Source organism: Mercenaria mercenaria, chromosome 5, assembly GCF_021730395.1.
Source record: "Mercenaria mercenaria strain notata chromosome 5, MADL_Memer_1, whole genome shotgun sequence".
Taxonomy (NCBI): domain Eukaryota; kingdom Metazoa; phylum Mollusca; class Bivalvia; order Venerida; family Veneridae; genus Mercenaria; species Mercenaria mercenaria.
Window position 1 is genome coordinate 56,396,386 of NC_069365.1, and position 144,179 is coordinate 56,540,564.

General features: G+C 34.9%; 4 protein-coding genes across 6 annotated transcripts in view; 1 reads left to right on the top strand and 3 right to left on the bottom strand.

The window, feature by feature from the left end:
• Nucleotides 1-3,076: 3,076 nt before the first annotated feature.
• Nucleotides 3,077-21,847, bottom strand: LOC123557301 (sulfate transporter-like). The gene is made up of 20 exons (XM_045348713.2): nt 21,474-21,847; nt 19,817-19,954; nt 18,833-19,074; nt 18,065-18,175; nt 17,592-17,812; nt 16,707-16,871; nt 15,850-16,005; nt 14,295-14,377; nt 13,715-13,862; nt 13,249-13,362; nt 12,782-12,859; nt 10,778-10,873; nt 10,203-10,309; nt 9,929-9,998; nt 9,439-9,612; nt 8,542-8,724; nt 7,397-7,451; nt 6,324-6,448; nt 5,652-5,728; nt 3,077-4,921 (listed from the first exon to the last, which is right to left on the bottom strand). Exons 1-20 carry the CDS (start codon nt 21,506-21,508, stop codon nt 4,918-4,920), a joined length of 2,382 nt encoding a protein of 793 aa, XP_045204648.2. The 5' UTR covers nt 21,509-21,847; the 3' UTR covers nt 3,077-4,917.
• Nucleotides 21,848-28,414: 6,567 nt separating this feature from the next.
• LOC123557300 (solute carrier family 26 member 6-like) lies at nt 28,415-60,062 on the bottom strand. The gene is made up of 20 exons (XM_053544616.1): nt 59,905-60,062; nt 51,765-51,902; nt 51,191-51,432; nt 49,837-49,947; nt 48,369-48,589; nt 45,684-45,848; nt 43,777-43,932; nt 42,716-42,798; nt 42,087-42,234; nt 41,382-41,495; nt 40,386-40,463; nt 39,787-39,904; nt 36,718-36,764; nt 35,797-35,934; nt 34,737-34,910; nt 33,976-34,194; nt 33,155-33,209; nt 32,612-32,742; nt 31,471-31,553; nt 28,415-28,680 (listed from the first exon to the last, which is right to left on the bottom strand). Exons 1-20 carry the CDS (start codon nt 59,955-59,957, stop codon nt 28,677-28,679), a joined length of 2,478 nt encoding a protein of 825 aa, XP_053400591.1. The 5' UTR covers nt 59,958-60,062; the 3' UTR covers nt 28,415-28,676.
• Nucleotides 60,063-76,223: 16,161 nt separating this feature from the next.
• LOC123559046 (uncharacterized) lies at nt 76,224-106,422 on the bottom strand. Of its 2 annotated transcripts, none has more exons than XM_053543664.1 (6): nt 106,282-106,422; nt 91,455-91,544; nt 84,645-84,699; nt 83,728-83,838; nt 80,798-80,827; nt 76,224-76,921 (listed from the first exon to the last, which is right to left on the bottom strand). In XM_053543664.1, exons 1-6 carry the CDS (start codon nt 106,309-106,311, stop codon nt 76,659-76,661), a joined length of 579 nt encoding a protein of 192 aa, XP_053399639.1. In that variant the 5' UTR covers nt 106,312-106,422; the 3' UTR covers nt 76,224-76,658. The 2 variants fall into 2 exon arrangements, with proteins under 2 accessions (XP_053399639.1, XP_053399640.1); XM_053543665.1 differs by lacking the exon at nt 106,282-106,422 and adding an exon at nt 94,307-94,431.
• A 24,066-nt stretch (nt 106,423-130,488) lies between these two features.
• LOC123557302 (stabilin-2-like) overlaps nt 130,489-144,179 on the top strand; it is a 23,676-nt gene continuing 9,985 nt past the window's right edge. For both annotated transcript variants that reach the window (XM_045348714.2, XM_045348715.2), the window contains exons 1-4: nt 130,489-130,645; nt 134,560-134,664; nt 135,552-135,612; nt 136,660-136,773. In XM_045348714.2, coding sequence (XP_045204649.2) covers nt 130,619-130,645; nt 134,560-134,664; nt 135,552-135,612; nt 136,660-136,773 — 307 coding nt within the window. In that variant the 5' untranslated portion in view covers nt 130,489-130,618. The remainder of the gene's footprint in view (nt 130,646-134,559; nt 134,665-135,551; nt 135,613-136,659; nt 136,774-144,179) is intronic.

Here is a 144,179-nt window from a genome sequence, read left to right on the forward strand (position 1 = left end):
TTGCAAGCCTTACGTTTATTTGCAGATAAACTGGCTATTATGTACAGTAGTTAGCTTACACAAATACTGCAAAAATCATTCTGTTTTCATTGTTCAAAGACAAGTACTGTTGTGATTAAACTTGTCAAAAAATGTCACACCCCTAAAAACTAAAATTGATCTAAATAAAAAACGTGCGCCCCATCAACAGTCAAATCACAGTTCTCCTGTAGTCCCTCAGTATAATATATTTTTGCTTCATAACGATATATTTGATTTCGTTTTCAGCATTTTATTTCATTGTTTCGTTATTGTTTCGTTGTACTTTCTTTTGTCGGTTTTTTTTCTAGTTTTCATAACGTTCGTTTAATAAATGAAACGAAAAAGAAGAACTTTTCGTTGTCATTGTCGTTCGTTTTATTTCCAATCAACAAACGTAACAGTGCAGATGAAATTTTTACAACAGCAGCTAAGTTTTGCGTATTAGACCTGTTGTTCTTGGAATATAACCTACACTCCTTGTAAACGTCAGCTTCCTATCATTGTTTTGTTCAATGTTCGAGTTGAAGAGGGTAACCCTTCGAAGCAGCATGTTATTTTAAAGGCACTGACCTCCAGCTTTGGCTAAAAATCATCTTTCTTTGAAATTGAAGTTTGGTCATCTTACGAACATTAGAATATGAGTTTCAGTTTCCAAAATATTTTTAAAAAAACAAAATCAGGAATCGAACCCAGGACCACTGCGGCAATGAAAACATTTGCCGTCGTCGTAACCAATGGCGCTACAGCGGAATTAAGTCAAATTATCTAGACAGTTTACCTGGGGTAAAGCGTTACACACGCTTTCCGATTTTCATCGTAAAATGTAGCAAAACAGCAAATTCTCATGTGTTTCCGTAACATATAGTTTGTCAGTACTTAAGTTTAAAAGCCTTCTCAAGAAATATAGCATTTACTTCAAGATATCTAAAAAGAAATATATATATTCTTTTTGTTTTTGAATTATCTGGAGGCCAGTCCATTTAAAACGATGTATAAAATACTAGAGCTCGTTCCGTAAGAAAATTTCCTTCATGTTCGACAGTGAAACGTCTGAAAATATCATTTTTATTAAATAGTTGTATTTTGTTAAATTATGCTATTGCCTGTTGCCAGAATGCACGGTAATGGAAACTAACGTGTAACGGAAACTGCACGTCAACGGAAATTGAACGTCCACGGAAACTGCACGTACACGGAAATTGCACGTCCACGGAAACTGCACGTCCACGAAACTGTTCGTTAAAGGAAAGTGCAATGCAAATCAGAAGTCATTTCGTTAGTGCCTAAAATGTGCGTTCAATATTTATTTTTTCTCTATTTTGGTAGTACATTTTTCACGTTTATTACAGGCCTTCTAAAGATTAGTCCTTAAACGGCATTTTCATAAAAATCGGCGGTAAAGTTGGTTCAATCTGGTCAAAAAAAAAAAAACAAGAAAAAAAACATTCATTAATATAATTTAGGATTTAGATATTTGCACAATACTATCCATTCTTGTTATATTTGTTTGTGTAATCTTGTCTGCCGTGGTTTATTTATTACATTGTGGTTATACGGATCACAGTAAAGATTTAGGATGTGGTTTTTATATTCTGTTCGCTAGTAGCATATCGGAAATTAGTCATTTCTACCCGGGGTTAAATACATGAATCATTCTGCGGTTTAGATAACTTTAAGGTGAAAAGAGCAGTAATTCGGCCGAAACTATGCTTCCGTGGTGTAGTCATAATAGGTCCCTTTTTTCAATTTTTATGCGATTGTATATAACAAGGGGGCTTTAATCGCTAAAATATATTTTGAATGAAGTAATTTAAAACGGTTCTCATGTAACAAGTCCAACGACGGCAAGTTTTGCAGATTGAAACCGAAAGTAGGGTTTAATGTGGACAAGAGCAAATATGACGGTTTTTTAGGGTTAGCAGATCACTTCTGGCTGAATATTCAATCCCCTATTTTTTCTATATTTTAGTCAGTTTATAATAGAGCTTTCTTGAAAAATAGATGTAGGAAAAGGTGTTTCTGTAAAGATACGCAAAAACATATTTGAGCCGCGCCATGAGAAAACCAACATAGTGGGTTTTCGACCAGCATGGATCCAGACCATCCTGCGCATCCGCGCAGTCTTGTCAGGATACATGCTGTTCGCTTCCAAAGCCTAATGCAATAAGAGAAACCATTAGCGAACAGCATGGATCCTGACCAGACTGCGCAGACTGGTCTGGATCCATGCTGGTCGCAAACCCATTATGCTGGTTTTCTCATGGCGCGATTCATTTAAATTGATTGTTTATGAGTATTTGAATTAGTGTTCTTTTATTTAAATTTTGACTTTATTTTTCGCCGGAAACTTACCAATTCCCCGGGGTGTAAGATGGATTTTTCCAGCACCGGTAAAGATACCGGAAATCCCCGTCTGGTATGCAAGAATGAATCTTGTGACATGTATTGATGTCGACAAAACAACACAATAAAATCATCAATTTCTTATTCAAACATGTTTGTGCCATTTTCCAAATATTTATTGTGCGTTTTAATCGACCTGGCAGGGCGGGGTTTCGCGACGGTCCACTGCATTATTGTGCAGGATATGTAGACTCTAGTATATTCGGCAACCTAATTTCTTATTCAGTGGCCATCTGCATGTACCTTACATTGTAACCAATGTAGCGTTGAATTTAGTAGTTGGTTACCGAAAGATTACGGAATTAAACAATTATGTTGCTCTACCTATTTTGCTCTTTTTTTTTAGATTTCCATTATTTGCATAGGTCAGAGATTAACTCCGCCCCGCCAGGTCGAATAAAACGAACAATAGAAAATTTTAATGCACACAATAAACTGAGAAAAATTTAAAATGGATCGTGAAAGATAACAAAACCTTTAATTTTCTCTGATCTTTACAGGGCTCATGACCAAATTTAAATTTTCCATGCGTATTTCACTAATGGGTTCAAATAATTGGGTTCAAATATTTTTTATCTGCAGTTGATATTAACTTTACCTAAATTTGTGTGGCCTCGATATTTTTAATGTATAACAATAAAACATAAATCAATTAACCGTGTAAAATTAAATTACATCAGTCAATATTAAGGTATGATTGATTCAGAAGTAATATTAATTGTGTTGTAGGGGTGGGTGGTGTCGCAACACACTTCGTTTTGAGAAACGGCATAACTCCAACATATCCTGATGGTACAAGTTAAATAATAATACATGTATAACAAATATTGACCAGATAATACAATAATAATAATGCGATACAAACCTAAAACAAATCATAAATAGTGAAAAGAACAGGGCATGAATGCATTAAAATATATAGCCGAAAGGTTGGTGATAAATAAAAGTGACTTGTAATATTTTGTGATTTGGACTACTTTTAATACATATATATTTAATTATGTATCTAATACAAGAATAAAATGTATTTGATATCACAGACTTTAAAATTTTCATTTTAATTTGCATATATTTATCTAGTATAACAATATATAGATGCATGTTTGACCATGATGATTTTAAAACGGGTCTCCTGTTCAAACCTTTCTACGGGAGAACATTCATACTATAAACATGTTATTTATTAACTCGAAATTTAGAGATACGAAATCCAAAATGTTGACTCAATAACTGACTTGGTAGTTCGAATTTTCGAGTAACGTATTTCAAAATTTCGAGTTGGCCTCTCGAGTTTTCGATTATTCCGAGTCAAGTTAATAAATAACATGCATCTGGCACTTATGCTCTTCGATCCGTACATTACTCGCGCTGTAGTACTGTAATTAAAACTGGTAGGATTCCGTCTGTTGTTGATACATGTAGAGAACATCTGTACTCAATATGGTACAGTAGAAGTAACAAGAACAAGAATACGCTTTTTATATTCTATATAATGTTTCCGGTCGTTTAAAGGCATGAGCACACTAATATAAAATTGAGAAACTGCCAATGGCTGCAGCAAACACCAATACCCATTTTAAATGTCTATATCTTACATTTTTTTGAAGAAAAAAATTGTGGGGTCATGTTTGATGCAAGAAAAAAATTGTTTCAGTCAAAAAAAGATACCGTAAAATCAGCTAAAAATGAGACCCCAGATTATAGTGGTGGTATATGACCTAAGTTTCCATGAAAAAAAATCAGTAATACTTTTATTTCATTATGAAAAAGCTACCTAAATGTGAAGAAAATGCAAAGAAATTATGAAAAATAGCTCTACAGAGCAAGTAAACGGAGAACAACGTGAATCCGCCATTTATGTGATTACCATTTTTTCGCGTCAGTTTATCTATTTGGTGTTTGTGTACCTTAAAGACCTGCTCCAATCTTACCTTTTAACCTTAAACTGTCACTGAAAAAGCATGAAAATCCTGACTATGACGCCTGTCAAAATAGAGTCTATTTTATATAAAATTCTGTATAAAATACCTGTGGTTTTGCATGCTAAAGTGTGGCGCGTGGCCGTTAACTGTTGCCTATTGTAATCATGGGTTGCATACACACATCAAAATTTGAATAGCCGCGGACCAGGGCTTTAAAACAGGATGTTTTGACATGAACCGTTTTCGCCGATTTGGATGAATAGACTGATTAACGATTCCGAGTAAGGAATAGTATTAATTCATACACAATTAACGCAAATTATCCGCAGGAAATAGCTGGAATACATAGTCAATGATTCTTGCACGTGCGAGTAACTGTCTGTAGATGAATTCTCTCCACTTCCAACCATTTTTCAAATGATTTTCTCGAGTTCGACGGTCGATGATTGTTTTGCAGTTAATCGACTGATAGTTGCTTTTGATTTATTAAACTGCTACTACTGTTGCTTCTCACACAAAATCAAAAATGTTCCATTTTCCGATTTAGTATAACCCAGGGTCTATATTCTTTTCATCTGCAAAGACAAGAAAACATTCTAAAAAAATAGTCAAGTGTATTTTCGGTATATGGAAGCTTTGCATGTAGGGTACGTTCACAGATATCTAAACAGACACATCTGAATTGTTTCAAATCATATTGGTACTTATTACTTCAGCCTGGCACAATAAGTAAGACATATTTCATACAGGTATTTCTGAAAATATTTTCTTACTAACATAAAGATACACGGTTTACCTTCATAGCAGTAATACTGAAAACTAATGTAACAAACACTATCTACATAAGAGCCACTTAGGTAACTTACGTAACAGATACACGAGTTACCTATATTACAATCGTACTAGTAACTTCCATGATAGACTAGCTCCTAGACTATGATATATCTTTTTACATTTTTATGATTGAATGTAGTGAACTGAGCCAGTCTATATCCTATGTCCAATAATTTCAACATCAGTCCTGAGTGAAAATCTCTAAAATAGACTGGCTTTTGTCTCTATGAAATTGAATTTGTCAAAAAAGGGAAAAATATAGAAATATAGTTATTATCAGTCTAGTGGCTAGTCTACTTCCATGACAGTCACTCTGTTACTTACTTTATTATCACTCTAACAATTGAATAACAGACACAGAGGTTGCTTACATAGCAGTCATGGTTGTAAGTTACATAACAGTCATGGTAGTTACTAACTTACTTAACAGTCATGGTAGTAACTTACATAACAATCATGGTAGTAACTTACATAACAGATACTCTGGTCGTCAGTAATTCGTCATCTTCCTCCGCCATTTGGTTACTACTTCCCCTGTTCAATATTAGCTGAAACAATGATCAAAAATTAAAGAACTATTTTTGCTTTGTAACGGCATTTGTATCTGATATTAGTATAATGTATCATTGTATGTTACGAGTCTTTAACATCCAAAGAGAATACATTTTGCATTGGATACATGGATCAACTCTAACTTGGAAGGAACAGTTATGTACATATCTAAAAGTAGTTGTCATTTTGTTTCCATTTATAATAAGTTTTACATACACGACGAATGTAATGTTCAGTTTCAGTCTGTTTAAGAACTGTAGCAACATGTGTTTAGCATAATTTTTGTACTTTTATAATATTACCCAGATACATGTTCTTTTCTTTCTAAAATATGCAATTAACATTTTTAGAGCGACATTACAAGAATTAAGTAGTCTAACCACAATTACACAATGTGACGTTGTCTATTGTTTGCCTCATTTGCCCTGGTACTATGAAAAAATCGTCCGTTTTTATCTTGTAATTGAAATATCGATATGTGTTTATTACGGTGTCCCGTTAGGGTCATCGTGTTATCGCTGTCGCCTCAAGCATGCGCGATGCCACGACAGCGATAACAGGATGGCCCTAACGGGACACCGTAGTTTATACCCCAAGTTCGTTCGCTTGTTTCATCTTTGTATTGATGGCGTCAACTGCATCATCAGTTGTCAGATACATTCGTTCCTCATAGGACTTGAGAAATTCTGTAGCCTCCATTACTCTCCATACCTCATCTATAATACCACAGAATCAGGTCCATTACATTGTACTGCAGCCACATTACTGTGAAATCATTGATATTCGTGGGGAACCATTTTTCGTGGTTTTCGCTGTTGCGTAAATTCACGAAATTAAATCTCAACGAACAAATGAAATTGCCACTCATTTTATCTTCAAAAGCTGAATGCTATGAGAAAAAAATCTGGAAAAATATCATTTGGAATCACAGAACGCAACCAAGTAATGTAATAGCAGACTCGGTTTTAATGAGTCTGTTCATGACAGGTAATGAAATGTGCAATACCCCTAACGCCCCCTAGCACCGGCTTAAGCGGAATTCTATCATAGTAAAAAACGAGTATACCCTATGATCCCAAAAGAACCAGAAAATACAACAACACTGATTCCCGCAAGATTACCGTTTGTGCCCGAGAAATGAAACCCCGTGCCAACAGTAGATGTCAGAATGATAAAATAATCCAGTTAAAGTTTTAGCGATATCGGCACCTTAGTGCAAAAAGTGAATAAGTCATTCTTTAATTCAATGGAGTTATCCACTTTTTGCACTGAGATGACGATATATTGTTCTGTAAAGGAACTGTTTAAATGTGTTTAATACAGAATCTAGGAAACAATATAACAATGAGAATAAATCTAAAAAAAGGGGTAGGTTACAAAAACAATTTGTGCTGGAAAAAATGTTACTTTAAGAATATTTTATTGCAAATGTTACACAAGATACATTCATACACATACAGACAGACATAACAACACAAGCAATAGGATATTGACGGACGTATTGAAATACTTATCGAGTCAACATCCGGAAAGATAATATTTACAATACTATGGATGACTGTTATACTAATGTATAAAAATGTTACAAAAGTGAATGGTTATATCACCATTATAAGCAATATTTAAAGGATGAAGGTGTGGTTCATTGTCCATCAAATACTGACCGTTAATATTGCTAAACAAAACTTCAACATCCACAGACTGGTAGTCTTCCACGAGCTGAAAGGAAGTACAGTTAAAAAGTCAAATCTCCGGTTATTACCGACAATAAGTTTCGGTCATGGCCGAAGGATGCCGAAGGATTCCGAAGACGCATACGGAGGCTACGTAATCGCACGAGACCCATCACGTTAATGTTATATTTTTGTTTTATATAACGACTAAAATGTGGTTTTTGTTGCTGTTTGTTTTGTTTTGCTTGGTTGAAACAACATTCTAGTTTACATTTTACAGCTTTTTATTTTTGCCCCGCGTTATGACATAGGTCATGTTGCGGTTTGATTTGTTTTCACGCAGGCATTTATTATGTTGATATGTGAATAAGCAGGCCTTGACCTTGGTCGCTTAAGTTTGCTTGTTTTCACATGTTTATCAATGTTAGTTGAATAATATGCATCAGCTGAGCATTACAAATTTCTTGAATCCTTAGAGCATAAAGTTCTCGGCCATTTACTTTTGCGATATCAGTACACGAACATTATCTTAATCCTTACCCTTCTAAATTTCTATAATGGACTTGTCCGTCTTTAAATTTGGATAGTACCATTAACTGTTAAAAGGGGTGCTTACAAAAAAGATACAGACTGAATGGCGAACAGTGCAGATCATGATCAGACTGCACGGATGTGCAGACTGATCATGATCTACACTGGTCGCAAAGGCAGAATCACTCGTGTCCAGCATGATAAGGGTTAAGACGCATTGCTTTGTGATGGAGAAGGTTTACCTTGTCCTGTTAAAAAACTGAATCACGCTTTAGGAGACATGTGACTATTATTTCAAGTCATTGTGTACCTGTGCGAGAATGCAGTGAACATGTGAAAACTACGCTGTCAGTATCATTTAATCAATGACTTTGTATTTATTGATAAATTAATATATTGTAAGAGACATTAATACTGAAATATTTTTATTGTAGTCATTAAACAAGGTTACTTATTGTATGTGCATAATACATGTAAAAAGACGACTTATATAAAGAGATTACATTACCACAATGACGCCGACTGACAGACCGAACTAATCTGCGTCTTCAAAAGTCCTAAATATCACGTAAATACAACAAAGGTTTAGCTTATGTTACTGTTACCTGTTTCAGAACTTTAGCACCAACAGAATCAATGAAAGAAACACCGGAAAGGTCAAGGACAATGTGGTGTAATAAGTTATCTTCCATCAGAGAGGCGCAAGCAATTGTCTGTCGGATAAGGTCGCTGCGGTCCATGCTACTGTCGTCTGTAGACATCATGTTCGGGAGTAGTGCAGCCGTACTCTTGAAATTAATATAAACTTTATAATTATGTGGCATTATATTGTGTATAATACAGATACAGAGATTAAGGGAAACATTAAACTTTTGAAGATTTGTGAAAATGCTCGATATCTTGTAATGGAAAAAAGTTTAGAAATTTGATTCAACGGTTAAAACAATTTTGACTAGTCCGTCTCTCTTTGATAATATGGGATAATAAATACAGCTGGTATTATTTACAGTCTTTCATTCACATACTTTCATAAAACAGGACACACATGTTTGGTTTTTTTTTACATTTTAAGTACGTCTGGGACAATGTAATGAAAATATGGAAAGACAACTTTTACAGTAACTGTTATAGAAATCATTAAGATCTAGATTTGTTCCTAACATAAAAAAAGATCACACAGACTGACAGGCGAGACATTCTCTCTGGCTAAATAGTGAGGTCATAATTGAAATACAATCAGAAAAGTTGTAAATGTATCATTATTTAAAACTAATTGTGAGCCCCAGAAGTGCTTTTTTATATCAAACCTTGACATTTGCACCAGGATATACAGTTTGAAAACACCTGTAGACATAATAAGAGGCTGTGTAATTACCAAAGAAGAACTTCAATAGACCTGTACTTATGCCTTCAAATTAACAGGAACGTACAGTAAATGTCGAAATTAGGCAACTTTTAATCTTGGAAATGGATATACAAATCTAAAGGTTATTGCCTCTTACATTTTTCTGACTCATTCTGATTCGTTCAGCCTTCAGCTGTCTCTTGGCCTGCCTCTTCTTTTTCTCAGGGATCACACCGGTCAATGTATACACTTGCTTCACAAACAACGAGCCGTTGGCGTAGTACAGAGGTGAGTTATACCCAATTATTCTTACCCCCGACACTGAGCCTGTCTAAAAGACGAACATACCTTGACGGGTTTATAGAAGTAATACAAACTATTTTTTAATGCTATTTAGATGGCTTAGCGGGTCAATCTGTGGTAGACAGGAAATTGACTTAAATGCAACCTCAAGAATTATGTGTTTTCAATAACAATTTAAAGATGTCCAAATGTAAGTCCCTCAAAGTGAGTATGCTATCTTTTATAATCAATAGCTATATTTAGACTTCACGAACGTATGTATCTGAAAAAAATGAAACTATTCTTAACTGCTTTATTTATTAAGATTACATGTACTTATTTTCTTATGTGGCGCTTTTGCATACCTGTATAAATTTCGAACTGTCTTGGTAAAGTTGCACTGCCTCAAGTTTTTCTAGGTTGTCTGCCTTTGTTCTGAAATATCAAGAGAGTTATTTCTTTATTAATAAATTCTTTGCCAATGGTTAATCGTTTAAAAATGAAAATATGATAAAAACTCAATCATTTTGGTTCACAAGATTTAGTATTAGAAAGTAACAAATAAATGCGGAACTCAGTACCATAAGACATTTACTCTCGTAAAAAAGTGTTTTCTATGTACAAAGTCTGACGATGTACCTCTGAGAGCGAATGACAACAGTGAAGAATGAAAACAACATGCCCAGTAAAATACCATAGTCAACATGGAGCACAACAACAGCGAGAAATGTTACAATCCATATCAACTGAAAAATGTATAATCTATAAAATAATATACTTTTACAAACATTATTATAAATAAACGTCTTTATGTTCGTGCATTTAAATCTTAAAAGAAAGTGTTTCAAGTAATTGTCTGCTATATTGCACTCTCATCTGTTGGAAGTTCGTCATAATCCCGAACCAGGGAGCCATAGTAGGCATCTGACGTGTCTGAACGGCTATACCACAACGGACCCAGAAAAGTACGCACTTTTTAATATGTAATAGCACCGAAACAACTTCGTCGTTTTACACTGACAGATCGTTCATGGACAAAACAAATCACATCCGAATCCTAGTGCCTATAAGCCGGTTAATTACAATGACATATGATTTTAATTCAAAAGGGGACTGCATATGTATATTTTTAACTTAAAACATACTTTTTTATGTAATTTTAAGAATTTGTTAAATACTCAAACTTGTCCAGATTACATTAAAATATGACATACAAAATCATAAACAGAAGTTCTGTAAATCCTCGGAAGATCTAGAAATTGTAGAAATAAACTTCGCAAAGCCACAGTGATTATAGACGCTAGTACACACTGAAAATATAACAAATAAGATGAAGAGAAGAAGGATATTTCTTTAAAAACGATCAAGTGCAATTTCGAATGATTTCTGTTTAAGGTAGTTCTGCACGTTAGGATCAAAACTTTTCTACAATCATGGTGAATTTGATTAAACCCTGATTTTTCAAAAACTCAGAATATACTAACAAAATTCCGCAAATAAAAAAGTAAAGTTGTTGTATTAGTAAATTTACCCGCGGATTTCCATTAAATCACAAAATGATTTTCGTTTCCGTATGCCGTGTCCAGGCTTTATTCTACGTTTCCCGGATAAATGACGTTACGACATTACTTCCGGTTTATCAAACGTGCATTAAAAGCAAACAAAATTAGAAAAACCTTGTCCCAACCACAAGGACATGGTAAAACAACAATTTTTAGATGTGGTTATTTGACAATTTATGAAAAGCAGCGTAATAATGAAAGTGTAAAAAGATAGATTTGTGTGAAAAAGTTGTTTGACTTTAACATGGTACTGTTAAAAGTGTATTCTATAGTTTAAACAATTCGATATTGTTATAAAACTAACATTGACTACTGTGAGAATTATTATCCAAATATTGCATAATGAATTGTTAGGTTTTATTTGAAATATTGTGTATTTGTGTTTTTCAGTTAAATAACGAAAGAAAACAAGATCGACTATACCAGGAGGAAGATTTAACTAACACTACGTAATGTTTGATGACTGGAAGAACAGTGATTACATTAGACAATGGTTGGAACAAAAGTAAACAGTTTTATACTTATTTGATTAGAACATTAGTAAACAAGTCTTTACTTACATTTTTTTTGTACATTCGGCCATGTTTGGAACAAGCTAAACAGTTTAATACTCAAAAAATGATCAGTTTTCTACTTACTGGAACAACAGGAACAGTACTATACTTACATTAGATAAAATGTGGAACAAAGAGGACAGTTTTCTACTTATTGGAACAATATAGTGAACATATTTATACTTATATTAGGTAATGCTAGTATCTATAATGAACAGTTTTATACCCACATTATGTAATGTTTTGAACAATAATGAACAGGTTTATATTTATATAAAGTCATGTTTGGATCTCATACTTACACAAGGTAACGTTAAGAACAATAATGAATAGTTTTATACTTACATTAGGTAATGTTTGGAACAATAATGAACAGTTTCATACTTACATTAGATATTGTCCCACAGTTTTATACTTACATTAGGTAATGTTTGGAACAATAATGAACAGTTTCATACTTACATTAATTTAGATATTGTCCCACAGTTTTATACTTACATTAGGTAATGTTTGGAACAATAATGAACAGTTTTATACTTACATTAGATATTGTCCCACAGTTTTATACTTACATTAGATAATGTTTGGAACAATAATGAACATTTTTATACTTACATTAGATATTGTCCCACAGTTTTATACTTACATTAGGTAATGTTTGGAACAATAATGAACAGTTTCATACTTACATTAGATATTGTCCCACAGTTTTATACTAACATTAGGTAATGTTTGGAACAATAATGAACAGTTTTATACTTACATTAGGTAATGTTTGGAACAATAATGAACAGTTTTATACTTACATTAGGTAATGTTTGGAACAATAATGAACAGTTTCATACTTACATTAGATATTGTCCCACAGTTTTATACTTACATTAGGTAATGTTTGGAACAATAATGAACAGTTTCATACTTACATTAGATATTGTCCCACAGTTTTATAATTACATTAGGTAATGTTTGGAACAATAATGAACAGTTTCATACTTACATTAGATATTGATCACAAGTTTTATACCTCCATTAGGTTATGTTTTGAACAATAATGAACAGTTTTATACTTACATTAGATATTGTCCCACAAGTTTATACTTACATTAGGTAATGTCTGGAACAATGGTCCAATGGAGACAATCACAATCAGCACTAATGTTGCTGAAAACACACTGGCAAGCTGGAAATACACAGTAAACTTATAAACAAATATTTGTGTTTGCAGTTTTGCAAATCTGAAAAGGTGTGCGACTTTATCAAAGTATTGTGCAAAGTGTCTTCTTTTATTCATACAATTATTACTTAAAATGATTTCTTTAGTTGATCTGTTTAAAGTTCTTACTTCGGAGCTTTAACATTTCAACAGCAATTTGAATTTCATCGGGTTATTGCACGGGCTTATTTATGATGGATTGACAACCAAATGCAACAGTACCATTTAACAAATATGCTGAAGCGGCAATATATTATCCTACTAAATGGGCTCACCTACGGGTATTCTCAGACACGTATTTGATATACAATCATGTACTTTAAAAAAAAAACCTTGAGATTATTTTATACACTTACTTGTGTTTTACCGCCAGCTGATTCTTGCACGGAACTTCTTGAAACAGAGGCAGCGTACGGATAGCACGAGAAAAACGATCCAAATATGTTGCCAGCTCCGTAAGCAATCAGTTCCTGTTTGAATTATATGAAAATGGTTAACATAAGAAACCAAAGCAGAGGTCTCATCAATTATTGAGGTAAAAAGTGGAAGTTGCAAAGTGTATGAGGGTTTGGTCCGGATGTCCTCCAGTTTAGAACTATTTGCTATAGGAAAAATAGCGGGGGTTTAGACAATTGCAGCAGGGGGGAATCCGCAGCCCATACCGCCAAGTTGAATTCGTGAGAGATTCAGTAGCAATATGACATCTTTATATACTATCTGGTAAAGAACTGAATGCACATTCGTATTGCTATTTTCTTTTAAGATACTAGTATGAGTCTTAATTCAATTGACAAAATACGTGTTAAAATGTTTATATAATACCTGATTTGCATCGTAACTGTAACCATGTTTTTTCGCCATCAGTGCGGCAAGTCCCACACATTGAGAAAAAGCGACTATTGCTATAATGAACACATCTGCTGTGTAGACACTTGTTGAAGGTAGGCTGGGTATCGAAGGCTTTGGCAGACTGTAATATACACATGACCAAGCATTGATAAGTAAGTAAAAATTAGTCCCGCTTTATTTTTGGCAAATGCATTAAGAAGATTAAATTTCAACACTAAACTAAAATTTAGATTAAAGCAAAGAAATTAAAGCTATATAATTATGGTTTTCTTTTTTATACAGAGCTCGGACTACCCGCTTTGACCAAAAAAAAAAATCGTAAATAACTCATGGCTTAGACAGCTGAATAAAATACAAACCATTGCGTCTGAAGCAAGCATAATGTAAAAATCTTAGAAAACATTAGCTTGAAAATTGAAGTATTACTTAAAATTTAATTGTTCAAATTGCTTCAGATTTAAACGATAAAAAATCCAACGATGTTTCTTCTCTCCTATTAATAATTTGACCATTTTTCTTAAGTAGAAGAAAATCAAAATTGTGAATACTTAACCCTCTAGGTATTTCACCGACAATTTTCATCCCATAGTTTTCGGAGAAATTTAAGAAATATGACGTCATCGTTCCAGCCACAACCTGTAACATCATTATATTGTTATAGTCTAATTATGTATAATCCGGGTTAATGTCTTACAATAAAGGTGTTTTGCTGAACACATAATTATGTTTATATGAAATTATGAATTATTCTTGGTAAAGCTCTGTCCAAGATAAATCTGAGTGTCAGAGTTAAATAGCATATCTTAAACACAGGCCTGTGTCCAGGATATTTTTGCTGGGGGGGCCCAACCTGGGGTGGGTTTGGGAGGGGTATCCCCTCCTGATGTTGAAATTTTTTTAATATGGTACATGAAAAGATGCATTTTCCTGCTACCTGAAACACCTTTAAGGATGCATGAATGTATTATATAATTAAGGAAAAGTCTATTTTTTAATCATTTCATCAAGCCTTTTCGCTGTATGTATGATTGTACAGTCACAGTGTATGGACTTCATTTTTCTGTATGATACCCAGGTCTCAGTGTATTGGCTCTGATTATAGTGATATATACCAATCCAATGTATAACCAGCTACCAGTAATAAAGAAGCTAGTGGTTTCAAAATCAACTTTATTTATCATTATAAAACAAACTATATGATTGTCAGCAATAATTATACTACATTCTAATCAAATGAATAAAATTTCATTCATTCTACCCTTTTCTTTCAATCATAATATAAAAAACTGTTTTCTAATTAAATTAAAAAAACAAATAATATGTGTAATTTCACTAAAAAGAAAGTTATCAAAAACTGCTCAAAACTGATATACAAAATGACATGATTTGTAGAAAAATGATTTACTAAGTTCACAAATAGGTATTAATAATAAAATAAATAAAAACACAAAAATATTTTTTTGAACTTTTTCTGCATTTCTTGTGTTCTAAGCAAATATAATGAAAAACTACCCACTACCCAATCAAGTACCATGTTTAAAAAGCAAGCGATCAATGACGCATGTAGCGTTAGAATTTGTCAGACTGGATTCCCAGGCTATGAAGCATGTACAGATAAATTTTTACCTGTAACATGCCTGGGGCTAATTTCCACTACCGGACACGGTTTTATGACTCTTTAGCCTGTGTATTGCTGTTTAACACTTGTCATAATCAATTTACATTGATTCTTAAATCAGCTTGGTAGATTCCTCAGGGCCGGGATTTTGGTTTAGTGCGGGTGCGGAATTTCTAGCCGGGTCCGGGGACATGTTCCCTCGGCAAAATTGATACACAATGTATTTTGACAAAATATTAGGCTTAAATAATTTAACTTTGCAAATTACAAAAGAATTCGACTGTCGTCCTGGTCCTCCTCTCCAGCATTGATACCATGTTTTGCGAAAGAAGTGAGCCGAAAATTTCATTTGTTGAATGAATGAATGACGTCTCAACTTGAAGCTATAAAAATTTTCCCCGGCAGATTTTAGAAGGGGCATGTACAGGGTGTGCCCCTCCTCTGAGTCCGCTCTCGGATTATAGCATAATGTCTTAATATAAATACTTACTACAATAAGTTCAACAGGAACTGGGAACTTTAACTTGGCTTTAAATCTCTGGTTTATCTGCACTTTTATGATGTATATAATCACCATGCAAACCAGGGACATTATCAATGTGGGGACGTTCGTCTCTGCTATATGGTGGAATATCAGGACATACGTCTGAAACAGGAAAGGATATTTGTGTTTGCTTTCGTAGCTGTTATGTAAGCTGATAAACTGTGCCACTAAATGAAGTCTTGTCACGCAGGCAATAACATTACGAAGTGAAAAGAACAACTTATGAATACTTCATTTTTTTTTTAATTGATTCAGACCATCGACCCGCATCGTAGCATACATCTTTAGGCTGTAGGTACATGTAGTGTATTGTTTTGTTGTTTTTATGAAGTCGCCACTCATAACCCATAATAGCAGCTCCTCCAGTAGAAAATTGTTAATTCAAAATGAAGTATATTGCAAGATACATAAATGCATACATTTCAGACGCTTTCCTGGTTCTTTAACGTTACCAACCCATGCATTTAGAGGACTCTTAATCGAATGTGAGGTATTTCAGTTACGGAAGCTATGGCTCGATCTCACGACCCCTTGACTCGTAGTCCGGCGTCTTGCCACTGGACTACTACCTTTCTCTGAAGAGTTCTAGATTTATCCTTGAGTCAAATAATACATTAACAAGTACAAGTACTTCTGTGTATTAGTGCTTGTATGTTACAATAAGAATGTGCACTTGAGATGTCAAAAAATATTGATTTTCTTATGGGAGTTATTTTCTCCTTTAGTCCTGTTCTTAAATATCAGACTATTTGCTAAGTCTTCTAAGAAGGCTAAACTTTAAAACAAATTTGACTTCAAATAACCTTTATGATCTGGAAGACCCCGTCTGAACGAGGAATGTGAAGTCCAAATACATATTTCACTTGACTTGTCCCAACATGCACCGCGGCACCGGTCGTAAATCCACCAATCATCGGGTCGGACATGTAAGTGGTGATAAAACCCATACGAAATATACCCATAAAAAGCTGAAAATATAGCATCATATATATATATATAGTAAAATTTGGTATATTCAATTTTAAAAGTTGTAAAACGATGTAATAGAAATTCTACCTAAAATACAAAAAATAGGCATTTATTGAGAACTCTTGCAACACATTAAACAATCAAATAATTGCAAGGATAGAGCTGTAAGATACTTCATTCTACCAGTAGTCAACTTTTCATTGCAATCAATACAAACAATGTAAGGAACTCTGATGTTAAATTTAACATAAAATAAAATAATTTTTATTATATACCTATATAAATTCTGTAAAAAAATAGGCTTGTACTTCACAATTAAATATGAACAGACAGAAAATAATCCGTATTGTATCTTTTAAATTCCGTATTGTAGCTTCCGTATGCTGCCGGACAACTTTCATTAATATGCATGACCTGACACAGTTCTAAAAAGAGCGCACATGAAAACTTCACTTAGTTCCATTTTAATATCGTTAAACATTGAAGATTTCGTTCAATAACAAAACAACAAACAAAAAGGTAGAGGTATATAATAAAAAAGGTCATTAAAACAGTAGCCAGGTCTGGGACTTTGTATTCGGCTCTCGTGGATTTTGCAAAGTCGGATCACACTCGGCGCTTGCGTGCCTCATGAGATCCGATCTGGCAAAAATCCATTCGAGTCGAATACATCATCCCAGATCGAGCTACTGTTATAATAACCCTATTATATTTGGTACCTGCACAAAACCAACTAGAAGACAGACAGATGCCGCTATATCAAATTTCACATGATTTGGTAATTCTACTTCTATTGGATCACTGGGGTCTGTACTTATGTTCCTTTCTGCATCTGACAAGGAATTCGTGAGATTGGTACCTAGGACGGTGGACGCAAAGGTTGGGTTGTAGAACCGTGATATTACAGAGCCAGTGAGAAGGCTACATAATGCTACGGTGCCTGAAATTGCAAGGAAACTTGTTGAATTAAGTTTACTGATTGATTCTGATCCTTCTAGATTTTCACAGTTTAATTCATTTTATGTTAATCCAGAAATCTTGGTCCTGTACAGAAGTCAATCAGCATTGAATCTGTTATCACAATTATGTATCTAAAAAAGTCAGAATTGCTTTTTCACCATGGCTAAAATGCATTTTCAACCTTTGATGGTCAATGAGCTATAGATAGCGGAAAATACAAATGCAGACATACCCATAGAAATGTGTTTGGATGTACCAAAGATGAAATAGATGAGTACAGGGAAGAACGCCATGTAGAGACCAACCACAGGTGGAAGTTCTGCCAGTAGTGCATACGCCATTCCTACAATGCAATTTCTGTTGATATCGATTATGATCCAAATATAGATGTACGGCCGAAAATTTATATCAGGGAAGCGGCGATTTATTGATAGATTTTTGGCGGTTTTATCTTAGGGAGATTTGGATTCGATCATCAATATTACTAGTAATATGTTCAAATCTTCATAAAGATATGTATTGACCATTATTTCAATTTCTTTCACACAAAAATCTACCATTCTGTTTACGATCTGGTGACAGAAAATCGATTTATCAGGAGGCTATTCCGACGCCCCAGAATAAGAAGGGTGTAAGTGTTAGTTACGCCCTTTTATGAATTATACATATTTAAAACTACATACCAAGGGGCATAATCCTATTTTTAAAAAACAGTTTGTTACTAACTGCTGTGTTGACCAAATTCAATAAAAGGACATAAGTAAAATGTTTTTCAGAATCATAGTAATAGAAGGGCGTTTCTGCACTTAAAGGTTGTATCAGAAGGGCCAACTTACGCCTTATAGAACTAGAAGAGCGTATCTGCCATAGACAGTTTTTTCGTTTTGCCAGAAACTGATTTTCCACTTACGCCCTTCTAATTCTGAGGCGTCGATATTTTGTCAGTAACATGAACCCATGTCTAAACGATGGACATTAGTCAAACGTTAAAACATCTAACCTTGCGGAAGCTGCATTATCCCGACAGTTAGCCCCGAGACTATATCGCTCGGCAAATCTGTACGCCATTTGTATTTCCTCATTATTCTCCAGACAGGAAACCGTTTAGTTAAACATTTCTTCTGGGAGCGTTTGTCACATGGGCATAAATTTTGCACCTGTTCCTTAATAGCTTCGGGTACACTTGGAGATGGTTCTTCTGGTCGCCTGTAAAAGCTCCTAAAGTCTGCTGTTTTCTTGACGCTGCAACAATTTAATGACCTTTCATGTTCATGTTTAATGCTATACTAGCCAAATGTTTAATCCATGTGGTTTACTCGTTGAAGAACACGGCCCTGTAAAGTATCATTCAGTTAACGAGAATGTTTATATACATATCAAGTCCAAATGCTTTCCTAAACATATTTTCCGAAATCTGTATTTGTTGGGTTTAACGTCACCGATGGAATTATAGGTCATATCGCGACTTTCCAGTTTTGATGGTGGAGGAAGACCCCAGGTGCCCCATTCGTGCATTGTTTTATCACGGGCAGTTACCCGGTAGAACTATCGACCTTCCGTAAGTCAGCTGGATGGATTCCTCACAAGGAGAATCCAACGCCCCGAGTGAGGCTCCAACCCACATCAGTGCGGGACAAGTGATTCAAAGTGAACTTAACCATTAGACCACGGAGCCCCCCTCCCTCTCCCCCACTCCCGCAACCCCGAAATCAGTAGGATGGGTAGAGCAAGAGTCGCTTACTTGCAAAAATTCAGTTTTTATCCGATTGAAATTTTAGAACTGTTATGTTGGTAGGCATTGTTTTACACTCTGTTAATGCTACACCCACAAGTTACAGTCAATCCTGACCGCTTCTTGGATACCCAGCTTGCCAGTGGTTTTAATTGACGTGTTGGATTCGGAACTGCAATAGGTGATCTTAATGGTCTCTGTTAGCAAGTGGTATTGATTGTAATCATATAAATGATTAATGTGACATCATACCTGTTTTTGATGACATCTTCACATTCACGTTCGGTTCCGGTAATCACAGTAACAGGGGGCGTAGTACAGTCATGGTCCAGAACCAAGGTGTACTTTGGATCATGGGTTGTGCCCAGACGTAACTCATTCTTTGCTCGCCTGCATTAGAATAATAATTATGGATGAGGGTGACAATATTTTTTCATCTATATATGAGAACGTACTTTTTTCAACTTATAAACGGAAAAAATATGATAATATTGTTGTGTATACACTACGGTCTATGAGTTGACAACTCGAAACAGGCTACCAAAAGATTCATATTCAATTATATATAGCATTAGAGGTAGATTTTGGTTGAATGGCTTATTCCCTTAAGTCAGCTTTGAATACACTGACGGCAACAATCGAAAAAGTCCGCAATGTTATGTCGTTTGGTTGACAGAATATAAGATCTAAACATGGTCGTAATGAACGTCTTTCATAACATATTTTTGTTGTTATTTTAGGAATATTCAAAAACAGTTCAAAAGGAAACTGAAATCCATGTTTAGGAGTGTTCCTTTACTGGCATTATTTCTTGACGTTTACAGAAAATGTTATATCTTTATTTTTGTAGCACTTAGACTGTTTTTCATTTTCATATGTTCATGTTTCGGGTTTACACTGTATTTGCAAAGCGCGAAGTGACATCTTTGTTACTTTCATTTTAACAGTGTTCTGTTTACCTCTTAATCTGTAATCAAATACACAGTAAGGTGAATATTGGGTTAATGTATACATAACTCGTCCTCATTTTCATACTTCATTGAGAACTATCAGTTTAACCATTATAATATATATACATATGTATCTGCTGCCATTTCGTTTTGAGACTCATATAAAGGTAGAACTTCCGGCAGCAAATAAAGTATGTTGTCGGTTTTACATACGGTTGTATAATTTATTCTTTATTTCTTGTTTGCAAATATCTTTTCCTCACAATGCAGCAGAAATAAGATTATGTTGTCTTAATATGTAAATTTCAAAAAGCGTTTATTGTCTTTATCATTATAACTATTGTTGTTGTTATTGGTATTTATCTTGTGCAAAGATTGATATCCTTACGTTTAGTTTACAGCACAGTTATGTTTGTGAACATATGGTTCACAATAAAGGGTAAAAATACATGATAGGTAAGAAACTTATATTCGTAATATCAAAGATTCTTTGCTTCATTAAACTGAAAAAGTAGTTACACGGAAAACCCGTGCATGTTCAAAATATTTGAAATGCTTTTCACAAATATGTTCATTATCATCTCCCGCTTTTTATGAAATGCACCGTAAGTAACGCGCTGACATTACTTTGAGGGCAGTGCCCGTTCTTCCCAGTAAAAAAGGCTTCGTATGTGTCGATGCTCTACATAGGAAATCTGGAAAGAATGAAGTGTGTTTATAATGACAATTTTATCATATATATCCGCCTTTTTTGTTTTCCTTTCAGCCAAATATACCTTAAAAACCCAGTTCTCAAAGAGAGGAGAACCAAGCTACGGAGTTGGATTACCACGTTGTATAATACGGATTTTTATTAACGCCACGAACAATTCGTGCAATGTCCTTTGAACAATTTTACATTTAAAGCTCCGTTCTCTTCCAGTTTTACATCATTCAACAGACTAATAAAAAAGACTTACCGCTGGTTTAGCGCATCTTTCAAAGGATTCGACATCCTTCTTGTCCAGAAGTTAGGTAATCCTCCACCATATAGTTACCCGATATAAATAATTATAAAATTATGAATGGAACTGTTGCAAGAGTTTTATTATATATATTTGACCTACTTCAATAAGGTCAAATGTTTTATGTTTCCTGACCCCGATGAAGCTCTCAGACGTTGGTTACTTTCTGCTAAGATCCATTTGATAATTCGTCGTACTTAAAAAAGCATACAATATATCTTTATAAAAACAAAGGATTTATTTGGGAAAAAAATAATCAAAAGTAAAATGTAAGTTATATTTATATTCCAACGGACGAAAATCTAAACGTTATTTAAGCCTGACATACTTTAAGGACAAATCAACATTCTTTCAGTATACCGTACTCAAACAGAGTCTGTAGTACAACTTAAACGTTCTTGTATAGCGACTTTGTAATGCTACAACAAGGGTTGTCCGAGGGATGGCAAATCATACCATTGTATGTCACATTATAATTGATAAAGAAATTTTATAAATCTTCGGAAGCATAGAATGCAGTCAAGCAAAATAATAGCAAAACTAGGTTTTATTCAGTCTGTTCATGAGAGGTAATGGCATGTTTAGCATTCCTTAAATCCTTAAAACGTCATTACCAGCACTTCTCATGCCCCTAACACGTCATTTCTAGCACTTCTTATGCCCCTATCTCGCCCTTACCAATACTCCTCATGCCTCCAACACGCCATTACCAGCACTCCTCATGCCGCTAACACGTAACTACTAGCACTCCCAATGTCCCTAACACGTCATTACTAGCACTCCTCATGCCCCTATCTCGCCCTTACCAATACTCCTCATGCCTCCAAGACGCCATTACCAGCATTCCTCATGCCGCTAACACGTAATTACTAGCACTCCCAATGTCCCTAACACGTCATTACCAGCACTTCTCATGCACACTAACACGTCATTACAAGGCACTTCTCATGCCTCTAAACATGTCATTACCAGTACTTCTCATGAGCCTAACACGTCATTACCAGCACTTCTCATGAGCCTAACACGTCATTACCAGCACTTCTCATGCCTCTTACACGTCATAACCATTATTCCTCATGCACCCTAACACGTCATTACAAGGCACTTCTCATGCCTCTAACACGTCATTACAAGGCACTTCTCATGCCTCTAACACGTCATTACCAGCACTTCTCATGAGCCTAACACGTCCTTACCAGCACTTCTCATGAGCCTAACACGTCATTACCAGCACTTTTCATGCCTCCAACACGTCATTACCAGCACTTCTCGTGCCCCTAACACGTCATTACCAGCACTCCTCATGCCCCTAATACGTCATTACCAGCACTCCCCATGCCTCTCACACGTCATTACCAGCACTTCGCATGAGCCTAACACGTCATTACCAGCATTTCTCATGCCTCTAACACGTCATTATCAGCACTTCTCGTACCCCTAACACGTCATTACCAGCACTCCTCATGCCCCTAATACGTCATTACCAGCACTCCTCGTGCCTCTAACACGTCATTACCATCTTGCATTATGCCCCCTTACACGTCATTACCAGAACTACTCATGCATCTAACACGTCATTACCAGCACTCCTCATGCCCCTAACACGTCATTACAAGGCACTCCTCGTGCCTCTAACACGTCATTAACAGCGCTCCTCATGCCCTGTAACACGTCATTACCAGCACTACTCATGCATCTAACACGTCATTACCAGCACCTCTCGTGCCCATAACAAGTCATTACAAGGCACTCCTCGTGCCTCTAACACGTCATTACCAGCACTCCTTATACTCCTAACACGTCATTACCAGCACTCCTCATGCATCTAACACGTCATTACCAGCACCTCTCATGCCCATAACACGCCATGACAAGGCACTCCTCGTGCCTCTAACACGTCATTACCAGCACTCCTCATGCCTCTTATACGTCATTACCAGCACTCCTCATGCCTCTAACACGTCATTTCTAGCACTCTATTGTCTCACTACTTATAATTAAAATATCAGCATTTTAATGAATTGCTTTAGTTATTTGTTTTAGTTATTTAAAGGCGGCAGTTACCTTACCAGTGTTCCTGGATAATTATTCTCCACAAGGAGCTGACAACTTTTCCACATGAATTAGAGGTAAAAGTCGAAATGACTTCAATGTTTTTTATCAAATCATCACGGAGAAGATACATATTGCACGGGGATCGAACATACGATCATACTAATCGTACCTGGTGACGATTATTCAAATAATACAGTTGAATGAGCACTTTCGCCAGTATTATTTTGCATCGTTTCGTTTAATCACCTTAATAGTATACCCCTTTGATTGATAACCAATCCTGAAAACACACCATGCAAAACTAGAATGATAAATATCTTAGTATCCAGTGTCTCTTGGTGATAAAACAATATTCAAGTGCATTTCTACGTGGCTAAGGTCTTCTCCTAGAGAGTATCTAAAAGAGGTTTATCACATATTAAACACCGTTATCTCGTTATGATTTTGACAGGTTGCACATGTCTGTAATGTGCAATGAATAACAAGAAAACCGGTGAGTGAATATCTCAACATATCGTGAAGTCGTGAGTACAATGAATCCTTTTCCCCAAATGTTTTATATGAAATAGACAATGCTCAGACTACCTGTCACACCTAGCTAGGCCCATATTTACCTCATTCTGAAGAATTAACTCCTGACATAAAATCATAATGACATAAATGACATGTAACAAGATCCCGCTGAAGAATTTATCACGACAAAGCAAACTATTAAGAAATAATGTGTAGAAAAAACGTGTTTTAACTTTATTAATACAGGAACAGAGGTTATACGTCCGCGGAATAATTTCCCGAGGGCACAGCCCTAGTGAATTATTCTACCGACGTATAACCGATTTTGAGTGTATTAATCTAAGTAAAACACGATTTTTCAGAAAAATACATTATTTCAATTCTAATATGCACTTTACCTATAACAGTAGGAAAACTAAAGTAGCGCTCTTTCTTGGTCGCAACAAAACAATGACGTCATCGCACGTTAACGTGACGTCATTTAAGCGTAAGCGTGTTACATCAGAAACAAGCATATAAGAATGAAAACGTCAACACCCTTATACCCAATAATAATGGCATTTGCGGATTTTTTACTTAAGGTTAAAATACACTAAATACAGTATCATTCCGTTTAAATATTTCATACAAAATATAGATCAACCGCCCTGTGAAAATTTAGTGTTTCGTAACCTGTCCTACTATCCGTCATGCGTGATTGCATATACAATGTATTTGGTATTATATCACGTCATTTATTGTATCAAAATAGAAACAAACATCTTAGCTGTCAAATAGATTTATTCGATACAGTGGAATACCCTTTCGTCATCATAATACGTTTAACAATGATTAAAGCAACAACTTAATGTACACATAACATATATATTCGATCTGATAATTATATGTAATGAGCAAAGGCAGTATGTATATACAAAAAGGCATCTGTATAACAGATTTAACATAATTGTAATAAAATTAAATACATAACAATGCAATAAACGTGTTTTCTATGCATCTATAAAACATATACTGTGGCCTGAAAGTTTCCTTAACCAAGTCAACATAGGTATGTATACAGTATATGAATAATACTAATGTGAGTGTTTAAACCTCTAAGCCCAAAAACAACGCAGTGTTCTCATTACCCTTTAGCATGCTGGCGGCAGGTGATTCTGCCTTTGCGAACACTGCAGAACAAGATCAGCCTGCACATCCCTGAAAGGCTGACCATGGTCTGCACTGTTTGCTATTCAGTCAGTAAATTTTCAGAGAACACCCCTTCGAATCATAAATGGTATTGCCCAAACTGAATGATGGACCAGTCCATTTTAGAAATTTAGCAGGCTTAAGGTTAAAGTTTGTAATCAAATTAAGTAGTAAAGAGTCAACTGACATAACAAACATACTATCTACATAAAGTTTTCATTATATATTTAAAACAATTCCGCGTCAATATGGTTATTTAACAATATACGATTGTCCTGACCAAAACTAGAATAAGAAGCAACATAATATTATATACATTCACGTTTAAACGTTTTAAATACGGTCCATCTGCCTACCATTAACATGATAACATGATAAGTCACAATACGGAAGACAAACTTATGTTAAAACAAATGGAAACTGTTCCCAAAAACATCTGGCTGGACTGGTAGAAAAAGTAATGAATATTCTGCATTAGTTTTAAATCAAATAATCACCGCCAAATGCTATCAGGAATCTCAAAATAATTCCACACTTGTCAATTCGTAATAACGTAATTACTGTATATAAATTAACAGGCCGCTTTTTTTTTTCAGCAAGGTCATTTTACATTGCAGTTTAAAGGTGTCAATCACATTAAGCAAAATTAGTGACATTTTTCTACTTTTTGTATATTCTGTTAGAGATTTATTTAAGAAACAAAATACCCATTACTTAAGAGCTAGATCCCGTTAGAAATGTATACTTTATTGATTTTCATAAAAATTTGATATTATCTCCCCTTTATATGAAAATATTTAAAATGCTTGGATTTCTTGTATTTCTTATCCGAGTTTTACATTGCATAGATAGATATACAATATTTAACATCTGAATCAAAAGGGGGTTTTAAAATGCATGTAGCTTCTGAATTCATTCTTTCCATTCATCTGGTTGCGCAACCAAATAGCAAAGGGAGGAATAAAATTTTTAACTTGCATTTCTAATGAATTCAATCTGTATATGTAATTGTTAATGCAATTATTTTACGAATATAATGCATATATCGGTTATTTATACTTTTCTTAGGTAAAGTATGTTTTCACATTTATACTTATGATAAAGTAACTGATCTTGGTTGGCAACTGCATAGGAAACAAACATTAAAATATCTCAGTGAAAACCTACTTGTATTAAGCGCTAACTGAACATAAATGAGGGTAAATGATCAGATGTTAAAGTTTAAAACAAATCCGTTACTTAGCCAAAATCTGATTATCCACCTTTAAGCGAATCGTTTACTCATTTCAGGCGAAATATTTTTTTCTCTCAAGAGTCCACAAAATGTGGGACCAGTGGTACAAACATACTGACGTAATAATTTGGCAAAATTTCCCAAAAACCAAACATACTGTGCAGAATGGAGTAAACCGTTGCAACGCTTTTGAAATAATAGAGAAAATCAACATTATCCTTTCATTTTTACTAATATTATACAACAACCTTGGTGGAAACCAGCGTTTCCTTTTTCCCTGAAGGGAGCAAAACTCACTATAATTACTGTTAGTGGAAATATAATCAATGAAACGGGGTTTAAACAAGAGCACCGCCTTGCGGGTGCTGACGCTCATCTGATTTTTTTTGTGTAAGAAATATTGTCCTACCCATGATTTCTAAGTCTAAAAAGGGCATCATTCTGCAAAAAGCAGGATAGATTATGTTCTTGATGTACAGTTCACTTATGATGGTGAAAAACTGTTGCAAGTTTTAAAGCATAGCTTTAATAGTTATGAGAAAAGTTGACTTAAATAATACTCAACAAGAAATGATTTCTAAGGCCAAAGGGCAATAATTATTGTAAAGCAGGATGAGTTTATGTTGCTTGCTGTACAGGGTCAGCTTTGATGGTGAAAAGTGTTGCAAGTTTCAAAGCAATAGCTTTGATAGTTTAAGAAAAAGTTGACCTAACATAACTTAACCAGAATCTGATATTTCTAAGTCAAAAAGGGCATAAATCTGCAAACAGCAGACGGATTATGTTTCTTGCTATACAGGTCAACTATGATGGTAAACAAGTTGTTCAAGTTTTAAAGCAATAGCTTTGATATTTAGGATAAAGCTGACCTAAACATAAAACTTAACCAGAAACATGATTTCTAAGTCCAAAAGGGCATAAATTTTGCAAAAGCAAGATGGAGTTATGATCTTGACGTACAGGGTCTGCTTATGATGTGAACAAGTATTCCAAGTTTCAAAGCAAAGGCTTTGAAGTTTAGGAGAAAAGTTGCCTAAACATAACTTAACCAAGAAATCTGATATTTCTAAGTACAAAGGGGCCATAAATCTTGCAAAAGCAAGATGGAGTTATGTTCTTGCATACAGGTCAGCTTATGATGGTGAACAAGATTCCAAGTTTCAAAGCAATGCTTTGATAGTTATAGAAAGTTGACTTTATAACATAATACTCACCAAGAAAATGTTTTCTAAGTCCAAGGGGCAATAATTATTGCAAAAGCAGATGGTTATGTTGCTTGCTGTACAGGTCAGCTTATGATGGGAACAAGTGTTGCAAGTTTCAAAGCAATAGCTTTGATAGTTTAGAGAAAAAGTTGACCTAAACATAAAACTAACCAAGAAATCTGAATTTTCTAGTCAAAAAGGGCCATAAAACTCTTCAAAAGCAGGACGGAGTTATGTTTCTGCTATAAGGTCAACTTTATGTAAACAAGTGTTGCAAGTTTTAAAGCAATAGCTTTGATAGTTTAGGATAAAAGCTGACCTAAACATAAAACTTAACCAAAACTGATTTTCTAAGTCCAAAAGGCAATAAATCTTGCAAAAGCAAGATGGAGTTATGATTCTTGACGTACAGGGTCTGCTTTATGGTGGTGAACAAGTATTCCAAGTTTCAAAGCAATAGCTTTGATAGTTTAGGAGAAAGTTGACCTAAACATAAACTTTAACCAAGAAATCTGATATTTTCCAAGTACAAAAGGGGCCATAAATCTGCAAAAGCAAGATGGAGTTATGTTTCTTGCTATACAAGGTCACTTATGATGTGAACAAGTATTCCAATTCAAAGCAATAGCTTTGATAGTTTAGGAAAAAGCTGACCTAACAAAACTTAACCAGGCAACGCCGACGCCGACGCCGACGCCGACAACCGCTCAAGTGATGACAATAACTCATCATTTTTTTTCAAAAAATCAGATGAGCTAAAAAATGTAATTTTTTTTCTTAACCCTTTTTAACAGGAAGCAGATAACAAATAAATAACAAGTTAACGAACTTAACCAAACAAAACAATTAAAGGGAGATTATCTGGTCCTTGGAAAAAGGCTTCTCTTCATCATGACTAGTCTAATGGTCCACTTTCTTTCCGCTTTTGAGTCAATTTAACGCACTGACAACATCACATGTGGATCAGCTAAAATGGAAAAAAGAAACAGCATATTTACTTACACTATGTTTCAATTTGTATGAAACTTTACCAAAATGCATACTAGTACAGCGCTTACATTTTATTTCTAACTTGCCGTACCAACATGTTTACAGCAGGACATTCGATTCAATGTACTTTGTCCTGAATAAGGAACAATACAGTTAAAAGATATTATTTCAATTTTTAGTAAAACTGGTATAAAATGTAAATTGCATCTCATTCATTATGAATTAATCTGTCTCAATACTCAGATCGTAAGATTTATTGGGTCATTATAATAATTATGACAAATTTGACAAATTATCAAAAAACTGACAAATTTTTGGGGAAAATGATGCATTTTCATTTTAATAAATCTCACAAATGAGTTTCTATTTCAAACTTTTTGGGTGCTCCATTTCAAATAAGTTGAATTAAATGTGAAAGAGTAATTGCATCGTCATATTATATTGAAGCATTACGCCTGATTAACATAAATGATGAATTGGACAAGGAAAAAGAGAAACGTTTCGAAACAATAATTATCAGAATACTTAAAAAAGTTTCATTTTCATAATTTATAAACAGCATAGCATACATTTTATACAATTGAAAATTTCGACTGAATTTAAAGTGTTATATAAACAGGTTAATAAGTTCGTGCGTGCGTGCGCGCATAAGTGGCTGTGTGCAATGCTGTGTTTTATTAAATTGAATATGCTGGTTGTATTGTACATAACTAAGACTGAAATAGGTATAAACGTGCGGACTTGCGTGTTCGTGAGTGCGTTTAAGTGCGTTTATGTGTACGTGATTGTCTGTTACGCAATGCAGTCTGATAATTTAAATGAGCCACGCCATGAGAAAAGCAACACAGGGGCTTTGCGACCAGCATAGATCCAGACCAGCCTGCGCATCCGCGCAGTCTGGTCAGGATCCATGTTGTTTGCTACCGGTTTCTCCAATTGCAATAGGCTTTGAAAGCGAAAAGCATGGATCCTGACCGGACTGTGCGGATGCGCAGGCTGGTCTGGATCCATGCTGGCCGCAAAGCCACTATGTTGCTTTTCTCATGGTGCGGCTCATTAGTTAATTATAGCTGAGTAAGCCTCAAACGTCATTACTGTGTCTCCTTTATTAAAGAAAACCATACTTTGAATTTACTAATAACTGGAAACTATTATAAGGCGGATGCAACTGAACGAAGTATTAAACATTTAACTAACCAAAATTACATGGAATTCTTTAATTAATCAAAACAGAGCTTAAAACTGTTTGAAAAAACTCTACTAACTTAGTTACAAATTACACGTTTAAACATTCTATCTCTATATATGTTTCCAAAAAATTATACGCAGAATACATAATAATCTAGTCAGAAAAAAAAAATCAGAAAAAGGAGAGTACTAAAACACAGGGATAAGCGTGGGTGAATTGCAACAATACAAAGAAAAACAACATCGCAGGTGGTAGTAAGCAGACAGTAGAAAAGTTTAGGATAAGATGAGAGCATAAATGGCATTCACAACAAACTGTGCTTATCAGCGTACATTAGAATAATAAATATAGCCTGGAGGATTTAAATGTACAATCATGTCAAACACTAAATATTATCGAAATACTTCAGTAATTCGCAATGAAAATAATCCATTTAACAAAAGAACTTTTTGAAGGGCAGCGAGCTCGACTATTCGAAACAGCCTGCCAATGGAAAAGCGAAAATCACCGTTAAACGCAGTGACTGCAATAGAAAAATTGTACAGATATTTTTTACCTTAGTATGTGTGGCGTAAGGGAGAGGAGAAAACAACTGAAGAAGAAAGATATAGTGAAAACACTATGACAATATTTGACCTCAGTGACCTTGGGAAACCAGACCCTTCACCATAAAATGCCTGTCCCTTAACAAGATCAACCCCTTACGTGAGGTCTGACAAGAATATGGGCAGAAGAATATATTGTGGTACTGAGAAACTTGCTATAAAACATTAACTTGAAAACAAAGGCGATGCTGACAGCGACACTAGTGCGAGTACAATAGCCATCCTTATTCGTCGACTAATCGAGCTGAAACTGGCGAGTAAACTCCGTGTCTGGCTACATCGTGCAAAACTGGCAATGTATATATGAGCCGCGCCATGAGAAAAACCAACATAGTGGCTTTGCGACCAGCATGGATCCAGACCAGCCTGCGCATCCGCGCAGTCTGGTCAGTATCCATGCTGTTCGCTAATGGTTTCTATCATTGCAATAGGCTTTGAAAGCGAACATCAAGGATCCTGACCAGACTCCGCGGATGCGCAGGCTGGTCTGGATCCATGCTGGTCGCAAACGCACTATGTTGGTTTTCTCATGGCGCGGCTCATCTGAAGTTTTCATTAAGCAGTTGTGATACACGGGTGAAAATGATAAATCTACAAAACTATCTGAGTAATGACACGAGTGTGTGTGTGTTGTTCTAAAGCTATGGTGCTTAAACATACAGAGTGCATAGGCACAACACATTGAAAATGATGATGTAACAGACCATAAACCTGCAAAAACTGAAGAAGAAAACTAAAAAGCGAAATTGCAAAAGCGATAGAAGTGTGTAAGCTTTCTATATAAAAGTAGATACACAACAGAGGGTTGGGAAACATGAAGCGAAGATGTCTAAAAAGCTATCAGTGAAACTGCAAAACAGAAAAAGACAAATAAGCTATAAAGGTTTAGGAAAATCAAAGGAAATCGCAAAGTGGTGAATATGTTATAAAGCAGTAAATGAGGTGATCGGTACAGGGTGCCACTCTGACTCACAAAGAGGACTCTAAAGTCAGTAAAGCATCCTCCTCGGCCGCATCCGGGTTGTTGTTCTCTCTATACATCATTCGTTGTGGGTACTAACAAGAACCAATCAGTTAAACATAACATGTTTAAATGTTAATTTGATTACATGATTTTATTTTTAAATTTGCTAGTTAAAAAAATATCATTATTCTATTGGTACATGTAGTTGATAGGTACTAGAATCACTACAATTAACGGTTTCAGGGGAGCAAGCTCAGTCAGTGGTTCTGTTTTAATATCCATACCACGAAAACTGGTATCATGAGTTCGAGCTCCCACTCATCCCATACTTTAGAGTCAAATGTATGAGTGGCATGTTAAAGCGACAGTAAAGCTTCCGAAATCGGCGCTTCTTTTGTATCTTGCACTGTCATCCATCTAATAAAACCAGCTTTCTCTTGGAATGGATGAGTTGCCAATATGGGTAACTTGGCAGCAAAAGTAAATAAAATTAAAATTTGATTCACACATCTGCCTTCTTTTGCCACGTGTCACAGAATTAATATCTTAGGCCGGCATTCCCTAGAGTACAATTCACCTAAAACTTGAACACATGCACGGCACGATCCCGAAATAGTCAGGAGTAGGTAAATATATGCCAGCCACTGATACAGTTATAACGGTATAACAGAATGATTTCACATACATTATAACCATGAACGTACATAAAAGGTAGCACACTTCATGTCTTCTAACCAAACCATATAACAATACAGTGATGAAATCTAACAACTCCAACCTTAGGGTCTGGCATACTTGTAAAACGAAGTTTGAAGTGAACATGCTGTATTTTTAGCAGTAATGTTTACAAAAGTACAAATGGAATACATCATTAAGTCTAGCCTACGAACACTCCGAGGGGACAAGTGTATGGTAGTTGTATCTCGTGGTCACCAGACACTAACTCGCGGGAACGAGATACTGTCATTCCACGACCACGAAATACTGTTGTGTGGGAATGAGATGCTCTCTCGTTAGTATCTCATGGCCACGATATAAAGACAAACTCAAGGGTGTCCACTCGGAGCTTCCGTACAAACCAGACAGGGTGCGCGATTAATCAATTTTTAAATTTTATCAGACAGGAAGAACCTTAAAATCTGGCAATTACCTTTAAGTCAGCTGCCTGTTTAATTTGTGTCTTAATATTGACCGCATTTATCGCGTCATCAACGGTGAGGTATAGGCGATCTGTGTACGTTTTCAGGAATTTTGTGGATTCTAAAACTCTCCAAACCTCGTCTGGAAAACAAAAGGGTAACATGTACTTGACCGGCATGCAAAATGTTAACTAAATTACTTCAGCTCAAAATAAGCGGCGACGGCCCTAATGTGACAACCTACTCAGAGGTGAAATTCTTCAGATGTTTTTTTTTTTTTACACATGTAAGATGTAATACGCGAGAAGAAAAGTAGAGATTACATAAATTTCTCGAACTTATAATATTATAGGTAGATCTATAACTCATCTATAATGACAAATATCATCTTCGAAAAAGTACTAATGCCAGATTCACAAAGGAGTAGTGAGAATAAATAAATAAATAATAATGCAATCTGTTGGGTGTAATATCTCTGTCTAGAAAACAGGACTGTGTTACTTTTATGACAGTGGGTGATGATGAAACACTTCTACTACTGTACCGTTACTTACCGTTCACATTGCTGAGTAAAACTTTTATTTCAACAGCCTCGTAGTCTTCTACCAGCTGAAGTGTATTTTTAAAATTTGTTTCATTATATAACAAATTATGATTACTGTTTAGGTAATGGATCAGTAATGATTATCGGCAAGCTCCGTGTCATTACGTATTCCCCGTATTCGATTTCGGCATTCTTCGGTCTAAACAGATGTCATAACAACCGAAGATCGCCGAAATCGCCCGACTGAGAATACGTAAACCAACGGAAACTGCCGATTGTCTTTACGGGTATATTATCTTATGGACTAAAATGAGCCGTGCCATGAGAAAACCAACAAAGTGGCTTTGCGACCAGCATGGATCCAGACCAGCCTGCGCATCCGCGCAGTCTGGTCAGGATCCATGCTGTTCGCTAACAGTTTCTCTTATTGCAGTAGGCTTTAAAAGCGAACAGCATGGATCCTGACCAGACTGCGTGGATGCGCAGGCTGGTCTGGATCCATGCTGGTCGCAAAGCCATTATGTTGGTTTTCACATGGCACGGCTCAAATAATATCAGAACTCAACAGTTTCGATGTTTCAACATTTCTGTAAATATGTAAACGTGACTTCTTAACAGAACAACAAAACCGGGGTTTTTTAATCTTTAACTTCACGTTCCTTACTTTGTAAATAAACTTTTTTTTAACAAAACAGACAATAATAGATCGTCAAACTGAGGCGCAGATCTGTCTGTTTTACTTAATGTATCCGTGCTTCCTTTCGAATAGTTCTAAATATAACGAAGCGTGCATGGAATTTTAAATGTGTATGCATATATTATGCTAATTACCTGTTTAAGGACTTTCGCACCAACAGAATCGATGAAGGTGACTCCGGAAAGGTCAATGACTATGTGATGTAGCTGGTTTTTCTCTGCCAAAGCTGTCAGCAAGTTGGCTTGTCTGTTTGTGCCATTCCAGTTGCTGACCTGGTCGTAGACGTCCGATGTGTAGTTTAGACTGGGTGTGGAGCCCATTTCATTCGACTCGGTGACTAGCTGCATCGTGCTCTAAAATGACGAAAAACATGTGTTTAAAACTGCTCTTAAACTGACACTAAAAAAGTAACGAGTTCTAGTTATCAAATTCGGAATCACTAGTGCGTTTTAGAATACAAAATTCATGCGTTTTAGAATACAAAATTCATGGGGTTTTATTATTTACAGTATTCTGAAAAATTCCTATGACCACATGATGGTGATTGTATTGCAGGTTCAATTCATTTCTAATTAATTATCAAATATAACATTATTCATTCACAGTGAGAATATATAACTTTTAGAAGGCATGAAGTAAACATCAGATGTAACGTCTACATATCTTTCACCCGTGAACAACAGATTCTTACATTTGCACGTGTGTCTCGTGAAAATTCTGTCGGATAAAGTTTTGACAGGTAAACACTGTTATTCACGAACAGTTTCTGTAAATGCATTTAGATCTATACATCACAAGTGTTTTTGCTTATTTTCAAGCAATGCTGAAAATATATGACACACACAAAAAAAACGTCTCATTTATTATTTAATAAAACTATTCTAAATGGTCTTACATTTCTAACATTCAGCGACTGTTTTGTTGCTTTCTTCAGTCTTTTTAGATGTTTCTTTCGTTTTTCTGGAATCACCCCGGATAACGTGTACACTTGTTTAACAAACATGGAACCATTAGCGTAATACAGAGGTGAGCTGTATCCAATCACCTTTATCCCTGGTACGGATTCAGTCTGCAAAATATAAAGTGTAATTTCAAATAATAAAAAAGGCGAACTTCTATACTGTACGCTTACACTTTTCTCTTCCTATGTCAAAAATGAATATAACATCGTACATAACCGTATTAAAATTTCTCTTCATTCTTGATTCTTCATTCTTGAAAACCTTCTTTGTAATTGACATTTTTTTCTCAATTTTTAATTTTCAAAAACAACGCAAAGCAAATATAAAACTACTTAGGAAACTTATACTTTAAAAACATTACACTTTGTTTTTTTTCCCCTGTTTTAACGTAATTTTGTTGGGTTTAACGTCACACCAACATAGTTGTAGGTCATATGGCGACTTTCAAGCTTTGAACGTTGGAGGAAGACCCCCCTCCGGGCATAATTTCATTAACAGGCGAGCACCATCCGCCAGATGGCTTCCTCACATCAAAGAATTCTTCTCCCAAGATGTGGTTTTTGACCCATAGTGGTAGGGGGCATGCGATTCAAAGTCGGCTACCTTAACTGCTCTGTCATGAACGCCACCTTAAATTCAATACTGATGTCTCGAGATATACGACCGATAACACCTTATATTTTTATTTCATCTGATGCATCATGGTTTGCTGCTGATCAATCAACAGAATTATAGGCTTAAATCAAATTAATCTACTGACAAACTATTACACTTTACCCTTACCCTGCTAGATTTCTATAATGAACTTGTCCATCTTTCAATTTGGACAGTACCATTAACAGTTAAAAGGGGTGCTTACCAGAAAGATACTGACTGAATGGCGAACAATGCAGTCCATGATCAGACTGCATGAATGCGCAGGCTGATCTTGGTCTGCACTGGTCGCATAGGCAGAATCACTTGCCGCCAGCAGGCTAAGGGTAAATTACCTACCTGTCTATATTTTGTACTATCCTCGTACAAATGGATAGCGTTTATTTTCTGCAGGTTTTCTGCTTTTATTCTGCAAGTATAAAAACATAGCTTTATAACATAACATGATACGATATCCTTTCTAACATTACAATATTTCTTTTAAACAGAACGTATCACTGTTGAAATTAAATGTCGCCTCGTTATTTACTAGTATTTGAAAACAGTTAAATATCTATCAATGATTGTTCATTTGAAAGACTGAATACAATTCAGCAATAAGAGATCGACAATTGCAACTAAAAGACAAATGACAAAACAGATACTAACACTATCCCACGGCACGATGATGGGTCCTATAACCCCTAACTATACCATTTAATGAACGGAAAAACTAAAAATACAAGATGAATATGCCCAGCAGGTGCCTTTAATAAACATGAAGTATCTGACGACTGACCGAGTCAAATTACAACCATAAAACTGTAAAGTGAAAAACAAATACAGTGAATGTCGTTACATGACAGTGGGCGTTCAACACTTTAGTATTTCAATAACCGAGAAATGTTATTGGGACTGTTTAAGCACTTCCAACGATGCAATGCATAAACGACAACTAAGCTATCATATAAGGTTGGAAAGACGTACACTTAATGATGCACTGTACATGACAGGGGCAATTTCAACAACAAATGCATCAAGTTATGTGACATGTATGTATATAGGACTTTTAAAGTACTTAAAAAAACACAAAGTCCCATAAACAAAGGACTAATTATGTAAAAAAAACAGACATGCATAACTAGGTGTGGAAACGACCAAATTATGTGAAGTAACATAAAGTGCCCACCCATTTGTAATTACACCCACACAAATGCATATCAACAACGAATAATGAAAAAAAAAAGTCCAAAAACTGGCATATTGCAAAAAAAAACTGACATTGCCCCGCACAATATGTGTCTGATCACTTTGTGTGAACGTTTCATCTGAAATGTGTGAAGGATAAACGTACAATGTAGTGTCAAAAAGGATTGTTCTAATAATATAGTTATAGAAACCAAGACAAAAACCCAAGTCACATAAATGCAACTTGTTATTTGCCGACAAGAACCTAAACATGACCGCATACAACAACTACCCTGGGTTGAACCCGAGCATCACCGTAACGTTAAGTCCTATGAAAACTGTGGTCAAGGGATCAGACAGCCTGGTGCGCATCAATATGTGTCTATTTATATATTATGGTAACTAAAAACCAAGCGATACATGCATTGATCCTGACCTAACTGCCGATGACAACACGTTGGTACTGGATCACTGTGTGAAGTCACTATGTGTCTAGGCAAGGATAGATGTGCTGCACAACGATTGTTTCCTATGTATAAATATGTAACATAAAAACGTTCACCTAACTACAGCAATTCTTTTGTATACTGAAAGAAACTAAACCCACAAACATCTGTTGATACTGACGATTTTAAAGTTTCATTAATGTGATCAACTTGAATGAGTATAGATGCGAGAAAACGTGTCGACTAATAAATAAAGTATGTTGACTTATAATCAAGTCATAACATTTCTGGCAAATTATATTCAATCAATGAAGAACCGTAAACATGCCCCTGCACATATGTTGACTGATCACATGTGTGAGATTAAAACAGGGGACGTGAATGTGCCGAAAGACGCGTCCTCACCGTTGTATATAAAATACAAAAAAAGTCCCATTTAAACTTGCAAAATTTTTTTTTTAAAGAACCTAACATGTTAATCACACTACGTTGAACTGATCATTTGTCCAACTTTATAAATGTAGCAAGGGGATGTGTAGGATGTGCGCAAGATTGTGCCAATACATCATTAATGACAATAAACCCAAGTCCATAACAGCCAAAACATTCTAGCCTACATCCCATGTCAATTGCTTTTGGTACGATCACTTTGTCCAGGATTTCCCAATTAATTTGTCAAGAGGCATAGCATGGAGAGATGGTGGACATCATTGTCTAAAAGTACAGCCAATGAAATGACAGTCAACCGAAGTATTCGCCCCTGCCCAATTTGTTGTCGTAGCGTAACAATAATGGACCACAATGAGTAAAACAGGATCACTTATTAAGAATCTCTGAACGACAATTATATTAATGACAAGAAGAGCCCCAACCATTGCTCCTAGCCTCACCTACACAAACAAACCATCCAACCACCGAAAAATGAATACTATAATTCGTAAAAAATGGCTATCTGACAAATAACTGACATTAAGACGGACAAATAATGGTCCACTTCAGTGATGATAACCAAGTTTCATCTGAAATGGATGGAACCCTATACCCAGTTCAAACTCGCCTAGTTTACAAGGGGCATACATTCTACCAAAATTCATATAATCATATGAAAAATACAGCCATGTCAACAATACCAAGTTATATTTTGATTAAGACAAACTGTAGTTTTTTGCCGCACAATGACCCACTTACGAAATACGACCTAGATTCAAAAAACTACATACCTTCCAATTTCGAGACCACATCAATGAAAACAAAACAGGCCTCCATCGGAAACCACAAGTTGTCTTAATTCGACCAGCATGTGATCCAGAAACCACTACCAACCGCGCAGTCAAGGCAATCCATGCTTCGCTAAATCATAAATCAATTGAAAACCTTACAACACATGTCCTGACATACACATGAGTGGTTCTTCGATCTGACCTAGTGCACCACTAGTTGTTTCTCATGGACCCATATTTTTCAACTCGACCAGATTTTCCATGTAAATCACTGATCAACATACAAAACTCAAGCTACAACGCATACACATTCTTATTTGAAAGTGACCAGTAGAACAAAAACCCAAAACATCTGCTTTTCATCAAGCTGCACATTCTATAGCAAAATTCATGAATCATTGAAATAATTATACGATCGAAAACGTGACTACACAAGTATTATTTATCTGTTGACCTTATTTTTTAGTTGACCAATGACCATTTTATGCCAAATCATAATGCAATCAATGTCTGACCTAATACCTGAAGGCAATTGGAAAATACACTCTATCGATTAAACAGGCGTTCTTTTTTTACCTAAAGGACCAGTTCTTCACCGTATTGACCCAATTCGAACTCCTAATTTCAAATTTATCATTCTGACCAATATTATGAAGAATTATTTAATCGTCTTGATACAGTTTTTCTTTGTTTAAGTTGTTATTTAACAATCAATGCATTTTTCCGAACTTGTGGCAAGATTGTTATAGGATCATTTGCCAATAATTCATAAGATGCCAATTTAAAAATACAGCCTATCGCCATTACACACAGTTCTAGCTGATTTACCAGTGTAGTTTTTATCCAGATGCTGTTCGAATCCTAATTTCTCAGGATTTCCAACTTCGCATTATGCTAATGAAATGCCTCTATATAACAAGGCTTGTTTATGAGTTTGACTATGTTAAAACTAACTTTTTACAATGGCCCATTTAAATCGGCCTCAGATTTCGAGTTATCATTCTGCACAGTACATTAAGATAGTTGATAAAGTCAACCTCTATCGGCATCCAGCAAATGGAGGACGCAGAACACATCTACTTGCGAAGACAAGGCATTGCGAAGACAAAACTCATATTACAACAAAAAGGGAAGTAAGCCGCATAAACCAAGCGTCTGCTTAGAGACGTTCGCTGCAGTTTCTTGTACGAGATGGGGCAAAAATTTCCCAATAGTAGAATTTGTTCAAACTTTGTATATGAACACAGCCTCATGTTTGATACAGAAAAATGCAAAAACAATCATAGGTCACAATGCTTGTTTAGGAGTTACCTGTCCTTAAAACTGGATTGTTCTTCATCGGATTGCATATTCAAGGGCAGATAACTCCTGAACAAGCATGATTATGTTTCTAAGATATCACTTTATATACAAAGTTTGACTGGGATTTTTTTACCCAAAACTGCCGCAACCGTCCTTAAAACAGGTATTCATCTGTACTTAGTATAGGGCTAAACAGTGTTTAAAAGGCATACTTACAAAATCATAAGCAGATGTTCTGAATATCTTTGGAAGCTCAAGAAACTGTAAAAATAAACTTCTCAATGCTACCATGATGATTGAGGCGAGAACACACTGAAATAAATAATAATTCCTTCTATATTAAAATGTTACTGCATGTGACTTGGTGAATGACATGATAAATGTAACTAGTGTGAAATTAATAATTATTCGATATTTGTCCGAGTTTTTGCATAGATATTCGCCGAATCGCTAATGTATACATGTATGTTTGTCTATAAGTAATGTTGCTATGTCACAAGTGTGATATTTCAAACTCATATAACTGACAGGTCAATATATGAGATATTGCCCGAATCGTCAGAGTATAAGTGCCTTAAAACACCAGCGTCATGTCATAACTTCTTCTTATGCATATTTTACTTGGACTAAGATCCCCAGATTTGTGAAATCATCGGGGAGGTTAGGTTTAAAAGTTATGAATTACATCATCATGTGACAATATATCTGACGCCTTCGATATCTCAGACAGCAATGCGTCCATTGTGGAAAATGTATTATATACCTTAAGTTAAAAGAATGTTACCATACTTACATTAGGTAACGATTGAAACAATGGTCCAATGGAAACAATCACAATTAAGACTAATGTTGCTGATACCACACTGGCAAGCTGAAAAATGAACAAAAACACTTTTCACTGAATTTTGCAATGCACGTCAATATTGTTAATACCGTACTCAAATGTCAAAGAAAAAAAATTGAAAAATAAAATCTAATTGAATACCGTTTTTCAATGTGAACTGATATTGCTGTTTCCACCCAATGCAAAATCTAGTATTTAACCTTTACCCTGTTAATTTTACAAATGGGCTGGTCCATCATTCAATAAGTGCAGGTTGATCTTGGTCTGCACTGGTTACAAGCAGGCTAAAGGTTAACAGATATTGTACCATTACGGGAAGTAACAAAAGCTTTTAAGCAAGGCATTAGTACATAAAATACTCCTGAAAATACAAAATACACAGTCCTAAAACAAGTGGGCGAGATCTTTGTTTTCACCCATATAATTGATTCTAGAAAGTACGCGAGCACATCTGGTTTTATGACAGACTAATTTTGGATAAAACTGATTTGATATGTTTTCGTGACGAAGAGAAACAAAAACCAATATAAGGTTTAATCAGAAGGTACATTTTCGGTCACGTACGGAAAAAAAATTGCCGTTAAAAAGGTGTCATCTGGTTTTGGTAAATAATACTTGTCTTATTAACAGAAACGACGAAAACTGGTGTAAAATCAGTATTTTTAATAAATACACAGCTGCGCGTTTACTTAAATGTTATGTTTTTGTGATATTCGAAATGGTATGATTTCAATATTGTGTTTGTGACAGAGATGGTTTTAAGGTTAAATTTTAACAAAAACCGCAAATCAAGCGCAAAACACTTTGTTCCTAACAAATACCAAGTATTCTATAAACAGAATAAAATCATCGTAAGATGTAAATTTATTCGAAATCTACAAACTTATAAGGACTGTATATTTATTCAGATATGTATTTTCTGTCAAATGTCTTACAAACACAAACCTGGGTACGTCCGCCAGCTGATTCCTGCACGGAACTTCTAGATACAGAGGCCGCGTATGGATAGCACGAGAAAAACGAACCAAATATGTTGCCAGCACCGTATGCTATCAGCTCCTACAAATATAACCAAAAATAAACCAAGAATAGGTAAGAGTATTAGAATACAAGAAAATATTCAGTTTGTTGAACTGGAAAGTACGGAATACTATTACATGTTTTCACTAAAGTAATGAAATATTTTGATTTTTTTTCAAAATTGCTTACAGATCAGTAACTAAAATGGGTAAAGTTTGGTCTAAATCATTTTTTACATTTAACACAAGAATCTTTCACTGGTTGAAGGTGTGGATAGAAACTATCTGGCTCTCGGGTAACTGTTGTAGTAACGAGGTCGTTGAGTTACCGCAAAACAGTAACCCGAAAGTTTCGATATGCACCTTCAACCAGTGAAAGATTTTTGTCTTGCATACCGTATATTCTCCAAAAATCTACTAGTAGCAAGAAAGGGATATAGCATCAATATCATTAAGTCTTTATGCATTTAATACATCATCCGTATGTAAAGAAATGACACAAAATAATGGAAAATGATAGTCCCTGAAATTTATAGTGGCTTTCGGAAATAATAAAAGAAAACTAGGAGTGTATTGCAAACCAAGGGAAATGAAACCTACTGTTTTATTTACGTGTACCTTTATATCTTACCTGATTGGCGTCGTAACTGTAGCCGTGTTTTTTCGCCATCAGTGCGGCAAGTCCCACACATTGAGAAAAAGCGACAATTGCTATAATGAACACATCAGCTGTATAGACACTTGTTGAAGGCAGGCTGGGTATCGAAGGCTTTGGCAGACTGTATTTGAGAAAACATTAAGACACGCATTTGAGCCGTGCCATGGGAAAACCAACATAGTGGCTTTGCGAACAGCATGGATCCAGACTAGCCAGCGCATCCGCGCAGTCTGGTCAGAATCCATGCTGTTCGCTAACAGTTTCTCTAATTGCAATAGACTTTGAAAGCGAACAGCATGGATCCTGACCAGACTGCGCTGATGCACAGACTGGTCTGGATCCATGCTGGTCGCAAATGCACTATGTAGGTTTTCTCATGGCGCGGCTCAATTATTATAATAAAGCAAGTGTGCATTATATTCTTGACAAGTAAATTCAATTATTTGAAACACAGCATATCAAATGTAGTTTAGATTGCATATATTGTGAGGGGGTGGAGGGAGAAAGTTTTTGGGGATATAAAAACGTGCGATGGTTTCCCAAGGGAAGGGCCGATTATGTACGAATAATTCTCCCAAATGTATAATGGAATAATAACTTACCCGGCTGGTATTTCCCCAACAATTGTCATTTTGTAATTCTCGGAAAATTTAAGGAAATATGACAACATAGTTCCGGCAACAACCTGTAATTACATCAATTATACATGTTCACATTGACTGACAAACATGTATGCTTGTTTTGTCGAGTTCAATGTCGTATTGATATACCATTCATGTCATTTTGGCGACCATCCAGCAGGAAGACCCCTGTTGTCCTAAACTGAAGTGAGGAGCAAGTACTTCAAAGTCAGCGACCTTAACTCGGCTACAAATGCCAGTAAACCAGTCAAAGAATAAAAGTGATGTCAGTGCAGGTTTAAATGAATGCTAACAACTTCTGATGGTTAACTTTAAGCGAAACCCTGTATTAGTAATAACTGACTGAATTATAATATCAAGAGTAAATTCTAATCTTAAATCTTTTAAATACGCTTGCAATTTTATTCCTTTATAACAGAATGTCACGACGCCAATTTACGTCTTTTAAAATATATACATGTATATAGAATCTAATAATTTGTAAAATTTGAAATGAATGAAACTTATTTCACAGATATAAACTTGAATATCAACCAACATGCTGTAATTTAGTGATTTGATTTAAAACGTCCAGGAACAGTCACAGTCCTACAACTTTTATTTTTTATGTGGATCATAAATAAGTTTAAAAGTTATCATTTTAAATTATTGTCGCCTTGACCATTACTCTTCAGGCTATTGGAAGATTATTAAATGTTCCAAAAAAGATGTATATGTAATGCTGAAATGACAATGGAAAAAAGGAAAGCATAAAAGAATCACGTGAACAGACAAGGGGTAGACAGCCCATTTACCATAGGAAGGCTGACTCTGGTCCAAACCATAATGTTCATACAACAAAAAACTGTGTGTAATCCAAACAACATATAACCCTGCAAAAACATAAGACGATTATAGAACATCATGATTTCGCACCAAGACGGTTACCGAGGAAACTCCTTAGTAAAATAAAACTACCTTTATTCATTTTCCTTAAAAAAAAACTATGAACCAACCATCTTAAGTAACAAATATATACTTACAACTAGAAGTTCAACAGGAACTGGGAACTTCATTTTCGCCTTAAACCTTTGGTTAACTTGTACTTTAACAATGTATAAAATCACCATACATATCACAGACATTATCAACGTGGGATAGTTCGTCTCCGCGATATGATGAACTATCAAAGCATATGTCTGAAAATAAAAAGAAATCAGTTGAAATATCAATTTAATACTACAATGACTTAAAACGTTTCTGTTTTTCTAATACGGGCCAGTATGTACATGTACTGAATGGCGTGTCAGACAACAGAAAGAACTATTGACCTATAGGTTCGAAATATATATATAAAAATATCAGAAATAATTTTGCAGGGCCTTGTTTTCTAGTTTTACATTAACAATGAGTGTTGAATATAGACCGGTCATAATAGCACAAAATAGGAACCGACGATGACGTAATAAATTATTTCTTTTGCAAGAAAGCGTTCTATTAACTGCGTCTCCGTGGTTGTTTGCGTTTTTCTTTTGGGAGTATTAACTATTGTGTAATAACAGCAATCACTACTGGGGTAATCAGTTCCTACAACCGATAATAACACAACAGCAAAATGCCATTAAATGTCAGCAGACTACTTTCCAAAAAGTGGTCATAAAACTACTTCGTAGATTTTTCTAAGTTAATAGTTACATCTTCCTACTTTAACACCTAGGTTTCCAATCTGCCTCTTATAACTGCATATGAAATCGACCAAAGAGTAAAAGCTTTTAAGTAATATATCATTTCGATGTGTTTGGTGACTTTATATTGACTGAGACATAAAAGCATCATTTTTTCTTCATTTTCTATCTGGGAAATTGTAGATTACACATTACAGAGTCCGGTGTAGACCTTGGTTTTACATTAACGCATATATAGGAACCTGCTGGCGGCAAGTGGTTTTGCCTTTGCGACCAGTGCAGGCCAAGATCAGCCTGCACATCCGTGCAGCCTACGCATCCGCTAGTCAGTCAGTAAATATTCGGTGAACATCCCTTTAAACAAGAAGTGGTACTGCCAAAATTGAATGACGGACCAGTCCATTTTAGAAATTTAACAGGGTAAAGGTTGAACTATATGGATAGAGCTATGCATGTGTAACATCTTCTATATTTCTAAAATGGACTGATCCATTATTCAATTTGGGCAGTACCACTTATTATTTAAAGGGGATTTCACTGAAAATTTACTGACTGAATAGCGAAAATTCACTTCCGATGGTGACATTCTGATGTAGCTTTCACATGCAAAGATACCCTCTTTAAGAAAAAGATAAAAAAAAGTATTGGTGAGGTCATTACGACCTGCTTTGATTCTAGACACAAAGTTAAAAGCATAGCTTCCCTCTAAAATTTAATATATACTTTTTATTGGCGACATGCACAATACGTCTGTGTTTTATTTTTCTATAAGCAAGTAAGTTTTGTGTCTTCCGGTGAAATGAAAACAGTATTACTTCTGTGTCTTGTTGGCGGTCAGCACATTACCTTTTCCTTTTGGGTTTATCACCGCACCGACACAATAAAAGGGCAACTGGCGACTTTCTAGCTTTGATAGTGAAGGGACTCCAGGTGCCTCTCCGTGCATTATTTCATCACAAGCAACACACGTGTAGAACCATCGGCCTTCTGTCAGCCAGCAAGGGAAAATTCAACGCCCCGTGTGAGGCTCGAACTCACATTGTTGAGGGGCAAGTGATTCGAAGCCAGCGACGTAATTACTTTGCCACGGAGACATTTACTTTTGCATTTTATTGGTGATATGAATATCATTTTTTGCGTTTTATTGGCGAAATGTATATTACTTTTGTGTTTTACTTTTGCGTTTGACCGGCGATATGAATATCACTTTCGTGTTTTGTTAGCGATAAGCTACTTTTGCGTTTTATTGGCGATATGCATATTACCTTTATGATCTGGAAGATACCGTCTGATCGTGGAATGTGAAGGCCGAACACGTATTTAACCTGACTGGTCCCGACATGCACCGCTGCACCTGTCGTGAAGCCCCCAATCATAGGGTCAGACATATAGGTGGTGATAAATCCCATACGAAACACACCCATAACCAACTGTAAAATATAATTTAGAACATTAAACATTAACTTATTAGACTGGTACAAAATTTACGTGAATTTTTAATTCACGTGCTTATACATGCTGTAGGTCTAACACGTGTGTAACACGAGTAAATCAGTGTATATATAAAAACGCTTGAACTGGTAAAAAACTAAAATAAGATACGGTCAGATCGGATAAGATAAGATAAGATAAGTATTTAAGTCTCACTTCCCATGACTTACATTTATATGCAATATCATTATATTCATCAAATACATACTCATACAAATCTTTTATGGAAATGTGAGACATTCACAATAGACGCATATTGCCTACGACAAAAAAATCTTTTAGACACCGAGACAAAGATTAATACGTAGATTGCAAAACATATCTCAGCTAGAAATCGTCGAAACCAATAATCTCTGGTGTTTTACTGGAAGGTTCAATATAGCTGGGCAAAACAAACATGTAATATAAACATAAATCATATTTTGTTTTGATTTCCTCCAACCAATCGTTATCGCAGTCTGTACAACGATCATGTTATTTGGGTGGGGGTTTACGGAGGGAATCTTAGAAACAATAAATGTGATGAAATATATATAATGAATAAGTATAAAACACAATTAATATACGTGAACCCTGTGACCTTGAACTTTGGCCTATCTGACATAGAACTAATTGGGGTCTGCCCCTTGCCAAGACCAACTCTTGTGAAGTTTGACAATAAACGGAGGCAATATTTAAGGAGGTAGGTTACCTTGTTACCAGGGTAAATTCAAATTAGTTGAACCGCAGCAATTTTTTGTAATTTGTGTAATATGATGTTTTAACAGCTACAATCTCAATTTCGTTTTTCTCTGGCCCTTCAAGTTCAATTTTTATCCAGGTTTAAAGAACATGACCCTCCAAAGGTATTTTATATTGAAAGAAGAAGGAAAATACGGATATTTAACACTTTTCAGTGTATTTTAGTTTCACTGATATCCGTAGAAGTCTGCATAATTGATAATTTTACTAGTATGCGCGTTAGCTTTCTAATATAAGCTTAAAATGTATATGTCGCGGGGCTCGTGTTTCCATGGTAACGCATTTTCTCTCATTTTTAAACAGCTATGTATAAAAACGGGGTTTTCGACGGCTTCAGTGCCATTCTGTTAATGACCAACATGGAATATTTGGGTTATATTATTAGCAAAATACCAAGCACTTTACATGGTACCCTATTTTTCTTAAAGTTTAAAGTAACCATGGCAACAGAGATGTTTAAAATAGCTTATATCTTGCTTTTTGTCGCAATTTCTTATAAAAAATATTGAATAAAATTATATTTCTTGTTAATGTAGCTTCAAAACATATTATTTAAAACGTAAGTTATATTTTCGTGTTACTTGTATTTATTCAAACAAATTTCACAGCTTAAAATACTTGCAGCAGTACCCTTCGTCTTGCATTTTTCATGGAAAAATCGTTCAGCATCTGCTATTATTCTCATGGATGTTGTTGTAATGAAAATAAAAAGCCGAAGCTGTGTTCCTTACATAGACCAGTGTCAACGCTTTTGAATTTTACATTTAGATATATAGGTCACGGGCTTCGTTTCCATGGTAACATCAATTCAATTCAAGAAATCACAATTTTCTACTGAAATTTGAACAATTTTAGAGCTTAGTTTTAGTATATAACTAACAAATTATCAATGAAAACTAAAAAATAGGTATTACAAATCAAACTGCAAGTTTTTTATTTGAAAATGGCCGTAACAAGTAACCTTTCATCCAACTATATTCCAAACAACATCGGTTACCATCATCCATTTTCTTACATTCCGCATAACATTTCAATATAACTACATAAAAGAAGCAAAATATTGATTGTTATTCAGAGCAAAAGACTCATAAAAAATGTTTCAGCAAATAATAGCTGTTTGAAAATAGTTCAAATAAAGAAAATGCACAGAATTACGTACTTTCAAAATAAAAGCTATTAATTTTGCGCGGTAACTGACACGTAACGTCATGACGTCAATCACGTCATTTTAAGGCAACATTGTTTTGAAGCGTTTCTGCGGCAATTTATTCATTATTTCTGCATTATTAAACCATAAAGCATCAGATCGGAGACAGGTTCATGATTTGTTTTCAGAAGAATGAATATACAAACACATTTAGTTTGTCGTAAACGTCGTCGTAAATCGTCACGTTAGCTTCCGGTTGGACATGCGCACATACAAATATGAAGGTAACCTACCTCCTTAAGAAGAATTTAGTGAAATGGAGAATGAAAGGAACGGCGACGCCGACACTGGCGCCGAAGATGACGCCGGAGCGAGTACAATAGTAATTATTATTCTAAAGATACCGTAGCAATATTAAATCGGAGAGATTGGGATTGTGAAAAAATGGCGCAAAAATGCCATTTTTGTTAACACTATTATCATATATGTACGTCTTCATAAATTCACATGTTACCTTCACAGTACTTAGTATATACATGGGTTACAATTAATAATGGGTTCTTAAACTCACCTGTACTAATCCAACGAGAAGGCACAGTGATGACGCAATTGCTATTTTCGCGTGATTAGGAAGCTCTATTTCTATTGGATCAGCTGCATCTGTGGCTGTTGCATTTGCCTCTTGCGTAAGAGTTTTTGTCACATCAGGCCCAAGTATAGACGCAGCGAGCTCCGGATTGTAGAAGCGAGAGATGACTGACCCGGTAAGTAAACTGCATAATGCAACAGTACCTAAAGGTGAAGAGTATTAAATGTAACACATCTAAGGCATGTTATAAGGATGACTTTATCGGTATAAATTATCGATGAAGAACATTCGGTTAAGTATTTACCTCTTTAGAGCATTGAACAATATCTTAACCTTCGATTCCAGCGGGGAAGTTGCCATATTGGAAACAAGAAATATCTTTAAAAAAGATGGTCGGCGAATTGTAATAAGACAAGAAGTTTATAAGGTTTTCATATCATTTGTGTTATCCTATCATCTATTTAACATTTTGCAAATAGCAAAACTTTTTCACAAAGGTTTCGTAGGGACGCAGTTTGTTTCGTTTTTTTTCTACGACCAATAATTACAGCAGTGGTCTGGAAGACACTGCTAATCACACCCTTATTCATGTGATGCGCAAACCGTATTCAGCTCTCTCTGTAATTTTTTATCTGGTTTATATTATATTTATTAAACTTACTTATCATTTTTTAGACATAACAATATCCTAGCGAAACGTAGCTTCAAAATTGTAAGCAGCGTCATTAAGGATAAACACTTTGTCTGAGAGTTCACTGAAGCGTTGCACATTTAGCAGAATGAAAAAAAAATAGAGTGAAAAAGAAATAGACACTCTCGTCCAAGCAGAGTGTTGCATAAAACATTATCTATAATGCGTAATCAAGTAATCTGATTTGCAAACTTAAGTAACGTGGCATGGGTCACGAATTCTTTCTTAGACGGCGTTCGCCGAAAAATCAAGCTAGAAACGATTAAATGGTTAACAACAGCCTCGCTCGACTTTTCAACAGCCTTGTCAGTTGAACGAATATTAATATCGGAAACGCGGCACAATTGGTAAAAATTCAAAACAGTGATTTAGAACCTGTAAAATGCATGTCAGCTTATCACAGAGGACAAGAATGTGAAAAACCCAATTTACATAGCCAGTCGTATTACCATTGAACACCTGTAAGCCTGATTCCGATGTCACTTGAAAACTAGATCTTCAAGGTAAGGGATTTACGTTTTTATCTATCAGAAGAAACAAATCCATTCATTACATGAATGTGGTAAAGTTAGGGCTCTAGTGGTCTCTGTCCTTACGGCAGCTACAGTATTGCCATACGTTCCTAATGAACACATCAGCACTGGAATGCTTGGAGACAGGCTAAAGAGATTTTCCACCAGTTTCAAACTTTTGTATATCAGTCAAGATAGAATACATGAAATTAGTTTATGGTTTAAAAAACCTTTGATAAAGACTTACCCATAGAAATGTGTTTGGATGTACCGAAGATAAAGTAGATGAGTACAGGGAAGAATGCCATGTAGAGACCAACCACAGGTGGAAGTTCCGCCAGTAGTGCATACGCCATTCCTAGAAAATGCAAATATACTTTGACAATGATTGATAAAAAATTTGAACCGCGGAGGTAAAAAGGGGCTTCATGTATTTCGTTTTATTTCAACCGTTTATTGGTTGTGTATGCATAATTTGAAAGTAAAATTTGTAAGAAAAAAATTCCTCTGGAAGCAGATAACACAACAAAGTAAAATACTAGCAGATTCAGTATGAATGAGCCTGTCTATGGGGGTAAGGAAATGTGCAACGCACCTCACGCCTCCTAGCGCCGGCTTAAGGGGAATTCAGTTACCGTACAATTGAACGCACTCCATATTCCAAAAGCACAAGACACTATAACAACATTGAAGGTAATATTATTGCTCAAATACAAAGAGATTTCAAACATCTTTCAAGCATCCCATACAAAGTTACAAAATTAAAGTTGTTAATAAACAATATTTTGTTTGTTCGTATTTTTGTTTTGGGTTTAACGCAGTTTTTCAACGGTATTTCAGTTATGTAACGATGGGAAATGAACCTGACCAGTGTTCCTTGATTCTGTGCCAGTACAAACATTTTCTGCTTAAGAAACTGCCAACTTCCTCACATGAATCAGAGGTGGAGGACGAATGATTCCAGACACAATATTTTCTATCAAATCGTCACGGAGAACATACGCATCGCCCGGGGATCAGCGTTTCCCCAACGGGCTTAAACAACCTTCATAACGCTTTATATACATACTGGTATCCGTATATTGATATGAGGTGTAATTAATGTTCAAAACTATAGTGGCTCTACCAAGGTGCCCGTCCGTGCTTGGCACGCGGGTCTTCCAACAACATTAAAAGCTGCATCATGGAAAGTCGCAATATGACCTAATATCATGTCAGCGTGGCGTTAAACAAAACCCCCGAATGTCCCGCTCCCTACCCCAACCCCCCCCCCCCCCACCCACACACACACGCCCCGAAAAAAAACACGATCGACTCGATATCTGAATCTGCATTACGCAAAAATAGTTATAACGTCCATAGACTCGTCGGTTAAAATTCCTAATTCAATGAAATAATGACGTAAATTTGCATAAAATGAATGCTAATCACATATTCCAATGTTAAGAGCTAAAGACATTGTAGTTAAAATAAGTTGTCTACAATACTGTGCGATGTGCAAAAAAGTTGAAGCGATCTATAATATAGTACAATAAAAGTAATCTTCCTTCTAGAAAGACTATTGTGTATTCACCGTTTCCTAGAAAATACAAATGAAATACCTTGGGGAAGCTGCATTATGCCGACAGTAAGGCCAGATATTATATCGTTCGGTAGGTCGTCCCTCCATTTGTATTTTCTCATTATTTTCCAAAGAGGAAATCTTTTCGTTAAAAACTTCTTTTGGGAGGCTTTGTCACATGGACATACGCTTTTCATTTGTCTTTTGCAAGCGGCTGGAAGACTCAGAGATGGATCATCCGGGCGTCTATAGTCATTCCGGAAGTCGACCGTTTTCTTGCACCTAAGAGAAAAATATAACATACAACATTTGCATATTTCAGTCTTACTTCAAGAAGGAAATGTTTAGTTTCATTTCCTGGCTCTAAAATCTTGAAGTAAACATCTTAATTTGATGCAAATCAAAATGCTGTCAGACAGAAATAATTCTAGCGGAATAACTCGGTTACCATCGAAGCAAGCTTTACATTTTTTTTATTCACAGGAAGTTCTGCCCATTTTAACGACGATACATCAATCTACCATAGTTCACAGACAAGACTATAGTTTACAAATTTCTTAAATCACAAACAACATCTATCCATAGCAATCTAAAAATTTATTTAAAAAGGCTACCTGTTCTTGAGAGCATCATAGTACTCGTTCTCGGCGCCAGAGACAACTGTAATCGGAGGCGTGGTACCATCAAGGTCCAGTACCACGTGAAACTGCGGATTCTGATTCATACTGACACGTGATTCGTTCTTCTCGTGTCTGAAATTGTAAAATTCTTAATGATTATTCTTCAATGTGTATTTGAAGAAAATTAAGCTCGAAAAGAAAACGTGTCCGAAAATAATCTGATGAATAAATTTACTGAAATTTCCTAAGACAATAAATTTAGACATTGTAGTTTCCTCACACAACGAAGTAGATTGCTGATCAAGTAATGCGACATTCAAACACATTCATGCAATAATAATTCATGTAATAATAAAAAACAACAACAACGATGATATTGATAATAAAGAAATTATCATAATAATATTGGTGATGATGAGTAGGAGGAGCATGATGATGATGATGATGATGATGATGATGACGACGACAGCGATGATGATGTTGACGACGAAGAGAAAAACTTACTGTCGTAATTAAGCCATTCAGTCTACTTAAATGTTTAGCTCATCGGTTCATAGCACTTCTGCAAATTTTTGATTAAACATACAACACTTACGCTTCATTTTCCTTCGTCATCTTTCACAAAATAAAGAAAAAATACTTTATTCAAGAAAAGTTAAAAGCAAATTTATTTATCTAATATTCGTCAGGAAATATTTGTTTTAATATAAACAATGACCAAAAAGCAGATAAGGCAGGTTTTATATAGACAAGCAAACGGGTTTTTTGACGTAATTCGCGGTCAAGCGTGAGGTCAGAATTTTCCATAATTAATACCATTAATAATACTTAAGGCCGTTACAAGAAAAACAAAATGTACGTTATTATTATAAGCCATTTTTATGACAAACGATGGTTATCTCAAATAAAGATTGTTTCTTATATCGCCGTCTGTTTACCGTTTTTTGTGAGGGGACTCTCAGGTCATGCATTGTCCAGATGTATATTATTATTATGAAATCTAATAACAAGACTGATGGACCTCACAACGGAGTATTCATCGCTTGTTGTTGTTGTTGCATGTACACTCATTTAATGCATTCGGCTTTTTGACAGGTATGTATGTTTGAGTCTTCATGTTACGCTGCATATGCATGATTGAAATAAAAATTGTTTTTGTTATCTGTATGTAATCTGACTCACATGTTTACATATTTACCCTTATATGAAAATAAAGTGGCACTTAGTCACAAATAAAATTGTTTTATGGCAACAAAAATGTGCGTCAATTTATTAATAAAACGTCAGGAAGATTCAACTTCACCAAAACAGAAATGGGATTACTACAAAACCAGCAAAGTGTGTCACATATTTATAAAAGATAAAATTCGTATTAAAATACAAATTTCTCTTAATATTTTAGACGTGATTTTCTTTCCTGATGGGCCCTGCCACTATAGTTTTCAGAACAACAACAACAACAAACAAGAGGGTCATGATGACCCTGGACCGCTCACTAGAGTAATATGAGCTACATGTTTCAAATGTCAAACTGATGATTTTTAGAAACTTTTTGGAAGATTTTCCTATGTACAATCAAGTAACCCCTGGGTCAGGGCCAATTTTATCCTGAGGGTCATGATTTGAACAAAGTTTGTAGCAGTCTACTAGGCAATGTTACATATTAAATATCTAAGATCTAGGCCTTCTGGTTTATTTTTAGCAAATTTATGAAGATTTCCCTATGTACAATCAAGTAACCCCTGGGGCTGGGTCAATTTGACCCTGGGGGTCAAGATTTGAACAACTTTTGTAGAGGTTCCCTAGGCAATGCTTCAAGTCAAATATCTAAGCTCTAGGCCTTCTGTATTTTTTACAGAAAATTTTGAAGATTTTTCTATGTACAATCAAGTAACCCCATGGGGCGGGGTCAATTTGACCCTGGGGGTCATGATTTGAACAAATTTTGTAGAAGTCTACTAGAAAATGCCACGTGTCAAATATCTAAGATCTAGGCCTTCTGGTTTATTTTTAGAAATTTTTTGAAGATTTTCCTATGTAAAATCAAGTGACCCCTGGGGCGGGGTCAATTTTGACCCCGGGGTTCATAATTTGAACAAATTTTGTAGAGGTCCACTAGGCAATGCTTCAGGTCAAATATCTAAGCTCTAGGCCTTCTGGTTTTCTTTTAAAGGAAATTTTGAAGATTTTTCTATGTACAATCAAGTAACCCCATGGGGCGGGGTCAATTTGATCCTGGGGGTCATGATTTGAACACATTTTGTAGAAGTCTACTAGGAAATGCCACACGTCAAATATCTAAGATCTAGGCCTTCTGGTTTATTTTTAGAGATTTTTTGAAGATTTTCCTATGTAAAATCAAGTGACCCCTGGGGCGGGGTCAATTTTGACCCCGGGGTTCATGATTTGAACAAATTTTGTAGAGGTCCACTAGGCAATGCTATATGTCAAATATCTAAGCTCAAGGCCTTCTGGTTTATTTTTAGAAAATTTTGAAGCTTTTCCTATGTAAAATCAAGTGACCCTTGGGGTGGGGTCAATTTTGACCCCGGGGGTCATGATTTGAACAAAGTTTGTAGAGTTCTACTAGACAATGCTACATGTTAAATATCTAAGCTCTAGGCCTTCTGGTTTATTTTTAGAAAATTTTTGAAGATTTTCCTATGTAAAATCAAGTGACTCCTAGGGCGGGGTCAATTTTGACTCCGGGGTCATGATTTGAACAATTTTAGTAGAGGTCCATTAGGCAATGCTACACATCAAATATCTAAGCTCTAGGGCTTCTGGTTTTTGAGAAGAAGATTTTTTAAGATATTCCTATGTAAAATCAAGTGACCCCTGGGGTGGGGTCAATTTTGACCCCGGGGTCATGATTTGAACAAACTTGGTAGAGGTCCACTAGGCAATGCTTCACACCAAATATCTAAGCTCTAGGCTTCTGGTTTTTGAGAAGAAGATTTTTAAAGTTTTTCCCTTCGGTTGCCATGGCAACCAGAGTTCTGCATGGAATTCAATTCTTTGAATAATTTTTGTAGAGCTTCACCCGAGGAACACTCCTGTGAAGTTTGGATGAAATTGGCCTAACGGTTTATGAGGAGATGTCATTTAAAGTAAAAAGTTTACGGACGGACGACGGACGGTGACCCATCCAAATAGCTCACCCTGAGCCTTTGGCTCTGGTGAGCTAAAAACACTGAGTACTTCTGACTTTCTTACAAAAAATCCGAAGCTAAATTCTCGGTGCACGTACCAGGACATAATTTTTTATGTGATAGTATAATTTCATTTGGTACCTCTCATGTTTCCGTACAGGGCTGTGAACTATGGTAGAACTAGTGATACGACTTTTCCTCAAGACGGATGTACACGTGCAGAGATAAGTGCGGTAATCAAATGCATGGTCCAATATTTTTGCATCTGTGCTGGTTATTTAAGAAAAAATAACTAGCACAGATGCAAAAATATTGGACCATGCATTTGAATACCGCACTTATCTCTCTGCACGTGTACATCCGTCTTGAGGAAAAGTCGTATCACTAGTTCTACCATAGTTCACAGCCCTGTAAAAACGCGCACGCGCACACACACCTACCCCCCCCCCCCCCCCCCCCCCCACACACACACAGAGACACACACAAATATCGACATATCAAAACCGATGACTGTGTTGATGCAAAACTATCATTTAGCACACACATTTGTACTTACCGTCGCTTCCAAGCTTCTTTTAGTAATAAAGACATATTTGTCATGTTGGATGGTGAAATACTGTAATACCTCGTTTATCACGTAATTCATAGTCACAAAGCACGGACGGCACCAAAACTACTGAGAACCGCCCTATAATACTTATCACAGTATATTTGCAAACGCGCCTTAGATCTCGGAGCCTACTACCTCACGTGTTTTCAGTAATAAACCATACGCCTTAGACCTCGGAGTCTGCCTCACGTGTGTTTAGTAACAAACCACACGCCTTAGACCTTGAAGCCTACTGCCTCACGTGTTTTCAGTAATAAACCACACCTCTCATCACTTTTTTCTTGGAACTAATCAAAATTAAGTTACACACAAACACATTTTATTTCACATTTCATCAGACTGTCCTTAAATATATAAAAAGATTTTTTTCTTTTTAAACAACGAGTAAGTTTTTCAATTTTTTCTCACATTTTCTTTTTGTTCGAAAATTGCGATCGGGCAGTAAAATCATATCATATATTGCACACGCGTTTGACGTAAAACCGTTAATCCGGTCAAATCATGAAAACAATTAAATTCCAAAACAGAGAGAAGGAGACTGCTGGTATATCTAGCATCTGTTGCAATCGCGTCAATAATATCTTTGGATTGTATACAAACATCTATAGATATTCTCTAACATTTCATTTGCCTTATCGATTAGTACACTGCCTGCTCGTAAGAAAATAACACTACAAATACGATATTGTTTGTCATCAATGTTAATTAAACTATTTTCGATTGAAATGAATTTGTCAGTATACGGCCACAGGGCTAAATAAGACTGATGTTTAGTATTTTGCTATTTATCAAAGTGGAAACATGGAAAACGGGACAAAGGGGTGCACACGATAGTCTGAGCCTAGACTAGCTCCTAGACTATGATATTCTTATTTATTTTTTATTCATAAAGTTGTGAATATAGCCAGTCTATATCCTAGGTCCAATATCACGACAATATTACAATCAGTTCTCTGAGAAAATCTGTAAAATATACTGGCACTTGTCACTATTCCATTAAATAAAAGAACAATTACAAACATCTGAAATTCTATGACAAATTCTTTATTATCAGTCTAGTGGCTAGTTTAGTGCGAGCCTAGTGGGTAAAGACGTAAAAAAGTATTATATTGTGTTGCCACTGGTAACTATATACGATGTGCATCGAAAAAAATGAGAAATTCAACTATCTACATTGATTGTAGTCAGTGACATTAAGGGTGCAGTGTGTGTTTTGGTTTTAATTGGCGGGGGAGGGTGTGTGTGTGTGGGGGGGGGGGGGGGGGGGGGGGGGGGGTTGCAAAATGTTTACCATCTTAACGTTGAAATTAGTAGTGAAGCAATATTCACAGTACTTAATGTATTTAGTTACTTTTATAACACACTTCGTTTCTACGGTGTAAAATATTTATTCAGCTGTTTTACTAAGACCTCAAATTATACTGCAATAAGACTGACTGAATAAAAAATAGCTAAACTGTATTAGCAAATAAATTTGGGGAAAAGTATCTCAGCAAGGACCTTGAATTGTCCACTTGCCATTTTGAAGTACAGCTGTTTTATAAATGATTCTCATTAAGTTCTGGTGGAGGAAAGGTAGGTCACTCTATTAGTTGTTGTGGGTCTTTAAACATAAACATGTTGGTACTAATAAACACATTTATCGTTCTTAAAATGGTCTGTAGGTAAATATTTTGTTTATAAGTAACTGGTTCACTAAGAACTAAACAACAAACGATTATTTACATTCTATACAGTCACGTTTTCCTAAATTACTAGTTTCCATTAAAATGAATTACAAATGATTATAGTGGGACAAATGAACTTGACACTACGGTTTTTGTTGTATGTGTATGTCAGCTTATTTAAGGTTGCCACATCAATCCTATATTCGGCGACACTTTCAGGAGACTATTAGCAACTTTAATGGAATAAGGTCAGTAATTCGGTCGAAAATGTGCTTCCGTGGTCAAAAGAAGTCCAAAGTAATAGGTCCTAATTTTCCCTTTTTCTGCGCAAATTCGTGTAGAACATGTGCTCTAATCACACTTTTTCACTGCTAAAATACATTCTGCATGAAATGAGACGATTTTCATGTTTGTACTCCAACGATGGCGAGTTTTGCAGATCTAAACCGAAAGTAGGCGTTTGTAGTGCGGAGAAGAACAATTATGCAAATAGCAGACCTTCACTGACGGACTATTCAATCCCCTATTTCCTTTTCATTTGATAGAACTTATATGAAAAAAAAATGGTGTAGGAAAAAGTGATGTTCTATAAAGATACGAAGTTGCCGGGTTTTTTTATATGAAACAAAGAAGGATTTGAATTAGTAACCTTTAACCTAATGGGAGAACAGTACAAGATACAGAAAAAGCTCCCACTTCAGAAGCATTCCTGGTCATTTAACCTGCCAATGTAGAATCAATACATGGGACTCATATCTCAAAGGTAAGTAACTTTAAGCTGGAGGAGTGTGAGCTCGAGATCACGACCCCTGGTTTCGTAGCCAGACAGTGACACCACTGGACCTCTGTGTCCGTTTCATTTTTTTGTAATTCCGTTATTGTTTACAGAACGTAACCATGATAATAATTGGAAGTACATTCAGGCGGCCGCGGCAGCCTTATAACCAAACGTCACGCTACGCTCAATAGGTATCGTGTCCAATTTTCATTGAAACATGACAGTTTTTTGACAAAGAAAAAAAAATATGGAGTTAGACAAGTTTATGAGTATGCAATGCATCATTTATTGACAAAAGACTCTAAACTAAACTGTCTGATATTGATTGTGTAATTAGTATTTTGATATCTATTGATCGTTATAAAGTTCGTATATGTATGCATCATTGTTTTTAGCCTAATTGATTTATAAGATATATAACTACATAAGTTTTGAAAACCGATCACGTGTAATATTGTACATATTTATCAATAGCTCTGGCTGTGTTCACAGAAACTTGGGATTTAGACCAGCTACGCCCCTGCCCTGGTCTACAATTTGGCCAAACGCAACAAAGACCATGGGACAACATCGATAACAGCTCCCAAAAAAAAAAAAAAAAATAAAAATCAATCCATTTTTTTTAAACCACAGAAATACCCACTGATGTCTTATCTTCGAGGCTGGCCCAAAGCCCCAAGTATCTGTGGCTGTGTTGGCTCTGTCGGTGTGCTTCAAGGGACTCTACTCTTACCTTTTTATTTTGTTGTTAATACAATTGTCATCATCGTAAATTACATAACAAAACAATTAGTTATTTGTTTGGGATAAAAGTTTAAGCACTTTAACGACTAGTAATATTTTGTAAAATGCAGACTAAAGCAATTTAGTATTTTCCTGTCAAATATGTCAAATCATTTGCAGAAAAAAAAACGTTAAGTTAATAAGGTCATAATTGCATATTTATTGTAACGTATCTAAATGAAAAATTGTATCCCTTTTAAATCCGCGTTAAGATTACGGATATAAAACGAAACCCTGTCCATAGTGCGGAACTGCTCGATTAACGTTTAGGAGTATACCATCAAAACACAGAAATATTTGATAAACATGATAAATGGACAACATCTGCACCAACAATCTACCTGTCCGTTACATGTTCTACGGTATACCGTAGGCTCAAAAAGTCGTCCCCCTTTACAATGAATAATCTCAAAAAGTTATCCCCCTTTAAAATGAATACCACAAAAATAAACAATTGCTGAAAAGTATGTCCCACTTAGATATGTGGAATTTCAACACTGACATTAATGCAAATCAAAAGATATGCAACAGTTCTTTGAAAATGGTGAGTTTTGAAAATGGTGAGCTTTTAAAGGCGTTGAACTGTCCGAACGCGTTGCCCCTTTACGCATTCCTATTTCCGAAATTCAATGTATATACCAGTAATCTGACAATTGTTTTGTAGAGTATTAGATATGTTTTATATACTGTTCAATTTTCATGTGAAAAAAAACCCCTTCTTTCTACGATTTTGTGTTGTTTTAATTTTTTTTCCTCAAAATGTTAAGGCTATATAAGCGTTAAACGTGCGTTGTTAGAATAGTATATAATACTGATTACGTGGCACGTTTTGTCTAAGTATTCTAAGTTTGTCAGTATTAAGCAGACCTACCTATTTAATTGAAACATAACATGTAAATATTTAACAAGCAATAACAACAAAAACAAGTCGTCAACAAAACAACAACAACAACAATACTAGCCTTATCAAAGGCCCTACACCAGAGCCTTCAAAGCAGAAATTCACTAATAATAATATATGGTTCGTGCTATCCGATTTATAATACAAATCACTAATGTAGCATGCAACATACTGTAATATACATGATCAGAAGCGTGGTATAAAATAATTCATTAACAAAATACCTGACGTTTGAAGTTTTACCTCAATTCGTTAATTCCACAACAATTTATAATAACAAGTTTATCATTATACATGTACACAAACACAAAGTATATTATGTACAAAATCCTTTAAAACTACAAGCTGCAATGAATTAGTACTTTAGGTAGCGAAAATTTGCCACATGTTACGTACTTTATATATTATTTTATGTGTATTGAACGAGAGAATTGTGTACATAAATACTTGTCGGATTTTATAGTGCGAGAGTTCTATATTTAGCGTGTATTGGGTATTTCCTACGCGAATACACTGGCGTAGCTGCCTGGGGGAAAATAGCAATTAAACGAAATGTTAATATATCGATTCGCCCGATAGGGACAAAAACTATTATATTATTTCTACGTTCTTATCACACGCACATCAAAACCGATGTATGGTTAGCTAACTAAAACTTACCTGGTTTTATGTTACTGGTGCGTTAATTTATAGATGTTCTTCAATACTTACATTGGCCAACTGTCTACAGATTTAAACATGCAGATTAATGGAGTGGAGCGAGCCAGTCGAATTTTACCACGCATCTGTAATCAAATAGAACATCTAATACTTGTATTATTGAATATCATAAATGTGAATTGAAGGTTTTCACAGAAAAACGGAAATGATAGCAGAAAAATGCCAAAAAGAGTAATAGAAATTCTATATCAAATAACTCCTCAGCAAATTACTTCCGAATTTTTTATTTTTTTATTTCAGTCTAAAGGTCCCACGACGCAATATATCAAATGTTTGATTTAATATTTTAAGTCCCGTTTATTTCAGTCCTATCTTTTAACCCTAGCCTTTTTCATGATTTCGCATCATTAATGATGAAAAAGCATTTTCTTCTTATCTAGATCTGATACTTAAATTTTAATTTCGTCCTCCCTTTTAACCTTACGATATTTTCTTTTATCTGTCTCTGATTCATTTTAAAGGGTGCTAGATTTGTTTGTAATACTTCACGCTCAAAGGGTCAGTCTGATAGAAATGTCACGGATAAAATTCTGAATTGTACAGATTCGTTTCTGTGTGATTGTTGTTTAAACTTAGTACACATTTTGATGTGCATTTAAAGTTTTGTTCCAAAGTAAAACTTGATTGTATCAACCCAGTGCGTTTTACTAGCGCTGTTCAACGGTGGAGACTTCTTATCACGGAGATTAACGCGTACACAACACCGCCGGTGTGAAGTCCTAAATTATTGTATGTTCCGCTTTTTCAGCATGCATTTTTTGTTTGTTTTTATGTGCGTCAATTATGCAATGTTTATTTAGTTGCCGCTGTATATAAGTCCTATTTTTCCTTCCAGAAATTTAACTCTCAAGGTTTAGTATTATTTTGAAAACTGAAATAGACTAACGAAATGTGTAACAATATTTTCTATCATTATAACTTAGCAAATAGCCGAAAACATGTACAGTGGCGGAGAAAGGGCATGGAAAATATATTTTCTTTCACGTACGCATGCATTAGTCTTTGTGTGCTCAAGTAGCAGCCTTTACGTGCACAAGCGGTGACTTTCGCATGCGTAGGTAAAGACCATCTCGTGCGAACATAGTATCTTTCGCATACGCATGTTACACCCATTTCATGCGGCCACATAATAGCTTTTTATGCGTGCGCAGTCAAAATCTCTCAGATGTTCACGCTGTAGCTATCATAAATATATCGCTTACGCCATTGATAACTTCGCATGTGTACGTAAGAGCTTTAATTATGTACGCACGCAAAGGCTTTCACGTGTGCATGTAAAGGCTACCATGGGCGCACTCAAAAGCTATAGCGTGCTCACGCAAAATAATCTGTACTTGCATTCACTCGCGTCAATCCCACCGTTCGAAGGTTTAATAATACATGATGAATGCAAGTTTGATTTTTTTATTATTTTTACCGACAACATGCATACATGCAAGTGCTATAATATCATTTTGTTTCGATTCAAAATAACAGACATATTTAAATACGAAATAAAACAAATACACGATATATAACACCGTGTATATAGCATTTATTTAACTATCTGACAGTAGACGCGGGGAGATTTTCCGCCAGCCCGTGATGCATGCACTCGTGCACATGCGTTCATAATGCATATACTTATGTACATCATACATGTCTTTAAGTGCACTGGTTGATTGCAGTAGCTGCCGTTACGAAAATATAATTATAACACAAATCTAGGAAAAATGTCTCTTCTGTCAAACTTTAATTCAACAAAAATGTAAACTGCATGTTGCTGAGTAATATACATCATATATCTCTCTCTAACATCATCTTTTAGCTACCAGTAATTATTTGAAAATATCTCGATACGTACCGCGGTAGAGACAAACCGGTACGATTGTCAGTCGACTGTGCACCTCTACGTTCAAAGGTAAGTGCCTGGCTCGGTCTTTCGGTGTCATGGGGCCCGTGCCCTCACGCTCTCCAACACCCAGTCGGCTTGGAAGTGACGTTCATTCAATGAAAGTTTAGACAAAAAATGCAGCAGAGGTCAATACTTCATACTTATCTTTCAAACAATTTCCGATCCCCTTACACGAGGGGGTATCTCTTCCCATACCTACCCCAGAGACTGAACATAATTGGGGGTTCTACTAAATAATGATGTCTGCACTGAGGGCGTAATATAACTCGGCCTCCTCCTGCTTTCGTATTAATGATAATGTAAACCCAAGATGCTTCAGCGTCAACCAGTTCATACCTATATTTCTAAAATATTCAGGGGGAAACACCACTGACCTCCTTACACGAGGTGGCAGCCCCTCTCATACCTATCCCCAGAGGTTGAACATCATGTGGTGTAATATCAAAGTGATGTCCGCATTGAGGTCGTTATATGCATTGATCTCTTAATGATATTTTGTCATTCAGAATTTAAACCAAAAAAGCACCAGAGGCCACCATTTCATACTATAATTAAAAAAATCAAATAGGAGGACCCTAAACCCAATAAAAAAAGGGGATACACTCTCCCGTACTTACCCCCACATGGAGCTACGCATCTCTCTGGTGAGGCTTTCGTCCTCCTTTTGCGACCGTGTCAAAATTTTCTGGACCCCGGCCTGAGTGTAGAAAATCAATCACCATAACCAAGTATGCAATGCTATATAAAATATCAGTACATGTATGTAGATATTTTAATGTTCGCAAATTATAACCTAAGAATGTGTCAAGACAACCTTGAACTTACCGTGTGGCCTACTGACCAAATGTCCTTAACAAAAATCATCTAAATGATATATATTTTCATTAGGGAGCGCGGCTCATGTCAAGTTAATGTATAGGTGGTGCCTTGACGTTTTGCGGTCAGTCGGTGAAAATGTTTCAATGAGTTTTGTTTGTTTTTCAAACTGCTAATATTTAGGTAGTTGGAATATGTCCTTATCCGTGTCGTTCTAAGGCCTTCTTTGGAGAATTATTAAGGTCGCTGACTTCGTGTAGGGACAAAGCTTTTTAGTTGGCAAGCCGGAATTTCAGCGGGTTTTCCACTTTTCTAACGAAAGGACAACTTGGTTCTTCATTCAGCTTTAAACCTAAAGCTTTATAGTATGACCGGCTATACACAGCGTCGACAAAAAAAAACAACAACAACAAAACAACAAAGTCTTGTCAACTTCATTTCTAATTTTTCAAGTTTTCCAATTTTCAGCTTAGCTTTTGGCAAAAATAGAATAATTTGTGTCAAATCTTACACAGCAACTGCAGTTATACTTAATCAAAGAAAAATCGTAAACACGTCAAAATTACAGTACAATGGTTAGTTCAACTCTGAACCTGACATAACTCTTGACTTTTTAAAAGTATTTCGGGTAACACACTCCATATCCCTGCTTCAACTGAGGCAAATATAAACCCTTTTTATTCCCTCTTGACCCTTTTGAATCATTATGAATAAAATCAAAAATGTAGATCCCTCGGAAGCACCGAGAACAAGGCAAACAGTGAAAATTGCAGACTCGGTTTTATCGAGTCTGTTCATAAGAAGTAATGGAAAATGCTACACTGCCCACGCCCCCTAGCACCGGCTTAAGCAGTATTCAATCTTCAAATCTAAATGTGTTGAAATCAATGATCCCGAAGGACCAGAAAATATAATAACTTTGAGATAGAGTCGGAGCGACTTCTTACGGCCGCCACACAGCACTTAACACCCGCTGTTGTGAAATACATAAAATCTAAAAAGTAGATCACTCGGAAGCACCGAGAACAAGGCAAACAGTGAAAATTGCAGACTCGGTTTTATCGAGTCTGTTCATGAGAAGTAATGGAAAATGCTACACTGCCCACGCCCCCTAGCACCGGCTTAAGCAGTATTCAATCTTCAAATCTAAATGTGTTGAAATCAATGATCCCGAAGGACCAGAAAATATAATAACACTGAGATAGAATCGGAGCGACTTCTTACGGCCGCCACACAGTACTTAACACCTGCTGTTGTGAAGTAAATAAAATCTAAAAAGTAGATCCCTCGGAAGCACCTAGAACAAGGCAAACAGTGAAAATTGCAGACTCGGTTTTATTGAGTCTGTTCATGAGAATACAAAATTACCCACGCCCCCTAGCACGGGTTAAGTCGACCTTTCGCAAGGAAGTTATGGCATATTCATTGGTTTGATCACCTACTCAACTGTGACCAGAAATGCTTCTTTTCTTTTTTAAAATAAAAACGTACGTATAAATGTGCATTTCAACATGTAAACGGATAAGCAATATAAAATTCATATAAACACAAACCTTGTTGTTGTTTCACTTTCTGTTCGAACATCTAAATTAATAGAATTTTACAAATGTGTAACCCATGAAGCTTTTTCCATGCTGAATGGTTTATTGTCGAGCCCGCTTGCGGAAGCGAAGACATAGTTGTCCAGATAGCTGTTCGGTGTATGTGCGTGCGTACGTGCGTGCGTCCGTCCGTCCGGATTTGTTTGTCCGGACCATAACTTTGACATGCATGGAGCAATCTCGTTTATATTTGACATGAATGTTAACCTCAGTGAGACGGAGTGTCATGCGCAAACAGCAGGTTCCTATCTCAAAGGTCAAGGTCACACTTGGAGGTGAAAGGTTAAATTCAATAATGACTTTGTCCGGAGCATTTCTTCTTCATGCATGGAGGGATTTTGATGTAAATTGGCACAAATGTTCACAACCATGTGACGGAGTGTCATGCGCAAGAACTAGGACCCTAGGTCTAAGGTCAAGGTCAAACTTAGAAGTCAAAAGTCAGATACAAGAATGACTTTGTCCGGAGCATTTCTTTTTCATGCATGGAGGAATTTTGATGTAACTTGGCACAATTTTTTCACCATCATGAGACGGAGTGTCATGTACATAAACCTAGAATTACTTCCCTTTGTTGTTACTATAAATAACTTATATTGTAACTTTTTGCAATCATTTTTTATCAAAAATGTTTGCCTCAGTGAGACAGGGTGTCATGTGCAACTCCTAGTCCCTTTGACAGCTGGCGGGCTCGACATGTTGCCCGTGGACATCTAGTTATAATAAATATTACACACATTTTAGAAGTTAAAACCTGTTTCGGAGCATTAGATTTCTTTCCCCTGTTAAAGAAAAGCGGCCGCTTTTTGAGTATCGTTTGGATAGAAGCAATAATACTCGTGGATCTTGCATCTAGTTCAATAAATTTAATCTTCGTATTTTGGAAATAAATTTAACTGTTCCGGCGACCACTGAATGTCCGCGGCCACTGAATGACCAGCACAAGACTGAATCGATTATGTGAAATATTTTAGTAATGATTTTTAGCTCTACTATTCGAAGAATTTTCTGAGCTATTCTACTCACCCTGGTGTCGGCGTCAGCGTCACACCGTTAAATTTTTGCATGCAATCACGTAAAGCTATCATTTTAGGCATACAGCTTTGAAACCTTTTTCTTTCTTTTTCTAAGTCAATTACCAACCTCACTTGGTCAAGTCCCATAACTCTGACATGTATGTTGGCCAAATTATGCCCCCTTTTGGACTTAGAAATCCTGGTTAAAGTTTTGCATGCAACTTACTATCTCTAAAACTAATGCAGATACTGGATTGAAACTCTATAGATATTTTAACATATAGGGTAATATTCCTGCTTCTGGGACAACAATTCGAATAGTCGAGCATTAGCTGTCTTACGGACAGCTCTGTTTGGGCATAGGAAATAGAGATCAATATAATTGCACCTTTACTAATCCTACCTGTTCTGTATTACAAAAGTGCTTCTTCTGTGTCTGACATTTTGATACAAGCAAACTTGTATGATCTGCGCTATAGTGTGTAAGTAAATAGTTTATTATTATGACATGTGTTTATCGTACATATACAGTAACATACATAAAGAGATAATTACACCCGGCCCAACGAGCCTATAAGTCACCAAAAAATTCACAGTTCCATTAACACGTGAACCATTAATATTTACAAAAATGGTGAAAAAAGTATAAAATTCTTACTGGTATTTTATCTATATCAATGATCTACCTGACTTTGTTAAACACTCTAACGTTCGACTGTTTGCCGATGACACGGCTATCTATCTTTCTCTGACTGTCTCTTCTCATTCAAGCCTACTACAACAAGACTTATAACAACTGGAACTCTGGGAAACAAAATGGGACATGAAATTCAATCCATCTAAATGCCAAGTATTACAGATCACTTAGCGCAAAACACCAATACCAACACAGTACCTTTTATTCAATACCATCTTACAAACAGTACCAACTGCAAAATACCTTGGCATAACAACATCACACAACCTTACATGGAATGATCACATTGACAACATCACCAAAAAAGCAAATCAAACATTGGGTTTTCTAAGACGTAACATCAAAGTGCACTCAGAAGGGTTAAAATCACAAGCATGCAAAACACTTGTACAGCCCCAGCTGGAGTACAGTTCCACACTCTGATACTCTCATTGATCAGCTTGAGTCTGTGCAGCGCAGGCCTGCACGCTGGGCAAAGCGTGATTTCGGCCGTACTTCCAGTGTATATATAGACAACATGTTGACCTCCCTAAATTGGCGACGCCTTGCACTCCGTCGCATTGACCAGCGCCTGGTTGTGTTCTATTACATCTTGCATAACCAGGTTGCCATCCCACTACCGGACTACCTAACACCCAATACTAGATCTTCCAGAACCAGAACCACTCATTCCCAGACATTCGTTCAAGTAAAGTACCACACTCATCTAACTATCACAAATTTTCATTCTTCCCTGGTACAGTACTCAGTATATCATTGGAATGCCTTGCCTTCAGATGTTGTCAACTCGTCTGGGCCAGACTTCAGTCAGGCTGTAAGCCAGATTGAGCACATCTCACCTTAAATACACCGGCGCTGTTTTTAACCTGTTTTTTTAACCCTTCTTTTTCTCGCTTTTTACCTTTACTTTTACTCTTTTAATATTCTCGCTAGTTGACGCGCAAAGTCTAGGTCCCCAGCAGGGGTTTGACTAAATGGCAGATAGATAGATAGGTATTTCATTTTATTCTTGTCTATCGGCTTGTTAAAAGTTATTTTTTACCATAAGTAAGCTGGCAAAATCATATGAAGCAGGCTTTAGGGTGAATCAAACACATATGAATAAATCCTAAATGTTTTTGTTTTGCCAAAAGGTATGATGTTGCGTCTTAAACCGTTTTCATTTTCCACTCAATTGTGTAATTGCAAGGGAAGTAAACTTATAGATATCTCTGCTTATAAGAACTGGCCTGAGGCAAGAGTTGTCATTCTTTGCGGACCACTATTCAAACTTCTGTTATTGATATTAACAGAACTATAAAAAAAATCACATTTGTAAAATCATTTTTGGTTATTTCAAGGAATTGGAAATAATTTTCTAGATTTTATTCAATGTATTTCTATCGTTTAAAATGTTGGGGTCAGTCTTTATCTTGTTTTTCTTTCGACAGATACGTCAACGGGAGATTGCGTTCACACGAGTAAAATGTCTTCATTTGTAATGTTGCCTCTGGCATTAAATAATTTTAATATACATGTAATTTATCAGTGACAAATAACAACTGTTATGTACAGTATTTAATATAATTAGAACTAGTATCCCGGAGCGTTTTCTTGACCGTGTCAGATAAAAAATAGTTATTAAAGCGTTCCTTTCATTTTTTAAAAATAAAGTTATCGCGACGTTTTTAAAAACGTACCTTATCAAAATTCTGATAAAAATATCAGCTTGAGATATTAGATCACTAACAGTAAGGTTTACAAAATGGCCTTTGCTTGGTATATTCTTAAAGGTAACCGTGGTTTGAACTATTTTGCAATTTTTAAACAACTTTTTTTAAACCGTGCCGTTTTTTATAAATTTGTATAACTTATGGTATCTTCTCAAGCTCAAGTAGAGACAAATTTCAAAGTGATAGCCACTATCCAAAACGTTTGCAGAGAACTCATTTTACCATTAATTTTAATAAAAGAAACTTCAAACTATTGGTAAACAATTATAAAACACAAAATAAAAATGTCAATATCATTTTTTCTATGGTGCCTCAAGTAAACGGATTTAATGAGACAGAATTCATACTTTAACACAGAAAAAATAAGGTCAAATGCTGCGTTTCTGCTTTGAATTTTGCTTACTCCATTTAAAAACAACCTTAGAGCAAACGTAAAACCTACCTAAATTTCTTCCACAATATATAATCTAAGAGTGAAAGCAAAATAGAGAATTTTCACCTCGTGTAACTCAATATCTTTAAAGATGTGTAACTCTACCCCTTCTGTTTAAGTAGTAAATTCACTTTGAACACCAAAAAATCGCTTATAAGATTCACCATTTTCCATTTTTGTACAAGAAATCAACAATATGCCTTGAAAGAAGTAAAAACTTACTAGAAAAAAAGGAGAATAAGGGGAAAAAATTTGGTCCCAGTAGGGCTTGAACCTACGCCCCGCTAAGAATTGCAGTAAAAGTAGGTTTATGGTAGGAATTGAATACTCTTCAAAAAGGAGGTTCTCTATTAGTGATCTAACACCTTAAGTCATTTTATTTCCTTTTCACATTTCCATGGAGTGCCTAACGTTTCTACAGACTACACAAGTAATTTGATAAAAAGAATATTGTGAAAAGATAAGCTTCATTCCTGCTATTTCATTTCACATTTCCATGACGCGACTAACGTTTTAACTGACTACACAAAAAGAATTTTGTAAAAAGAGATAAGCTCCATTCCTGTTATTTCATTTAACATTTCCATGGCGTGACTAACGTTTTAACTGACTACACAAAAAGAATATTGCCTTCAATTTTCATTACTTATCTATCATGTATACTTAACTAATGAAAGTATTTTTAAGGGGATTTGTAGTTATTTCTGCAATGCTATCAGGTCGATTAAGGGGTATACAAGTAGAATTCCACTTCTTGTTCTTAGAGAGAAGTAAAATCCTCTTTCTATACCTCGAAATCGCCCCCTGATAGCATTGGTATGGCGTTTCAGCCATTGTAAACAAAATAAAATATCCGACCCTCTACTGCAGTTGTTTTTCTGTCAACACTCAATGAACTGGAAATGTAATAATTTCTTTGAAGCAAGACTTGCAAATTTTCAGAATTTTTGAATATTTTCTACTGATTTTGGCCAAAATACCAATACTGTGAGTAGTTTGGGGATATTTGATCGTGGTATAAATTAAGGATGTAATTAAAATCCTGAAATATTGTTCTCCCTTTTTGATTTCAACGTCTCGCGAAATCCTATAAAAAAGATTTGCTTTAGATCTTAAAAGTTTGTATGACAGTGCGTAAGCTAATACTAAATAAATGAGCCGTGCCGTGAGAAAACCAACATAGTGGGTGTGCGACCAGCATGGATCCAGACCAGCCTGCGCATCCGCGCAGTCTGGTCAGAATCCATGCTGTTCGCTTTTAAAGCCTACTACAATTAGAGAAACCATTAGCGAACAGCATGGATCCTGACCAGACTGCGCGGATGCGCAGGCTGGTCTGGATCCATGCTGGTCGCAAACCCACTATGTTGGTTTTCTCATGGCACGGCTCAAATAATTACTGCAACTTTTTGTTCAGGTATGTCGTAGACTGTATTCGGTATGTGTCAGTAGGTAACCGAAGGTAGGCAGTATGCTCGAATATATATTTTGTTTTGAATACTGTGAAATCATTTAAATTCGCTGGCATGAAATTTCGCGCAATCATGAAGAAGGACTGTTTCGCGCGGGCTTTAATTCGCGCATTTTCAATTTTAGAAAGGAAATATAAAATAAAAAATAATAATAGCGCGGTCTTAAATTCGCGCATCGAAATACGCGAAAATTCGTCCTACGCAAAAAAAAATGATGTCACAGTATTCAAGCATTTAGCAACCTTTCTGTATGCATGCAGTGAATCTCAGCGTTTTAGAATATTGTAGGTTTTAACCTTTACCCTGCTAAATTTCTAAAATGGACTGGTCAATCATTCAATAAGGGAGTACCACTTCTTATTCAAAGGGGTGTTCAATGAAAATTTACTGACACGGATGTGCAGGCTGATCTTGGTCTGCACTGGTCGCAAAGGCAAAACTATTTGTCACAGGCAGGCTAAAGGTTGATGGAGTGTGGGAACGCTAAATGATACAACTTCGCTAAATGATCCAACTGACGTTAAGGTAATATGCGCCACCTAACGAAAGTCAACGGACCGTTATGAAATTTTGCCGAATCAAAATTGACGATATTTCCCATTGACTGGTATTTTTTTCATTTTTCTGTTATTCTCCATTTTGCTGCTGTAAATCTTCAAACATGGCCACTAACATCATTTTTTCAGCAGAGCGCAAAATGACGTACTTGACTGGTTTTTCGAGTATCGTTTTTATATACAACTAAAAAACGGCAAAAATCCTTTATTTTCAAGTTTATATTAAAATTATCTCTCCAGTGATATATAATATGCCATGTTTATTTCAACGTCACATCAGAGGCAAGCGATTTATGAACGCAAAATACGTAAAACTGACGCTGAGTTTCACCCGAAATTTCGCGTAAAAACGCCTATATCTTAAAAACTGCGAGATAGTTTTTTGAATAAATTTCAACAGAAGTACAAAATTTCAATTGGTATCGATTCCTTAAAAGAAAAATGGGGGTCACCGATTTAGATTTCGCTCTATTTACCGTTGCGCTTCACCTACCCCCAGTAAAAATAACAACGTTTTCATAATTCTTTCGTAAATTTCCATTAATTCAAATTCAGTGTCTTCTTCTGTTGGTGGATATAATGAAATAATATCAGTTTCTGCTGTTGGATATAATGAAATGGTATCACAATAATGATAAAATGAAGACGTTTTTCTGTTTATTAAATTTTTCAAACAGATGTATGTTTTCTAGAAAATGTTCTATACATGACAAACAGTTTTATTACAGACAATTTGTGCCTGTGCACTCTATATAGTATTTCGAAGAGTGCGCAGTTAATGATTCCATCTTTACATAGAAACAGTTTACAGAAATTTAGATTACGCATACAGTACTCTAATGAGGAGAGAAAGGAATTTGTTCCATAAGTTTATTTAGGGTGTTAAGAATCACATGTACCTCCAAGACGTTCACACTGCAAAGTTTCGCTCGTGGTACTTTTGATTAATGTTTAGTACTTTAACAAAATACTTGTTTTGTTTATATATCCCGGTAAACAAATGTTACAAACAACACCGAGGATAGTATGCGCCTGATATCAGAAGACGCAGGTTCATACATGTGCTATATATCCCGACAAAATTATAAACGTCTGCTGGAAATTAAGCAGTAAATTGAATAAAATACTCACAAAACGTCAGCACGGCTTTATACAGTGTAACTTCCGAAAACCGGACCTTCTGAAAACCGGAAACCTTTGAAAACCGCACGAAACTCAAAGTCCCGTTTTTTTCTGTTCTTATTTCTATATATTTTTAACCTCTGAAAACCGGAACTTCCGAATTCTGAAAACCGGACGATTTTTGAAGCACCGTTTATATTTTAACACTAAAATAGACTTCTGAAAACCGAACAGCAAAATATTTGCTTGCTTAAAAGTGTCACCTGATAATCCAGAAACGCTGTCAACATGTTCTTTTGTTTATTCATTAGCGGTGCGGGTTTATTTTGACACGCTGTATAATCACAGTGATCATTTGATGCAAAAGTAAGGAAGTAATTAGCGATTATTTTCATTTGTATTCAATTTATGAAAACGTGATGAATTAAATATCTTATGTGTTAAAACTTTCTTAATGTTTGAACGAAAGAAAGATGGATGTTTTAAATGATTTAGTTACATCGATTGAACTATGCATTATCAACATTAATTAAAATTAAATGTTGACAAAGTCGGGTTCAAAGATGCTAAAATGTATGTGGAAAATGTTTGCTTAAGTGCTATTGTATTAAAGTTCTGTTGTTTCTTTTTATATTTGTGATTTATGTATTTATTATCCTTAATAGTTGTAAATAATTAATTAATTATCTAATTAATTAATAAATTAATATGAAATTGTAAAATTAGAAAGGATAAAAATCTCCTTTATCCTACGTGTAAGAAAACAATACTCTTGTGCACCACGTCCACTTTGCCTACAAACTTTCAAACTTCTGAATTCCGGAAACTTCCAAAAACCGAACTTTTAGGCTGGTCCGGAGGTCGTTCGGTTTTCGGAAGTTACACTGTATATCACCCTATTTTATAATTTAATTTTATACTACAGTCATGTTTTACAAAGTCTCCATTTTATTTTCTGGCCACATTTGGTTGATTAAACTTCTACCGTGCGCATGCTTTCAAAGCCTTTAAAATGAGACATTTAAAATTGTGGCATTTGTATGGTTTGAACCTACGTCTCCTGATATCAGATGCAAACTTTCATCAATGTAGTCAATCTAGATGACGATCTTAACATTTGAGCCAAGTCATGAGAAAACCAACCAAGTGCGTTTGCGACCAGCATGGACCCAGACCAGCCTGCGCATCCACGCATTCTGGTCATGGTTCATGCTGTTCGCTAACAGTTGCTCTAATTGCAATAGGCTTTGAAAGCGAACAGCATGGATCCTGGCCAGACAGACTGCGCGGATGCGCATGCTGGTCGTAAAGCCACTATGTTGGTTTTGACGTTTAAGTGACAGATATTGAACAGTCACTGTAGTAGCATGAATGACAAAGCAACTAAAATATAAAAAAGAATGTGTAAGAACGAAGAATCAGTCTTTATATTTCCAAACTGCACTTTTAGCCCCGATAATCTATTGTTTTAATAGAACCTATGTAAAAACTGCACTCATTTATCGAAATAACTGCATTTTTATTAAGACCGCACCGTTTTCTGCGTTTTCTTATAAACCATTTCATCTTGTTTACCTCACACGAACCGGCCAACTGAACTTCCGGCGGGATAGTTCGAACTTTTACCTGTTTCCTCTCCAGAAAACGGTTGTGCACACAAGTCACGGGCAAATTATTTTCTAGAACGGTTCGTTTTGTCCCTATCCTGCGTTCGACAGAATACCAAAGTAAGATAAAAATACACTGACATGGAAATATCCAGTACTGGCATGAAGCATACCTGCGTGAACATAAATTTAAAAGTTAACGAAGTCTAAAATGAACACCAAAATATCCGGTAATAGAATCTCTTTAAGATTGACTACAAACATTTTGCTTAGAACTTTAACATTTGATGTGCTTCACTTTTCTGCTAAGGTTTTAGCGTTTTGACAAATGTTTTTAATTTTATTAAATTTAAACAAAGTTTGCTTAAGAACTGAAGCTGCAACTACAAATAAAAATCAGCGTATTCTAGGTGAATACAACTTTCGGCTAAAACACACTTTACCGTTTCAATAAAAAGGACTCTTTGTGTTTCTGTGTCATGTATAGGAGAGCAATTTCCTGAAATTATTCATTTATTTCAATAATTTCATTTAATCATATCTTCTTTTTTATCATTACTGGAATTTAATAGCATTATATCCACTAACAGAAATAGAAACGGAATTAAAATTTATGAAAATTTACGAAATATGTATAAAAACGTTGTTATTTTTTACTGGGGGTAGGGATAGCGTCACGGTAAATAGAGCGAAATCTAAATCGGTGACCCCCATTTTTCTTTTAAGGAATCGATAGCGATTGAAATTTTGCACGCTTGCTCAAATTTATTCAAAAAACTATCTGACAGTTTCTGAAATATAGGCGTCTTCACGCAAAATTTTGAGTAAAGCTCGACGTCAGTTTTGCGTGTTTTGCGTTCATAAATCGTTTGCCTCTGATGTGACGTCGAAATAAACATGACATATTATATATCATTGGAGAGATAATTTTAATATAAACTTAAAAATAAAGAATTTTTGCCGTATTTTAGTTGTATATAAAAACGATAATCGAAAAACCAGTCAAGTACGTCATTTTGCGCTCTGCTAAAAAAAATGACGTTAGTGGTCATGTTTGAAGATTTACAGCAGCAAAATGGAAAATAACAGAAAAATGAAAAAAATACCAGTCAATGGGAAATATCGTCAATTTTGATTCGGCAAAATTTTCATAACGGTCTGTTGACTTTCGTTAGGTGGCGCATATTACTACAACCAACGCTAAATAATAAAAAATCGGGAGTCTGAGGAAGTACTTGAAATGGTATGACAAGATTTATCTTACGTATCAATAGTGTAAGCGCATTATCTCATGAAAAAGTTTCAAATCTTTTCTAAATCAAGTTCTATGAGCTCAATGATGTAAGTTGAAACCTTTACAAAAATCTCGTCCCGATCCCAATTTTACTTATTTGTTAAATGTAAAGGTAAATTTAGGTAAAGGTAAATTTTATTTACCGTCGCTTTGTGAAACAATTAACATACGCTCTGTAGAGCTTTTTGGCGACCCTATATTAAAAACACTTAAAACCAACTATACCCCCCCCCCCCCCCGCCCACACACACACACACCAGCAATTTGCTGGTACCCATTTATAGCTGGGTCAACTGAGGCAATCGTGATAAAGTTCCTTGCCCAAGGACACACCGCAGTGGGAGTCCCCAGGGGCCTTCAGCTCCATAGGAAAGCGTCTAAGCCCTTTCGACCAATGCATCCACGTTCTGCGTAAAATACACTTGAACTACGTTTAGAACCACTTTCTATGAAAAAGTCAAGTGCTAAGTCAAGTATGAATGGCATATGGACATTTTGTAGAGGCAAACACTCTGACCGAGTCACTTTACGACTGGTCAGGAATTGTGATCTTTGTAGTGAAGACAAACGCTTTGACTATGTTTCATTAAGATTAAGCTAACATTGTGACATCTAGAGTTTTGACAGTCAAATTGTGAATGACAGATGAAGACAGACGACGGACACTGTCATCAAAATGGCTCTCCTCTAGCACATTGTGCTTAGATTAGCTAAAATAAAATTCAGGTATGGGCTCAGTTAAATATCGATTGTCCTAGCTATATACACTCAAGGTACGGAACAAACTTTGCTTAATCGTAGAGAAATTGTTTCTAGTAAAAAAGAAAAAAAAAACACAATTGTTATCCCTTTTATATGCTTTTTTTTTTTTTTGGTCTATTAAGGTGCATCGACGAATTTTACAAACTTTGTAACAATGAATTTTCGAAGGAACTAAATAAAATGAACACGATATTATTCTTACATAAATGTTTCGGACAGTTCCCTTGGCCAATGTGACATAAAAGCATAGTATGTGCCTTCGTGGCCATGTGGTTAAGGTCGCTGACTTCAAATCACTTGCCCCTCATCGATGTGGGTTCGAGCCTTACTCAGGGCGTTGAATTCTTCATGTGAGGAAGCCACCCAGCTGGCTTACGGAAGGTCGGTGGTTATACCCAGGTGCCCGCTCGTGATGAAATAATGCACGGAGGGGCACCTGGGGTCTTCCTCCACCATTAAAGCTGGAAAGTCGCCATATGACCTATCATGTGTCGGTGCGACGTTAAATCCAAAAACAGATTTCGGAAAATATGTTTATGGAACCATAATGCCCATTCTATGCATTTTTGCGTGTTTGCCAACTTACTCATTTTCGATACAGGAATAAACATTTTTTATATGTTTTTATATGTTCTACATAAATTCTGTTCCATTTCAAGCTTCAGAACAAGGCATATGCTAAATTTTTAAAGCACGGTAGTTTAGACGGTTTCGCAGAATCGACACTTTTGTTAAGCATTTCAAAAATAACGATGGGGTTGAATATCCCGAGCAAGCCTTTTTGTGTAAGAAATATCAACTTCTTGTTATAGTAGCTCAATCAAAGAAATGGATAAGGAACAAATAAAATGAAAACGTATTTGCCGGAGGTTATGAATTTATTAAACTATCCCTGAAGTTTGCTATTGAAATACATTTCGAAACAGATTTGTTAGAATAATTTTCATTGGAGGGATTTGATATTAACAAACTTCAAATATTGTTATATGTCACTTACATTCATATTTAAGTGAAACTAAATAAAACAAAATATTCCGGAAATAAAACAAACACGCCCCATGTACGTTTGGTTTTATAGCCCAGTGTAAAAGTAAAAACATTCTGATTAATTATCTGAAACACTGGTTCATTAACAACAAAAGAGATCTAAGTACACTTACGACAAAAGCATTCACAACTGAGTTCATTATTTGTCTCTATTAGGGAAGTCTGTATGTGTTCTTATGTTATTGTAGGTCTGTCTAATCATTTCAATCTAACGGACTTTAAAATCTATCGCTTCGCTCCCAAGTATTCAAAAGCACTTTTTACACTTTCTAATACGCAGCTGAAAATCTGTATCTCCGTCGAGATGGTCCAAGATGTCCACTGGATTAGGTGGACCATATGTTGTACATTCATCTCTTTCCGAGAAAGTAAATAAATGACAATCAATATTGTCAAGACACTTACTCCTGCAACCGTCAAGGGTTGATTCAAGATAATCTATGACCGGCACGTCGTTCCTTATTTTAACGTTGTCGATTGTTTTAAATTCATTGTAAAACTCGGTGCACACTAAAATAAATTATAACAAGCTCACATTATTTGATACTGTGTTGTAAAATAACGTATAGTTTCACTTAACTCCGGTTTGCAATCTACAATTATAAAACAACATTTTCTTTTGCCTAAACATTACTTTTAAATGTAATAAAATAATTTCTCAGGGACAATTAACAAATGACTGTATAAATGAATAAAATGAATTTCTAAAACTGCTCATATATATATATATATATCATATAAGTAACTTATTTTCATGTATAAGAATAGTCAGCCAATTTGCCAGGAATTACAGGTACCACTTGTTTCGAAATTCTGGTTTCAAAAGCTTATTTCTTTTTTAAGAACATTAATCTATTTGTTTATTCTATATTTAATGCAAAGAGTTACGCTAAATAAAAAGTGGAGTATACATGTAAATACTAATGTTATCATCGAATGATCAGTTTCAGCAGCAATTAGTTCTGGTAAATACAAACACACACCAAATATCAGCTCAATATGAGTAAGCTTTAACTAGATATTGCTGCAGAATGACAGCAATTACGGTTCTTAATTAATAAAAGAGCATTTTTTCTGGTCAAACCAGGTGGACTTTCAAACAATCTGACTAAAGTACATCTCCTATTACGCTACGCATAGGATCTGAGAACGACCTATTCATTGCCTCGTTCTGACGACCCTTTCGCTAGCCAATCAGAGCCTAACTTACAACATCTTGCAAATCTACCTGTAGCATTGACTGTTGATATTTACAATTCTTATTTCATAATGTATCAGATAGCCGCCTAGCTCAATCGGTAGGTTGCTTTGTAAGCGAGGGGTCCCGGGTTCGAGCCCTGGAATGACTGCACATTTTTGTTACTCTTTGACATTCGAACAAGTCGTCTGATTGGATGAAATAAAAATAGCAATACTGGAAATCCAAAATCTACAGAAGAGGAATGTGAATGGGTCGTTCTCAGATCTTCGTTTAGAAGATCAAGTACTTTAGTCAGATTGACTTTCAAACGATTTGCAGGGCAGCGGCTTATTCAAATAAAAACGATTACGCAATCGGATATGCGCTGTGAAGATTGACTCTGGACATAAATCGATGAATTGCTTGGAAAAAAATGCGGGAGGCAAATGGAAAAAATGCGGGAGACAAATGTACACAATTGTCCTTTTCTAATTTTGTACAGGAAAACGACAGAACTGGTCTTTTATGAAATATATATGTATTTGTAACAACATCATATTCATTGTTGCCATTATGTATATTTCGAACGCATTAGATTTGATTTTAAAAAATGGACAAAATGCCTTGATTTGCTCACCAAAACTTTATTTCTGATAAGATTTTAATACAGGAAATTTAGATACTTATGTCACACTGCACACCTCTTTGTATGATAGATTAAGAAAGTCAGCTGTTTTTAACACATAGATTAACCTAATCTCTTTAGCCCCATCCAAATCTACCATATTTCTTATCCCTTTAACAGCCTCTTTGTGTTGTTTCAATTATTTTAAATTATTTCTATAAAATATTTTCCTTTCCTCTAATTCTATCCCTTTTATTCCGCCTTTTTTTAACTATTTGTCATTGAGTTTCACCAAGCAATAAAAGACCATGTTTGTAAATATTGAAGACATTTCACATGTTTATGCGTGTGTGTGTATAAAAATTAGAAACACACTTCTTATGCCGCCCTTCGAAAAAAGAGGTGTTTATTGTTTCACAGACGTCAGTCGGTCGGTCGGCATGTCCGTCGGTTTCCGGATGATAATTCATGAATCTTTAATTTGGCCTAGGATCATGAAAGCTAAAATGAGGTTGGTCATGACCAGTAAATGACCTCTATTGACTTCGAGATCAGTATGTCAAAGGTCAAGGTCACAGAGATCCGGAACAGCTAAACGGTTTCCGGGCGATAACTTAAGAATACGTTGGCACAGGATCATTAAAAGAGAGGTTAATCATGACCAGTAAATGGTCACTATTGATTTTGAAGTCAGTAAGTCAAAGGCCAAGGTCACATTGACACAGAACAGGTCTACAGTTTTCGGATGATAACTCAAGAACACTTGGGCAGGATCATGAATGTTGTTTAGGAGACTGGTCATGACCAGCAAATAACTCATATTTATTTTGAGATTAGTAAGTCAAAGATCAAGATCACAGTGACCAGGAACATTTTTACCTTTTCCGGAGGATAAATTGAGAACGCTTCTGGCTAGGATCACGAAAATTACTAGGGAGGTTGATCATGATCAGCAGATGACCCATATTGATTTTGAGGTCAGTAGGGTAGTGTCAAGATCACAGTGACCCGGAACAGTTAAACTGTTTCCGGACGAAAACTTGAGAACACTTGGGCCTACGATCAAGAAAATTGATAGGGAGATTGATCATGATCAGCTGATGACCCCTGTTGATTTTAAGTCAGTAGATCAAATCTCAAGGTCACACTGACTCAGAAAAGTAGAACTTTTTTGCCAAATGACTGTTTCATGTTCAGTCCATAAAGTTGCCAATTCCTGCCCGCCTGTGATGAAATGATGCACGGAGGGTCAACTGAGGTCTTCCTCCACATTAAACTTCGGCTGAAAAATCGTCATATGACCAATATTTGCGTCGGTGCGACATTAAACCTAACAGAAAATAAAGATAAACAATTGAATGTATTTACAGCATGGAAATCCAGTTCATTAACTGGCTCAAAACATACCTTTCAATATTATATCAGGAAGTGCTCGAAAATCTAGTTCTCGATGTTATAACATATAATATTGAACTATGAATTAGTTTTCTTAATCAATGTTAAACGACCAAAACTCTAGCGTGTTTTCACAGCGCGTATCCCCTATACTAAATCAAGGTGTCAAACCCACGTGACCTTTAGATGCCGTTCACATAGAGTAAACGTCTCAATTCAGGTAACATTTTTGCCTATATTTTTCTCATTTCTTTACGGATTTTCATAAACAAAAGTGCGTCGAAATCAGCAAAAAATGAGTGCTTTCCTCCGCACAAAGCAGCTGTTTTCAGTACTTTTCTCAAATTAACTCAAGTGCTTCTCATTGGCTTACTGCGTAGATAACGTACACACTTCCGCAATATGGCGAAGTGTTTGAGAAAAAAACATGAACACTGATTGCAGACGTTTTATATGGAGGAAATCAAACAAATTTCTGTCTTCCACGCTCTTTGAAATTCGTCCTCTGGTATGAAAAAATAAAACACGGCAAAATGCTACTTGTATCAGGACATGTTCTCCGTGTGTACGATATCCAAAAGTAACGTTGGTTGGCCACACTGTTGCTTACTCAATGTGACTAATTGTTATCACGATACGGCTTCGAATTGTCATTATTTAAAGTGAAACTAGTCCAGTCTTGTTAGTTTAATTATCAAAACAATGTAGTATTCTTGCTTAGATAAACAATTATATACATAATATTAAACCTATGTAACTAAATGTTATAAAGATATGGCTGCGGAAGGACATACGGACGGACGGACGGACGGATACACTTACAACGCCAAATCTATGTTCGTCCGTTTTTCATGAGAGATAAAAAATCTGATTGTCTTAACTTAAATGACGTACTAAGTGTTTATGTTGTGAAATAGTATATCTGAAAAAAGGATGGTACCCGATGTGTTACATTTGAATATAACATTCAAGTTCTCACTGTAGCAGGTGGTTGGTTTTAATGTCAAAACCCTGAGGTTGTGATCAAATAAAAGAAAAATAATTTAGGTTAAATTACGCTACTAAGGATAATGCATCTAACTGCGCAAAATTAAGTAAAAATCAAATCTATATCTAAATCCTAAATAATACTCCAACACCCTGAGTCTCTAATATTCCACCATAGTTTCAGTATAACCATACTTACCACCGCTAAATAAGTAGGCATAGTCACAGGCTGCAAAGATTTTAATATTTTTCACATAATTAACGAGAACTTCACGGCGGTAACATATAAACTGACGGATTTGCCCAGAGAAACAGAATAACACTACTATTATCATTCATATGAGTTTAACTTCACTTATACCACTGTAGTTAATACAGCCTCCACCCCTACCCCCAACCCCCACAAAAAAAATAATATCCTTTCCATATAAATCAAAGATAATTTTTTTTTAAAAAACCATAAATATTAGCTATAAGTCTTTAAAACGTTTAAATACGCACACATACAATTCGCGACACTTTGACGTAACGCAGAAAACTGAAGCCATTTCTAAATTTTCACTGAAAGATGCATTGCAAATTCACGGGGAAATACTTTGCTATTGCGTGTTGTAAAAAAATAATAGACTGGCTACCAGAAAGATTTTTGCATGCATGAAATCCTTGAAATTCAGTTTTGTTATATCACCGTGTACATCGCCGACATCGCATATACGGCTATTACGCAAATACGCTCATTTTCTGCATTTTGTCAACATCAAGAAGAGTGGGCTTGGAAAATCTAATTCAGAATTTGGCTTGCTTGAACAGACAATATAAAGCTGCATTTGACTTGCTTGAACAGACTATTTAAAGCTGCATCAAATCGCTGGTGGCAACATTATAATAAAAATTGTGTTTCCCACAAATTAATATGTGAAAATATAACAAAGTAACATATGTTAACATAATGATAATCAGTTCGTAATGTGCTTTTCCCAAAATATTCGGTACAAATTATAATCTGCCTTGTAGATAAAACAGTTTGTTGTGTACATTTCATAGCGTGTGTTGTACATTCACTAGTTTGTGATGTGAAATTAACAGTTCGTCTTGTGCATTTTCAAATATATTCGGTACAAATCATGATTTGTCTTGTATATAAAACAGTTTTCTATGTACATTTACTAGTTTGTCCGGTACATTTCTTAAGTTTGTGTTGTGCATGCACTAGTAGTTTGTAATGTACAATTAATAGTTCGTCGTGTGCATTTACCAATATATTCGGTACAAATCAGAATTTGTCTTGCAGATAAAGCAATTTGCTATGTACATTTACTAGTTTGTCCGGTACATTTGGTAGTTTAATAAACATCTATCTTGCATTCACTAGCTTATGTTATCCAATTAATAGTTCGATTTGTGCTTTTCTCAATATGTCCGGTACAAATTATAATTTGTTATGTAGATTAAACAGTTTGATATGTAAATTTACTAGATCGTCTGGTACATTTCTTAATTCATGTTGTGCGTTCGCTAGTTTGTTCTGTCCGGTTGATAGTTCGTCGTGTGCATTTCCCAATATATTTGGTACAGATCATAATGTGTCTGGTAGATAAAGCAGTTTGTTAGGAAATGTACCTAGTTTGACAAGTACATTTCTTAGTTTGTGCTGCGCATTTAGTAGTTTGTGCTGTCAATTTTATAGTTTGTTACGTACAATTTACAATATTATCCATTAAAATTACGATTTGTCATGTCCACTTATCAATTTGTTATGCGGAGATAACAGTTCGTCTTGTATGAAAAACACTGCTTTATGCAGTTTATTTATACAGATAAGAACTTGACACTGCACCGGCAAAGATTTATAGTCAGCTAATCCCCCAATCAATTTGTTCCCATTTTAGTCATTTCGTCCCCCTTCGCGGTTTCATTTATCGGCCCCTCGTTTTAATACTTATATTTGTTGAAGTTTGAAAATAATGATTATTTCAATTTTGATGTTAAATATATGAATGTTCTGCATAAAAATATGAAAATCAGTTTACTTTAAAAACTACATCTTTTTTGTTTTATGAATTATCTATTTTAGTAATCTTTGAAAAAATAATCAGTACTTATCTGCTTATTAAAACAAGACAAACTGTTTTATCTACAATTAAGACAAGTCCTGATTTGTACCGAACATATTAGGAAAAGCATTTAACGAACTATTAATTGGACAGCCCAAACTAGTAAATGCAAAACCCAAACTAAGAACTATACCGGACAAACTAGTAAATGTACATAACAAACTGATTTATCTACAAGACAAATCATGATTTGTACCGAATATATTATAAAATGTACGTGACGAACTATCAATTAGATAGCACAAACTAGTGAATGCACAACACAAACTCAAAAAATATACAGGACAAACTAGTAAATGTACATAACAAACTGTTTTATCTACAAGACATATAATTTGTACCGAATATATTGGGAAATGCACATGACGAAGTAACAATCATCATATAAAGACAGTGTAGGTGTTCCATAGTAACCCTTATATTACAGCATCTATCATTTAAAGCTCCGATGGAATGGAAGGCGTACGAAAATTGAAAATGACTCGGTCTCATGATTATATGAGCCGTGCCATGAGAAAACCAACATAGTGGGTGTGCGACCAGCATGGATCCAGACCAGCCTGCGCATCCGCGCAGTCTGGTCAGGCTCCGTGCTGTTCGCTTTTAAAGCCTACTGGAATTGGAGAAACTGTTAGCGAACAGCATGGAGCCTGACGAGACTGCGCGGATGCGCAGGCTGGTCTGGATCCATGCTGGTCGCACACCCACTATGTTGATTTTCTCATGGCACGGCTCATATCGATTGCTTACGTTCAATACTATTTTTTGATTAAACGCCTATCAATATCTGACCAGATTCAAGTTAGTGCTTATTTGTAAAGTGAAGAAAAAATGTACAATATATATTTAGTTAATTCATCAGTATTATATATAATTCACTTAATTACAATTACTATCATGCAATTATAACAATAGTAATAATAAGTAAAGTATTTCCTAAATCTATTGTCAAATTGGTGGGTACTGTTAAGTCGTATTCTATCTAAATAAAATTATGTTTGAACTATGTATTTACCGACAGTTGGCGGACACTTGCAAAATTCTCCTGTGAAGCCATTCGAGTTTTCACAATTACACACCAAGTTGCCGTTGTTGAGTTCACATTCACTTATCCGATTGCACCTGCCTGAAATCAATTTATGTCTAACTACATGCTCTGTAGCTGGCTATATCATTTTTTAAATGTGTTTTTCATTGTAAAGTTATCATCTTTTAAAGACGAAAAGGAATCCGCAGTTCTACGGACCCAGTAAATCACCATTAGTGAATATTATCAGGGTAATGAAAATTGTTAAGTATTTTTCCTTAGTTCAAAATGCATAAAATACTAAGTCTTTAAGTACTAGTATTTGCCAAGTTTTAAACAATTTAATATATTATATGTATTTTTATTTCTGAAAAATTGGTAGATGCTGAGTTTCATACAGTAACTTTTACACATTAGAATTAGTTCTGACCTCAGTCGGCCTGCCCCTACTCTATGGATGTCGGTAAGTGGTCGGAATAACGGCAGGAAGGCCAGCGTCTGCACGTTTTAACAATATAAACCCAAGCAATGTATTATTGTGATAGCATTGCTTTGAATGTAAAAACGAGAATTCATTTACCTTCCGTCACTATCTCCTTGTCTATATTGGAGTGTTTTAATGAATCAAAAATAAAATATAAAATATAAAAAAGAACAATAGTGGTCATATATAGCCTAAATGTCGCCGACATAGATCCAACTTGATACCAATGAGCAAAACTAAATCATATAGACAACATGTTCCAACTACAACTTTAAACCGTCACCTTATTTATGTGCTGCCTTCGGATACACCTTGGCTGTCAAAAAGTCCATGTAAGGAAGCTAACTTTCTCAATTTATGTATATGTACAACTGCATCATTGTGCGGATATTATAAAAAACAAAAGGATCCGTCTACTTACATTTGTAGCAAGTCTGGTTACCGTCAGGTCCCAAGCATGCCCAGCCTGATCTGCACTGAAAAAAATATATGCAACGATTAAACCAAATTCTTCAGTGTCATTGTATTATTAGGTATTTATAAATCGAATTACCTAACTTTCCATACAATACAATATAGAATAATTTAAAACCCCTGGCAATTTAGCTTTATTCTCAACACGAATAAATAGTATATATATGTTGAGAGTTCTGTAGTTAAAACGAAAATTCAAAGTTACTTATAAGCGGCATATGTCTTTAAACACAAAAAGCTCAAAATATTTTTGTTATTTGTTTGTTTTTCTTCTTAGCATTGAAAGCCTTTACTTAATCTACATTAAACCTTTACCCTGCTAAATTTCTAAAATAGACTGGCCCACCATTAATTTTGGACAGTACCTCTTATTATTCAAAGGGGTGTTCACTAAAGAATTATTGACTGAAAAGCGAACAATGCAGACTATGTGCAGTCTGATCTTGGTTTGTACTGGTCGCAAAGGCGGAACAAACTTGCCGGCAGGTAGGTTTTCAGAACAAAAATGACATAATATTATGACTTTAACCTCAATTTTCAATGACAGTTATTCAGATTTGTATAAGAATGAGGTTTCAAGCATTTAAGTCTATATACAACACTATATTAGAAAATACTAGGCCTGTTAAATTAAAGCAGATTTTCCCTTTAAAATGCACATGTTTATGCGGTCAAATGACATAGTCTGCCAAAATAATAATGTCATAGTTCATATCAATAAGTTATGGCAGTACCCAATTTGTTTACCTACGCAAATTGGTGACGTACTGATATTCAAATATAACCATATGCAAACTATATCGATCGGTACCAGAAAAAACAACAACAAAAAATCCCACATATATTCATTACAAGTCGTAATATATTACATATTATTGTAGCTTAAATCATTACCCTACCATACTCGTACTATCATAGACAGTGAATACTTACAAAAATGGCAGGCCAGGGTCAGCTGTAAAATTTAACCCGAGTTACTAGCATCTACTTCTGAAATGCCCTACTGGCGAATTAATTGTTGTACACATTACTTGCCTTAATCAAAAGATAACTGCCAAAGAATTATTAATGTAATAATATAATTTTATTGTTTGCGTAAGTATTATATTTGTGTAAATACTTCAGGTGGCAACAACTATGTTTTTTCTTGGAACCACTAAATTTGACCATTATCAGCACTGAACATACAACTAGCTGCAATGTAAACGAAAAGTAGTAGATTTTATCCTACCCTCATACAAGATATAGCATAAAATCGGCCTGCCTAATAAACTTTGCTTTATCTAGTCATTGTCAAGATATCACTTTAGCGGGAATTTTTGAAATTACATATTTTATCAAAATTTTGCATTGAAACCGTCACCATTGTATTGGAAATGCTTAAACTTAGAAAATGAGTGGTCAAATTATAGGTTTTTATCCGGAAACAAAAATGTTATTGCTATTTTTCACTTTTACAGCGCTTCAGGCGGAAATTTTGAAAACACCTTTTTTCCGAATTTTTCATAAAAACCGTTATCATTGTATTGGAAATGTTCTAACTAAGAAAATAAGTGGTAATATCAAAAGTTTTTATCCAGAAACAAGAAAGTTTTTGCAATTTTTCAATTTTATCCACAAATAGAATTGCACTTGCAAACGTCGTATATGACGTCAAGTCTACACGCTGTTGCTCTTTCCAACGACTTTTTTCCCTATTTTCTGAACAGGTAGGATAAATAGAATATTAGATTACTGTCTGAAAAATTTAAATTTATTAGGCTCGTCTACGAAAATATATAAGGCTCGGCACAGCCTCGCCTAATATATTTTCTTCTACTCGCCTAATAAATTTAAATTTATCAGACAGTAACCTAATATTCTCTATTTATGAGGTAGATTTTGAAACATTCCAATTTTAAACGTTAACGCTGATGTAGATTTGTGATGCGGTTTTGCTACATAAACATGTAGTTAGTTAGTTAGTATCCTTCTCCAGCTTTGAACAAAGTTGTCTTTCAGCCTGGAGTTAACAATATTCTTTAAGGATGTATGCGTATCTAACCAGATTTAGAATTAAGAACTTTACACCAGAAATTAAGAATACGAATAATACTAATTTGAAGTTCTAAATGGTTTATTCATGTTATACCAAGCTCGCTATGAATCATGCAATTTGGTGTACGTGGCTTACGACTTTACAATATTTGAGACATTTAGTACTGTCTAACCTATATGGGGGCCTAAATGTATTACTCGTACTGTATAATGATAAGTTACTTATTTTCAAATAAACTGCAGTTAGCCGAAGCCCAGAAAAGCTGGGTAGCCAATATAAATTCATAAATGCATCTAAATGAACATAAGCATAAATAGCTCATAAAGGAACAAACTACTTTCACAATGTTAATTTTTTTTTAATTGCCTGACAGATTCTTATTCTCAGAGGACAGAAAAAAACATATGAGCCGCGCCATGAGAAAACCAACATAGTGGTTTTGCGACCAGCATGGATCCAGGCCAGCCTGCGCATCCATGCTTTTCGCTAACAGTTTCTCTAATTGCAATGGGCTTTAAAAGCAAACAGCATGGATCCTGAACAGACTGCGCGGATGCGCAGGCTGGTCTGGATCCATGCTGGTCGCAAAGCCATTATGTCGGTTTTTCATTATGCGGCTCGTATACTAAAGCATAAAAAAGCTAGATGCATTGTTGATAAACACTAATAAGTCAGTGATAAGTTAAAAATTATAATATCTTAAAGTTTATAAAACTACATTACTTCAAAATATATAGTACACTTCGGTATGTTTTTTATTGTCACTGTCATTCATATCAACTAACACAACATGAAATACAAAATTCTATATTTTACAGTAAAAGTGTGACCTCGATCTTTCCAGAAAGGACCTGAGTCTTGCCCGTGACACCTCATAACTTCGTTATGATCACTTGTATAAAACCACTTCAAAAGTTTTAAATGACTAAAGAGATCGAAGACCACACAAGCTGTATTTGCTCAATTGTTATTAAATATATCTTCCAATTGTGCCTTTGGCCTTTCAGTAAATGACGTGGATTTGCGCGCGACAGCTTGCCTGATCTTGATGATAATATTTAACCAAGATATCTTAAAATTATTTAATCGAAGGTAACTTTGGAGATTAAAACAAGCTGTGTTGTCTCCATTTTATCCCGTAACGTTCAAATGTAACATTGACCTTTCAGGTTGGGCATACCAACGCTATTGCACGTGAGGCAGACTAGGAGTCGTACACATAAAAAAAAAACAAGTATAGGTTAAGGCCTAATCAACGAACAATTAGTTCTATATACTAGTGTGCCCAATCACGTGATCGCACTACGTCATTTTGAACTCGAAAGTGAGAGTGGAAAGGTAAACAAAAATTATAAATCAGGGCGTAAGTATTTTATTCAATTTGTTGTGTTAATATCATACACATGATTCGAAACCTGTTTTAAATTGCTAGCCCCAATTCTAAGATTTCCCCACCAAAATATTCTCGTTTTAACGCTATTCCTGTTCAACTGACTTGCAGTGAGAACAGCTCAGAACGCACAATGTCGAAAATTGGTTGAACAGGAATAGCGTTAAAACTTGGACTATAGACCGATAACTATTTTGAGTTGCATGCCGGGTAATGTATTTACGGCTGTTTTAAATGAAAAATTGACAATGTATCTAGAATCAAATGATATAATAAATCAAAATCAAGCTGGACTTTGGAAGAAACACTCAACTGTTGATCATATATTCGTCATTTAGTATGCTGGCCGAATATTGTAAAACTAAGAAAGAGGAACTCTTTTTGTGGCTTTATCGACTTTCAAAAAGCATTTGATTCCGTGTGGCGTGCAGGTCTATGGTGAAAATTGTTTTCTTATAGAATACAAGGTAAATTGATAAATATAATCAGAAATATGTATAGCGATATAAAGTCCTGTATTGTCATAATAACGAAACTTGTAATATTTTCATGTGTAGCTCTGGTGTAAGGCAAGCAGAGAATTTATCGCCTGTCCTGTTTTCTCTCTTCCTACATGACATAGTAAATTATTTAATATTTCGTGATGTACCTAGTGTAGATTTTATTGATAATGATGTAGATGTATATTTAAAATTACTGGTTATCCTTTATGCAGATGATACGATTGTTTTTGCAAATACCGAAGAGGAATTAATAACAGTTCTTAACACATTCTATGAATATTGTAAAACTTTGAAAATTAATTATGACAAGACAAAAGTTGTTGTGTTTGGCGATATATTTGGCAGAAATAGGACCATAAGTATTGATGATCATAGCCTGGAAGTGGTATATAACTTTGAATAATTAGGAATTGTTTTTTTCTCTCTAAAAGCAGACAGTTTGCTAAAGCAAAACTAAACAAAAAAAGCATAGTTGAACAGGCGATAAACTTTTTTGTTGGGTTTAACGTCTCACCAACGACACAATTATATGTCAAATGGCGACTTTCAAGCTTTTGATGGTGGAGGAAGACCCAGGTGCCCCTCCGTGCATTATTTCATCACGAGCGGGCACCTGGGTAGAAAAGTTGTTCGATAATACTATATTGCCAATATTGACTTATGGATGCGAAGTATGGGGTTATATTGATCTTTCTGTTTTAGAAAAGGTACATACTGACTTCCACGGACATATTCTACATGTTTAAAGTAGTGTTGTACGGTGATTTAGGAAGATATCCTATGTCTATAGCGATTAAAAAGCGAATTATTGGATTATGGTATAGCATTGTGTCATATGAAAACAAATTATCATCTTCAATATATTAGATCACACACAGATGGTATCTTAGAAACAATGATAACTATGGTTGATTAAAAATGTTAAAGCAATTCTTGCTTAAGCTATATTTAGTTCAATCAATATTTCAATCTCGGGAACTGTTATTGTATAAGGTAGAGCAATTTCTACAATCCGAATACATCAGCGATGGCACAGTGATATAAATGAATCAGCTAAATGTCAAAACTACAAGATTTAAAAAACTGTACATAAATATGAAAAATATCTGGATACTCTATCTTCTTTACATGTTCAAAATTTTATCATTTTCGTATGTGTATTAATTGTTTACAAATTGAACGACTAAGATGGTGCGGTGTTTTGAGAGACAGCGGAAATGTAATTTATGTCGGTCGAATGAAATTAGTGACGAATTCCATTATTTCTTGAAATGAACGTTTTTCACGAATACTAGAAAAAAACTGCTTCCGTTTATCCATAATAGTACTGTAAATTGTGTTAACTTTAGTATCTCAAAGAACGAAAAAGATGAGGGTAGACAGACAAATATTTGTATATTATCTTTGTCGCTTTTAAACACTTCAAAACATCAACCGGCAATCAAATCTGGTACCATTTTTCTAAATGAATTCTAATATTGTTCCTATATATACTCTGGATTAATTATAAGTATGCGGACTCTAAAGGTTTATGTATAGCGCAATCTGGTTTGTACAAATGTAACATTAAAGTGAGCTATTGTGATTACTTTCGTACGTTGTTGTCGTTAAATTTTCACAAATCCGGGTCTGTAGCTCAGGTTGAGCTATAGTGATCACTTTCGTACGTAGTCTACGTCAAATTTGCTGAGGAAGCCAACTAGCTGGCTTACGGAAGGTCGGTGGTTCTACCCAGGTGCCCGCTCGTGATGAAATAATGCACGGAGGGGCACCTGGTGTCTTCCTCCACTATTAAAGCTGGAAAGTCGCCATATGACTTATCATGTATCGGTGCGACGTTAAATCCAACAAAATAAATAAATAAATAAACGTCAAATTTGCACTAATCAGAGTTGCGTTTTTTTTTTGTTGTTTTTTTTTTTCTTGTGTGCATCTCAAATTTCCCTTATTTTTGTTTGTTTGTTTGTTTGTACACACAGCCTGGCAAAATAATGTATGTGTGTAAATGATTTTGTGTATCCTCATGTAACAATTGTATTTGTGCCGAGAGTGTTAAATAATAAACTTAACTAAAAAATAATACTGATTAGTACTACCTTTACGGAGTCATGTGTAAAATAATACGCTCCTTTTGTGCGTGGGCCGATACAGTTCTAAAGGTTTTATCGTTTTTAATTCTAATAGAAAATTATGAATTAAATTTTTATACTTTTATTGACTATTGACTATTAAGGTGTGAATATTAACGTGAACCTATGTGTTTGAACACGACTAGAAATGACTAAGTAAAGGATTCGTTAACTTTTGTCCCAATAAAATAGAACGTGGGGGTGGCATGAAAATGTAAAAGTAGTCAAATGTGTTATTTCTTCAATGAAATAATTGCGGAACATTAGGAAATGTGAATCTCTGATCTAAACAAAGCAATGTCTGATTAAGCTAAATGACAGGAATGTATTTTGGGAGCGCAGAGTAAGATTAATATCCAGCAGGTAATACCGCTTTCGATAAACACAACCTTCCCTAACCAGTCTAAATATCCAGCAGGTAATACCGCGTTCATTAAACGCAACCTGACCTAATCAGTCCAAATATCTACCTGACTACCCATTCAAAACCCTAAGGCTCAGAGGTCAGCATTTTCGCATACCAGAGGTTTACCATGGTTCCCTAGTTGAACATTCAGAATAAGATGTCAGTGACGGACTATAGTATTTTCAATGTTTTCGAAGAAACAGTAAAATGATTTTCAATGAAAAGGTCATGCATGACATGCTGTTATTGAACTAATGGATTCAGTTGGTCAAAGCTGAAATCAAAACTTACTGGATTTCCTTCGTCACAAGGCGTACGAGTATGGTTACCTGGACAACCGGCTTCGGAAAGTTGCAAAACAGCAACTGATGTCAGCAATATCTGAAAATTACTCGAATATCAATATTATATGAAACAATACTCAAAAAGCTAATGATACGATAAAAATCATTTAAAAGCTGTAGGTAATACAAAATTATCTGACAACACGAAATACAAAATTATCAATAAACCATATAGTTTGTAATTTTTTACATTTCATGAACAGTTTTTTTTTCGTATTAGATCATCTGAAAAAAAAACGTTTTACATGCCATACATTGCCGGATACAATGAAAACAGCAAGTTACACAAACTGTCAGTTTACGAAATGTATTGTTTCATAAAAAAACACAAAATATCTAAAGGCAAATATTACTTTCCGGTCATTTTGTATTACAAGAATTTCTTTGATACTGTAAGTATTTCTCTTTTGCATCCAAAAGTTATAGCTTTGGTCCTCTCATTCTTTATAAAACCCGACAACACTGCAGAAACAAATTTACGCTTTGATTTTGAAAAATATATTTTTCTTTTTTTTTTCATGGATTGAAATCATTGGGAAAAATACTTATTTAGCAACGACATTAAAACAATATTAACAGCCACCAGGATATCTAAATGATACGTGTAAAATTAAAAACTATTCTACTGTCGCACTTAGAGACCTTTAGAATAACTACAATTTAATACACCGTTCTTTCAAAGCAATGCTGAAGTAAACAAATAGTTTGATTTAAAATGTAGCTTGGAAGTAGGGATACCACACTGAAACTGTTAGCTGAAGCCACCTGCAAATAAGAAAACTGTATGACATAGAAGGTTTACGGCATGCCAACAATCCCACCTACCAAAATACTAAGACCACTCTATTTACAATATTTAGAAATTTAATGTGTTACCACAATAGGACAACAGACAAATTGAAAAAATAGCTTTGAGGTAGTACACTTGTTTTTCTTTTCCGACTTTGTATTAACTAGAATGCAAACCAAAACTTGCAGAATGTTTCAAAAAAATAAATAATGCACCAGACAACGTATGAAATTTTAGAAATCCAAGCCACTCAAGGAACGAACAATGCCATATATAAATATCTGTTTTCGTCATTGTCGAGTTGAAGGGACTTAATTTGAAATCTTAAAAAATGTTTAGAAAAGGTTTTATACAGTCTGTTTTAAAATAAATCACAACAGTTAAACTATTCAATATTACATAAAATAATGTATGAGTTCATAAAAATTCAAAGTTCAATGTCATATAATAGCTGTTTTTAAGCTCTCTTTTCAACATTTTGAGTTTTTTTATTCAAATTGTTACATAAATATTATCTAGAAATATATATGGTGAACGCCAAGAAGAAGATCTAGAAATATGTTTTAAAAGGTTGACATTTTGTTTCAGTGATTAACGATTTAATCTCGATATTGAAAAATGCATGTATAACATAAACGGAATCGATATAGTCGGGAGGGGTGGGGCGAGTTTAGCGGACCGAAATCGCGCGCCTGCATCATCTATTAATTCTTGGGCATATTTTGTTAGGGGTTAACTCATTTCTGCTATTGATGCATTTCAAGGACCATTAGTGATCCGCTCCAGTTAATTAAGTAATTTCGTATTTTTTGAATGTTTTTGGATATGACATCAAATAAACGAGCCTTATAGTTCGACCAGCTTATCTACAGATATTTGGGTCAGTCCAAAAAATACTGGCAGTGTAAATCATATGTTGTAAGTCCAGTGTTTACTGAGGCTGATCAGTATAAATAAACTCCCTACTAGTAGATCCCTGTTAACTTTACCTCATTGGCAGGTGCGCGTAAAGTACATTTCTAACAGAAGCTGCCAAACATACACAAATGAAGATATTGTCTGTTTTAACATCCTCCGTGCGCGTTCCTTTAATACATTCTTGCATAAAACTACCTTTTTCCACTGGACCCCCAAGAAAAATAGTGTGCAAACTTGGAGAATACTATTAATTGTATGGACATATATTACAAACGAAATTTATGCAATGTATGTTATAGTGAAACGGTTGTAGGAAGACACAAGTAACATGTGACATTGTAGGGATAACGCATGTTTTTTCGTGTTGTTATATCTGCAGAATCACGAAGGATTGGCTGGTGCCCGTGCCCGTTAGGGCGAGGGTACCAACGTATCCCGAGGTATTCTGCAAATGTTATAACACTAAATGAACATGCGCTAACGCTATTCTAGCATAAAATGCATAAAATCTGATAGAAGAATACAATGTCACTCAACGTCAATAAATTTCCATGAAATGCGCGGAATGTCTGAATTGTTTTCTTACGTTGACGTCATTTCGTTTAGAATTATACGTTTTGGGGTCGAATGACGTTTACGCTTTGCAACGGAATGCGCATTCATAAAAAAGGTGTTATAACAGCACGCGAGCGCGAGAATCTCTCTGTTAACACACGTTTACTCTCCTGTTAAAACACCCCCGAAAAGTGACAAGAACAGCAGTTTTATGCTAGAATGTTTGGTAGTAACCATTGTTACAAAGACTTCATTTTATGGAGTGAATATAAACATTTGTTTGGTACGTTTGCACATGTTTTAGAAAACTGCAATTTATCTATAAATTAACAACAAAATCAAAATTAATACTTTCTATTCTATTAAGTTCTAAATTAAATATATTGTTATATACATTTTTTTGTCTCCTGATATATTCAAAAACCATGAAGCAATGACTGTAAAAAAGGACATATTAGGCTAGCATATTTTACAACGACTGGCAAACATGATAAAATGAAAATAAAATCTAAATTTTATATAATTATTTAACTTACTATTGTAAGCATAGATCCTGGCATTTTCGGTTAAAACTTTAAGTTCAAAATATCTGTTATGTTTGCTCCAAAGACGCTCGGAAAATGACTTGTACTTCTTTATATTTGTTTCAAAATATATCAAGCTGTTACTGCCTCTTGTCTTTTAATCCTGTCATATCTGATTTATCATCTCATTTTTTTTTTATATAGGACACTGAACTTTAAACTTTGAGTCATTTAACTTTGTCGTAAAAGTTCATTTTATCCCTTAAAATATGATGTCTAAGATATACAAGCTTTCGCATCGATTTGTTGTCTTTTTCAAAAGCTTTTGGCTCTCGCTATATTATAGCCCTTTTTATAGATATAGCATCTTACGGACGCGGCCAACATTGTACCTCTTTCGATTGCATACAAATGTATGTTTTAATAGGATGATTGCATAGTAAGGTTACACAGACTTATTGTAAATGACCGGTTTTTCTTCCTTTTTAAAAATTCATTTTCAGTGTAAAAGGCAATTTCCGTAAGAATTCGGTCATCATAATGTTCAGAAATTTTGACCATACGTCTTGAAAAGCTGTTATTTGACAGTAAGTAGTATGAATGGATCATGTATCATAAAATGAAAGCGTTTATCTTAATATATCTACTATAACTAAAACATATTAGACATGTCTTCTTATTCAACTTATAAGCCTACATTTACGTTGTTAGAATAGCCCTTTAAATATAGAATAACCCAATACAATTTAATTGTATCTGGGGAAATTGTGATATTTTTGATGGTGCTCTACTTGACAATTGCTTATTGCTAAGAACACAATATAAATAAATTCTCTATGGTACTCGGAAGTTTTTGTCTTTTTCCTTGTTTTCAAACAAAATGCACAATCGACGTACCGAGACGGACCAAAACAAGTGGGTAAATGATATATAGCAAGAATTTGTATACTAATTTTAGGTTAATATAGCTCTCTATATACTAGTATCAGAGATTGAACCAGGTTAACACCCGGCCAACTTGCTCATTTATCAGCAAACATTCCTGTAAAAAAAAGAAAAACCGAATGTATTAGATCTTTTTAAACTGAATATATTATCTTGCTTATAAATATTGTTGAAATGTTATGTCTACAACTCGTTTAAATGGGTCAACCGTATTGTTGAACTTATAAAATAGACTGGCCCAGTTTATAGGTTGGTCAGGGCTACGGTGTGTATTGTATTTTGCCATCGAAACATTTGTATAAAATGCTTCTTCCCCTTCGGTTTGATCCGTTCATGTTAACAAACATGTTTGGACTGTAGATCGAAGCGTAATACTTGTTTATATGAGCAGTTTGAACCGGGTACAATTGTTTGTTGCACAGTGTGATTTATGTTTCGCAAAGAGTCCACAGTCAGAGTCAGAGTCAAAAAGAATTTGACAGGTTTTTCACAAGGAAAGCAAATATGAAATAATTTGATTTTATAACATTATTCCATACATAGTTTAATAAGGCAATTGTTAAATACATTAGTTGACCTAAATGCTTGGTATCTTGTTTGGTTGCCTGTAACTTGTTACTTAAAACAAAAATATTTACTTTAATTAAACGTGGAAGTTTCGTTTTCTATTTCGTTTATCGAATAGGAAATCTAATCTGAGCTGTTTTTAAAGCTGTTGTTTACTAACATTTCATCAAACCTGACTAAGTTTGCTGACAATAAGACAACTGTTTCTCAAGTGACATATGTTAATCTTAAATCAAAACCAGTGAACAGTATATTGAATAAAATGACCGTTGATAACCTTCTCTATGTGTTACAAGCATACGTAACGGATGGCAAATCGAAAATGGCAAAAATGGACAAGAATCATGATATTATTGTCACAAGTTGACATACGGGCATCAATGTATCTGTAGTTTAAATCTTTTTGAAAATTTTTGAGTTATTGAGGTAAATGTCAGATTTTACGCATGAAATACCTCTCATGTTTTTCTGTATTTCTTAACTTAAATTTCCATGTGAATTTTATTAAATTCGGTTCATTATAAGAAAGTTGATATTTTATAAACTTCAGTAATTTATGTTTTTATCCCCAAAACCACTATAACGGGCCTTAAATTGTCCAATTCCAATCCGCGCCAAAGTAGTCAGATTTCCCGGCTATATCGTGATTCCCGTGGAAATGCAAATAGTCTGAGTTCACGCATATGTCGTGAGTCCCATGAAATTTAGTACTTGGCGGGACATAACCCTACAAATAGACTGGACTAGATATGTCTAGTGCACACCAATTTCGACATTAGACGAATTTATGTCAAATTGATTTTTCTTGGTAGAAATTTTGCTCGATCGAGGTAAGAAATTCATTTGTTAGATTTTTGTATAACTTTTGAATTACGATTTTTATTTTAGAATTTTGTAATGTTTACTTTTTGGCATGTGATTTTGCCTAGTTTGGGTATGTCAGGATAATTTATTAAATTTTTCAGGCTTTTGTAAATTATTTCGAAAGAGGAATATAAAATGTTTCGTATGTATAAGCTGTAAGATTTATACTGAAATATATTTATTTATACTGAATTACTCTTTGTCATAAACATATGTCAAACATTTTGTTGTTAATTATGGAACGCCGTTACTGCATTGCATTGTAATGTATAAATCTATGTGGCAAGTCTAGTACCGTGTATGTAATATGTTATTGTAATTTAAAAATTACTGCCAGTCTATAGCATATACATACAATGTCCGTATTGTTGTATGGTACCTGTTATTACATTCGTACCAGTTATTGTAAAACGTTTGATTTGCATTGCATTTTGTTAATTTGTGATTGTAAATAATAGCTGCAGTTTATCATTTCATTATCTATAGTTTTTCATCACAAACTTTTCATATCTTTTCCATACTTTAACTTTAGACTTGTAAGTAATTAATTTTAGAAAAAATGGAAGTAATAAGTGACGTTTTTTAATCACGTGACGTATGAACTTAGTAGCACTCATATTTTGTATAAGTAGCACATATTATTTTATACTCTTCTGTGAAATACTGAAATTTATCAGTGAAATGAAATTGATATTTTCACTGTTTCAAACAGTGAAAATATCATTTTTATTTTTCACTGATACGGAACTACATGTGAATGCGAAAAGATATGAATTATAAATGAGAGGACATTTCTTAGGAAATATTCTTCAGTAAAGGTAAAGATGTATAAAAATAATAAAGGGATCATAAATATTTACATTTTATCGTAATAAAATGTCAAAGAAATCAGAAAACGTAGCAGAATTGTTTAAGAAATAATATATCTCATCCAGTGATTTGAATAAATTATCGTTTGGAGTTCAGATGCGAAGGAATTATATCACGAGGGCGCAGCCCGAGTGATATAATGATACGCTTCTGAACGACAAACAATGATTTATTCAAGAGCAACTCACAAAATGAGATATATTATTTCGATTCTAACACGTTAGCAAGGACTTTTTAAGTATATCCTTGACGACATTCATTAAAAATGTGCCCGTTTTCAATCGGTTTCTTTTCCAGAGCGCCGCTATGCCGTTTGACGCCATGACGTAATAATTGTGACGTCAGAACAGTGATTTGTTGTATAATAATTCACTGTTTTCTGCCTTCTTTGTTTAATAGGAAAATGAATCGGACTGTGTTAGAATTATAGTTTTTCTACAAAGACATCCTGGCGTCACGATCACGTTATGATGCGATGAACGTGACGTTCCGCGGTCAAACTGAATATATTTTGGTTAAAAACATTAAAAATGCATAAAATAAATAGAAAATTTGTTTGTTTTTGTGTAAGATCGAAATATATTTCACTCGTGAACACCATAATTTACATTTTCTCTCGTGGCTGCGCCTCTCGTGAAAATATTGCATTATAGTGTTCACTCGGTGAAATATATTTTCACTAAAACAAACAAATTTCCTCTATTTATTTATGGGAGCCTACGATGGTATGGTGTACCCAAAGGAGCAGTTTTATGCCCTGACTTGTTTTTTTGCTATGGTGCTTACCATATGTTATATATTTTAGCTTCTTCCACCAGGCGACCTTTACCTGGTGATGATGTCACGATCCGGAAGTACAATGCCCGGGGTTAACTTGCCTTCACTCGCCTGGATGTGATTTTCCCAGCGCAGAGCTTTCGTCCCATGGTTGTGCCGTAACCGCAAAGACGATGACTTTTGCAATCAACTGAAACAGCTCAGCGATGCAAACACCATCATAGGGAGCCAAAACGGAGTCAACGTTTTCAAGGTTTAGAGGGACTTTTATACCCGCATGCTGTTCTCCTCGGCTTAGTGATCGGTAGAAAAGATACTAAGCCTTTTGAAATATGATATTGAACGGGTGTGCGGTAGCCCACTAAAATACAGGGATAAAGGGCGTAACATATGTCCCAGAAGTAAAATAGATATGGTTTTAGGCCCAAATTTGGGACCCAGAAGATTTGCTTGCAAACAAAATAACTTGAAACTTGAAAGTGTTTTATTTGATTAAACGCCTATTTTTACTTAAAACATATTCAATGGCGTTTTACAAACATACAAAACTTTTACGTCTAAAAATTAAAACATGTTAAAGATGTAAGAAATAAACGAGCATAACTATCATTGGTAAGTAAACTATTAGTATTGAGTAAGTATTAAACTAAAGACCATGCATCTTAAAATTTAAGATTTATAAACGTTAGTTATAGTGACATGTCCATAAGTTATTACAAACAGCTATACTTTTGTATTAAACAGTGATAAAATTGCACATATTCGAATGTATTTACACAGCAAGAATCATCCAGTTCATGTTACCACAATATTTTCAAAATCACAGTCAAGGGCTCTAAAAGAGCGCAAAGTAATTTCTAAAATTATGAGTTTTCAACTTCTTTTTGAAAGCATCTAATGTTTCTGAGTTCCTTATTTTGAGAGGCAATTCGTTCCAGAGTTTAAATCCAACAGTACTAAAACTTTTGTCACTGAACGTTTTGCGCTTATTGAAAGGAACAACGAAGCACCCAGTAACGGAATTTGAATGTAAGAGTTTGTTTTATGAGAAGTTTTGAAAGATATTCCGGAGAATTTCCGACTGGACAATTATACACGTGATTCTGGCTTTGATGGGTAGCCAGTGAAGATCATAGAGCGCTTGTTTGGAACTGTGAGGTATGAGGTATTGCCGTCACTAGATCGGCGTCGACGTAGGCTTTGTTTAAATTTTCGTTTAGGTCCACCTTTCTGCACACTTATTTATCATTACTATTACTCTTTCCTTACATCTTGTCCGGCACTTGCAGAGAAACAATGGCATCCACAGGGGTTGCTCTTGTTTATAGTAAGTTTTACCATTTATTAAAATTATGATATCTGGTTTAGATCTACTCAATAGTCCGAATGCTTTCTAAAGGAACGACATTAAAAGACGGTATAGCATTGTTTGAAAGTAATATGGTCATGAGATTACTGTAAACATTTCAAAGTTTGGAACGTCTAAAAAAATTAAAACAGTATTAGATAGTATTATCACCTATTTTTTCGCCATCTGATCAGAAAAAAATATACACATTGATTTTCTTTTCTTAATTAACTGAAGATAAAAAAAATCTTCCGCGCTGTCACTGAGGCTTCTAAATATTTCTGTCCATATCAGCTTTTGTAACACGTTTAAAAATAAAGATATTTATATAGTAAATGATTAAATGTCATGTAAATACTTTGTATTCTGTTTAAGAAAGGTCAGTTTTAATTGATAAACTCGGAAAAGCAGCAGCTTGATCTTGATATAAACAATTGAGCCGCGCCATGTGAAAACAAACATAATGGCTTTGCGACCAGCATGGATCCAGACCAGCCTGCGTATCCGCGCAGTCTGGTCAGTATCCATGCTGTTCGCTTTCAAAGCCTATTGCAATTACAGGAACCGTTAGCGAACAGCATGGATCCTGACCAGACTGCGCGGATGCGCAGGCTGGTCTGAATCCATGCTAGTCGCAAAGCCAATATGTTGGTTTTCTCATGGTGCGGCTCATTGTTGAATTTTTTTAAACATGATACTGCGCATATGAAATTGATATGAATTAGCAATACGAAGATACGTAAATATTAATAAATGTATAATGTGTATTTTAAGACATTAAACCTTGAATAACATCAAACACAAAAGAGCAACAATTTTTCCAAAGGTAATACAATTTGAATGTGGGATGCAATTTGTACAATCCTTGTTACATTCAGTTTTATTTACTTTTAAGTGTGTGTGGGCATACTTGATGTTATGTCCGTCCATCCGTCCGTCCTTTCCGAAATTACCAATTCTCCAACATTGAGTGAACACACACACACACACACACACACACACACACACACACACACACACACACACACACACACATCGAATGTCTTTGTTAAACCTAACCCTAACATTGTGCACTCAATACGTGCGTACATCCAATAGGGGAGATTTAATATTGGCGCTAACTACTTCGTTTTCAAGAGATCCGGTTATGTCTGTATGACTCTGAGAGTGCTCATGGTGTCAGCACATGCGTATATATTGCTCGGTAAAGGAGTAACTTGTTACGGTCCTTTAAAATTTTACGGAATGTTGTATATTATGTTGAGCCTCTCTCCAGATACGCAGGCAGATATTATAACGGCATTTAATAATACATCACGCTATCTAGATGATATTCTTAATATGGATAATCCGTTTTTTGGTCAATTGGTGGGTACTATTTATCCTAGGGAGCTTCAGTTAATTAAAACTAACAATTCGGATACTGATGCTTCATTTTTAGATTTACATCTCTCTATTAATGACAATTTTATACATACCAAAATTTATGACAAGAGGGATGATTTTAATTTTAATATTGTAAATTTTCCCCATTTGGATGGGGATGTACCTCAGGCTACATCTTATGGGGTATATATTTCTCAATTAATTCGGTTTGCCAGAGCGTGTAGTCATGTCAAACATTTCAATGAACGTAATCAATATATTACAGGTAAACTTCTTCAGCAAGGCTACCGTTATAACAAATTGCGTAAATATTTTGCTAAATTTTATTATCGTAATTCTGATTTAGTTTTAAAATTCAATAGTAATTTAAAGACACTTCTGCGAGAAGGTATTTCTAAACCCGTTTTTTATGGGGATGTGGTTTACAAACTTCGTAAGATCTTGGGTCATGGTAATTTTCCAAATGTATTTGGAAAGATTATCAAACGTTTTATTAAAAGAGGTTACGACCCAACTGTTTTGAGACATACCGCATGTTTAGTGTTCAACCCGTTTACAGTTGGACACTACGCTTCCCTCTTTCATTGCGTCTGACGGAAGAGGGGGAGGACTCTATGATAAGCAGCTTTTAAATCCTACCAGGACTGAACTATTTTGATATTTGTCTTCTGGCCTGTTTCGTCGGGCCCTTAAGGATGTTTCTCTTGTTGCTCTGTCTTCTGAAAAGGCATTGAGTACATACGTTTTTGGTTCTTAAGGTTTGTTTTTTTATATATTTATACACGAGCATTTTTGTGTTTTACATGCCATGCCTTTTTGTTTCCATTACGTGTGTAAGAGATTCACCTGGAGGGGATTACTTTTATTTACACTGTTCCATGTTTTTGGAACATGGTGGGGGTAAGAGTGAGGTTAGGTGCACCATAAACCGGTTTAAGCTCCCCAGTGGTGTTTTTGCCACTGACCGTTTCAAGGCGGTGCCCCACTGTGTTCCTTTGTTTGTTCGTTTCGTCTTATGTGTTGGCTTTGTGTGCGTGTGTGTTGTTCGTTTTGTCCTTATGTGTTGGCTTTGGGTGTGTGTGTGTGTGTGTGTGTGTGTGTGTGTGGTGCACGCGTCTGCGTGCTGGGGGTTTCGTTTTTAGGAGGCTACGTTTTTGGTGCGTGGCATTCCCTGTTTGATATTTTTCTTTGTTTTTTACACAATACTGAAACTACCTATGACAAGAAAATTCCTTTTACACTTTTCAAATGATCTGAGCCAGACTTAAGGCAAAGTATCATAATGAAGTATACATGCGCCTATTGTTAGGACATATCATATTCATGTTCTATGCATACATTGTGTTATCTGATATGAGCTATATCCCATTGATATTTTACAAATGAAATGCTTGTCTGGATAACTGTTCTTACAGTTTTCAAGAGAACAGATCCACACAGACAGAAAAGTATGACTGTATGGAAAAATATAACTGGATCATGCACTTAGACAAAATATCAGGAAATAAGTGGCATCTGTCCAGTTCAAGAGTTATGGCCCCTTGTTTTTCTCTCAGACTGTTATAAGTTATGTTACACGTTTAAGGGCCCAGACCAAAATAACAGAAATCAATATTTTTAGTGAATTATAAGAATATTAGAATGAAATATATCAGGTATTTTCACAGTGAAAAATATCAAACATATTTTTCACTGGTAAGAACCTTTAGAATGAATAAATTTAGTCAAAACATTAAATAAAAAGGAATTTTGTTAGTTTTATATGTAAGAGCAAAATATCTTTCATTCATAAACAACATGTCTTACATATTCGCTCTTGGCTTTGCCACTCATGAAAATATTGCATCTGGTGTTCGCTTGTGAGAGATATTTAAATCTTACATTGAAACAAACAACATATTTGTCTAAGACATATCCTGATTTTATTACTATATTACTACTCGGTACCAATGAGCGATATGTTCGATGAGAGATGTTCAAATATTTACATTTTATATAGCTAATATTATACTGCAATAAACTGTTGAAAACCCAAAGATTACTGGAAAAATCAATACTTGTTTTGACGACGATGACTTATTCATGTTGCATTTTCATGCATTATTATTTGGATGAAGTAACACGATTTGAACAAACATTCTGCATATATTTCACCACTCAAACTACGTTGGAACCACTCGCCTAATAAATCCATAAACACTGTGAATTTGATACATGTAATACGTAGTTTGTTCAGCCTACACCTTTGATAATTAGGTGTCTGTAAATACAATGGAAAGATCGGTTTTATGTCGGTGATTTGTTAATTTCCAGTAAACAGAGAGACAGAAACAATTTTTTTTCGTCATCATGTTTGTCATATGTATATGTACAGCAGATGGCGATAATTAAAAAAAAATGTCAAAATTGATAGGCAGGTCATTTCAGACTTAAGGTATTGAAATCTGGATGAAGATTTCGTACGTCAGATATACAAACTGGTGTGTGTATACTCACCAGATGTCATACTCGTTGAAAAAGTGACAATTCCCCACGGATAACACAATGAGAATCCAAATCTAGGCACTGAAAATTTCTGAGACGCTCTTGAGTGTCTTCCACATAACAAAAAAAAAACTCGTTTTTCTCAGGGGAAAACACATTCGAGTGTATCGTTAACGTTGGACTTATTGATAGAACCAGACTGTCTGTTTACAAAGAGCTACGCTAAAGTAGTCGGACAGACCTATATCTAATAGCGTTTCCGTCTCTGTGTTCTGCAGGCTTTCTCTCGCTCTGTCCCACTGCTCGCATAACACTGTGTTTATATTGGAATATGATGAATTTGTAGACCTAAATGGCTACCTTCGTGTCATGTTAAACGCCTTTGTACGTGTTTATCATGAAAAGATTGCTGTATAAATCTGGCATGACCAAATGTCTTCATCTAACTCATCTATCTTATTTTCATTATTCACTTATTATCTCTATGTTTATTACATTAAACAGATATCTTATTTAATTTGATACCAAAATGCTCTTATCAGCCATATCGGCTTCGGAAAATTCTGTGTTGTAATAGAGAACACGACAGTGACCCTAACAACTCTAAACACGCGCAGTCTTGTCAGGATCCATGTTATTCGCTAACAGTTTCTCTAATTGCAATTGGCTTTGAAAACGAACAACATGGATTCTGACCAGACTGCACAAACGCGCTATGTTGGTTTTCTCATGGCGCTGCTCAAAACGACTTTCTCACTGAGTTTCAAACGGATATGTCGAACATAATCAGTATGTTTTGCATTTGAACTAATTTGTATTAGGTACGAACATTAGATTTAAATTTCGGCAAGGTATTTAAATCTTATTTTAGTTATAATCGTAAACGTTTGAGAATACTATTAATTGTACGGACATACATTACAAACGAAATTTATGCAATGTATGCTATAGCAAAACTGTTGTAGGAAGACACTAGTAACGCATAGCAACCATCGTTCGAATCCTCAAAATGTGATAAAAAGGTTACATAGCAATATTTAAATGTATACTGAACCCAGATTCATATAAGAAAATAGGTACTTCATACATGCAGTATCTTCGTAAAACATGAAATTATCATGCTTGTGTATATAAATAGGATCGTTGACATTTTGTATCATCTATTAATTCTTGGGCATATTTTGTTAGGGGTAAACTCATTTCTGCTAATGATGCATTTCAAGGACCATTGGTGAACCGCTCCAGTTAATTAAGTAATTTCGTATTCTTTGAATGTTTTTGGATATGACATCAAATAAACGAGGAGGTCTGCCCCCAGACATGTGGCGTGCCAGGCCCACCGGTGTGTGGACACGCCCTGATGCCTATGAACAGACCCCCAGCTATGGGACAAATAGCTCCTGTGTTACCAGGATAGGGTTTTAACTCGGAACTAAGGGTGAGGTAACCCCGAAAGAAACCTAGAGAGTTGAAGACAAAGGTGCTGGGCCATTGGCACTCTCTTAACGAACCACAGCACCATGCAATGTCGCTATGTCTACACAGCCATCCGGTATTGCGAACGACAAGAAGAAGAAACGAGCCTCATAGTTCGACCAGCTTATCTACAGATATTTGGGTCAGTCCAAAAAAATACTGGCAGTGTAAATCCTATGTTGTAAGTCCAGTGTTTACTGAGGCTGATCAATATAAATAAACTCCCTACTAGTAGATCCCTGTTAACTTTACCTCATTGACAGGTGCGCGTAAAGTACATTTCTAACAGAAGCTGCCAAATATACACAAATGAAGATATTGTCTGTTTTAACATCCTCCGTGCGCGTTCCTTTAATACATTCTTGCATAAAACTACCTTTTTCCACTGGACCCCCAAGAAAAATAGTGTGCAAACTTGGAGAATACTATTAATTGTATGGACATATATTACAAACGAAATTTATGCAATGTATGTTATAGTGAAACGGTTGTAGGAAGACACAAGTAGCATGTGACATTGTAGGGATAACGCAGGTTTTTCCGTGTTGTTACATCTGCAGAATCACGAAGGATTGGCTGGTGCCCGTACCCGTTAGGGCGAGGGTACCAACGTATCCCGAGGTATTCTGCAAATGTTATAACACTAAATGAACATACGCTAACGCTATTCTAGCATAAAATGCATAAAATCTGATAGAAGAATACAATGTCACTCAACGTCATTAAATTTCCATGAAATGCGAGGGAATATCTGAGTTGTTTTCTTACGTTGACGTCATTTCGTTTAGAATTATCCGTTTTGGGGCCGAATGACGTTTACACTTTGCAACGGAATGCGCATACATAAAAAGGTGTTATAACAGCACGCGAGCGCGAGAATCTCTCTGTTAACACACGTTTACTCTCCTGTTAAAACACCCCCGAAAAGTGACAAGAACAGCAGTTGCATGCTAGAATGTTTGGCAGCAACCATCGTTACAAAGACTTCTTTTATGGAATGAATATAAACATTTGTTTGGTACGTTTGCACATGTTTTAGAAAATTGCAATTTATCTATAAATTAACAACAAAATCAAAATTAATACTTTCTATTCTATAAAATTCTAAATTAAATATATTGTTACATACATTTTTTGTCTCCTGATATATTCAAAAACCAAGAAGCAATGACTGTAAAAAAGGACATATTAGGCTAGCATATTTTACAACGAATGGCAAATATGATAAAATGAAAATAAAATCTAAATTTTATATAATTATATAACTTACTATTGTAAGCATAGAGCCTGATCCTGGCATTTTCGGTTAAAACTTTAAGTTCAAAATATCTGTTATGTTTGCTCCAAAGACGCTCGGAAAATGACTTGTACTTCTTTATATTTGTTTCAAAAGATATCAAGCTGTTACTGCCTCTTGTCTTTTAATCCTGTCATATCTGATTTATCATCTCATTTTTTTTTGATATAGGACACTTTGAGTCATGTAACTTTGTCGTAAAAGTTCATTTTACCCCTTAAAATATGATGTCTAAGATGTACAAGCTTTCGCATCGATTTGTTGTCTTTTTCAAAAGCTTTTGGCTCTCGCTATATTATAGCCCTTTTTATAGAAATAGAATCTTACGGACGCGGCCAACATTGTACCTCTTTCGATTGCATACAAATGTATGTTTTAATAGGATGATTGCATAGTAAGGTTACACAGAATTAATGTAAATGACTGGCTTTTCTTCCTTTTTAAAAATTCATTTTCAGTGTAAAAGTCAATTTCCGTAAGAATTCGGTCATCATAATGTTCAGAAATTTTGACCTTACGTCTTGAAAAGCTTTAATTTGACAATAAGTAGTATGAATGGATCATGTATCATAAAATGAAAGCGTTCATCTTAATATCTACTATAACTAAAACATATTAGACATGTCTTCTTATTCAACTTATAAGCCTACGTATACGTTGTTAGAATAGCCCTTTAAATATAGAATAACCCAATACAATTTAATTGTATCTGGGGAAATTTTGATATTTTTGATGGTGCTCTGCTTGACAATTGCTTATTGCTAAGAACACAATATAAATAAATTCTCTATGGTACTCGGAAGTTTTTGTCTTTTTCCTTGTTTTCAAACAAAATGCACAATCGACGTACCGAGACGGACCAAAACATGTGGGTAAATGATATGTAGCAAAAATTTGTATACTAATTTTAGGTTAATATATCTCTCTATATACTAGTATCAGAGCTTGAACCAGATTAACACCCGGTCAGCTTGCTCATTTATCAGTAAACATTCCTGTAAAAAAAAAACGATTGTATTAGATCTTTTTAAACTGAATTTATTATCTTGCTTATGAATATTGTGGAAATGTTATGTCTACAACTCGTTTAAATGGGTCAACCTTGTTGTTGTACTTATAAAATAGACTGGCCAAGTTTATAGGTTGGTCAGGGCTACGGTGTGTATTGTATTTTGCCATCGAAACATTTGTATAAAATGCTTCTTCCCCTACGGTTTGGATCCGTTCATGTTAACAAATATGTTTGGACTGTAGATCGAAGCGTAATACCTGTTTATATGAGCAGTTTGAACCGGGTACAATTGTTTGTTGCACAGTGTGATTTATGTTTCGCAAAAGAGTCCACAGTCAGAATCAGAGTCAAAAAGAATTTGACAGGTTTTTCGAAAGGAAAGCAAATATGAAGTAATTTGATCTTATAACATTATTCCATACATAGTTTAATAAGGCAATTGTTAAACAAGAAATATCTTTAAAAATGATGGTCGGCGAATTGTAATAAGGAAAAAAGTTTATGAATTTTTCATCTAACATTCATCTTTCATCTAACATTTTTCAAATTGCAAAACTAAACACCGCACTTTAACAATTTAAATGGTTCTCTTTTAATTTTTCGCAAAGGTTTCGTAGGGTTGCAATTTTGTTTCGTTTATCCTTAGACGAATAATTACAGCAGTAGTTTGATGAAGATTCATGAAGCGGTTCATGAGAAGAGGTCATTAAACGTGTTTATATTTTTAGCTAAATTGGTCCCTATCCCCATTTGTAACAAAATAGCAGGAAACCTTACGATATTGTTACACATCGAGTTTGATAAAAATCTATTACAATTTAGTGGTTAATGCGAAGAAAGGCATATCTACTTTTAGCTATAGTGGTCCCTAATAGGGCCCAAGTTCCTATATAAATAAATTTGGAAGAGGACCTTATAATGATGCTCCAGACCAAGTATGACAAAGATCCACCAAGCTGTTCATGAGACGCTGTATAAAGGCATTTCTAGTTTTAGCTCTAGCAGCCCCTAAAAGGGGTCAAATGTCCCAGCTGAACAAAGTTGGCTGCAGGCCTAATAAAGATGCTACAAATCAAGTTTGATTAGAATACATGAGAAAAAATCAATTAAAGGATTTTTTTATTTATTATTTTTATTTATTTCTAAAATAGGCCAACTGATCCCGCTTTAACAAATGCATATTCGCTATTCATGAATCTTTGGACAATGACGTCACACCTATAAAAAAGTGAAGGTCAAGCAAAACATACAATTGTAATTATTTCAATATTTCTGTTTCATAAGCAAAGTTTGACCGTAGTCATATCACATAGATAAACTGTATGCAGCGTACCTTCATTTCAGTGTGTAATGAGATTCAGTCATTATTTAGCATATATATAATAAAACAGATTTCAACTGAGTTCAATATTTGCATACCATACTAAAGAAAAATATTCATATATAATAAATCAGTTAAATAATTTATAACAAATATATCAAAGCAAACAAGTACTCATTTTAATATGCAATCTGAATAAGTCTCAAAAGCAAGAAACCTTTTCATATACAGACGACAATTGTAACAAGGAAAATCTTTTAAAAATCACTTCTCTACATAAAAGATTCTTATCACATCCTTATTCATGTGATACGCAGACCGTATTCAGCTCTTTCCTTAATTTGATATATGTTGGTATTTGAACAGGTTTTTATCATATTTATTAAATTTACTTATCATTTTGAGATATATCAATATTCTTGCTAAATATACTGAGCCAAAGTTAGCTTTAAAACTGTGAACAGCGTCGTTTAGGATAAACGCTTTGTCTACATTTCACTCAGCGTAGCACAATCAACAGAGTGAAAGAAATTGACACTCTCGTCCAATCAGGCAGAGTGTTGCATAAATCTTCCATTCTGATAAATTATCTATAATGCGTTATCAAGTAGTTTGATTTGCAAACTGAAGTCACGTGGCATAGGTAACGAAAACGAATTTAGACGGCGTCGCCGAAAAAATACTTAGAGAATACTATTAATTGTATTAATTGACCTCAATGCTTGGTATTTTGTTTGGTTGCCTGTAACTTGTTACTTAAAACAAAAAATGCACTTTAATTAATCGTGGAAGTTTCGTTTTCTATTTCGTTTATCATATAGGAAGTCTAATCTGAGCTGTTTATAAAGCTGCCATACGGGCCTCAATGTATCTGTAGTTTAATTTTTTTTGTAAATTTTTGAGTTATTGAGGTAAATGTCAGATTCTACGCATGAAATACCTCTCATGTTTTTCTGTATTTCTTAACTTAAATTTCCATGTAAATTTTATTAAAGTCGGTTCAGTAATAAGAAAGTTGATATTTTATAAACTTCAGTAATTTATGTTTTTATCCCCAAAACCACTATAACGGGCCTTAAATTGTACAATTCCAATCCGCGCCAAAGTAGTCAGATTTCCCGGCTATATCGATATCGTGATTCCCGTGGAAATGCAAATAGTCTGAGTTCACGCATATGTCGTGAGTCCCATGAAATTTAGTATTTGGCGGGACATAACCCTACAAATAGACTGGACTAGATATGCCTAGTGCACACCATTTTCGACATTAGACGAATTTATGTCAAATTGATTTTTCTTGGTAAAAATTTTGCTCGATCGAGGTAAGAAATTCATTTGTTAGATTTTTGTATAATTTTTGAATTACGATTTTTATTTTAGAATTTCGTAATGTTTACTTTTTGGCATGAGATTTTGGCTAATTTGGGTATGTCAGGATAATTTATTAAATTTTTCAGGCTTTTGTAAATTATTTCGAAAGAGGAATATAAAATGTTTCGTTTGTATAAGCTGTAAGATTTATACTGAAATATATTTATTTATACTGAATTACTCTTTGTCATAAACATATGTCAAACATTTCGTTGTTAATTATGGAACGCCGTTACTGCATTGCATTCTAATGTATAAATCTATGTGGCAAGTCTAGTACCGTGTATGTAATATGTTATTGTAATTTAAAAATTACTGCCAGTCTATAGCATATACATACAATGTCCGTATTGTTGTATGGTAGTTGATATTACATTCATACCAGCTATTGTAAAACGTTTGATTTGCATTGCACTGCTGTGCCACTCGTGAAAATATTGCATTAAAGTGTTCACTCGGTGAAATATATTTCGATCTTTCACTAAAACAAACAAATATCCTCTATTTATTTATGGGAGCCTACGGAGGTATGGTGTACCCAAAGGAGCAGTTTTATGTTCTGACTTGTTTTTTTGCTATGGTGCTATGATATATATTATATATTTTAGCTTCTTCCACCAGACGACCTTTACCTGGTGATGATGTCACGATCCGGAAGTACAATACCCGCGGTTAACTTGTCTTCACTCGCCTGGATGTGATTTTCCCAGCGCAGAACTTTCGTCCCGTGATTGTGCCGAAACCGCAAAGACGATGACTTTGGCAATCAAATGAAACAGCTCAGCGATGCAAACACCTAACATCATAGGGAGCCAAAACAGAGTCAACATTTTCACGGTTTAGAGGGACTTTTATACCCGCATGCGGTTCTCCTCGGCCTAGTGATCGGTAGAAAAGATACTAAGCCTTTTGAAATATGATATTGAACGGGTGTGCGGTAGTCCGCTAAAATACAGGGATAAAGGGAGTAATTATATACATATGTCCCAGAAGTAAATAGATATGGTTTTAGACCCGAATTTGGGACCCAGAAGATTTGCTTGCAAACAAAATAACTTGAAACTTGAAAGTGTTTTATTTGATTAAACGCCTATTTTTACTTAAAACATATTCAATGGCGTTTTACAAACATACAAAACTTTTACGTCTAAAAATTAAAACATGTTAAAGATGTAAGAAATAAACGAGCATAACTATCATTGTGAATAAACTATTAGTATTGAGTAAGTATTAAACTAAAGACCATGCATCTTTAAATTTAAGATTTATAAACGTTAGTTATAGTGACATGTCCATAAGTTATTACAAACAGCTATACTTTTGTATTAAACAGTGATAAAATTACACATATTCGGATGTATTTACACAGCAAGAATCATCCAGTTCATGTTACCACAATATTTTCAAAATCACAGTCAAGGGCTCTAAAAGAGTGCAAAGTAATTTCTAAAATTATGAGTTTTCAACTTCTTTTTGAAAGCATCTAATGTTTCTGAGTTCCTTATTTCGAGAGGGAATTCGTTCCACAGTTTAAATCCAACAGTACTAAAACTTTTGTCACTGAACGTTTTGCGCTTATTGAAAGGAACAACGAAGCACCCAGTAACGGAATTTGAATGTAAGAGTTTGTTTTATGAGAAGTTTTGAAAGATATTCCGGAGAATTTCCGACTGGACAATTATACACGTGATTCTGGCTTTGATGGGTAGCCAGTGAAGATCATAGAGCGCTTGTTTGGAACTGTCATATTTTTTTCGATTTAGGACAAGTTTTGCACACATGTTTTGAATTCGTTGCATTTTGTTTACCTCGCCTTGAGCAATACCATACAAAATGACATTACAATAATCTAAAGGGGATATCACTAATGACAGCACAATAATATCAGCAGCTTCCGTGGTTAGATATTTCCGGACACATTTTATTCTGAAGTAGCTGAGCATCGCGGTTCTACACTTTCGTTTAATATGCTCTTTTAGATTCAAGTTTAATAAAGCTCACTGATTTCACTTCATCAGCTACAATGCATATTTTGTTAGTTTCACACTTAGAGAGCTGTTGCCTGCTACCAAACATGATGAACTCGGTTTTGGAAGTGTTCATTTTGAGCTCATTTTCATTCACCCAGCTGTTGATTGTTGTAGCACATTGTTCTAGTTCTTGTATTGCCTGGGATTCCACTGTTGAAGATGATGGTTTAAAGTCTTTATTAGCTGTGTGGTCACCCACAAAGCTGTAAACTGAAATCGATGGTGGAATAATAACGAACAGTGTCCCAGCACATGTCAAATAGAGCCACCGTCCTAAGCAACTCCCCAGTGGGACGCTACAATGTAACCGGCGTGGAAAGGACATGGCTGAATTGACACTTACACGGCAACTTCTGGGTCGCAGATATGAATCAACCCAGCTCAGTGCTGTTCCAAAAACGCCATACTCTTGTTCACCACATCAACAAGAATGCTATGGCCTAAAGTGTCAAAGATGGCACTGAGAGCGATGGCAATTATAGCCGTAACTTCTTTCTTTTCTATGGCATCCGGTAAATCATTTACTAGGCGTAACAATGCTGATTCACAAGAATGGTTTTACTTGTAAGCAGATTGGTGTGTACTGAATTGTACATGCTGTTGCAAACCCATGGCATACAAGGAATGAGGAACATTAGCTTGTTACTTCCCTTGAAAATTTATATGATAAAGCGCAAGGATAACCAAATATTACATAGGTTCCTTTCAGTTGGATTGCTCTGACTTTTTCGTTATAACCTTTATCCAAGATGATGCGGTTGGTCAAAATAAATATGCTTTTTATGTGTAGGTTTCTAAATAAAATGATTAATCAAACCTAAATTTAGTAGAGGGCCACTAAAAGAAAACCTGTCCTTAATCATTTTCCAATACAATGAAATTTAGTATAGATATTGCTTTTAAAAATTACAAAGAAGTCAACGATAAATACAGAGGAAGGACCAACCTATTTCTTGGACATAATCAGGGGAAGTAACTGACTAATGTTCCCCATTGTTGAATTCTGTTACTGCATTTGTGTCATTGTGGATATGAAGATTAAAGTCACCCATGACCATTACATTTGATTACCGTTGTAGTACTCCCTCCATAAATTGAAAGAAGTATGTGACAAATTTGGAACTAGTGGACAAAGATGGAGGTCTGTATATCCTAACTACATGTATAGTAATGTTCTTGAAAATAAACTGTAAAACACCATATTCAGAATTTTCAGCTGATAGTTGATAAATTGTGCATGTTTACAGCAGATCTACATGTAAGTGTACATTATGTATAATCATAATTGATTAGACACCTCTTTGGTGTACTTCCATTTTCTAGACTGACATTTATTGAACAGCTTTTATCCAAACAATCCGACGACTTTGTAAAGATTTTAAATCAAGGGAGGAGTAATAAACGAAGTTTCTTGAGTATAGTATGGTTTTATTTTGTAGTCATAACGATTATTATTATAGGCTAGCGGAATGGAAGGGAGAAAATTAGAGACCGTCAGAAACTCTGACAGTTAGTTTCGAGTTGCTTCTCTTCAAGTGCATACTCTTAGTCTGGATTAAGCAAAGTATATTTGTAGTTGTATAACAATAAAGATCATCATTTCCCATCGTTGCTATGTGACCGATTTCTGTGGTGCAAATTATAAGTTTGAGTTGTAAACCTTGACCGTTAAAGGGAAAGGCAATGTTGTTTTTACGTTAATTTCGTCACCTGGGGTTTCTTAAATGAGAAGTGAAAGAATTTTCGAAATTGGAGTAAAAATTGAGAAAGTTATGAGCATTCAAATATTTGGTCCAATTTGCGGCCATTTTGTTTCAATGGCAACAAAAACAAAATGGCGGATTTATTAATTTTTTAAATACGCATTTCAACTGTATTTACTTATTTCTGGAAAAAATCTCTACTTTTTCCCAGCTATTATGATAGAAATTATCATGTTTTACATCCTACACTCAAGAAACATATGAAATTAATCTATTTAAAATGTTATTTGCGAAATAAAAGATCAGCAGTATGTAAATGACGTCATAAACACACTAAAATGGCTGCCTCCATGATCAGTCATTTTCTTAAATTTTAAACTGCCATATCGTTTTCAATACTGGTCCGATTTTAAAAATTCTTTCAGCGTTATGAAAGGCTTGAGCATGACTTTCATAAAGAACTTACTTTTTGTCAGGCTTTCAGTACCCTTTAAGAAAATGTACTTCGTATAATATCAAACAATGCTTTATTTCGTGGTTTTATCAGTATGTACATTACAAACTTGTTAGGAAATCTTTTCTTCCCGTTCTGTGACTTGGACTTTCAGTTTTATACAGTTTTTAGCTTATCTGATTTTTCAAAAAATCTATGAGGTATTGTCATCACTGGATCGTCGTCCACGTAGGCTTTGTTTAAATTTTTTTTTATGTCCACCTTTTTTTCAAAGCTGTAAGAGTTACAGCTTTGAAACTTTGCACACTTATTTATCATTATTATTACTCTTTCCTTACATCTTGTCCGGCATTTGCAGAGGAACAATGGCAACCATAGGGGGTGCTCTTATTTATAGTAAGTTTTACCATTTATTATAATTATGATATCTGGTTTAGATCTACTCAATAGCACGAATGTTTTCTAAAGGTACGCAATTAAAAGAAGATACAGCATTGTTTGAAAGTAATATGGTCATGAGATTACTGTAAACATTTCAAAGTTTGGAACGTCCAAAAAAAATAAAACAGTATTAGATAGTATTATTACCTATTTTTTCGCCATCTGATCAGAACAAAATATACACATTCATTTTCTTTGCTTAATTAACTGAAGATAAAACAATCTTCTGCGCTGTCACTGAGGCTTCTAAATATTTCTGTCCATGTCAGCTTTTGTAACATGTTAAAGAATGAAGATGTTTATATAGTAAATGATTAAATGTCATGTAAATATTTTGTATTCTGTTTGAGAAAGATTAGTTTTTTATTGATAAATTCGGAAAAGCAGCAGCTTGATCTTGATGTAAACATTTGAGGCGCACCATGTGAAAACCAACATAATGGCATTGCGACCAGCATGGATCCTGACCAGCCTGCGCATCCGCAAATGTTCTCTAACATTTAGTGTACACACACACATCAAATGTCTTTGTTAAACCTAACTCTAACATTGTGCACTCAAATACGTGCGTACATCCAATAGGGGAAATTTAATATTGGCGCTAACTACATCGGTTTCAAGAGATCCGGTTATTTCTGTATGACTATGAGAGTGCTCATGGTGTCAGGAGATGCTTATATCCTGCTTGGTTAAGGAGTATCTTGTTATGGTCCTTTAAAATTTTACAGAATGTTGTACATTACGCAAAACTACCTATGACAAGAAAACTCCTGTTACGATTTTCAAATGATCTGAGCCAGACTTAAGGAGAAGTATCACAATAAAGTAAACATGCGCCTATTGTTAGGACATATCATATACATGTACTATTCATACATTGTGTTATCTGATATGAGCTATATCCCATTGATATTTTGTAAATGAAATGTTTGTCCGAATAACTGTTCTTACAGTTTTCAAGAGAACAAATCAACACAGACAGAAAAGTAAGACTGTATTGAACTGTATTGGATCATGCACTTAGACAAAATATCAGGAAATAAGTGGCATCTGTCCAGTTTAAGAGTTACTGCCCTTTATTTTTCTCTCAGACAGTTTGTAAGTCATGTTACAGGTTTATGGACTCAGACCAAAATAACAGAAATCAATATTTTCAGTGAAATATTAGAATATTAGAGCGAAATGTATCAGGTATTTTCACAGTGAAAAATATCAAACATATTTTTTACTGGTAAAGAAACTACAGAAATGAGTAAAATTAGTCAAAACTTTAAATAAAAAGAAACTTTTTTGCTTTACATGTAAGAGCAAAATATCTTTCATTCATAAACAACATGTCTTACATATTCCCTCTTGGCTATGCCACTCATGAAAATATTGCAGCTGGTGTTCGCTCGTAAAAGATATTTCAATCATACATTGAAACAAACAACCTATTTGTTTTAAGACATATCCTGATTTTATTATTACTCGGTGCCAATGGGCTATATGTTCGATGAGAGATGTTTAAATATGAAATAACACGATTTGAACAAACGTTCTGCATATATTTCACCACTCAAACTACGCTGGAACCACTCGCCTTATAAATCCATAAACAGTGTGAATTTTTTACATGTTATACGTAGTTTGTTCAGCCTACACCTTTGATAATTAGGTGTCTGTAAATACAATGGAAAGATCGATTTTATATCGGTAGTTTGTTAATCTCCAGTAAACAGAGAGACAGAAACAATTTTTTTTCGTCATCATGTTTGTCACATGTATATGTACAGCAGATGGCGATAATTACAGAAAATGTCAAATTGATAGGCAGGTAATTTCAGACTTAAGGTATTAAAATCTGGATGAAGATTTCGTACGTCAGATACTCACCAGATGTCATACTCGTTGAAAAAGTGACAATCCCCCACTATTCCCCACGGATAAACAGAGAATTCCAGTCTAGGCACTGAAAATTTCTGAGACGCTCTTGAGTGTCTCCCACATAACTAAGAGGCCAGTACTCGTTTTTCTCAGGGAAAAAACATATTCGAGTGTATCGTTGGACTTATTGAAAGAACCAGATTGTCTGTTTACAAAGAGCTACACTAAAGTAATTGGACAGACCTATATCTAATAGGGTTTCGGCCTCTGTGTTCTGGAGGCTTTCTATCTGTCCCTCTTCTCGCATCACACTGTGTTTATACTGGTACATGATGAATTTTGTAGCCCTAAATGGCTACCTTCGCGCCATGTAAAACGCCTTTGAACGTGTTTATCATGAAAAAGGTTGCTGTATAAATCTGGCATGACCAAATATCTTCATTTAACTCATCAATCATATTTTCATTTTTCACTTCTTATCTCTCTGTGTATAACATGCATTAAACTAATATCTTATTTAATTTAAAACCAAAATGCTCTTTATTTACCAACCATATCGGCTTCGGAAAATTCTCTGTTGTAATAGAGGACAGGACAGTCACCCTAACAACTCTAAGCATCCGCGCAGTCTGGTCAGGATCCATGCTGTTCGCTAACGGTTTATCTAATTGCAATTGGCTTTGAAAGCGAACAACATGGACCCTCAGAGAACATGAGTCTGGATATAAGAGTCGTATCCCTAGCCAGATCTAATTGATCTTGACTTTCAACATTTGAAAAACAGTGGAGATCTCAAATCTTTCGCTAGCATTGCATTTTCATTGCCACTGAATGTCAATAACAGTTTCATGCTTGCTTTTTTAAATTGGACAAAAATACAACAAACATACAACAAAATGTGCAAGGTGCACATTACAAACCCTCTGCCAAATCACGCTGCAAAAAAAACAACATTAAATTATGTATTTAAGACTGGTAGTAATCGTTTAAGGGACAAACGAGTTTTACATTTGACTGCCGTTCACATTATCCAATCCACTGATCTAACTGCATTCACCTGTATCAATATTTCAATAGTAACTGCCGTTACCTTTACCCAAATCATCAAGACGTACCAACTTCAAAAGTAAATATCTTTGTAGTTAATGGGAATCGGAAGCTGTGGTTTCGAATAATTACAGAGAAATAATTAAACTTTATCATGAAATATTTTAAATATTTCAGTTTTGCGGATAAAAAAAAATATTTGCGGCCGATTCATCAAATGACTCATTTTTCGAAAATTTTCACACTCTTTCTGCAATTTTTCGATGAATGATATCCTGTTTACGCCATGATTTCGTCGGTAGATTCCTTTTCTAACAGGGAATCAATCTGTATAATTCGTTTTACTAAGATATGGCGGGAAAATGTAAAAATCAGGCCGATACTTACTTTTACCAAAAACAGTACATGTACACACTGAACTGTCGCCGGCAGACCAACTGCATTCACTAGATCGGGTTGAACGGTGTGCTCTTTCTTTGATTGGTTTTATTTCTAGCTCGACACACTGTCGTGATGTCGTGATCCGTCCATAGCATCCGGTCTCTTGTATAAATAGTTATATATGTCAATTTTGTTTTATTCAACATTTAAATGATACAGCACAGTGGTATTATATCATGGTCTTTTGCATTTTCATTGCCTACATTTCGGTATGTGTCATATGTTTGTAAATTTGCTAGGCTGTCATAATAAGGCAATATTTAAAGTTGATAGGAAACCGTTTCAAGATGCTGTTTCGCCTTGCTTTCTCTTTTGTAATAATTTTGACTCGCTGCCATTCGCCAGGTCAACATTCTGAGCTTATTTATATACTGCTGCCGCTTTGCGCATATATATTATATCGCCTGGCATTTTAGCTGGCGATACTTCTTTCTCTGACATGTTATTATTTTGTTTTCTATTCAGTATAGCATTTTGTATATTATAATTTATACATGCTTGAAAATGATATACTTTTAATAATAAAGTCATGGCCGTATCCCACCGAACGTTGACTTGCGTTTAATTTGATTATCTTATTTTAAATGAATCATAGTTTACATCTATATTATCTTATAAAAATAGCGAGCTCTTAATTGCACATTCTTATCCCATAGGTTTAGGTTTCAAAGAATAGTTTGGTTAATTTGAAATAAAATGCAGTTTTGGGCTCGCTGCCTTTTAGTTTCTTGTCACCAATAAAATAATACTGTGTGTTAGGTTTAATATAGTACACACCTAAAACATAGTATAGCTAAGTTATGTAAAATGGCAATCCTCTTGGCTGAATAGAGAGAACGTGGATCTACGAATCAAGGGGTCGTGAGTTCGATCCCCGGGCGAGATGATTAATGACATTGTGTTTGAAATCATTCATCCTCCATCCCCGGTTCTATTGCTTGCGGTGAATAGGAGAATACTTGCACCGAGTCACGTAAAACTGTCGCCGTTATGTAACTATTATAATACGATTAAAAACGGCGCTAAACCTAATCCAAACAAATATGCACCGCAAAAATGTGTACGTCCGTTATACACTGGAAGTTTATCATCACAAATGACTGTTATAGATGTCATTTTCACAAATTACTGTTATACATTTCATTTAACCGTGGATGCAGCTCAACAAACACATTTAGTTTATATAACTATTCAAGTTAAATTCTTTTGATGAGGCTGTTCTTCATTCAAAGTTAATATGAATAATATTTTGTGGTGGCCACATATCGAAACAAATTTAGTTTTGTGCTTATTTACGGCAGAAAACAGCCACCGTATATTTTTCATGTGTCCTCGATATCCGGAATACATGCGATCTACTCTCGTATATGAGACATAATATTATCTGAAAACATCACAGCTGTTATCTTGTCATCTTGTACATGTATATTCATGACACTCCACACCTTTTCAATTTCTGTTGGTTTTTTTTTTTAATATGTCACTTTCATTTCGCTTGTCTATGATGGAAATACCTCGGCGCATTTGAAGTCTTCCTTCACCATGAAAAGTTGGGAAGAGTAGCCATATAACCTAAATTGTGTAGACTATGAACCTGTAAGAATTTCCTTTAGCCCGCCCGCTTAGCTCAACAGAAATAGCATAGATCTACGGACATCGGAGTCGTGAATTCATCCTTGAGCGGAGCGTGTGTTCTCCGTGACGATTTGATAAATGACATATCTGTCTTTCATTCGTCCTCCACCTCTATTCATGTGGAGAAGTTGGCAGTTACTTGTGGAGAACAGGTTTTTACTGGTACCGAATCCACGAATACTGGTTAGGCTTACTGTCCGCCGTTACAAAACTGAAATACTGTTGAAAAATGGCGTTAAAACCAAAACGAAACAATATAATAATTATTTTTCAGTTTGCACAATACAAGCATCATTGTAAATGCCTGTGCTACGATGCTAGGGCTAAGATGCGAGAATCTTATTTCATTACTTCAGAAATGAACAAACCTAGATTAGAGGTGAATAAATAATTAGTATACATTGTACAAAGTAGTTTTGTCACTCGCTTTTTAACCTTTACAAAAAGCTAAATTTCTAGAATGGACTATGACATTTATTGTTCGAAGGGGTATTCACTAAAAATTCACTGATTGATTTGCGCAGAGTGCAGACCATGATCAGCCGGCTGATCTTGGTCTGCGCTGGTCGCAGGGGCAAAATCATTTACCACAAGCCACCTAAAGGTTAAAAAGAATGGGTTATGTGCTGCTGGAAAATAATTGCAATTTTCTGTTTGCTGTAATTTTGTTATCAGGTAAAGGTATCAGTTCATTTTATTTTCAAAAGAAATGTACTTAGCACTTTAACGTATCATGCGTGTTCTGGGAAAGAATGCAAATGTAACGTAAAATGTTAAAATGTATTTAGGTATTTTGTTCTATTAGATTCCATACAAGTGCAAAGGTCAATGTATTTTTATCCTGATTTTGGACTCTTAGCTGTGACAAATTATGTTTCTTTTTAAGAAACACGGTAAAGGTAGAAAATATCATTGACGAGTTACGTTCCGATGTTTGATTGGAAAGGGTATTTGATATTTACTCAGCTCATTCTTAAAATCGCAAATGCTCATTTGATTATAGCGGACGCTATGGTCCAGTGGTAATTCTGTCAAACTATAAAACCGACCCCCCCCCCACCTTTACTTAAAACTACTAACGTACGGATTAGAGTACCATGCATAGGTGCTCTAAACCTGACACGCTAAAGGAACAGAGAAACTTCCGGAACTGGAACATAATATGCTGTATCTTGCACATTCCTCCAACTATATAACCAACGATCTTATACTGGTAACCGATAGCGACAATAAATATCTTACAAGCACACATTTGATTGGTTATTGGCGGTTATAATCCTATGTCACCGTGGGGAATCACAGATCAAAATAATCTCTAAACCAAAATAAAGTTATGAATAATATTGGATAATATTAAAGCAACTTTTGCTGTAAATCTAAAATATAGGCGTTCATATAGCAACATAGATGTATCCTAAAACTATATCGATTTCAATCACAATCAATTTGTAGTGTAATGGTTAGGGGTTTTGTATTTTGTTTCGGGTATTTCTTTCATAGTTTACCAATTATTTTCATATATGTGGCTGGAAAACACCCACGTAGGCATTTCGTGAACTTCAAGATGAAAGTTTTATGTGTTATATGTGAAGTATATGATATAAGTAGTTCATTCATGCCGGTAGTCATAATTCTAAGGTCAAATTAAGGTCAAGAAATTAGGTCAAAGGTCATTAAGTGCAGTTTTTACTAATTTCACTTATATGGCACCATATCTTCGCCATTTTGATGAAATATGTGAGCAAAAATGGTATTTGATTGAAGCCATTGTATTCAGCTATTAAATAAAATCACTATATGCAAATTAGCTCATTTGCATATTAACTAATATTAATGAAAGCAACAAAATCGTACAAAATTACGATAAAAATTGGCATGTATGTATAGCTGTATAATATTTATTGTTTTATATATAATTTTCATGATTTGAAAAACAGAAAGGTAACAAATGATATGTGGGATACTCATTTCTTGATAAACGCAACTGTTTTTATCACCATCATATGTGTTTTATGTGTAGATATTGCTAGAAGTGGGTGGGTTGAGTTGACTTCTGACCAACAGCTATCTATCTTTAGAACAATTGTGTAGTTGTTTTCACAAAAGCAAGGTAATTCTTTTGTATTAGGTACATATCTGCCAGCTATTTCAAACTGTGAACCTATGTCACACAGCCAATATGGCTGCCATTTTTTTTTTCAAAATGGCGACCAAAACAACCACCAAAGGTAGGTATGTTCAAAAGTATGCATATATATGAGCGTTTACGTAAGTTTTAATGTAATTTATTGCAATATTAAGATTGATACAAACAATTGATAATAAGACCATACGCCATGTAGGCAATCTCAGATAACCAAAATGGCGCTCATTTTTTCAAAATGGCTGCCAAATGTCAATGTGTTAAGGTTTCTTTGCATACATTATAGAGTTTACATAGTTGTCTATGTAGTTTAGCACAGTATTGTGATTGAAAAACATCACTATTTTAAATCAGGTTGATACCATCTCAGACAACAAATAAGACAGCCACTTTTCACAATGGCCGTCAAGAAGTCAGTATGTTCAGTTTTTCTAATATACTGGAGAATGTACAGAAGGTTTTATGTAAGGTTTTGCAGTATTTTGATGGATAATTAAAAATATACTATTTAAAACATACATTGGTTTTACAGACAGGATAGCCTAAATTGGTATCATTAGTATACTTGGTATAACGACTGGGCACTAAATGTATCAAGTGGTATAGAGAAGGCAAATATGTATATCTTTGGCATATCGGCAGGCAAACTTGGCTTTTCATACATGCCACTATGGATATTCTTAGGATACAGACAGGCAAACTGTGTATAAGTGATATATAGTCAGGCCATTTTTGGTATCATTGTTTACAGACACGCCATCTGAGCCTAATATTGATGCCACTATCGGTATCGAGAGTATATAGACATTTCATTCTTGGTATCCTGTGTATACAGACTGGCCCTACTTGCCAAACATACAGACATCTAGGGAAAACCTGGCTATAGACAACAATAGGTAACCTTGATACAGAGACAGATAAAATAGGTATCCTAGTGATACAGGAAAATTATCCTGGGTATACATACATGTACGCATTCCACTATGGGTATCTTATTTATACAATCATTCACTCTGTGTGTTTTGTGCATACATGTATAGCCACCCTGGTTATACATACAGTCCACTTTGGGTACTTTGGCTACAACTACAGGTCATGTGTATACAGAAATGCCTATCTCGGTATCCTGTGCATACAGACAGGTCATATTGGCTACACATGTATACATACTGACAAATACTGGTATACTGAATACACAGACAGCTTCTGGGTATTTTGGACATACAGAAGGGCCAACCTAGTTCGTTGCAACTCTGGATATTCTGGGTATACAGGCATAGTATCCTGGCTTTACAATTGTATATAAAGGCTACTACGCGTATCTTCGATTTACATACACACCATTCTGGGTATCTTGGGTATATAGAAATGCCATCACGGCTATACATTCAAGTCACTTTGGATGGCATTGGTAATCAGACAGGTTACCTATGTATCCACGATATAAAGCCATGCCACTCTGTGTAGCCTGGATATACAAACAATTCATCGTGGCCATATATACTGGCCATTATGGAAATCCCGGTTTTACATAATAAACCTTTCTGGGTAAAAAACTGGGTATACAGGCAGACCATCGTTGCTATACACTAGGCCAGTATATGCGTTGAGTATGCTTGGTATATAGACAGGCCACCTGAGTGCATCCTAGGTAGGTCACCTTGATTATCCTGAGTATATAAAAAATCCTGACCGTTCACCACTATGAATATCCTGGCTATAAATACATGCCACTGATGTACCCTAGGTATAAAGGCAGTTCTATCTGGGTATCCTTGGTATACTGTCAGGTCTTCTTGGCTATAAATACAGGCCACCATTGGATCTTGGTTGCCGCTATTTGTAAACTTGTTATACATAAAGACCGCTCTGGGTATACTGGGTATATAGGTCTTCCTAGTTATATAAACAGAAAACTATGGGTATCCTAGGTGTACAAACAGGCCTCTCGTGGCATCCATTGTATACATACAGTCTATCTGGGCTATATATTTATACCAATACGGATATCCTTGATATACAGAAAGACCGGCAATGTATCCAAGGCAGACAGGTCACGCTGTGTAATATGGATCTACATACAGGTCAGGTTAGCGATACATACAGATACACTTTGAGTGGCCGTGGCATAAAACGAGGCAACTATCGCTACCTTAGGTATAGATGCAGGACATTTTGGGTATCTGGGTTATACAAACTGACTACATGTGTATCCTGTGTATACAGACCATCATAGCTTTACATATATGCCAGTTATACATATACTAATTACGCTTCACAACTTTGTATCGATCGCGTAAAATAATGGATCTAAGTTTGCATGCATACAAGGAATACCGCGAGTGGCATGTATGACTGTATTCCTATAATACTCAAAGTAACGTGTCATATACTAATGTCGATTGCAAGACGAAATGTGGCAGTTCAATGTGCAAATGCTCCGATCCAACCAGGTTTGCATGTTTGACTGTGCATGCGAGGCTATTTATATACCAACTGTAGAAATGTACAAGGCAACAAGGACAATAAAGTTGTGACATTTATATAACAAAGTCCTATGGTATTGTGTCTAGAGAGAAGACTATGAGCAAGATTGAACTGTGTAAACTACGTTGTGCAATATTTGTATAAGTGTTAAATACTAATTATATATATTCTTAATGCATGGAGTATTTATAAGCTTTGTTTGGACATTTATATAACTGATAAGATTCTTATCAGTGGTTAAGAACAGATATATGTGTACTAAATGAATGTTTTAAATGCATATTTGATACATTTCAATTAATTTTTCATGAGCATGCAAATGAGCTGAAAAACTCTTAATTAATATTTATGAAGAACATTATTCCAAAATCAAAATATCTTACTATCTCAAATATTGTTTATATTTGGGAAATGTAAATATTGTCAGTTTTTTAATATTTGTTTTTTTTTTAATGATTAATATACCCCACCCACTTTTAACAGTATTTACTCTTGCAAACAATCAATAATGCTACAAACAGATTTATATTTATGTAAAATAATGTTTTTAAATGTAATATTGCTTATTTTTGTTCATTTATAAACACAAATAGTGAAGATTTGATCTTTGTATTATTTGAAAATAACATTTTAATGGATTATCTGCCCATTTTTTTAAGTTTTCATGAATATTCATAAGTATGTAAATGAGAAAAGTTTTAATTAAGTGTTGTAAATAAATGTACAAAGCCCTAGCTTCATTTTGATACCATTGTTGTTATTCTACACCAATAAATGACCAAGATACAAGCTATTTTATGTGAAACACATGAAAATATGCACCAAATGACCTTTGACCTCGTTTATTTCATTATAAATAATAAAGGGCCTCTCAAACGTGACTACCGGGCAAGTCTTTCTTGTGGCACCTAGTAGATAACGTTTAACATGGTAGTCGTCCATGCCTACGCAAGTCACAATTTTGAAAATTCTAGGTATACTATCAGAAGTTTAAGACTTTAAAAAATATAGAAGGAAAACTGTACATTTGATGAGTAATAAGGGTCAGACAAAACTTGTCAAATCTTCAGTAGCTTGACGTGTGCCTTGAGGGTCACATCCGTAAATTATATAAGTTTAATTAATAAGTTAACGGAAGTTGAAAAATGTGTCTGCAATGTTTTCGTGTATAATCGTTTATAAACTCAATTTACTCTGTGATCGAGGGGAGCTGCCCAGGTGACGGGCTCTCATGAGCTGAACCTTAATCAGCATTGTTCAAAGCAAGGCTGAAGTACATTTATAATTAAGAATTTGTGTTTATAGAGTTGTTAAGGGGACGCATATTGCTACATTCACAGTTCATACAGAAATGAGGAAGCGGTGCATATTCAAGAAATTGATGGTGGGAAGATAAAAAACATATTCCTAAACTGATATAATACTGATGGACACCTGTAGTATTCAGTACTTTGTGGATAAGGATGTGGTACTATGAATGTAATAGGAAAACAGAGGTCTTTGTGAATCAACTCAACTTAAAAATGAGCTGAGTTCAACACAAAATATTAAGCTTTTGTATAAGGAACAAGAAATATCTTTAAAAATGATGGTCGGCGAATTGTAATAAGGAAAGAAGTTTATGAATTTTTCATCTAACATTCATCTTTCATCTAACATTTTGCAAAACTAAACACCGCACTTTAATAATTTAAATGGTTCTCTTTTAATTTTTCGCAAAGGTTTCGTAGGGTTGCAATTTTGTTTCGTTTATCCTTAGACGAATAATTACAGCAGTAGTTTGATGAAGATTCATGAAGCGGTTCATGAGAATAGGTCATTAAACGTGTTTATATTTTTAGCTAAATTGGTCCCTACCCCCATTTGTAACAAAATAGCAAGAGACCTTACGATATTGTTACACATCGAGTTCGATAAAAATCCATTACATTTTAGTGGTTAATGCGAAGAAAGGCATATCTACTTTTAGCTATAGTGGTCCCTAATAGGGCCCAAGTTCCTATATAAATTAATTTGGAAGAGGACCTTATAATGATGCTCCAGACCAAGTATGACAAAGATCCGCCAAGCTGTTCATGAGACGTTGTATAAAGGCATTTCTAGTTTTAGCTCTAGCAGCCCCTAAAAGGGGTTAAATGTCCCAGCTGAACAAAGTTGGCTGCGGGCCTGATAAAGATGCTACAAATCAAGTTTGATTAGAATACATGAGAAAAAATCAATTAAAGGATTTTTTTATTTATTATTTTTATTTATTTCTAAAATAGGCCAACTGATCCCGCTTTAACAAATGCATATTCGCTATTCATGAATCTTTGGACAATGACGTCACACCTATAAAAAAGTGAAGGTCAAGCAAAACATACAATTGTAATTATTTCAATATTTCTGTTTCATAAGCAAAGTTTGACCGTAGTCATATCACATAGATAAACTATAAACTGTATGCAGCGTACCTTCATTTCAGTGTAATGAGATACGGTCATTATATAGCATATATATAATAAAACAGAGTTCAATATTTGCATACCATACTAAAGAAAGATGTTCATATATAATAAATCAGTTAAATAATTTATAACAAATATATCAAAGCAAACAAGTACTCATTTTAATATGCAAATTGAATAAGTCATAAAAGCAAGAAACTTTTTCATATACAGACGACAATTGTAACAAGGAAAATCTTTGAAAAAGCACTTCTCTACATAAAAGACTCTTATCACACCCTTATTCATGTGATACGCAGACCGTGTTCAGCTCTTTCTTTAATTTGATATATGTTGGTATTTGAACTGGTTTTTATCATATTTATTAAACTTACTTATCATTTTGAGATATATCAATATTCTTGCTAAATATACTGAGCCAAAGTTAGCTTTAAAACTGTGAACAGCGTCGTTTAGGATAAACGCTTTGTCTACATTTCACTCAGCGTAGCACAATCAACAGAGTGAAAGAAATTGACACTATCGTCCAATCAGGCAGAGTGTTGCATAAATCTTCCATTTTGATAAATTATCTACAATGCGTTATCAAGTGGTTTGATTTGCTAACTGAAGTCACGTGGCATAGGTAACGAAAACGAATTTAGACGGCGTCGCCGAAAAAAACAGGGTTTTAACAATTATCCAGTGTTACAAATAATGTTGAAGGGATGAGATTTTCTTTCTAACGCACCAGGTTTGCTTAAACATTTAAACATTTAACGCCGCGTCATTTCAACTCGGAATGGACGCCATCTTTCTCATTGATAAAAGATGTAAACAAAAAACATCAGAGTGGGATTAGCATTGCAAGGGCATAACATAACATTATACAAATGAATACCTTAGAACAGATATCTAAGATGCTACACAGGTCTGGTGGGTTAAATGCATAACGTCGATCACTTGAAATTGATCTTGAAAAGGTGGTTAATTTTAGTTTATTTACATGGTTTTTAATTTTCCCACGGCTTCTCGGCGATTCACTGCAAAAAGTATTACTGCGCCGGACGAACGGTAACTCTAATAAACAACGGAAGACAACTTAGGTGTCAGCACGTATATGATTTAAAAAAAAACATGTCGATGATTATAATTTCTTATCAAATAACGAATCCTATTCAGATATTCGTCTTTAATATCAGAAAATGATTGATTACTATGGACATTTATCAAAAACTATTACTTACAGTGGACTACTTTGTGCATCAAACTGGTTTCGCCTCAGTTGTGAGGCACTTCCATTATACTTCTTGACAACAATAACAAAACATAAAATGAATCAATAAAGTCACTTATAAACCGACTGCTACTTAGATCAGTGTAAGTATAGTTGTTGTTACAACATTATACTTGTTCATTACGTTATGAGATAAAGTTTTTCTTGAACTGCATAATCCATTAATTACGTTTAGATGATATTGCATTTACAACTTGTCTTACCCCGTTTCTTACTTGAATGACAGCAGTCTCGTGCAACTCGTGCAAACAGAGTTATGAAAAGTATGGTGGAGAATTCAAAGACAAATTATAAATGACATTAAAGTGAGGATAACTGTATATTCGTCCAGTTTTGATCATTGACATTCCTGCTGTGTATTAGTAAGTTTTGTGAATAAGATTAGAATGTTACTTTTGCACATATACACATTGATTGGACCTCTCAACTAAATTTCATACCTTATTTTAGGGATTCTTAAGACAATACATTTTCAAAAGTTTGTTGAATGTGTTTTGATATTTAAGTGCATTGTAGTTCATGAATGCCAAGTTGAAAATTAATAATGGAACCATTTCTAGGCCCTTATTGTAAGCCACTCGACTTCTGTAACGATAAATGTTTAATGTATTAAGGGGAATATACTCTTTTAGTTTTGGAATGTGGCATTCCTTGGCCACCATATCTTTTCTTATGCACTACTTTGTAAACAAACTAAATAATGTGTTTTAGCTTACATATGCAAAATGAAAAGAAAGACAGTGAACTTATTTCACATTTTTTCTTTAAAATAGAATCTGTAGGATATTGATAAATGTTTGGACAAGGTAAAGCACTATTATTTTCGCACAAAAAAATATTAATTGTTGACTTTGAATGTACACAATAAGTCGTATGTAGTTCAACAATACATTTCTTGTTTCAGTTTTTCTCATTTTTATTTTAGTGAGCAATCCTTTGTGTACTTATAACAGTTGAAACAGTATTCATCTCATGTACCAAAACTTTGTACTTTTTTGCAGGTATATTTTATCATACCCCACCCACTTTTTTCTAATTTCAAAGTATGCGTCCCCTTAAGGTTCAAGTGAAGTCTTTTGAAACCACCCCTCGGGTGAATTTTTTATTTAGTTTTTTACGCCGCATAGGTCTTGGTCTATCATAAAGAATACACCAAATTGTTCATAATAGATAGAAGAAACTATTAAGACAGGTTATTCCCTTTTGAACAACACATTTTGTCTTATATCACATGTGCTTTGACTGTTCATGTTCTATTTTGTAGAAGATATCAAACTTCTTTTTCAAAAGTATTTTGTCATTACTTTTGTTATCATTGTGCGTCTAACATGTTTGTCCAGGTACTCCGGGGGTTGAAAGTGTTACAAACCACGTACATTTAAAAAAAATGCAAACACTGCAAAATGAAAGTGAAAGTAGAGCTGTCAAAAAACTGTAGTATTTCAACAAAAATAAAAGTAAACTATTTTTCATTTCCCGGAGTACCTAGATAAGTATGTAAGACACACAACAAAAATAAATTTAGAGAAAAATTATGTTTGAAAAAGAAGTTTGAATTTTGTACAAAATATAATGTGGACAGTTGAAGTACATGTTTTGTAAGACAAAATACATATTACCAAACAAGATGACCTCTATATAAAGTATTTTCTACTTCTTCTGAACAACTCCGTATATATATATGTTATGAATATCATGGGTCTGTCGGGTATAATTTCCAAAATGAAAATTTACCCAAGGGGTGGTCTCAAACACTTTACATGAACCTTAACAGAACTGTTTTAAAAGGCTAATTGAACATTGATTGTATCTTTGAAATTCGAGTGAACATTCATAAGTAACTGTGCATTGCTCCTCGTAGGAAATAAAAATGTTAGAACTGTCATACAAGTGTTGTGTTTTAAAGTCAAACTTCAGGTACACAAGTGTTACATTACAACACAACCTTCTGATTATATTGAACACTTAAAAAAACTCTGAGAATTCTTGTTTTCCTTAGTGTTTGTAATTATAGCATATAAATCATTGTTGTCAGCTGCAATAATAATTTAACAATTTTCATTACTCATATGTTAGGCTATGTTTCAATTTCATATTTTATCATGGCAGGAAATTTATTCATGTTCTCCAAAATATAACTTTGGTCTAGAGATCATTTTGATGATGTGATTCCCAAAAGTGTATGTTTTCCCAACAAATGACGTTTGATTGCCAAATAGCCAAATTTTATTCTGTAACTATATGGTTGTGTTATGTAATCGGTAAAATAGTGTTCCTTCGCGTTGTGTCTCTGGTGGTAGTGATTGTACTTACATCTTCCAAAACTACCCTATGTCTACAAACGCGTGGGCTACAAAACAAATTTCTTTACTTTTGATCTAACAATATGGTACCATCTATGCCTGTCAAGCACAGCTCATATTTTCTTTTCACTGTCTATCAAACTAAGCAAATACGAATAAAAACAGATTAGAATATACCAAAGGTAGCAACATCTGCCGTACAGCTCAGACATTTAACATTAAAGAACATGTCGGTTTATAATTATACATCCGTCATCACTGGTTTGCAAGACTGACATGTTATTTTCAGCGTCGATTCTCAAGGAAATACATCGTTAGTCTTATAAATTCAAAATGGATCTATCGTTTTGGAGGAAAATAGTGAGTATTTATTTTATATTTCAGTCTTTTTTGTTTCTTTCCTGGTTTATTTTTTTTTGTTCTTCGTTTCTAAATAAAAGTGTTGTATTATATTTTTTATATCTTTATGTATCAAAAGTTTAGGAGTAAAAAGGTGTACTGAAAATAAAAGGCAAATTTCGCTTAAGGCTATATTGCCTACAAAATTGGAAGTCTTGAATTTGTGGTAACTGGAGAAAAAAATACGTTTTTGTTTGCTAGTATGTTTATCATCAAATATAATAAATTAAACAGTTTTTTAAACAGACTTATGACTTTGTTTGATACATGTCACTAAATATTTTATTTAAATCACAGAATTTCTAGAAAATAAGTATTTTGTCATATTTAGGAAACAAAGAAATGAGCCGCTCCATGGATCCATGCTGGTCGCAAAGCCACTATGTTGGTTTTCTCATGGCATGGCTCAATTGCTTTAGCAGTGCGCACAGTCAAGTACTTTGACCACATGTCCAGCTTCTATTACAGAATTTATGGTCTTTTTTTCGGCGACGCCGTCTAAATTCGTTTTCGTTACCTATGCCACGTGACTTCAGTTTGCAAATCAAACTACTCGATAACGCATTATAGATAATTTATCAAAATGGAAGATTTATGCAACACTCTGCCTGATTGGACGAGAATGTCAATTTCTTTCACTCTGTTGATTGTGCTACGCTGAGTGAAATGTAGACAAAGCGTTTATCCTAAACGACGCTGTTCACAGTTTTAAAGCTAACTTTGGCTCAGTATATTTAGCAAGAATATTGATATATCTCAAAATGATAAGTAAGTTTAATAAATATGATAAAAACCTGTTCAAATACCAACATATATCAAATTAAAGAAAGAGCTGAATACGGTCTGCGTATCACATGAATAAGGGTGTGATAAGAGTCTTTTTTTTAGAGAAGTGCTTTTTAAAAGATTTTCCTTGTTACAATTGTCGTCTGTATATGAAAAGGTTTCTTGCTTTTCTGACTTATTCAGATTGCATATTAAACCGTAACTGATTAGAGGGCAATTAGCACAGCAGGGACCCCAACTACACCATGAAGATGTGTGCAGTGGAGATGAACGAAATTATTTTTCCTTCAGTGAATGTGAAATGATAATAATAATAGTGATAATTATTTTGATATTATATAGATAATAATTAGAATGAGTACTTGTTTGCTTTGATATATTTGTTATAAATTATTTAACTGATTTATTATATATGAATATTTTTCTTTAGTATCGTATGCAAATATTGAACTCAGTTGAAATCTGTTTTATTATATATATGCTATATAATGACTGAATTTCGTTACACTGAAATGAAGGTACGCTGCATGCAGTTTATCTATGGATATGACTACGGTCAAACTTTGCATATGAAACAGAAATATTGAAATAATTACAATTGTATGTTTTGCTTGACCTTCACATTTTTATAAGTGTGACGTCATTGTCCAAAGATTCATGAATAGCGAATATGCATTTGTTAAAGCGGGATCAGTTGGCCTATTTTAGAAATAAATAAAAATAATAAATAAAAAAATCCTTTAATTGATTTTTTCTCATGTATTCTAATATCAAACTTGATTTGTAGCATCTTTATTAGGCCCGCAGCCAACTTTGTTCATCTGGGACATTTAACCCCTTTTAGGGGCTGCTAGAGCTAAAACTAGAAATGCCTTTATACAACGTCTCATGAACAGCTTGGTGGATCTTTGTCATAATTGGTCTGGAGCATCATTATAAGGTCCTCTTCCAAATTTATTTATACAGGAACTTGGGCCCTATTAGGGACCACTATAGCTAAAAGTAGATATGCCTTTCTTCGCATTAACCACTAAAATGTAATGGATTTTTATCAAACTCGATGTGTAACAATATCGTAAGGTCTCCTGCTATTTTGTTACAAATGGGGATAGGGACCAATTTAGCTAAAAATATAAACACGTTTAATGACCTCTTCTCATGGACCGCTTCATGAATCTTCATCAAACTACAGCTGTAATTATTCGTCTAAGGATAAACGAAACAAAATTGCAGCCCTACAAAACCTTTGCGAAAAATTAAAAGAGAACCATTTAAATTGTTAAAGTGAAGTGTTTAGTTTTGCAGTTTGAAAAATGTTAGATGAAAGATGAATGTTAGATGAAAAATTCATAAACTTCTTTCCTTATTACAATTCGCCGACCATCATTTTTAAAGATATTTCTTGTTGGTTTTGATTGACATATCTGCCCATATTGAGAACACCAAATTGGTTTAATGAAATTTGGTTTAAAAAGTGAAGGTTTCCCATACCCGATATGAAAAAAATATTTTCGTTTACGCCATGGTTTTTCTCCCATAATGAATGAATTGTAATTATAAAACAATACTTAATGATGTAAGAAAATTTGAAATTTACTCCATTTAGAGACTTTTAGCTCTTAAAAGTGAACCTTTAAGATATTTTCATTTGTCCAAATTTTATTTACTTATCAATCAAAGATATTCCATAATTGCATAACATACATGTAAACAATAAGTTATTCTACAAGGCCTTTGTGGATGACACTCGGAACATTTTGAATTCTGAAAATATCTTGAATAATTTTAAAATTATGATTAAAATTGTACTTTTTCGGCGTGCCGTATTAAGCACGATTTTATGACCTCGTATGACCTTATGCCGCCTGAATAATGTACCAATCGGATTGCTTGGTAAGGTATTCTCGGTATATTCAGCCATAATGAGAGATTTTATAAGAGTGGCGCTGATTGGAGGAAAGGCTGAAAATGCTTCACTCTGAGTCATGTGTGACACTGAGTGAAATGACAACGCGTTCGACATCTATAACCTCTATAAGTACAGCACCATAGGGTTGCATTCGTACTACTTGAACAGGTGTGCGTAACGAAATATTCGTCTGCTCATCCGGACATATTTCTGTTTTGTTAAGTTTTCTTGTTAAGTTATTTCTGTTTTGTTAAGTTTCCTTCACTTAAGTTTTGTTTTTATAAAAAAGGTTATTTGTTCTATACAGTCATTAACTCTTACCCTGCATTACAGCAACAATTTCTAACAAGTGCAAATCATTACTAACCTGCAACAGCATGTCCGATACTGTTAAATTTTAGACTCTAAATTTTAAATTAATCTTTCCGGTGAAAACAGTACTGTACATATTCTGAATGATAGACAAATTTGATAATAAGCTGAAGTAGGGTAAGAGTTCATGTTGCTTCCAACAATTCCAGAAATGAAGTATAGAACGTATTGCAATATTGTTTGCTTACTGTTAGCATCTTTTAAGCACCAAAGGCTCAAAGTGAGCTTTTGTGATTGTTTGGTGTCCGTCGTGTGTCCCTCCACAATTTCTAAACACAGTCTTCTTCAGAACTACTGTCCTCATATATACAAAACTTCACAGAGGCCCCTTTCAACATTGCCAAAAGATTTAAAATACAGGTTTCTGCCCATATATAACTTGTGCTTCAGTTACATCACACCGACCATCTTTTTTAAAGATATTTCTTGTTGTAAGACTATTCATGTCTAAAATAATTTTAGTCTACGAAAAAAAAGGGACTTGAAATGAGCAAACATGACATTTTCAATATTTGAGCCGCACCATGAGAAAAACAACATAGTGCATTTGCGACCAGCATGGATCCAGACCAGTCTGCGCATCCGCATCTTAAACAGCATGGACCCTGATCAGACTGCGCGGATGCGCAGGCTAGTCTGGATCCATGCTGGTCGCAAATGCACTATGTTGGTTTTCATATGGTGCGGCTAATATATCTTTTATCACGTGGGATGCTCATACCGCTTAGCTGATGTTTGAAATATAAACCGGTATATTTGTAAAACTGTCTGCTGACTGTTGTCTTTAAACACAACCTCTGATTTTCAGGTCGTTTTGGCGGCGGTGTTTCAAGTTTCTGCAGCTTATTCATCAACTACAATTCCACCACCATGTCCTAAGTATCCGCCAAGGGCATGCATCTCTAACAGTGGTGTAAGTTTTATTTTGTATTTTAACATTTTGTATTTGATTGAGGGCACGTGGAAACGGCTCACTCAGTTGATTTATAACATTACAAAAATACATACAAATATAATTATGTCATGTATATATACTAGCTACTATTCTGATAATAAGTTTCTTTTATACTAGTATTTCCTAGTGTAGTCAGAGCGCTTTCCTTTATAGTATGTTATAGATTGTTCCCTTTTGCGGATATGTGGCTGTATTAGCATTCGGTAGCAGGATAAGTTAACCATGTTATAACTATAAAGGGAAGTAATTTTACACAAAATATAAGAGGAAACTGTGATTGGCAAATGTAAGGACTGTGACCAGTCTAATACATATACAACGTATGCAAGGTTTATTCAGCTGCTTTTGAAATAGCCCGGTTCCCGGCCTCTGCGTAGCAGTTAAAAGGGGATAAGTTATCCAGACTACTTTAGAAAGACTGACGCTACAGGATCAAACAAACAAATTGTGGCCGATGTCGGACGATGGACACTAGAACGATTTTAACAGCTAACCATGAGCACATCGTTGCTAGATAAGCTAGTAGTAAAAAAGGAGAACAATGTCGAACAATCTGTGGTGCTGTTTGAAATATGGTCCCATGTTTCTCCCTGGTACCGTTTATATTTGGGTAATTTCTGTACACATGTAAAGATAGTTTGAAAAATGTGAGAGGTATGGGACATCAAGGATCTTGCTTGGTTAACAAAACTGTGGGGTAGTTTCAAAGTGGATTTATTTGTAAAGGATATCATTTGTACTGTATACATTAGAAAGAAGCAGCAGTTGGGTTTTATTCAATAGTAGCAATATTCTTTGAAATATGTACATTATCGGAATTTACTCAACTTATGTCAATATTTCAGTGCAGTCAAGTGAAAGGTCAGGTATGTGTGGGAGAAGAAGGCAGCCGGTTTTGCCGCAAATGTAAGTATCGATCTAATTCATTAAAAGTAGTTTCCGAAAGTAGTTTCCGAAATAGCATTTACATGTTAAAATCACATACCACATGGAAATGAACAAGGCTAAGTAAAAAAAGCCGACATAACAGTTACCCTTAAGCCTGCTTACGGCAAGTGATTCTGTCTTTGCGACCAGCGCAGACCAAGATCAGCCTGCACATCCGTGCAGCCTGATCCTGGTCTGCACTGTTCGCTATCCAGTCAGTTAATGTTCAGTGAACAACCCTTTCAATAAAAAGTTGAACTGCCCAAATTGAATGATTGACCAGTTTATTTTAAAAATTTAGCAGGTTAAATCAATACATTCATTGAAGCCTCAACTCATTTCATATTACTATGCTAATTTGAACCGCATCATGAGAAAACCAACATAGTTTGTTTGCGACCAGCATGGATCCAGCATCCGCGCAGTCTGGTCAGGATCCATGTTATTCGCTTTCAAAGCCTATTGCAATTAGAGAAACCATTAGCGTACAGCCAGACTGCGCGGATGTGCAGGCTGGTCTGGATCCATGCTGGTCGCAAATGCACTATGTTGGTTTTCTCATGGTGCGGCTCATTTATCAATGACAAATTTTTGAAAAGGAAAAGGAAATACATGTAGGGGCCTATGTTACAAACATGATTATAGATATACAATTTCGTTTTAGTTTAGCAATGGTTATTGATGAGAAATAATTAATAGGTTATTATTTTATGTTACATTGAAAACATATGTTTCAAAGCTTTTCTTCGTTTTGTTTTACATTCTAATTATGGTTAAGAGGTGTGTTGGAACTTTAGGTTTGCATCCCATCAGTCCGTCCGCGGAGTCTGGTCAGGATCCATGCTGTTCGCTTACGGTTTCTCTAATTAGAATAGGCTTTAAAACCTGAACTCCTTCGTAAACGCTTTATTTTGTTGTTAGCGTTGATCATTTGTTGCCGATCAATCAGACGCTTGCTTTTAAAAATGTAAATCTTTACTTGTATTACCTTGCAAACAAACTTGATGTATTTCTACAATATTTCAGGCCTCTGCAATAAACACTCTGAATGTAACGTCCAAGGCAACAGTCTGACATGTAGTTGCTCTGAGGGATATACGGGAGAATACTGCGAATGTCCTCCTGTCCAGCCAGTAACCGGTATTTATAAACTATTTCAGTACTTTGGGATTATTTTGCATGGTTAATAATTGCTGTAAAAAAAACTATTATATATATATATATAAAAGGTAGATTTGTATATAAATTTGTCAACATGTGTAGTTGCCTCTGCAATACTGATTACAAGGCCCAGTTGTTCAAAACTTTAATAGGCGATAAAGCTAATGGTTGATTAACTTTTAGAGTTATTTTTCGACATTTCGGAAGACTTAGAAGACAAATGTATGAGTTAAGAATTATGAACACTGAAACATCCTTACAATTAAATCAAAACATCGTACTAGTGTTTCCCACCAAGAATAGTATTTTGAATCAAAAGTTTCGAACAACTGGGCCCGGATGTTTACTTATAAATGACTTTTGATAGCCTTTAGTACGTTCATCGTTTGTTTGATAGACAGTTTTGATTGGTAGATTTTTTCCGTGTTATAAATGGAAAAGTCATGTATAAAATCCAAAAAGAGTCCGAAATAAAATTTAGCATTCTAGTTTATGTAAAATCTTTCAAAATCTTACGATGTCAAACTACAAATGTATGATGTTATTATCCAGTCCTTTTTAACTACTTTAGAATAAACCTTTCGGAAATAATGAAAGAGGTACTTATAAAAACAAAATAAGATATTTTGAAATAAGCATTTTTGAAACATTTTGCACGAAATGCAGTCACTTGGTCACATATTTTTACAACAGTGGTTGACACATACCTGTCTATGATCCTGTCCACCTGGAATAAAGCAGAAAACGTACTGAATGTCACTTCTGAATAATTGTTTTCTTGTGTAATGATATTAGGGAACTTTCTTTCAAAGAATATTGACAATTGTAACATGGATCACAATGCTTACCTGATTTCGTGACATTCCTGCTTCCAACATTCCTATAACACGCGCTCTTACATCATGTCGCATCCGAGGCATATTCAGTTTATTTCAGATGTTTTCTGCTTTTACTTACAAAAAAAAAACGCCAGGCTTCTTGTATTAAAGTCAACCAAATTTTAAGAATACAAATGACAAAATCACGATTTGCACGTGCACAGCCAAGCACGGGACTTTCGCAAAAGTAAAAATTATTTTACCGATATTTGTGTAGGCATTTGGGTCAATAAAACAATTTTCAAAATTCATTAACTTACCTAAATAAAATAAAAAAAATATATATCTGTATTGTTCAAGGGTCTAGTTGGAAGTTTTGCTCAGTATATATGTCACGGTGTTCAATTCAAATTTATTGCATGCGCTATTATTTAACGCCAAACTACCAAATAATAAAAAAAATCTAGTCTCGTTTTAAAAGTTAATCTTAACTTTCTACGAATTTCTTTACAATTTATCCCAATACTAAAGCAGATTTGATAAGACAAAGAAACATTCAGAGATCAAAACTATAAGCTGAATGTGATTTTGAAATATTAGCGAATAATGTCTAAAAACATGAGAATAAAAATGAGAAAAGAGTGAACAGATTTTGTTCAGAATATAGTGTCAGAAGATAACAATTATTTAAAATGTATAAAATATAATGATAGATCACACTGCTCATTTGATAGAAAAGAATGATTTTAACAAAAGTTGCAAAAAGAAAAAGAGACAAATACATAAAAATGTGGGTATTTCAAAATTCTTCAAAATTTTACAAAAAGTACATAAAATAAAAGGTTGGTATCTGTTTATTTTCCCCTGCCGTTTTCAAAGAAAAAAAGGGGGACATAGTAATAGGCTGCTTCCTTCCGTCCTTCTGTCTTTCCGTCCGTTCGTCACACTTCATGTCTGGTCCATAATTCTGCCATCCATGAAGGGATTTTGAAATAACTTGGCATAAATTTTCACCATAATGAGACGACGTGTCATGCGCAAGACCCAGACCACTAGCTCCAAGGTCTAGGTCAAACTTAGAGGTCAGAGGTTAACAGGATCTGTTTCGTGTCCGGTCAATAACTCTGCCTTCCATAAAGGGATTTTGAAATAACTTGACCTAAATGTTAACCATAATAAGACAATATGTCATGCACAAGACCCAGACCCCTAACTCTAAGGTCAAGGTCACACTGAGAAGTCAAGTGTTAACATGGTCTGTTTCATGTACGGTTCATAACTCTAACATTCATCAACGGATTTTGAAATTTCTCGGTACAAGTGTTCCCCATAATAAGACGACGTGTCATGCGCAAGATTCAGACCCTAGCTCTAAGGTCAAGGTCACACTGAGAGGCCAAAGGTCAGATACAAGAATGACTTTGTCCGGATCCTTGTTTCTTCGTGCATGGAGGTATTTTGATGTAACTTGGCACAATTGTTCATCATCATGAGAAGGAGTGTCATGCGCAAGAACCATGTCCCTTATTTAGAATTACTTCCCTTTGTTGTTACTATAAATAGTTTATATTGTAACTTTTTTTATTACTGGCCGTAGGGAAAATATTAGTGTTTACTTGCTACTAAATTTTTGTGTGGTTATTTTTAAAAGTATTCTACCTTGGTCTAAAATATTTTTGTTGTTTTTACGGTTAAATCAAACATTTCTGACAAATAGATTCTTTTTTGTATTTTCTTCAAACTATTCCCTTTGTTGTCCCCGCCTTTTTTCGAAGAAAAAAAAGGGGGACATAGAAATAGACTGCGTCCTTCCGTCCACCCGTTTTTCCGTCCGTCCGTCCTTTCTTCCGTCCGCCACACTTCATGTCCGGTCCATAATTCTGCCATCCATGAAGGGATTGTAAAATAACTTTGCATAAATTTTCACCATAATGAGACGACGTGCCGTGCGCAAGAACCAGATCCCTAGCTCCAAGGTCAAGGTCAAACTTAGAGGTCAAAGGTAAACAGGGTGTGTTTCTTATCCGGTCCATAACTCTGCCATCCATGAAGGGATTTTGAAATTACTTGGTACAAATGTTTCCCATAATGAGACGACGTGTCATGCGCAAGATCCAGACCCCTAGCTCTAAGGTCAAGGTTACAATTAGAGGTCAAAGGTCAGATACAAAAATGCATTTCTTCTTCATGCAAGGAGGGATTTTGATGTAACTTGGCACAATTGTTCACCATCATGAAACGGAGTGTCAAGCGCCCGTAGGGAAAAAATCGAGACCACTTTTCTGTAGTACAACATGCATGTTACATCCAATTATTAGGTGTATTTTGATATATCGCTACCTGGTAAGGATTATTGTGTGGACTTAGATTTTTTTTTCAAGATTAACTTCCCTTTGTTGTGACTATAAATAACTTATATTGTAACTTTTTTTATAATTGACCGTAGGGAAAAATCAAGGCCACTTTTCTGTGGTACAACATAGATGTTACTTTCAAAGTTTAGGTGTATTTTAAGGTATCTCGTTCTAGTAAGGAGTTGTTTTTTGTGGTCTTAGAAAAACAAAACTTACTTCCCTTTGTTGCTACTTTAAATAGCTTATTCTTTTAACCTAGTTGTTAGAATTGGATATGTCATTGTTTTGGCTTATTGTCTACCGTACTTATACAGAATATGTTTGACTGTAACATCTACATGACTGGCATAATATTGTGACCTTCTGGCACTCTTGTTATTTTTTGTTCATGCCAAGATGCTGTACTGGCATGCAGTATGTTTTGTGAAAAAAAATGTCCTTAGGCGGGGGACGTTGGTAACTCTGTTACAAATTCTTGTTACATATAGAAACTATATAAATATATACAATGTACATTTTTGAATGTTATTTTGCACCTCTAAGCAGACCAATGAAAGCTGATCATTAGTCTTATAACCATATGAGCCGTGCCATGAGAAACCAACATAGTGGCTTTGCGACCAGCACGGATCCAGACCTGGTCAGGATCCATGCTGTTCGCTAACAGTTTCTCTAATTGCAATAGGCTTTGAAAGCGAACAGCATGGATCCTGACCAGACTGCACTATGTTGGTTTTCCCATGGCGCGGCTCATATGCTTCACTCAAGCAGGGGATACTATATACCAGACAATAAAGTTTGTACGTATAAAGGTGTCTTACCTAGCTCTAAGCCTTGGTAAAAAATACGATGACTCAAACTTTTTATACCCTTTACCTTTACTAACCCTGATTTTATTTTTAAATATCAGCTTAGACTTTCCCGAAATAATATAGATTTTGATACTTTCTAGATATAATTAACAAGATACAAACCCTTGAAGATTTTAGCGAGTAAACATTTTCATATAGCTTTAAACGCCACATTAATGAAAAGTATTTCAATAGTGCATGTTTATTATGAAATTAACCATCATTAAGAAATACAATTATGCTCATTGTTGCATGTCGATAGGATTTCCCCGTGTTTTTGCCGGTCCGGGAAAAATTGTCTTACACCCCGACATGTAGAATAACTCATCTGCTGTAATTTGTGAATAAATGCGTAATTCATACATTGCTAGAATAAAATAGTGCTTAAAAGAAAATCATTATTTTTATTTTATTTCTTCTATTAACTGAAGAATACGGCATGCAATAAAAAACAATAAATCAGTAGTTGAGGATGCAGATGAAAATATCTGGCTCTCCAGTAACTGTTTTGCTGTTACTCGGCAGAGCCTCGTTATTGCCTAAAGAGCTATCCTCAAGCCAGACGTTTACATTCGCACCGTCAACTAGTGATATATCATTTTTAGCCAAATCAGATGTTGCATTTACATTACATGTTAGTTCTTTGATAAGAGATGTATTCATGTTGTTTGTGATAAAGGGTAAGCTTTGATAAAGTGTTTCGTTTTTCGTATATCAAATGTCTTCGTCAGTATTTCCATATTTTGTCATTTACATTTGACAATATACACCATTTCATGATGGGTGGCCATATAAATATTTGAGTATTTCCCAAATCGGCCAGTAAAGCAGAAAAAACTGTCAGTTTGAATTGTGTAACAAGCTTTTTTTTTTTTGAAGCCTAGTTAAATATTACCAACATCAAGATATTTCAGTAAATACATCTTGTAGGGAACATTGCCATAAATGGTTGATATATCGAACCTTGAAAAATACGTAAGTTATTGTTCGAGGAATGTGTCTGTGTACAGACCGGTGCCGAGTGAATGTAGCTTAGTTGTCAAATATCATTATTCAAGTACTTTTTAAATACCCGAAAGACCCATTAAATACCCGAAAGACCCATTTCAAGAGAGATTATGCGTTTTTCGTATAATATATACTTAAATATAACAAATAACTGTAAGTATATAATTAAGAAATGTTTATACGGAAATACTGAAGGTGTTTCGTCTATACTGAATGTATACATGAAAGTGTCAAAATGAATATATATATACCGTTCGACTTGTAAATATTTTATTCTTAAGGACCGTTTTGTTGTTGTTGTTTTCTACCAACGGTTTCTTGAATTCCTGCTTCGAATTAAATAGTTTTCAGGACGACATTCGACAAAGTAAAATATAACTACATGGGAATACAAAAATCATAAAAGACAGGTTAGCTGTTCCCTGCAGTGCTTATAAAAGGTATGTATTGAAAGAAAATTTAATGTTTGCAGTCATAAAAAATGCGCTGACGTCATGAGGTTATGCATGATGTTAAATGTGGTAAATTTTTAATAATTGCCGTTGAAACCAATGCAGAGCATGAAATGACAAGAAACTAAGCACACCCAGATCCAGAAAGGTTTATAAGGGATACAAATTGGTGACAAAGCGTGATCGTCGAGGCGTGTAGCGTCGATTGGATGGCATTCCCTGTTGTAATAGAACCCCAGACAGAGTTAAAATAGGTACGTAAATGTTGGCCTCTGGTGCATTTTGCGGGGTTAGATTTTGAGCGCACTAATACCTTTGACTACTGAACACAATTTTGCATCATTATTCAGGTCCTACATTGACACAATTGAAGAACTGACTGAAAATGACTACGTGCATTTAATTAAGATACATTTTGAAAAACAATACACGGTTACAGAAAATATCAGAAAGAACAATTGATGCAGAAAGAACCATTTATGCGGAAAGAACAATGTTTAAAGTACAAGTAAATATTTTTGTAATCTTAATCTTTATTGTGCATTTAGGTAACTATTTTTTCGCATTTGTTTTATTTAAGACATGAGCCTATCATACAATGAAAAGAGTCCTATTAAACTAGAATTTTCATAATGGAAGATCAATGGTGCAATTGAAAAAGTTATGCATCCCTACCTAACTTTCACATTTTAATATTTTGAATTTAAGACAATAACTTATTTTCTACTCAAAGGAATTCTATAATGTAACACATTTAACATAAAAGCTACAGTGAGATACAATGAGTATTATCTATGATCCTTCAATATCAAATGCATCACTAGTTTATTATCAGTGGCCTGAAGGCCGCAGGTATATTGGAAAGCAACAAGTAGTGTAGCATATGGATTTTTTCACGTGCTTTTTACCGATATTTGATTCTATCGCATTTATGGAACGCCGTGTTTGCAATATAGCTGGCATAGATAATTGTCAGGCAACAGTTTATTAATAATAGTAAAACTCAGGTTTGGATACTGTTTTAGATATTGTTTATAAACAGCAATAAACTATTGTTTTTATTTTGAAAATAAACTTCAATTTTCAATATTTGACAGAATTTGTTGAAACTTTCAGCATTGATGCCTAATTGTGCAAAATGGAAGTTTTATTTTGTAAATGCTATTTAAATTCTCTGTAATATAATGAGCCATACCATGAGAAAGCCAACATAGCGGGTTTGCGACCAGCATGCATCCGCGCAGTCTGGTCAGGATCCATGCTGTTCGCAAACAGTTTCTCCAATTCCAATAGGCTTTAAAAGCGAACAGCATGGATCCTGACCAGACTGCGCGGATGCGAATGCTGGTCTGGATCCATGCTGGTCGCAAACCCACTATGTTGGTTTTCTCATGGCACGGCTCAATTATGATATATGTGACCTGAATTCCTCATTCATTATTTCATATAATTTATTCGAACTTTCAGCAAATTTTCGTAAGGGAATTTGTTATTTTAATTGCTCTTTAATTTCCTGAATTATTGTCCTATGTTGTTTTGCTCTATATGTCAACAAAGTCCAGGTGAAGGCATGAAACACATTTGTGATAGCTCTAGTTAAGTATTTCAATAGTCAAGGAACGTGACCAATTGAGCTAAAAGTTATGTTATACATGAAAGGGAAATATAGTTAATTTTGCTCAAAACAATAACTTCCAGAAATAAGAAATACATATTACATAGCTCTACTTGTAAAACATGTAGAATGGAGTAATATTTCATACAGTAAAGCGTAATGGTACAATAAAAAAGAAACAAGCACACTATTCACCCATAAGTTACTTTTTAGGCTGAGTGGTCACATACATCCATAACAATTTCTGGTCTGTATAATTTCTGGCTGCAGGAGATCTTTCGACTTTT

Excerpts from the sequence above, each read along its gene's own strand:
- LOC123559046 (XM_053543664.1), bottom strand. The coding sequence starts at position 106,311 with ATGCCAGGATCAGGCTCTATGCTTACAATA. Across the intron at positions 91,545-106,281 it reads CAGGCTCTATGCTTACAATA|ATATTGCTGACATCAGTTGC; the intron begins GTAAGTTATATA and ends AGTAATTTTCAG. Across the intron at positions 80,828-83,727 it reads CAAGTGTCCGCCAACTGTCG|CCTGTGACTATGCCTACTTA; the intron begins GTAAATACATAG and ends AAATCTTTGCAG.
- LOC123557301 (XM_045348713.2), bottom strand. The coding sequence starts at position 21,508 with ATGTCGAATCCTTTGAAAGATGCGCTAAACCAGCG. Across the intron at positions 19,955-21,473 it reads AAAGATGCGCTAAACCAGCG|GCGAGCAAAGAATGAGTTAC; the intron begins GTAAGTCTTTTT and ends ATTCTAATGCAG. Across the intron at positions 9,613-9,928 it reads ACAGTTCGAAATTTATACAG|ACAGGCTCAGTGTCGGGGGT; the intron begins GTATGCAAAAGC and ends TTCGTCTTTTAG.
- LOC123557300 (XM_053544616.1), bottom strand. The coding sequence starts at position 59,957 with ATGTATAATGATAAACTTGTTATTATAAATTGTTGTGGAATTAACGAA. Across the intron at positions 42,799-43,776 it reads TTCCTGTTGAACTTCTAGTT|GTTGTTGCCGGAACTATGTT; the intron begins GTAAGTATATAT and ends ATGTAATTACAG. Across the intron at positions 36,765-39,786 it reads AAGTATGCCTTTTAAACACT|ATGAAACGTTCACACAAAGT; the intron begins GTTTAGCCCTAT and ends CACACATTTCAG.